Here is a 144179-nt window from a genome sequence, read left to right on the forward strand (position 1 = left end):
CCTTATACTACCCCATTGTGGAAGTTTGCAAGCAGTGGTAAAATCCTCTAAGTCCATAGTGTAAGAATTATCATAAAGATCAAACAGGACAGTTGGAGAATTACGTGAAGATGAAAACTCAAACCTCCTCACAAAGGAACTAGTGAGATAGTGATACTGACTGCACTTCTCTTCCTCGAAGCTCACAAGATCGGCGTTACGCAAATATGTGTTAAATTCTTCTTTAATTCCCGCTCGATCCATAAAATTTTCCGAAGGCCATTCACAAGGACGCACTGGAGCGTCTCTTGGTGGCTCTTCATCAGCATCACGCATTGCAAGCCTGGGTCCTTGCTTCCTTGAAGAACCACCTTGCAACATTTTCCTAAGCATATTTCTTCCTCTGAATAATTTGTGAAATTTTTAGTAACTTCAAAATAAAAGTAAACCAAACTTAATAATATTGATAAAAAATACTCATACAAGTGCCTAGAGCCTATATCATGCATCAAAACTACTTTTGACCATATAAATTTGACATGCAAGCTCAAGAACAAGGTCACCTAAGCAGCAAAAATTTGCAATGAATAAAGCACTAGAACAAAAACTAATTGGACCAATGGAGGAGTCACATACCAAGGAACAATCTCCCCAAGCAATTTTGTGAGAGGTGCTTTGAGCAAGGAGATCGAAAATGGCAGCAAAATGAGCTAGAACTCGTGCTTGAGCTGGATATTTGTGTTTGTGGGAGGAAGAAGAAGTGTGTGTGTGCAGGAATAAGTAGAGGGGGGCCACCATGCGCCCACGAGGCAGGGGGGCGCGCCCAGGGGGTAGGGCGCGCCCCTAACCCTCGTGGCCAGGTGCCAGCTCCTCCCGTTGTGTTCTCAGTGCCAAATATTCTCAAATATTCTAGAAAATATCATATTTAAATTTCAGGGCATTTGGAGAACTTTTATTTTCAAGGTATTTTTATATTGCACAGATAAATCAGATAACAGACAGAAAATACTTATTTTTATTTTATTAATCATAAATAACAGAAAGTAAAAGGAGGGTACAGAAGGTTGTGCCTTCTAGTTTCATCCATCTCATGATCATCAAAAGGAATCCACTAACAAGGTTGATCAAGTCTTGTCAACGAACTCATTCCGAATAACATGGAACCGGATAAATTTTGAATAACACTATGTTACCTCAACGGGGATATGCACATCCCCAATAATAATAATATCATATTTCTTCTTGACAGTAGGAAGAGGAAATTCAAAACCTCCAAATATAATCGATGGAATTTTTCCAATAGAGTTGATACTATGAACTTGAGGTTGTTTCCTCGGAAAGTGTACCGTATGCTCATTACCATTAACATGAAAAGTGACATTGCCTTTAGTGCAATCAATAACAGCCCTTGCAATATTCAAAAGGGGTCTTCCAAGAATAATAGACATACTATCGTCCTCAGGAATATCAAGAATAACAAAGTCCGTTAAAATAGTAATGTTTGCAACTACAACAGGCACATCCTCACAAATACCGACAGGTATAGCAGTTGATTTATCAGCCATTTGCAAAGATATTTCAGTAGGTGTCAACTTATTCAAATCAAGTCTACAATATAAAGAGAGAGGCATAACACTAACACCGGCTCCAAGATCACATAAAGCAGTTTTAACATAGTTTCTTTTAATGGAGCATGGTATAGTTGGTACACCGGGATCTCCAAGTTTCTTTGGTATTCCACCCTTAAAAGTTTAATTAGCAAGCATGGTGGAAATTTCAGCTTCTGGTATCTTTCTTTTATTTGTAACAATATCTTTCATATATTTAGCATAAGGATTCATTTTGAGCATATCAGTTAATCGCATACGCAAAAAGATAGGTCTAATCATTTCAGCAAAGCGCTCAAAATCCTCATCATCCTTTTTCTTGGATGGTTTGAGAGGAAAAGGCATGGGTTTCTGAACCCATGGTTCTCTTTCTTTATCGTGTTTCCTGGCAACAAAGTCTTTTTTATCATAACATTGATTCTTTGATTGTGGGTTATCAAGATCAACAGCAGGTTCAATTTCTATATCATTATCATTACTAGGTTGAGCATCATCATGAACATTATCATTAACATTATCACTAGTTTCAGGTTCATTACCAGATTGTGTTTCAGCATCAGAAACAGAGATATCATTTGGATTCTCAGGTGTTTCAGTAATAGGTTCACTAGAAGCATGCAAAGTCCTATCATTTTTCTTTTTCTTCCTTTTAGAAGGACTATGTGCATCTATATTATTTCTCTGAGAATCTTGCTCAATTGTCTTAGGGTGGCCTTCAGGATACAAAGGTTCCTGAGTCATTTTACCACCTCTAGTCATAACTCTAACAACATTGTCATTATACTTACTATTCAATTCATTGAGAAAATCATTTTGAGCTTTAAGTACTTGTTCTACTTGAATGGTAACCATAGAAGCATGTTTACTAATAAGTTTAAGTTCACCTTTGACATTAGCCATATAATCACCCAAGTGTTCAAGCATATTTGAATTGTATTTCAATTGTCTACCAAAATAAGCATTAAAATATTCTTGCTTAGCCATAAATTTATCAAGCTCATCTAAGCATGGGCTAGCAAACTTAGTAAATGGGATTTCAGCTTTATCAAATCTATAGAGAGAATTTACCTTTACTACCTGTGTTGGGTTATCAAGACCATGAGTTTTTTCAATAGGTAAAGGATTAAGATCATATGTTTCTTCAACGGGCAGTAAATTAAGACCATGTATTTCTTCAATAGGAGGTAAATTCTTAACATCTTCAGCTTTAATACCTTTTTATTTCGTAGATTTCTTTGCCTCTTGCATTTCTTCAGGACTGAGAAATAGAATACCCCTCTTCTTGGGAGTTGGTTTTGGAATAGGCTCAGGAATTGACTCCGGAGGTGTCCAATTATTTTCATTTGTCAACATATTATTCAATAGAATTTTAGCTTCATCCGGTGTTCTTTCCCTGAAAATAGAACCAGCACAACTATCCAGGTAATCTATGGAGGCATCAGTTAGTCCATTATAAAAGATATCAAGTATTTCATTTTTCTTAAGAGGATGATCAGGCAAAGCATTAAGTAATTGGAGAAGCCTCCCCCAAGCTTGTGGGAGACTCTCTTCTTCAATTTGCACAAAATTATATATATCCCTTAAAGCATCTTGTTTCTTATGAGCAGGGAAATATTTAGCAGAGAAGTAATAAATCATATCCTGGGGACTACGCACACAACCAGGATCAAGAGAATTAAACCATATCTTAGCATCACCCTTTAATGAGAACGGAAATATTTTAAGGATGTAAAAGTAATGAGTTCTCTCATCAGTAGTGAACAAGGTGGCTATATCATTTAATTTAGTAAGATGTGCCACAACAGTTTTAGATTCATAGCCATGAAAAAGATCAGATTCAACCAAAGTAATTATATCAGGATTCGACACAAGGGGAGCCAAAGAATATTCTCAAGTATTAGCAGCTGAGTTGTCAATTCAACCACACCTGGAAACTTAATATCTGCAGCAAAGTATTTAGTAGCAAAGTAATATGATTGTAGTGGTAACGGTAGCAAAAGGTACACTACAAAAAAAATACACTTCCGTGATGATATGTGTTTGTCACAGTAGGTCGCGTTTTTTGTCATGCATGTACATCCATGACGATTTTATGACAGAATCAAGATAGTCATACATGTGCTATTGCAGAAGTGTTCCATGACATTAGCAAAATTATCATCACGGAAGTGTGCACTTCCATGACGATAAATCGCGCGTCACAGAAGTGCTTTCATCAAGGGTGACCGACACGTGGCATCCACCGTAACGGAACGCTGTTAAGCTATCGGGCCGGGTTTTGGATCCGATAACCCGTTAACAACGCCGACCAATGGGGATTTTCCACATGTAAAATCATCATTGGCTGGAGGAAACACGTGTCGGCTCATCGTTGGGACAGATGTCATCCACTCATCGGACAGAAGGCGCCTATGATACGTCGACACGTGGCACGGCCCAACAAAGGCCCATTCCTGTGAAAAGGCCGGCCCATTTGACTTGGTCAAAAGGTGGCGGGCCAACCCATGGAAAGCGTGTTAACGGCCTATTCGCATATAGCCCATTTAGAGCCCGCTAACCCAAGGCCCGTTACGCCCTATCCGAATTAGGCCCAGTAGCGTCATCTGGGCCATCCAATATGATTCCAGCCCATTTTCACTTCTGGCCCATGTATGGCCCATGACGTCTTTCGGCCCATATGAGGCCCTATGTAAATCTTGGCCTATTAACAACCCATGGTGAAACTGGCCTGTAATGAACAGTGTATCACTTTACACCCATTAACAGCCCATGGTGAAACTGGCCCGTAATGAACAGTGTATCACTTTATACCCATTAACGGCCCATTATTCCGTTGGGCCGTTTCCAACCCATGTTATCTTTCGGCCTTCTCAGAGCCCATTTATTCTTGGGCTCATTTCCAGCATTCGTTTACTTACGGCCCGGTACTGTCACTTTCTGCTTGTGGGCCAAATTCAGCCCATGGTTACAGTCAGCCCGTTTGTGGTCCATTAATACGTTGGGCCATTTTCATAGCGTCATCAAATATGGCCTATTAACGATGGCCCGTTATGGTCGGCACATGAACGAATGATTCCAACTCTAGCCGTTTACGGCCATAATGCAGCCTGTTATTGGCCCATGTTTGGCCAATCGATCATACGGCCCGTATAAGGCCCATTGATGATACAACCCGTAGAAGGCCCATTGTTTCTACGGCCCGTAGAAGGCCCATTGTTTCTACGACCCGTAGAAGGCCTACTGTTTCTACGGCCCTTAGAAGGCCCACTGTTTCTACGACCCGTAGGAGGCCCAGTGTCACTATAGTAAATATTAGCCCATGGTTATTGTGGCCTAGTTTTAAAAATAGGTTATTGCAGCCACTAGCAAACCGCGGAAAAAGAACTGCACTGACTACAAGCAAAAAAATAAACAAGACAACAAGGAAATAAATAAGCAAGCAACTTATACTAGGCTATCACGGCTATTACACATATTACATCCACTGGGCATCAAAGTTCGCCACCAGTGCAAATATAAGGAACAAAGCAGCATATAAACGCCGCAGCAAAACAAATCCAGAACTGAAACCACTTTAGAAGAGTTCAAGAAACAATATCCTGGGTACCCATAATACTGGCAAGATGCTTAGCAAGCTTATTAACTTTCTCTTGTTTAGCGCTTAAATCCTCCAACGCTTGCTGTTACACAAGAAAGTACATATCTGAATTCTGCAGGAACTTCCTCGGTCATTCGGCTTCTTGCCGCAGCACAGCTGACTGATGCCTTTCAACTTGTAGCTGAGACTGAAGAAGCCGAAGTGATTCAGGCAGCGAGTTCGAAGAGCTTGTGCCAGCGGTACTGGCCAGTAACTCGAACACTACATCAACGCATGATTGTGGGGTTTTCTCACTGTCTACAAGATCGTTTTTATCACCTTTCTTCGAGACCAACAGGGTTGTCTCACTATCTTGAACCTTATCTGCATTACTTTCTCTACCATTGCATACTGGGGTGCTCTTCTCCAATATTCTTTTTGCATACTACAAGAGAAACAAGCAGACACATCACAGGTTTAGCTTGTAGTATACGAAACTCATTTTAGTAAACCGGTTCAGTAGTAAGGTGGATAGGATAACAGCATGAAACAAACATATATCTATGTACTATGGTCACTGTATTATCCATATCATTCTAGTTTATGTTCCCTAATCAAGATAGACACAGTTCAACTCATATATTTTTAAGACACAACAGCATAGACAGAATATAAGCGTGAGAAACTACACAGCATTGGCAGCACTTGTAATGTGCATCACATGAGAACATAACTGTTTATACAACTTAAACTCAAATCAACATAGAGCAAGAAGTTAGAACAGCAATCCAGTTAAAGAAATAGGTTTAAAACATACCTGTTGCGCCATTGGAGTTTCAATTGGATCCTTCAAATTCGAAAGTAGTTGGTATGAGTAAATACAGTGATGCAACAACAAAGGAGTATGGACCATAGCTATGGAATCTGACCTGAGAACAATTGCTCTTCTGCTTTAAACGTGGAGTATGGGTTAGCTGTGGTGGTATTCGTGCTTTGGGCACTGCGGTAGCTTTACAAACTGCTCGTGTGGGGGTACTCTGTGGTGGACATGGTGCTTTGTCAACTATAAGTGGGTTACTATCCGCTGGGGTTGCGGTTAGATGGGTTGTAGCTGGTTCTCTGCCCAATGGTGTAAGTGTGCAATCTGGAAGAGTCTCGATTATGTGTGGTGGGGCTAGTTTGTGGGCCAGTACAACCATGGTTCTATCTGCATCGACGGGTAGCACTGTCTTTTGTGAAGAACGGGTTTTTGCTCCCTTAGATACTGCCATCACCCCCTCCAATTCAAATGGCTGATAAACAAGAAAAGAAATTGAACGTACAGACATTCTATGATAGACAGATGTGGTAATTCACATATATGTTGTCTAAGCAAACAGGACAGCCTGACACAATTTCACATATATGATGCCTAACTAAATAGGATAGCATGACACAGTTTCAGATATATGATGGATAACTTAACAAGATATAATGGCATAATTCAACATATGATGAGTACCTAAACAGGATGACATGACAAAACTATATGATGTCTTTCTAAAATAGATTGGGATGAAATAATTCACATACATGTTGTCTAAGTATACAGGATGGCATGATATAATTGACATAATTGATTCATATACTAAGCAGCTGGCACTCGCATGTATGATCTCTAAACTAAGCAGATAGAATTCAATATTGTGCATATGATTTATAAACTAAGCAATGCAAGAAACTATATGCATCATATGAGAAATATAAACATTGCAACTTAGAGCATACACCTCAGGTGGGATATAGGACTGGTCATCTGTCTCTGAATCCTCCTTTGAGGAGCTCCCTGTAACCATCGAGATATATGCTTCAACAGGTACCATTGCCTTCTCTGAAGACCTTGTTTTCACTCCAGATTTTTCCATAACCAGCTCAAATGGCTGATACACATGAAGAGTAGTTAATATACATAGATTGTCGACAAATGGAATACGTAATGGAAAAAAAGATGGCATTAGATAATTCACATATATGATGCCTGGCTCCATGGCGGTGCATAATTCACATATATGATAACTGGTTGAAAAACATGGCATTGCATAATTCACATATCTGATATAGAAAGCAAACAGGAGGCATTCACACAAAGCATGTCTAATCTAAGCAGATGGCATGGCAATGCAAGACACCATATGCATGATATGAGCAATATAACCCAGCCAAGTTAGAGCATGCACCTCGGGGAGGAATACGACTGGTCATCTCTCTCTGAATCCTCCCCTGAGGAGCTATCTGTAACCAGCAAGAAATCGGCATCGACAGGTAGCACTGACTGCTCAGAAGACCTTGTTTTCACTCCAGATTTTCCCATGACCGACTCAAATGGTTGATGCACAGGAAGAGTAGATGAATGTATAAACGTTGTTGAAAAATGGAATACATTATGGAAAAAAATATGGCATGATACAATTCACATATATGATGACTGGCTAAACAGGATGGCATTGCATGATTCACGTATATGATGCCTAGCTAAAGAAGATGGCATTGCATAATTCCCATATACTCCCTCCGTTCCTAAATATTTGTCTTTTTAGAGATTTCAGATGGACAACCACATACGGATGTATATAGACATGTTTTAGAGTGTAGATTCACTCATTTTGTTCCGTATGTAGTCACTTGTTGAAATCTCTAAAAAGACAAATATTTTGGAATGGTGGGGGTATGATATAGAAACCAAACAGGTGGCATTCACACAAAGCAAATCTAAACTAAGCTGATGACATATAAGATGTATAATGTAAGCAATGCAAGGCGCCATATGCATGATATGACCAACATCAGCATGCCAGGTTAGAGCAAACACCTTAGGTGGTAAACAGGCGTGGTCGGCTCCTTCTGAATCTCCATCTAAACAGTTATCTTCCTCTGGAATACAATCTGGAAATGTAGGAGGGGGGGGCACTTCGCCCACCATGGAGCGGCGTTTGCATGACATTATATTCGCACGCAACGGTCTTCTCTTTTTCTCTACATGTTCAGTACGATTGTGTACAATATCTGACATGCATAATAAAAAAATAGTTAGATTTTGTAAGGCCTAAGGGGTGCATGCAAAAATCAAGACTGATGGTAGCAAACGAGTGGATGGATCCAAAATTAATGATAGCAGGTACATTATAGCTTCAGTTTAAAAATATAGACAACGGATCATCTATTGTTTGTTGCCCACCCAACATGAACCACATAGAAGACCCTAGATGAACCAGATAGTAGACAGATACTATTCGTTGCTGGCTTGATATGAGACCCATGGGCAATTCAAAACTCAAGATTGAACAATAAAGTAGCAGGTAATAATAACCGATGTATAACGTAAGCAAACACGAAAGACTGCGACCTCTCTTCCAGAACTGTGTAGTCCTCAGGTTCGTCTGCTCAGTCGATGATGGTAATGCAGTTGGCGTGGCTGCCGGCAATGGGGAAGATGATCTGAGGCGGTGAAAGGAAGTCTGCAGGGGGGATCTCTGCTATAGTGAACGCTTCTGTCGATGGTGCACCTCGGGTGGGGTGGATGACGGCACGGCAGGAGCAGGACATAACACACAGAGTTTTCTTTGACGCTTATCTGAAAATGAAGTAAATCTGTAACGGCTCCTTAGAATTGGAGGATTCTATAAATGCAGGGACATGAAAAACACAGGAATAGGATAGGAATGCACGTGCAAAACAGAGCATTTGGAAACATAGGATTTCAGTCAACCTGGGTGTTTGGCTCACATGAATTAGAAGAACAGAGGAATGGAGAAACAAAGTGATGCGACGAGTGTACAACCTCTTTGGCATAGCCTTGTGGACCTCAACATCATTGGGTTGGATATGGAGGATGGTGATGATGCTGGTGTGACTGTCGGAGGCGGGGAAGAAGATCCGAGGCCTCTGGAAATGGCGCCGAGGGTACTGCTCCGCTGTGATGGACGGTTCCGTCATTGGAGAAGCTCCGCTAAGGTGTACGGCGACGAGGCTGAAGCATGACAAGACAGACAACATTAATCTGAAGTGGGACCCTAATATCATCTGCAATAGATGATGTAAAATACATCACCAAAAAGTGCTAGATGTAAAACACATCAGCCGTGCCACGGCCACTCCGACAGATGCTGTAAGTACTGTTCACTTTGAACTTAACTGAAGAAAATGAACTTCACAGTCGAAACTGAATTTTACTGTCGAAACTGATTGAACTAGTAACAGAGCATTGCAATAGATGTTTAGGGCGTTCGAGCACTAGTTGCAGAGAAGCAGTGATCTAAATCAGCAGACGCTCGAGCAGGGAACGCACTAGCAGAGAGCAAGTCGTGCAGTAGCACCACGAGCGAGTGCTAAAGCGGCAACTCCTGTAGGTGCCGGAGGTCGTGCAGCAGCAGTAGCGCAAGCGAGAGCAAGAGCAGAGCAGCAGCATCAACAAAAGCAGGAGCAGTGCAGCAGCGCGACCGATAGCAAGAACAGAGCCGCAGCGCGAGCGAGAGCCAGAGCAGCTGCAGCTAGTGCCGTTGTGAAAGTCGCCGCCGAGGAAGCAATGACATGGGGGAGAGATGTCATGGATGATGTGGCCGGCGACGGCGCCGTGGATGGAGACACGCCAGGTCTGCTCGGTATCGAGCACCGGTAGCCCCATGAGATCGAATAAAAGATAAAATGCAGCGGTGAGTGCAGAACCTCCTTGATGGCGCCGAGTTGGCCTCGGCTTCATCGGAGGAATTGGTGAGGGTGCTGCGGTTCCGGTGGGGCAGGTCAAGACGGCGTTGTGGGGATTGAGGTGGCGTGATGGATGAGGCGAACGTCGGGGCAGGTCCTTGGAGGTGGAGGACGGGGTGGCTGATCCGGCGGGACAACGAGATCGACAACGCATCCTCATCCGGTGCGGTCGATGAGGGACGGCGAGCTGTTGCGGTGGATGACGTAGTCAGGGAAGAGTCTCCGGCTGGGCGGCGGACGGGAGGCCGATGGAGGAGCGTGGGGTTTCGTGGGTTTTGGCGGCCTCGGTGTACGAATGGGGGGCGAAGGGGGAGGGGGGAGCCAAGCTTAGGGACGCGCTTGTCCGGAATGTAGGGTAAGTTACCAGCGTACCCCCACCGGTTTTGACACCGCGATGTGGAGCTTCATTTCTGGCTGAGGGGTAGAAGGGGTATTTCACGTGTCTGGGCTGCGGGAGCAATTTCGGATGAGGAGGGAGTTCTCGCGCGCGTCCAAATTTCGGGATAATAAGGCGCGGCGCGGGTTGAAGAAGCGGGAGTTTCAAAGCAGGTGAGACAAAAGATACTCGAGCTTGAAAATTTCGGGATAACAAGGTGCGGATTCCTTGTTCGGGAGAACGAACTTAACGTGTAAAAAACAATTCATACAAGACACAGGAGAGTCATCTCCCCTTCTACTATATTGCTATAGATGCCATTGAAAAAACTACAAGAAAAATGTAAAAAAAATCGGGAGAACAAGATTACCCTGCACAGTACCAAATCGATTCGAACTTCCCTCAACTACAACAAAAAACAAATCAAATCCCACCAAAGAAAGAGTATTGTCCCTTTTTATATGATTACAGATGCCATGATCTCAAATTTCAATTTTTGAATCCATGTTATGTTGAATTCGAATATATCGTTAGGTGACCTTGCGGTTTATAATTGATGTAGTCGTACATTTTGATCTTCCATCATATATGAACATTTTACTCCACCATGTGAACATATATATTGTCGTCTACCATATGGACTAAATTTGAATCAATTTTCCTTATTTGAATACGATTGTTGTCAAGTTATACAATAATTTAAATATTATCTTGATAACAAAAAACATACATATAGAAGTAATCATATTTCACTATGAACTACATGTACCATACGCTCTCCAATTCAAATATTTGTATCCATTTTATGTTGAATTCAAATCATAGTACATTATTGGTCAAGGTAGCGAGATGTTTGGGATAATCTAAACCATGTTTTCATACGTATAATTTTTGGCTAAATTGGGACAAGTTTTGGTATAAGCCTCTTGCAAAACCGGAGATTCTCTCAACAAGCCTCGTGGTTCCGAGAGGGAACGTGTCCCCCTAATTTTATTTAGAGAGGCAACATAGAACTATGTGAGTGCCCTATTAAATTTTGGAATTATTTCGGGTTCATTTGGCCTTTTTATACATTAATTGAGTTTCTGGACTTTTAATGTGCATAATCTAAATATGAATTGCATGCACATGCTCCGGTGCACCAAAGTGGGTTGAAAAATCACATGTGTGTCCTTGGTTGAATTTCTAGGTCCCATGGAAGAAATGAGAATGAAATTCAAACATCTGGGCATCATGACTCGCCCGAGATCATCGAGAAACTTTGATTTCAAATTCATGTAAATCCAAAACTCGCCTGGAAATCATGAAACTTGGCATGGTGTCATGTCATGGCACTAACATGTTGTGGTAAAAAATTGGGCCGATTTGGAAGCTCGTGGTTCTAAGAGGGAACGTGCCACCTTTGAGTGTGAAACGATATACGCTACCCCCCCTTTAGTTTCTTAACAAAGGCAACATAGAACTACATTAGTGCCCTATTAAATTTTGGAATTATTCCGGGTTCATTTGTCGTTTTTTATACATTAATTGAGTTTCTGGTCATTTAATGTGCATAAGTCAAATTTTGAACTACAAGCACATGCTCTCGTGCACCAAAGTTGGTTGAAAATCACATTTATGTCCTCGGGTGAATTTCTAGGTCCCATGCAAGAAATGAGAATAAAATTAAAACATCTGGGCATCGTGGTTCGGTCGAGAACATTGAGAAACTTGGTTTTAAAATTCTTGTAAATCCAAAACACGTCTGAAAATCATAAAACTTGGCATGGATGTCATGTAATGGTACTACCACGTTGTGCTAAAAAATTTGGCCGAATAGGAACAGATTTTGTTATAAGCTTCTTGCAAACCGAAGCTTCTCTCAAGAAGGCTCGTGGTTCTAAGAGGGAACGTGCCACCTTTGAGCGCGAAATGATATATGTTGTCCCCCTTGAGTTTATTTACAAAGGCAACATAGAACTACATGAGTGACCTGTTAAATTTTGGAATTATTCCGGCTTCGTTTGGCCTTATTTACACATTAATTGAGTTTTTGGTCATTTAATGTGCATAATTCAAATTTGAACTACAAGCACATGCTCCCGTGCACCAAAGTTGGTTGAAAAATCACATTTGTGTCCTCGGGTGAATTTCTATTCCCTCCTTCCATCTATATAGGTCCTAATGCGTTTTTCAAGGCTAACTTTGACCAAACGTTAGAGCAATAATATATGACATGCAACTTACACAAAGCATACCTTCAAATTTGTATGTCAAAGGAGCTTCCAATAATATAATTTTCATAGTATACATCTCGTGTGCTATTAATCTTGTCAATAGTCAAAGGCTGTCTTGAAAAACACATTAGGCCCTATATAGATGGAAGGAGGGAGTAGGTCCCATGCAAAAAATGAGAATAAAATTCAAATATCTGGGCATCGTGGCTCGGTCGAGAACATTGAGAAACTTGGTTTTAAAATCATGAAACTTGGCATGGTGTCATGTCATGGTAGTACCATGCCGTGGTAAAAAAATTGGCTGAATAGGAACAAGTTTTGGTATAAGCTTCTTGCAAATCGGAGCTTCTCTCAAGAAGGCTCGTGGTTCTGGGAGGGAACGTGTCACCTTTGTGTGCATAATTCAAATTTGAAATACAAGCACATGTTCCAGTGCACCAAAGTTGGTTGAAAATCACATGTGTGTCCTCGGGTAAATTTCTAGGTTCCATGCAAGAAATGGGAATGAAATTCAAAATTCTGGGCGTCGTGGCTGGGTTGGAAACATTGAGAAACTTAGTTTTTTAATTCCTGTAAATCCAAAACATGCATGAAAATAATGAAACTTGGCTTGGTGCCATGACATGGCACCAACATGCTGTGGTAAATTTGTAGTCCGATTTGCGAAGGCGCACACATTAACAATTAACAAAGTCATTTTGGAACAAGTGCTGTCACGTTACAATCGGAAACACAAGTATTATTGAAACCGTGGGCGTTCTACTTACTAGTACCATTTACGTGCCGCCATGTGTCCCCATTTTTTATTAGCTAGGAGGCGTCGTGCAGGGTAGCTATTTGAGTACGAGAGGCGTGCGATCAGACCTGTGCGCGTGCTTATCGGGAGGAGAGCCCTTTGACCTTGCCGTACTGGATCATGTGCACGGGCATGGGATGCACGGTGCTGATGTGGTGGTAGAGCGCCGGCGGCGGGCCTTCGTAGCCGCAGACGGGCACGGGGCATTTGCAGGGCGTGAGCAGACACACGCTCTGGTGATCGGCGAGCTTGTGGTAAGTGACGTAGAGCCCATAGCCTTCGTGCGGGCACTCCACCCTCACCGACGAAAGGACGGAGTCCACCGCCGTGTTCCGCATGTCGAAGCCACCGCTGCGCTCGCACTTCGGGCACTGCCGCTGGTTCCCGAGGCGGTCGACGCGGCAGTCCGCGCAGGCCAGGTGCCCTCCCTTGCACTTCAGAAATCAATCGAACAACACATCAATCAAGAAACCAGCACCATGCTCAATCAGCCGAATGGACGAGGTGTATTCGAACCTCATACACTGGAGGCGTCAAGGGGCGGAGGCACAAGGGGCGGTGGAGCACGGTGAGGTCCATCGAGACCTTAGAGAGCTCCATCGTCGGGTCCTGTTCGGTCTGCATGATCTCGCCCTCCTCATGCACAACCATCTCTCGACTTGGGCCGGGGTATTACAAAGCTTTACCGTCACATATTTTATACTACTTCAAGGTGCATTAAATCAACACATGCAAGTATCAAAAGGAGAGTCACGGCATGCATGCATGCGTTGTAATTAATGCATCGGTAAACGCAAATTATTGAAATATATCGAGTGTAGTGCTTTGATGTGTCGCGTTAACTCGTACATCAACGAGAAGTTTGATTATCCTCTCCCTCGCGGATTTAACTGCACCTGCCTTTGGCTGTATGACAGGTTGGCCACACACCTGTCGGGCCCACCTGTCATACACGCAAAGGCAGGAGCGTCCCTCCCTCGCCCATGAGCGTGGTGGCTGGCAAGACTAGGAGAAGCTTTCACTACACACTCTCCCTCCCGCACGTGGTGGACATGCGGCAGTTCAATCGGTGTCAGATGGCCAGAAGCGTACTGTAGTACTCCTCCAGTGCAGTAGTACTCCATCATTGTTCGACTTCCCGAAGAGGCGAAGAGCCAAGGGCAACCTGGACGCTCGTGTGGCAGTTTCATGTGTAGAGTAGTCTAGGATAGCGTGTACCGTGCCTGTAAGCTTAAAATCGTTGGGTTCGGCTCCATGCTATGTGGTCGTCTCGAAGTTTTTTTAAAAGAATTAAAATAGTCTTCTGGCCCTACCTGACACCCTGGTGATTCTAGTTTGCACGCTCATCTGGTCAAGACAGGAATATATATTTTAATTTGTTTTTTTAAAAAAGGGGGGACTCCCCGGCCTCTGCATCGGAACGATGCATACGGCCACATATATTTTAATTTGTGGTGGGTTAATGTTAGGGGTTGCAGCAAATATATTGTACACTACGGGTCTTTCAGCCAAGTTTAGAGGCAAGCATGTGGGGCCAGTGCTATGATGTGTCGCGTCAACTCGTACAACGAGGAGAAGCTTGATTTTACTACACGCCTTCTCCCTCACCCATGCGCGCGGTTTCTCGCAAACGAGGACAGGCTTTTGCTTAGTAGTACTTCTACAACAAGCTATATGTCCCGCTCGTGGTGGACGGACATGTAGCAGTGAATTCGACACTGTAGAAGCAGTAGTAGTAACATCATTGTTCGTCTTCTTGAAGAGGTGAAGAGCCAAGCGCAAACCGAATGTTGCAGTTGCGAACATTGGAGCACGCATATCGCCAGGCTCTTGCATGAGACAAAATTGCTATGTGATCCCACTATTATACTAGTACGTACAACTACTTGCTAGTATAGCCCTGTAAACCAGAAAGGAGTATTTACCCTTCTAGAGATTTCAATAAGTGACTAGACTACACTGAGACGGAGTACATATGGAGCAAAATGAGTGAATCTGCACCGTAAATAAATACGTACTAGTTCTATCATTTTCCTCTCCGAGGTGCACAATATTGAGTATACTGACTAGTCTCTTTTTGACACTCATTTACGGGTTTTTACACAGTACAGACGCAAGCGCTCATATACACGCGCATACACTCACCCCTATGAACGCACACACGCGCGGCACTATCATCTTGAAATTTACGAAGTCACCATAGGCACCTCGTCGTTGACGGGTCCATAGGTGCTTGAATGCCAAGGAGGGAGAGGGTAGTGGTTCTCGAGACGTTGAACGGTCAATGATGCATCCTCAATTACATGCAGAGGGAATTAATTGGAGAAGCAGAATAGAGCCAACACGATGTGAATGCAACAGAGTTTGGACTCTCATATAATAAAGGCGCCCCACCACTCCAATCCATCTACTCCCAAGTCTCTGCGCAACACTGCTCAGTCCAATCCAAGACCAACTGACCAGAAGCCACAAACACCTATGGAGGCGATGGACGCGAGCGGCAGTCGGCTGTGCCAAATCATCCAAGGTGCCGGCCTATGGCCCCGCACCGTGCAGCGTTTCCAGACAGTGCTGGTGACCGCAGGCATCGTAGCCCCGTGAGATCGAATAAAAGATAAAATGCAGCAGTGAGTGCAGAACCTCCTTGATGGCGCCGAGTTGGCCTCGGCTTCATCGGAGGAATTGGTGAGGGTGCTACAGTTCCGGTGGGGCAGGTCAAGACGGCGTTGTGGGGATTGAGGTGGCGTGATGGATGAGGCGAACGTCGGGGCAGGTCCTTGGAGGTGGAGGACAGGGTGGCTGATCCGGTGGGACGACGAGATCGACAACGCATCCTCATCCGGTGCGGTCGATGAGGGACGGCGAGCTGTTGCGGTGGATGACGTAGTCAGGGAAGAGTCTCCGGCTGGGCGGCGGACGGGAGGCCGATGGAGGAGCGTGGGGTTTCGTGGGTTTTGGCGGCCTCGGTGTACGAATGGGGGGCGAAGGGGGAGGGGGGAGCCAAGCTTAGGGACGTGCTTGTCCGAAATGTAGGGTAAGTTACCAGCGTACCCCCACCGGTTTTGACACCGCGATGTGGAGCTTCATTTCTGGCTGAGGGGTAGAAGGGGTATTTCGCGTGTCTGGGCTGCGGGAGCAATTTCGGATGAGGAGGGAGTTCTCGCGCGCGTCCAAATTTTGGGATAATAAGGCGCGGCGCGGGTTGAAGAAGCGGGAGTTTCAAAGCAGGTGAGACAAAAGATACTCGAGCTTGAAAATTTCGGGATAACAAGGTGCGGATTCCTTGTTCGGGAGAACAAACTTAATGTGTAAAAAACAATTCATACAAGACACAGGAGAGTCATATCCCCTTCTACTATATTGCTATAGATGCCATTGAAAAAACTACAAGAAAAATGTAAAAAAAATCGGGAGAACAAGATTACCCTACACAGTACCAAATCGATTCGCACTTCCCTCAACTACAACAAAAAACAAATCAATTCCCACCAAAGAAAGAGTATTGTCCCTTTTTATATGATTACAGATGCCATGATCTCAAATTTCAATTTTTGAATCCATGTTATGTTGAATTCGAATATATCGTTAGCTGACCTTGCGGTTTATAATTGATGTAGTCGTACATTTTGATCTTCCATCATATATGAACATTTTACTCCACCATGTGAACATATATATTGTCGTCTACCATATGGACTAAATTTGAATCAATTTTCCTTATTTGAATACGATTGTTGTCAAGTTATACAATAATTTAAATATTATCTTGATAACAAAAAACATACATATAGAAGTAATCATATTTCACTATGAACTACATGTACCATACGCTCTCCAATTCAAATAATTGTATCCATTTTATGTTGAATTCAAATCATAGTACATTATTGGTCAAGGTAGCGAGATGTTTGGGATAATCTAAACCCTGTTTTCATACGTATAATTTTTGGCTAAATTGGGACAAGTTTTGGTATAAGCCTCTTGCAAAACCGGAGATTCTCTCAACAAGCCTCGTGGTTCCGAGAGGGAACGTGTCACCTTTGTGTGCGAAATGATATACGCTGCCTCCCCCTAATTTTATTTACAGAGGCAACATAGAACTATGTGAGTGCCCTATTAAATTTTGGAATTATTTCGGGTTCATTTGGCCTTTTTATACATTAATTGAGTTTCTGGACTTTTAATGTGCATAATCTAAATATGAATTGCATGCACATGCTCCGATGCACCAAAGTGGGTTGAAAAATCACATGTGTGTCCTTGGTTGAATTTCTAGGTCCCATGGAAGAAATGAGAATGAAATTCAAACATCTGGGCATCATGACTCGCCCGAGATCATCGAGAAACTTTGATTTTAAATTCATGTAAATCCAAAACTCGCCTGGAAATCATGAAACTTGGCATGGTGTCATGTCATGGCACTAACATGTTGTGGTAAAAAATTGGGCCGATTTGGAAGCTCGTGGTTCTAAGAGGGAACGTGCCACCTTTGAGTGTGAAACGATATACGCTACCCCCCCTTAGTTTCTTAACAAAGGCAACATAGAACTACATTAGTGCCCTATTAAATTTTGGAATTATTCCGGGTTCATTTGTCGTTTTTTATACATTAATTGAGTTTCTGGTCATTTAATGTGCATAAGTCAAATTTTGAACTACAAGCACATGCTCTCGTGCACCAAAGTTGGTTGAAAATCACATTTATGTCCTCGGGTGAATTTCTAGGTCCCATGCAAGAAATGAGAATAAAATTAAAACATCTGGGCATCGTGGTTCGGTCGAGAACATTGAGAAACTTGGTTTTAAAATTCTTGTAAATCCAAAACACGTCTGAAAATCATAAAACTTGGCATGGATGTCATGTAATGGTACTACCACGTTGTGCTAAAAAATTTGGCCGAATAGGAACAGATTTTGGTATAAGCTTCTTGCAAACCGAAGCTTCTCTCAAGAAGGCTCGTGGTTCTAAGAGGGAACGTGCCACCTTTGAGCGCGAAACGATATACGTTGTCCCCCTTGAGTTTATTTACAAAGGCAACATAGAACTACATGAGTGACCTGTTAAATTTTGGAATTATTCCGGCTTCGTTTGGCCTTATTTACACATTAATTGAGTTTTTGGTCATTTAATGTGCATAATTCAAATTTGAACTACAAGCACATGCTCCCGTGCACCAAAGTTGGTTGAAAAATCACATTTGTGTCCTCGGGTGAATTTCTACTCCCTCCTTCCATCTATATAGGTCCTAATGCGTTTTTCAAGGCTAACTTTGACCAAACGTTAGAGGAATAATATATGACATGCAACTTACACAAAGCATACCTTCAAATTTGTATGTCAAAGGAGCTTCCAATAATATAATTTTCATAGTATACATCTCGTGTGCTATTAATCTTGTCAATAGTCAAAGGCTGTCTTGAAAAACACATTAGGCCCTATATAGATGGAAGGAGGGAGTAGGTCCCATGCAAAAAATGAGAATAAAATTCAAATATCTGGGCATCGTGGCTCGGTCGAGAACATTGAGAAACTTGGTTTTAAAATCATGAAACTTGGCATGGTGTCATGTCATGGTAGTACCATGCCGTGGTAAAAAAATTGGCTGAATAGGAACAAGTTTTGGTATAAGCTTCTTGCAAATCGGAGCTTCTCTCAAGAAGGCTCGTGGTTCTGGGAGGGAACGTGTCACCTTTGTGTGCATAATTCAAATTTGAAATACAAGCACATGTTCCAGTGCACCAAAGTTGGTTGAAAATCACATGTGTGTCCTCGGGTAAATTTCTAGGTTCCATGCAAGAAATGGGAATGAAATTCAAAATTCTGGGCGTCGTGGCTGGGTTGGAAACATTGAGAAACTTAGTTTTTTAATTCCTGTAAATCCAAAACATGCATGAAAATAATGAAACTTGGCTTGGTGCCATGACATGGCACCAACATGCTGTGGTAAATTTGTAGTCCGATTTGCGAAGGCGCACACATTAACAATCAACAAAGTCATTTTGGAACAAGTGCTGTCACGTTACAATCGGAAACACAAGTATTATTGAAACCGTGGGCGTTCTACTTACTAGTACCATTTACGTGCCGCCATGTGTCCCCATTTTTTATTAGCTAGGAGGCGTCGTGCAGGGTAGCTATTTGAGTACGAGAGGCGTGCGATCAGACCTGTGCGCGTGCTTATCGGGAGGAGAGCCCTTTGACCTTGCCGTACTGGATCATGTGCACGGGCATGGGATGCGCGGTGCTGATGTGGTGGTAGAGCGCCGGCGGCGGGCCTTCGTAGCCGCAGACGGGCACGGGGCATTTGCAGGGCGCGAGCAGACACACGCTCTGGTGATCGGAGAGCTTGTGGTAAGTGACGTAGAGCCCATAGCCTTCGTGCGGGCACTCCACCCTCACCGACGAAAGGACGGAGTCCACCGCCGTGTTCCGCATGTCGAAGCCACCGCTGCGCTCGCACTTCGGGCACTGCCGCTGGTTCCCGAGGCGGTCGACGCGGCAGTCCGCGCAGGCCAGGTGCCCTCCCTTGCATTGCAGAAATCAATCGAACAACACATCAATCAAGAAACCAGCACCATGCTCAATCAGCCGAATGGACGAGGTGTATTCGAACCTCATACACTAGAGGCGTCAAGGGGCGGAGGCACAAGGGGCGGTGGAGCACGGTGAGGTCCATCGAGACCTTAGAGAGCTCCATCGTCGGGTCCTGTTCGGTCTGCATGATCTCGCCCTCCTCATGCACAACCATCTCTCGACTTGGGCCGGGGTATTACAAAGCTTTACCGTCACATATTTTATACTACTTCAAGGTGCATTAAATCAACACATGCAAGTATCAAAAGGAGAGTCACGGCATGCATGCATGCGTTGTAATTAATGCATCGGTAAACGCAAATTATTGAAATATATCGAGTGTAGTGCTTTGATGTGTCGCGTTAACTCGTACATCAACGAGAAGTTTGATTATCCTCTCCCTCGCGGATTTAACTGCACCTGCCTTTGGCTGTATGACAGGTTGGCCACACACCTGTCGGGCCCACCTGTCATACACGCAAAGGCAGGAGCGTCCCTCCCTCGCCCATGAGCGTGGTGGCTGGCAAGACTAGGAGAAGCTTTCACTACACACTCTCCCTCCCGCACGTGGTGGACATGCAGCAGTTCAATCGGTGTCAGATGGCCAGAAGCGTACTGTAGTACTCCTCCAGTGCAGTAGTACTCCATCATTGTTCGACTTCCCGAAGAGGCGAAGAGCCAAGCGCAACCTGGACGTTCGTGTGGCAGTTTCATGTGTAGAGTAGTCTAGGATAGCGTGTACCGTGCCTGTAAGCTTAAAATCGTTGGGTTCGGCTCCATGCTATGTGGTCGTCTCGAAGTTTTTTTAAAAGAATTAAAATAGTCTTCTGGCCCTACCTGACACCCTGGTGATTCTAGTTTGCACGCTCATCTGGTCAAGACAGGAATATATATTTTAATTTGTTTTTTAAAAAAAGGGGGGACTCCCCGGCCTCTGCATCGGAACGATGCATACGGCCACATATATTTTAATTTGTGGTGGGTTAATGTTAGGGGTTGCAGCAAATATATTGTACACTACGTGTCTTTCAGCCAAGTTTAGAGGCAAGCATGTGGGGCCAGTGCTATGATGTGTCGCGTCAACTCGTACAACGAGGAGAAGCTTGATTTTACTACACGCCTTCTCCCTCACCCATGCGCGCGGTTGCTCGCAAATGAGGACAGGCTTTTGCTTAGTAGTACTTCTACAACAAGCTATATGTCCCGCTCGTGGTGGACGGACATGTAGCAGTGAATTCGACACTGTAGAAGCAGTAGTAGTAACATCATTGTTCGTCTTCTTGAAGAGGCGAAGAGCCAAGCGCAAACTGAATGTTGCAGTTGCGAACATTGGAGCACGCATATCGCCAGGCTCTTGCATGAGACAAAATTGCTATGTGATCCCACTATTATACTAGTACGTACAACTACTTGCTAGTATAGCCCTGTAAACCAGAAAGGAGTATTTACCCTTCTAGAGATTTCAATAAGTGACTAGACTACACCGAGACGGAGTACATATGGAGCAAAATGAGTGAATCTGCACCGTAAATAAATACGTACTAGTTCTATCGTTTTCCTCTCCGAGGTGCACAATATTGAGTATACTGACTAGTCTCTTTTTGACACTCATTTACGGTTTTTTACACAGTACAGACGCAAGCGCTCATATACACGCGCATACACTCACCCCTATGAACGCACACACGCGCGGCACTATCATCTTGAAATTTACGAAGTCACCATAGGCACCTCGTCGTTGACGGGTCCATAGGTGCTTGAATGCCAAGGAGGGAGAGGGTAGTGGTTCTCGAGACGTTGAACGGCCAATGATGCATCCTCAATTACATGCGGAGGGAATTAATTGGAGAAGCAGAATAGAGCCAACACGATGTGAATGCAACAGAGTTTGGACTCTCATATAATAAAGGCGCCCCACCACTCCAATCCATCTACTCCCAAGTCTCTGCGCAACACTGCTCACTCCAATCCAAGACCAACTGACTAGAAGCCACAAACACCTATGGAGGCGACGGACGCGAGCGGCAGTCGGCTGTGCCAAATCATCCAAGGTGCCGGCCTATGGCCCCGCACCGTGCAGCGTTTCCAGACAGTGCTGGTGACCGCAGGCATCGTAGCCCTCGCCGACGCCGGCTTCGCCTCTCGCATGGACGACCAGATGGTCAACTCCATCCGCAAGTTCACCGCCGTCAAGAAGCGCGCGGACGACCTTGCCGTACTGCTCCAGCCCACGCGCCCAGGCTCCTCATTGCCTGCCACCCTCATCGGCCTCCATGGTGACGAACTCTTTCAAGCCCTGGTGGCCCTGCAGGTGCCGGAGGTCGCGACAAAGAATGTGCATCTCGAGGCCGCGCTCGCCGTGCAGTGCCTCGCCATGCAAGAAACCGTCGACCTGCACATCCACATCTACGAGGAAATCGTCTACCTAGGCCACTACAAGGCAAGCAAGGATAGAAAGACGTTGGCCTTCTTCCAGCGGCTGGAATCTTTGGACGCCATTGTTCGGAAGCACGTCGACCTGGCCATGAAAGCCGCTGCTACTTAGGCGTCGTTCGGTGGGCCGGCGCCCTGACTTGAGGAGGTGGACGTCGTCGATGGATGCATCTCTTCTTCTTGCCTCCTGTAACCAGCACTGCATCGCCTCGTGGCCTTAATGTTCTATTAGTATAGTACTCCCTCTGTTCCCAAATATAAGTCTTTCTAAAGATTCCAGGAAGTGACTACTACATGTAGAGCAAAATGAGTGAATCTACACTCTAAACTATGTCTACATACATCTGTATGTTGTATTCCATTTGAAATAGTATATAAAAAGGCTTATATTTATGAACGGAGGGAGTATATGGCATTTTTATTGCAGTCGTAACGTTTTCACTGTGAGGTGGGGCCGCAGTTGAGCAAACCCACCCCGCCCAGCGGGCGTCGGCCGAGTTTAGAATTAGAAGAGAGAAACGAGGGAAGAGAGCTAGCTGTAGCACGGACGTTGTTGTCATACGGGACTCGTGTTTATAGAATAGGAGTACTGAGCACTCGTGCCTCTTTTTTTTTGAGAGAAAAATTAGTCGTATGTCTAGTACCACTAGTTGGTGCGTGCGACCTGTAGCTGTCATCACTTTAGGTCTCCTTTTCGAACAGCGGCTACACTTCACAGTACATATTATTTCACACATTTATCCTCCTATATGTACTCCTAGGCTATTTCCACGTGCTCCCATTCGCCGACATGTGGGACATAGATCATCTGGGTCGTAGTGCATGCATGACTCGGAGCATATGCCGGGGTACTTTACATTTCAGACCTCACGAATTACATGCAAACCCCCTGCAGAAGAATAAATAAATGAATGAATTACTACGTGAAACCGGATTATTTTCGTGGAAACCAGAGCATGTTCATTAAATTTTGGACATAACACGTTTATAAAAAATGACCGGACCGAAACCATTCTAAGGGCCTCTTTGATTTTTCCTGCAAAAAAGGGCCTCTTTGATTCGCAGGATACTGAAAACACAGGAATGGGGAAAGTATGATAGCGATGAACCGAGACGAGGAGAACTCTAACTCAGTTAAAGGTTAGAGTTAGATTCTAACCCTGAACTAACTCTAAACCAAAGAGGTGTATGGATGGCAGGGTTAGATTGACAACAAATGCTCTATCTCAATCATTTGACTACTTTGGACCCTATTTCCTGCCGGATTTGCCGGGCGTGCAGCGAACGAGGGAGGGGTAGTAACTGTTGTCGCCTGTACACACTTAGCTTACTGTTGAATCCAGTTCCCCAAGAGCTGAAAAATGAACTGCCGCCGCCTACACACTAGTTCACTCGAAGAGACTCCAATGGCGATCCGAGGGGTGAGCCTGCTGGATATGGACTTCAGCAAGGAGTTCCCCTTTGAGTTCGCCGTTCAGTCCTATGGCTGCACCAAGTTGAATGTGATGTACACCAACGATACGGACTCAGTGAAGCTCTGCCTCGCCTCAGTCCTATGGCTGCACCAGGTTCTGGAGCATTCGCCCGTTACATCGGCAGCGCTGACTGCACCTTCGCTACGGTGGACAGAAGGAAGAACGCGACGATTCAGCCATCTGGTGCAACAAGCTTGTCGACATCCAGAAGCAATACAAGATCATCAGCAACGGGAAGGAGAAGGACTCCGTGGTTGACCTCGCTGAGACCATCATCGACCCCTGATACGCCAACATGAAAGAAGACGACCTAAACACGCAGGAGGTACCTCTGGATCTAGCCTACATAACCTACGCGGCCAAGGACGCATACGCATGCTACGACATGTACAGACAGATCTTGGACATGAGGGCGTGTCTGCTTCCCGTAACCGACGAGTACATGGATAGCCGCAGCGTCATGATCAAGCGTGCCAGGAAGGTCTAGCTGTTGCACTTTATCTGTTTATAAGCACCTTTATCATCTGAGTATTTCATGCATTAGCCTATGTGTCGTAATTATCTATTTTGTCCGAAATATTTCTTTTAAGAACCCATTAACCTGATTTCTTTTTTTAGTGGCTATTTGCTTATGTATGTAAACTAGTTCACTTGTCCGTAAGAAAAACTAGTTCCCTCGGCTGTCGTGCTTTGAATCTCCTTCCTCCCAACATATTCCCCTCCTCAGGTGGACCCAGCAGGTCTCTGAATTTTCTCCCACTTTCTTTTTCGATGTAACCTGAGTTTTCTCCCAGTACTTTCCCCTAGAACCAACTCAACTGTCCCACGTCTAGCCTAAAAAATAATAATACCCCACGTACTATTAACTCATCAAATTAAAATGATATTTTATTTCGTAAGTTGAAAGTTCTTACAAAATAAAAATAATAATTGTTTATATATAACTTGGCAAGTTAACTCCTAGTGATTGCGTACATAAGCTTGCAAAGATTTTACTGACGTGCAATCATGTGTTTATGTTTTTATAACATTTCTCCGTCTAGCCTAATATGATATTTTCACCCAGCCCAGCCCACGTATTTCGAGAAAAATGCAAATGGGATTTAAACGAGCTACATAGATGCTACATCATTGTTTCACCCAGCCCACCAAATGGACTAAAAAACAAATGGACTGGCTGACATGTGGGCCATTAGGTCGAAGCCTAAGAAGGCGTTGGATTCACATCCAACGGCCGGCATTCTTCTTCAATCTCTCGTCTTCTTCCCCTAGCGCTGCCGGAACCACCTGCTCCAGCCTTCGGCGTCCAGCGGCGTTGTTGTGTGCTCCTCAGCGAAACGCTACCCTGCCAACGGCCAGGCCATCCCTCCACTCCGCACCTCCTGTTATTCTCTGACGAGTGTAGGCCCACCCCATACCCGAACCAGTCAAGTTTCCCACTCCTCTCCGTCTGCAACTCCACTGTCGTGTCTTCCCCATCTCCGGGTCGTTCCAGCCTGGGGCCTCGCCATCGTCCACCGCCTCGGTGCGCTCGGTGCGGCGTGGTCAACATACGAGAGTCATCGGAAGAGGACTGTACGTGGAGAGCCTGGCGGCTAGGACCCACGAGGTCCATGGTCGCACGCAAGGGAAGTTCCTCCTTATTACGCATTGTACGTGCACTGTACGTGGGAAGGGCTTCTGTATTTCGCGAAAAAAACGTTCCCCCCGCTAACAAGTCAGACCCGCCAGCTATATCTTCGCACGCAAGTGCCTCCTTATTACGCACCAAAAATTGAATACCCCCTGCTAGCTGCGACCCACCATAGTGGGTGGCTGACTTGTGGGCCTACTAAGTTGACGAGGATGGAGGGCTTTGTCAACTTAGTCAATATGAATGATTCTAGCTCCAGTGATCGTACGATGTCCATCCAACGACCATAGTGCTTCTTCAACCTCTGGTCTTCTTGCTCCAGCCGCCCAAAGCAGCGCCGGTCGTGTCGCCTGCTCCTGCCTCTCGTGGCCGGTTGTGATGACGCGGAGGCCTCACCGCCCCCTACTACTCCCATGGCTGGCCCAAGGTATCCCTCTACTCACCCACACCCCCTGTTATTTTGCGGCGACGGTAGCCTCACGCCGCAGCCGAACCAGTGAACCCTCGTACTCCTCTCCGCGTGGGCATCCACTGCCGCGTCTTCCCCGGCTCCGCGTCGTCCCCTTCCTAGGCCTCGCTGTCGTCCACCGCCATGGTGCTCTCGGCGCGGCGTGGTCAATGTGGTGAACGACTGACTTCCATCGAAAGAGTACTGTACGTGGAGAGGCTGACAGCTGGGTCCACGGCCACAGCCCAGTTTTTTTGTGATTTGCCAAGTAAGTCGCTTGGTCAGGCCTGTTGGGCTGCAAATCTTTCAAGACAAGGAGAGCACCATTCGTCTGGCCGAGAAAATGGTCTATCAGTAATGAGAAATGGGTTGTACATTTTTAAAACACATCAAACCGACAATCAGTTTCAAATATCTTTTTTTCATTTCAAGATTTTTAATTTACATTAATTTTTATGCGTGGAGAATTTGTTGGATTTTATATTGATATACATTTTTTTAAATCAGTTTGAATGTGAGTCGAAATTTCGGGATTAAAAACAGTTCGGACCGCACCGAAATATGCAAAATTTCGTATAATTTTTTAACCGTGGCCACAATATGGGCTGTAATGCTAACAAAAAGAATATGGGCTCCAAAAAAACCTTAAAATTAGCAAATGGGCTATAAATTATTAGAAATAATGGCAGATGGGTTGTATGATGTTTTCCATAGATTTGAGGCTTTCCTAAAAAAAAGGTTGACGCATAAGCAGTGACTGTTGGATGTCCATCGAATGGCCGTCGTGCTTCTTCAATCTCTGCTCTTCCTGCTCCAGCCGCTCAAACAAGCGCCGGTGGGACTACCTGCTCCCTCCTCCCCGCGGCCGGCTGTCCTGCCGCGCAGGCCTCACCGCCCCACCATACTCTCATCACTGGCCTAGCCATCCCTCCACTCACCCACACCCCCTGTTATTCTCCGGCGACGGCAGACGAACCAGTAAACCCTCGTACAGTCGTACTCCCCTCCGCGTGGGAAACAACTGCCGAGTCTTCCCTGCCTCCGTGTCGTTCCCTTCCTAGGCCTCGCCGTCGTCCACTGCCCTAGTGCTCTCGGCGCGGCCTGGTCAACGTGGTCAACGACCGACATGCATCTGAAGTGGACTGTACGTGGAGAGGCCGGCAGCTGGGTCCATGGCCGCACGCAAGGAAATGCCTCCTTATTACACGCAAAATAATGATTCCTCCACCTGACATCAGGGACCCATCAAAAGGGCCTCTGTATTTCGTGAAAAAAACGTTACCGCCGCTGACAACCCGGACCCACCAGCTATATCTTCGCACACAAGGAAGTGCCTCCTTATTACGCACAAAAAAATGAATACTCCCCCTGTTAGCTGGGACCCAGTATAGTGGCAGGCTGACTTGTGGGCCTACTAAGTTGACGGGGACGGAGGGCTTTGTCAACTTAGTCAATATGCACGATTCTAGCTCCAGTTACCATACAATGTCCATCCAACGGCCGTAGTGCTTCTTCAACCTCTGGTCTTCTTGCTCCAGCCGCCCAAACCAGCGCCGGTCGTGCCTCGTGCTCCTGCCTCCCGTGGTCGGCTGCGATGCGGCAGAGGCCTCACCGCCCCTACTACCCCACCGCTGGCCAGGCCATCCCTCTACTCACCCACACCCCCTGTTATTCTACGGCTATGGCAGCCTCACACCGCAGCGAACCAGTGAACCCTCATACTCCTCTACGCGTGGGCATCCACTGCCGCGTCTTCCCCGGCTCCGCGTCGTCCCCTTCCTAGGCCTCGCCGTCGTCCACCGCCCTGGTGCTCTCGGCGCGGCGTGGTCAACATAGTCAAGGAACGGCTTCCATCGGATGTGGACTGTACGTGGAGAGGCTGACAGCTGGGTCCATGGCCGCAGCAAGGAAGTGCCTCCTTATTACGTGCAAAATAATTATTCCTCCACCTGACGGTGGGGGCCCACCAGACGGGCCACCATATTTCGTGAAAAAAATGTTTGCCCCTGACTACTGGGACCCACCAGCTACATCTTCGCACGCAAGGAAGTTCGTCCGGGCAAAAAAAACGATTCGCCCCCCTGACTGCTGGGACCCACCAGCTACATCTTCGCAGGCAAGGAAGTGCCTGACAGTCGGGACCCACCTGGTCGAAGCGTACGTAGCGTTGTCATTCTGGTCGCGAACGTGTACGTATATATATACTGGTGGATGTAGAGGCGTGCGTGTGTCGTAGTATAGGCGCGTACGTGTCGTAGTAGAGGCGCGCCCATAGCATGTACACGTACGTACAGCAGCCAGGGTGCAAGAAAGAAAATACGGCCACGTATGTGTACATACGAGCGGGGTCTCGAACGCCTACTCGCGCATACATACGGCCAGGGCTCGTGTACATGGCTGGGTCAGAACGGAGAAACAGCGTCGTCGCCGTGTTCATGGGGAGGCAACGGAATGCGTCGTGTTCATCGGGAGGCAACGGAACGCGTGGGAGCCAACCGGCTGGGTCGAAACGTGTAAGTGCATCTAGTGCCACCCCTAGTTTGTTTTGGAGTATTGACGACAAACCTAGTTGAGGGACTAATGTGTTTATGAGAATTGCAGGATAACACAGGTAGAAGTCCCTCATTGATTCGGTTTTCCTACCAGAGATGACCCCTAAAAATGTATGAAGACATTGAAGTCAAAGGTGGTATATGAAGATATTCACATTGAAGACTATGACAAGAGAAGACACCACATGAAGCCTATGGAGCTCGAAGACTTAGATCTTTCGTAGTTCTTTTTCTTTTGTGTTGAGTCATAGGAACCACCGTACTGTTAAGTGGGGTCCAAGAGAACCAGTCAGAATGACTGAAGTGATGCCTGACCAAAACCTATGTCTTCGAGTGAAGACTATGAGAGCGAATCTTGTCCAGAGTCGGACAAGTCAGCTTTGCTTGCAGCCCAAGTAAAGTTGCCGTGTGAGTTTGAAATCTGACCGTTGGAACACGTGTCAGTTCCTTAGTGACCCAGGGTCATTTCGGACAAATCAGGTCGGGTTGCCTAGTGGCTATAAATAGCCCACCCCCTACAACCATAAACGGTTGGCTGCTCAGATTGAGAGTACGGCTTTTGTCGTTTGAGAGCAACCCGCCTCGAAGCCTTTGAGAGAGAATTCCTTGCGAGGATAAAGCCCTAACCACCCAGAGCCAAAGAGAATTGGGCATCACTTAAGTCTTCTTGTCTGTGTGATCTGAAGACTTATTACACTTGAGGACTGTGCATCCTCCAGCCGGTTAGGCGTCGCATTCTGAGCATCCAAGAGACATTGTGGATTGCCGGTGAACGAAGTCTGTGAAGGTTTGGGAGTCTACCTTGAAGACTTACCAGAGTGATTGGGCGAGGTCTGTGTGACCTTAGCTCAAGGGGAATATGATGAGGACTGGGTGTCCTGAGCTGCGTGTTCTGGACTGGGTGTTCGGGATTGTGTGTCCTAAGGTTTAAATACCTAGCCGCCCCAACCAGACGTACAGTTGTCATAGCAACTGGAACTGGTCCAACAAATCATTGTCTTCAACGAGTCACGGGTTTCATCTTCCCTTCCCTTTACTTACTATTGCTCCTTGTGAAGTCATTGTATGTTTGCACTATCTTTTGTCTTCACTGACTGACTGCATGTTCTGTATGGCTACATAATATCTTCCTACCTGATCCTTACTACACTGCTGCTATTAAGTCATTGTGCTTTCACTTTATTGAATACTTGACTTTGGCTTGCCTAGTGTAGTCTACCTTCCACTGCATGGTAATAGGTTTATTTCTATTGTTTGTCTTCATAACTTCCACGTTTTGAAGACTTTCATAAAAATCGCCTATTCACCCCCCCCTCTAGTCGATATAACGCACTTTCAATTGGTATCACAACAAGGTGCTCCCTTGTTCTGTGTGATTCGGTTTAACCACCTGGAGTTTTAGCTATGTCGACTGCAGGGATAATTAAAGTCTCCGCTGCGTGCCCCGTCTTCGATGGAACTGAATATCCCTGCTGGAAGAATAAGATGCGCATGCATCTTGAAGCCATTGATGTCGACCTATGGTATGTCGTTGAAAACGGTGTTCCCAAGGCTAGAGAAGGTGTCACTGCTGCTAATGTCAAGAAATTTGTTCAACTGGACTCTACTGCCAAGAATATCATCTGTGGTCACCTGACCAAAGGACAGTATGGCCGTGTGAGTGCTTTGAAGACATCTAAGCTGGTCTGGGACTAGCTCTCCAAGGTCAATGAAGGCATCTCAACCCAGAGAGATCAGAGAATCAGTGTCCTTCGCAACCGCTTCAAGCGAAATGACAATGAGAATGTCCAGCACACATTTGACCGACTCAATGACATCACAAATGAGCTTCAAGCCCTCGGCGCTACTGAGATCACCAAACATGAAGTCGTCAAGACACTATTGAGATCACTTGATAGTTCGTTTGACATCCTAGCCCTGATGATTCAAGAACGTCCTGATTTCAAGACACTCGATCCATCTGACATACTTGAGAGGCTCAACACACATGAGTTTCAGCTTTCTGAGAAAAGAGATATCTACGGTCCAAACTATGGGCGAACTCGTGCCTTGAAGGCAAAAGCTGTCTCCTCATCTGAAGAAGAATCTGACAGCAGTTCTGATGATCCCGAAGACATTGGAAGGGAACTTGCTATGCTTGTGAAGAAGTTCCAAAAATTCACCAAGAAGAAAGGTTTCAGAAAGTCTTCCCGATCAAGCTCAAGGAATGATGAAGCTTCTGCTCATGACTACAAGAAGAAAACATGTCACAAGTGCAAGAAACTTGGCCACTTCATCTCTGAGTATCCACAGTGGGACAATGAGAACAAAAAGAAGAAGAAGAACAAGGAATATGACTCTGACGACAAGAAGAAGAAATACTCAAAGTCTTCTTCCAAGTCTTCCTCAAAGTCTTCATCACACAAGAAGAGCTCATCTGGCAAGGCATGTGTGTTTGTTGGCAAGGAAATGGATTCAGAGGAGGAGTCCGCTTCTGAGGAGGCGGAGGTGGAGTCTAAGGAGGAGTCCGATTCAGGCGTCGCAAGTCTGGCTACAGCATACGTTGCCAAGTCCATCTTCAATACTGAAGACAATGACCTCGTCACCGACACCGATGCAAATGACAAGGACTACTCCGCTTCTACCTACTGCTTCATGGCACGCGGTGCCAAGGTAAACACACGCACTACTCACCATCAAACATCTAGTGACGATGACTTTGATTGTAATTCAAAACCCAGCTACAAAACACTTGCTAAAATTGCAACTGAACAACAGAAAGCTATGGAACATATTCAAAAACTGTTAGACAGAAGCGATGATCTGTTAGGTGCTGAAATGACTCGATCTGAATCCTTAATTGAAGACATAAAAAATCTTCACGTTAAGTATCAGGAACTTGAAAGTCGTCATGAAACTCTCTCAACAACTCATGAAAAGCTTTCGTATGATTATCTTCAAAGCAAACAAGATCTTGAGAAATTGAGAGCGCTTCATGAAGATCTTCAAAAGGAAAACGAGTCACTTCGCGCCAAACAGATCAGTCCCGCTCAGGAAGGATTTGAACCACCATGTCTTAAATGCATTGAGCGTGATAATGCTACTTCTGTTGCTGAATGTTCTACTGCTACTACTGTTGCAATATCTTCAACTATTGATGTGGTAACTAACCCCTCTGCTGAGGATACTACTGCTATTGCTGATGAGAATGCTAGGTTAAAGACATTGCTTGAAACAGGGATGTACAAAAGTCTTAAAGGGCATCAGACACTATGTGATGTCCTCAAAAAGCAGATACTAAACCGAAACCAGAGGAAAGAGGGTGTTGGGTTCGTAAGGAAAATGAATGCTGATGGCTCTTACTGGAAACCTGAGTAGTACCCCAAAACCATGTGGGTTGCTACAAAGGAACCTTCAGCAGACCCATCCAATCTATCTGGCTTCACTTGTGCTAACCCCATTATCATTGATGAATCCTTTGATGCAAACTATATACTGTTTAAGAATCAGAATGGTGAAGTGTTTGCCAGGTACATTGGTACTAACTGCAGGAATGGGCCGCCTATGAAGAAGATCTGGGTTCCGAAAAGGTGTCTGGAGAATCTTCCTGTGAATGTCATCATGAAACATCACGTGAAGAAGACAAACCTCAGACCAAAGGCTTCATACGGTCCAAAGGCTTCATACAGACAGAGGACTCACCTGAGTTGCACTAACGCAAATGTTTTGCAGCGAAACCATACTCAGGCATATGAATATGAGAGCGGGTCATCAAACCGCCATGTTCATAAGACCAAGAACTATTCTGCTTATTCTCAGATGCTGCACTTAGACTTATTGCTTCTCAGCCACCCTTGAAGATGTGGGTGGCTAAGAAAGCTTAACTCTCTTTTGCAGGGAAAGGTCTCCAGCAGAAAACCAAAATCGTCTGACGCCATTGCTAGGGACCTTAAACATCTTGTAGGGCACAAGATCAAATGCCCGAATGGTCTTACTATGTACTTCGTTCCTGAATCGCTTGCTACTCTCCCTATTAGTCCTAATCTGGATCTAAGCTTTCATAACCCATTGGTTCGTCAAATGTTTTTGCTTCACAATGCTCTTGGTGAAGCCTATCCCCCTAACTGCACTGTAGGGTAGGACACCAGCGTCTTCAGAATGGATTATTGATAGTGGGTGTACAAATCACATGACTGGCAAAAGAACTCTTCTTATGGACTCAACCTTACATCCATCCGACAAGAGCCACATCACATTTGCGGACACTGGTAAAAGTAAGGTATTGGGTCTAGGTAGAGTTGCAATCTCAAGGGATCAACACATGGATAAAGTCATGCTTGTTGAATCCCTTGGATTCAACTTAATGTCTGTCTCAATGCTTTGTGATTTGAACATGATCGTAATATTTGGAAAATATCGTTGCCTTGTACTAATGGAATCTGACAAGTCTCTAGTATTTGAAGGGTATCAAAAATATGATTTGTACGTGGTAGATTTCTCAGCAGGACCACAGCTTGCCATATGTCTTCTAGCAAAAGCTTCAGAATGCTGGCTCTGGCATCGGAGGCTTGGGCATGCTGGCATGAGGAACCTCCACACCCTTGTGAAGAAGAAGCATGTCATAGGCATCAAGGGCGTCAAGTTCAAGAAAGATCACTTATGCGATGCCTGTGAAGCAGGGAAGATGACGAGGGCCAAACATCCCTCGAAGACAATCATGACCACTACTCGACCCTTCGAACTGCTTCACATGGATGTTTTCGGTCCCACTCATTACTCAACTCTTACTACTACTGCTTGCCTCTATGGCTTCGTTATTGTTGATGATTATTCTAGATACACTTGGGTGCACATAATCCTTTACAAGACTGAAGTGCAGGATGTCTTCAGACGCTTCGCCAATCGAGCTATGAACAATTATGGCGCCAAGATAAAGCACATCAGAAGTGACAATGGCGCTGAATTCAAGAACACTGGCCTTGATACATATCTTGATACCTTGGGCATCACACATGAATTCTCAGCCCCATACACGCCACAGCAGAATGGCGTCGTCGAACGCAAGAACAGAACACTCATTGAGATGGCTAGAACGATGCTAGATGAATACAAGACCCCAAGAAAATTCTGGCCTGAAGCCATTGATACTGCATGCCATACAATCAATCATGTTTATCTTCACAAGCTGCTGAACAAGACATCTTATGAGCTCCTTACTGGCAAGAAGCCAAATGTCAGTTACTTCAGAGTATTTGGCGCAAGGTGCTGGATCGAGGACCCACATCACACTTCAAAGTTTGCACCAAAAGCACATGAGGGTTTTATGCTTGGATATGGAAAGGATTCGCACTCCTACAGAGACTTCAATCTCTTTCATTACAAAGTGGTTGAAACAGTGGATGTGCGGTTCGATGAGACCAATTGTTCACAAAGAGAGCAACTGCCAAATGTGCTAGATGAAGTTCCATCCAGTGAATCAATCAAGCTGATGGGAACTGGAGAAATTATACCTTCTGAAGCTCATCCTGAAGAAGAACTTATCATCTCAGCACCTGATCAACATGAAGACAATGCTCAGCCTGAAGACATTCCTTCTAACAACGACAATGATCAGCAAGAGTAAAGTCTTCGCCCTGTACATCCTCGCGTTGCCAATGAAGTGCAGATTGAAAGAATAATTGATAGCATCAATGCACCCGGTCCACTCACTCGTTCAAGGGCAACTCAGCTAGCAAATTTCTGTGGGCACTTCGCATTCGTCTCAATAACAGAACCCAAGAAAGGTGAAGAAGCCTTCATGGAACCTGAATGGATTCAAGCTATGCAAGAAGAGCTTCAACAGTTTGAGCTGAATAATGTATGGGAACTAGTTAAGCGTCCTGATCCACGGAAGCACAATATAATAGGCACCAAATGGATATACCGCAACAAGCAAGATGATCATGGTTAAGTTGTCAGAAACAAAGCTCGTCGCGTTGCTCAAGGATATACTCAAGTGGAAGGCATTGACTTCGATGAAACATTTGCTCCTGTGGCTAGACTTGAAGCCATACGCATACTGCTGGCCTATGCAAATCATCATAACATACTTCTATATCAAATGGATGTGAGGAGTGCTTTTATCAATGGCAAGATTGAAGAAGAAGTGTATGTTGCGCAACCGCCTGGCTTTGAAGATCCAAAACATCCTGACATGGTATACAAGCTCAACAAGGCACTGTATGGCCTCAAACAGGCCCCTCGGGCCTGGTATGACACACTCAAATACTTCCTAAAGAGCAAAGGCTTCATACCTGGTTCCCTAGACCCCACTCTCTTCACGAAGACATATGATGGTGAACTGTTTGTGTGCCAAATATATGTGGATGACATTATCTTCGGCTGCACCAATCAGAAGTACACTGAAGAGTTTGGATATATGATGCAAGAGCAATATCAGATGTCCATGATGGGGGAGCTGAAGTTCTTCCTCGGTCTTCTAATACGACAACAACGCAACGGCATCTTCATATCTCAAGAGAAGTATCTCAAAGATTGCCTGAAGAAGTTCGGTATGCAAGACTGCAAAGGCTTCACACACCAATGCCAGCCAAACATCATCTGGGTCCCGACAACAATGGTAAAGAGTTCGATCAAAAGGTATACCGCTCCATGATTGGTTCCTTACTTTATCTATGTGCATCTAGGCCAGATATTATGCTTAGTGTTTGCATGTGTGCTTGATTTCAAGCGGCACCAAAGGAGTCGCATCACTTAGTTGTGAAGCGAATTCTTCGATATTTGGCTCACACCCCAACTCTAGGATTATGGTATCCAAAGGGCTCAGAGTTTGATCTGGTTGGATTCTCGGATGCTGATTATGCTGGTGACAAAGTTGATCGCAAGTCTACATCAGGCACATGTCACTTTCTGGGACGATCACTTGTATGTTGGTCTTCAAAGAAGCAGAACTATGTATCTCTCTCCACTGCTAAATCTGAATACATTGCTGCTGGATCTTGCTGCGCTCAGCTTCTGTGGATGAAGCAAACACTCAAGGACTATGGCATTCATCTGAAGCAAGTGCCACTTTACTGCGACAACGAAAGCGCCATCAAGATCGCCAACAACCCAGTTCAGCACTCGAAGACAAAGCACATTGAAATTCGTCATCACTTTCTCAGAGATCATGTTGTGAAGGAAGATATTGATATCATACACGTCAACACTGAAGAGCAATTGGCAGATATCTTCACCAAGCCCTTGGATGAGAAGAGATTTTTCAAGTTACGGTGTGAGCTAAATATCCTGGAATCCTCAAATGTCCTTTGATCAGGCACACATCCTAACCCTAATGCATATTGATGACTTAGATGTGCAACACACGAAGTAAAGTATATCTTCAATCAATGAAGACATACATTCTAAGTGTGAATACATTAATGTGGAATTTGACTTCGGAGCACCACGATAATTGTGCACCGTGTCTGGGTCTAATACTTCCTATACGGTGGGCAATGCCACCACCAAAGGTTCTATTCTGAAGTGTTTCACTCATGGCGTTACCTTGCAATGTCTTCATATTTGGTTTGGCTTCGATCTCAACATATCTTCATGATTATCTTCACTATGTTGATTATATAGATATATATATATATATATATATATATATTAGTGTTCTGTCCTCTACAACATTCACTTATAGCTATGTCTTCATTTTTGCATCTTTTGAACTAAGTGAATGTGATCGGACCCTAACCTCTCTATGCTTTCTATCTCAAATTCTATCTCTCCAAATCATATGCATTCTATTGAAACTGTCGAACGTCTTCTCTGCGTCCTTGTCAGCAGAAGATACAAAGACAATCATTAAGTCCGTTTTCAATGCTCATTCCTCCACATGAAACTCGGAGAAGTAGGAACGACCACCCGACAATCAAGGCGTGCGTGGGACGTGGAACAAACCCCAAAATTCCGCATAATGGCCACGTGTTCCTCAGATGCGAATCGCCAGGGACACCTGCGTAATAGCGCAGTGCCACCCATGTACCTATAAATACACACTTCACCGCAGTCATTATCTCTTCTTCCACTCTCGCACGAACCCTAGCGCCACCGCTAGCCCTCGACGATGCCGGCGACGAAGCGCTTCGCTGCCGCAACCTCTCTGACGCCGTCTTCACGCCGACCGCGGACATCGTCCTCTCCGTCGTCACCGTAGGTGTCCTCCGTCGCCAAGTTAGGGCACGGAAGATCGAACTGCTCGGCCTCATCTTCCACTTCGTCTAGCAGTTCTTAGTGTGGTAAATAAAACTTCCTTTTTACAGCACCATTGATCCTATGGATTTGTCACTTTCTACCACAAGCAGTTTCTATTCACACAAGTTAGATCTCTCTCATACTGCATCTCATAACATGCCTAGTATATTCACGTATGCTTCACAAAGTAGTTAGATTCCTCACTTGTACTGATCTGTGGATTCGTACAAATCTGGAACCAACTCCTTATCTATGAGTGAATGTCTTCGCACGATGAGGTCAATGTCTTCTAAACTGATTTATCTTCAAAATCTTCTGAGAATGCATATGACCTCTTCCCCTTCCCTCGCACCTTAATGCTGTCACAGGTACATGTCCATGGGAGAATCCTTTGGTGCTCATAGTCTGCATTCATTTGCAGAATTCTTACAGCATCACATTAATTCTCCCGAAGCCAGTTCATGTTGGTCCAGCAAGCGAAAACCTTTGAAGCCTTTGAACGTGTTGAAGCCTTTCAAGTTAAAGTTTATGGCTTCAGAGAAAGCAGCAAGGAAGGGTGGCAGAAAGCGTCATGGAGAAACATCCAGAGATCTGCCAGATGAACTCTCGGAACTGTACAAGACAGATCCTGAAGAGGATTACAATCAGCGCAAGACCCGAATCCAATGGATTCGAAGATATTGGGCAGAACAATGGTTCAAATACCGATTTGTAACCCAGGAATATGCTAAGAAAAATGCCATCAAGAGACCATGGGGAGACATCCTATACAAGAATCTTCTACCCAGGTCCAGAGATGAAGCCATTGCACAAGGCTTCTATCCATGCATGGTCCGTGGGCCACAGCCTGCTGATCCACACCCATCGTCACTACTATGGTGTCGTGACGACAATCTGTTCAAGCGCAACTTCCAGTTTGCCCAGAACTCAGTGAAGCAGAACAAGAAGACTTTGGGGTTAGATTTCAACCCTGGTCCCATAGCACCAAGGGCAGATGGCACACGAGATGCAGAACCCAATGTCATCGGTCCCTTCTACAACCTTGAAGGCCTCATCACCCGTATCTTGGTTCAAGGGACTGCAGTGAATGAGCCTGCAGCTGACGCTGAATCTGAAGAAGCGCCTGCAGCACCGAAGACAAAGAAGCTGAAGAAGCCTAAAGCTTCAAAGCCTGCCCCCTCACCAAAAATCTCACGGGCGAAGCCACTGGCAACTGCACCTCCTGAAGACAGTGTGCAGTCTGAAGACTTATCTCGCATCTCCAAGCCCAGAAGGTCAAGATGCCTCTGCCTCACACTGGACAAGAGCTAACTGCTACTGCCATTCTGCGCAATGACGACATTGATCTGTCAAGTGATGAAGATCTAGCAGATGACGCTCTTGAGCAACTCATCAAGAGCAAAGAAGAAGCAGAAATCTTCAATGATCTGCCTCTCTTTGATGTGACCATCATCCACAACTTCATTGACGAGTGGTTTGACACGCCAAACATCAGCTTTGAAGATCTGCAGCTACCAATTGGCCTCAGTGTCGCCTTCCAAGGCGCCATTGCTTCAGAACTCGCTATTGCCCAGCGCATTGTTGAACTGAAGCAAAAGATTGACTATGAAAAGGCTCAGTTCAAGAAGCATATGGCCAAGCTCAGTGTGCAGGAAGTGAAGAACTTTAAGAGTATGATGCATGAGCTCAAGGAAGCCTTTGTAAAGAAACGTGCAGAAGCTCAGGGTTCGCGTGAGCGCATGAAGACTCTGGCTGACAGATGTGTGCAAGCCTACAATGAGGCTGAGAAGCGCAAGGCCCTTGGGCGTCCTGGCATCGACCCCAGGATGGCCGCAAAGAAGAAGAAGAAGAAGCCTGCTACGGCTGAACCTGACGCAGCAAGGCAGGAAGCAGTTCCGATTGTCTTCCCAACTAGACTAACTGGCTCGAAGCCAAAAAGCCGGTCAACCGCTTCAGAGCTCAAGAAGACAAGGACTGCTGAGGCTGAAGCCAGGAAGAGGAAACATTATGAAGCCTCTCCAACTGCCCCCTCCAAGAAGAAGAGGAAGACCAAGAAAGATTGGGCTGCTCCCACAGAGCCCTTGATGGTTGAACCCATTTCTATGGTCTATCCTAAAGTTGAACGCCAACTGACTATCCATGAGCCTGCTTCCACAGAGGCTCATGAAGCTGAAGACTTTCCAGCAGCTGATCCCATCGTTGCTGAAGACATTGGTCAACATGACAATGTAGAAGATGGTGCAGTCCTTCCTCAGCTTGAAAAAAGCAAACTCATCAGCATTGGTCGTCCACTGACGCCAATTGCACAGGATGCTTCATGGGCAGATCGCCCACAAGAGGAAGAAGACTTTGAGGCCCAGCCAACTCCAACTCCACAGACGTCGCCTGCGTTGCGCAGGCTTCGCAAAGGTCCAAGGCCTCAAGTCTCTGCTGAAGACAATCCGGCTGCATCAGCCGCGGAAGATGAAGTCCCACAAGTTGCCACTCCACTATCCCACCAAGAAGCAGTTCTCAAGGAGAACGTGCTTGAAAATCTTGCGGCTACCACAACCACCAATGAAGCTAATGTGGAGCCCTCCCCAATGGAAGAAGAAGACAGCGAAGCCACTGATCCCGTCACTTCTGTTCCTGAGTCTGCTGCTGGTCCCCAGTTCGACTATCATGTTGAGCATAGGCCTCAGGTACAGAAGCCAATCCCAAGATTGCCAAGGTTCCCAGGTCCTGCATCAGCACCTGGCTCCTTCAATATCAATGGCTTCAGGGCAGACAACACATTCTTTGATAGCTCCAAGAACCCCTACTCAAGGGAAAGGATATCATCTGATCAGTTCTGGAGCTATCCTCAGCGAAGCTATTACTCATGCATTCTTTACAACCAAGGTCGCATCTTCCCACACAAGCGCCTTGACATTGAAGCCATAGCTGGTCTGCCCTGTCTGGAAGAAGCTTTGGATTGCTTCAAGGAAGTTGGACTGCTGCCGTTCGTTACTGACCAAGAGCATTGGAATGAAGAGCTGCTGCTCCAATTCTATGCCACACTTCACATCCGCGGGTACAGCAGAGATCTGAAGACTTGGATCCTGGAGTGGATGACCGGAAACGTTCATCACGAAGCAAATGCATTTGACATCATTGAGCTCACTGGTTTGCCCACTCCTGGCGATCTCTACGAGCATGGCTGTCAGCTGCATAGTGAAGCTATTGAGAGCATCTTTAAGAGGCCGGAACCTGATATGAGTCAGATGCTCAGCATGATGAAGCCATGGCCCCAAGATGCTGCTTATCCAACAGAGTTCTTCGTTGAAGACCTTGAGTATCTGCCAAGAACCATCTATCACATCATCAGGCGAACTCTCTGGCCCATCAAAGGACACTCTCCAAATGCCAAGCTTGAGGGTGCAATGAAGACTTTGGTCTTCTATATTCTTCATGGAAAATGCTTCAATGCACAGGACTTATTCATCGGCCAACTTGCTGCATCAGGCTCTGATCTGTTTGGCTTGAAGTTCTACGCCCCATGGGTAATGCGGCTAATTAAAATTCACTCCGATATCTCATATCAGCCATCTGCTCGCAATCATAGGATTTTTCTGCCTGATGTGGATATCTCTACTGAAGCCATCTACCCTGAGCTTGCAAAGGAACCTCTAAGTCTTCAGAATGCAGAGCATCAGAGTTTCTCACAGAACATTGAAGGAGTTGAAGCAGTCACTCGGGTGTATCCTTTGGCTGGCACTACACGTGCACCACACCTTGCGCCTACTGAAGCCACTGATAGCACAACTGCTCCAAGACCCAAGAAGCGCACTCGTGTTCTCACCGACCGAGAGCTTCTTGTGGCTCTTCATCAGAAACAGGATAGGCATCATGACTGGCTGAAGCGTCAGATGAAAAGCCTCTTGGTGGATGTCAATCGCATTCACAATCTTGCCACCAAGAATGCTTTCGTTGCCCATGAAACCTGTCGCCGCACATGGAAAGGGCTCACGATGATGTGTTCTGAAGCTGATCTTCAAGAGGATGGCTTCACTGAGCGATTCAAGTTTGACTCCACACCTCCTCGAAGGGCTGTGCTGCGAGGAACTCCATCCCTTGAAGACTCTGAGTTCTCTTCCTCTGCTGCAACAGTGACTGCCAGAGTTATCGAGGATGAAGATGATGCTACTTAACCACCACCTCCTTCAGCACGCGTCAACTCTTCTCCAAGCTCTTTAGCACCGCCAAACACCACCAACGACCCTGCTACTTCACCTACTCCGCATGGGAACCAGTAGATGCTCTATGTCTTCAAACCTTTTTGGTCCTTACTAACAAAAGGGGGAGAAGCATATGAGGTTGATAGTCTTCAAGCGGGTCCATATGGGCAGGTGCTTTATATTTTGCTTCGTGCTTACAACTCTCGTTTTGCTACATTTGGTTCTTTGAGTTGTAACACTTAAACTCGATGGTCGTCTGCTACTTATCTCCCACTTTGTTTTGCGATGATAAATTCCGCATGTGCGACGATAAATTCCGCACTTAGATCATTCTGCAGACGTCCATTTTCCATTATGCATTGTCATTATATTCATATACTTTCATATGCATAGTGGATTGTCATCATAAGTTGAAGTGGATCTCCACAAGTACAACCTGCCATGTGCATTTGCATTCCAAAAGCAAATTACTTATATGCACATCTTCAGGGGGAGCCCTTGCAACTTATGAAGACAATTCCTTATCCTTTACAATTTCACAGATTATATTCCCCGTTGAAAACTTCAACTAGTTTGTCATCAATCACCAAAAAGGGGGAGATTGTAAGTGCATCTAGTGCCACCCCTAGTTGGTTTTGGAGTATTGACGACAAACCTAGTTGAGGGACTAATGTGTTTATGAGAATTGTAGGATAACACAGGTAGAAGTCCCTCATTGATTCGGTTTTCCTACCAGAGATGACCCCTAAAAATGTATGAAGACATTGAAGTCAAAGGTGGTATATGAAGATATTCACATTGAAGACTATGACAAGAGAAGACACCACATGAAGCCTATGGAGCTCGAAGACTTAGATCTTTCGTAGTTCTTTTTCTTTTGTGTTGAGTCATAGGAACCACCGTACTGTTAAGTGGGTTCCAAGAGAACCAGTCAGAATGACTGAAGTGATGCCTAACCAAAACCTATGTCTTCGAGTGAAGACTATGAGAGCGAATCTTGTCGAGAGTCGGACAAGTCAGCTTTGCTTGCAGCCCAAGTAAAGTTGCCTTGTGAGTTTGAAATCTGACTGTTGGAACACGTGTCAGTTCCTTAGTGACCCAGGGTCATTTCGAACAAATTAGGTCGGGTTGCCTAGTGGCTATAAATAGCCCACCCCCTACAACCATAAATGGTTGGCTGCTCAGATTGAGAGTACGGCTTTTGTCGTTTGAGAGCAACCCACCTCGAAGCCTTTGAGAGAGAATTCCTTGCGATGATAAAGCCCTAACCACCCAGAGCCAAAGAGAATTGGGCATCACTTAAGTCTTCTTGTCTGTGTGATCTGAAGACTTATTACACTTGAGGACTGTGCATCCTCCAGCCGGTTAGGCGTCGCGTTCTGAGCATCCAAGAGACATTGTGGATTGCCGGTGAACCAAGTCTGTGAAGGTTTGGGAGTCTACCTTGAATACTTACTAGAGTGATTGGGCGAGGTCTATGTGACCTTAGCTCAAGGGGAATACGGTGAGGACTGGGTGTCCTGAGCTGCGTGTTCAGGACTGGGTGTCCGGGACTATGTGTCCTAAGGTTTAAATACCTAGCCGCCCCAACCAGACGTACAGTTGTCACAGCAACTGGAACTGGTCCATCAAATCATTGTCTTCAAGGAGTCACTGGTTTCATCTTCCCTTCCCCTTACTTACTGTTGCTCCTTGTGAAGTCATTGTATGTTTGCACTATCTTTTGTCTTCACTAAGTGACTGCATGTTCTGTATGGCTTCATAATATCTTCCTACCTGATCCTTACTACATTGCTGCTATTAAGTCATTGTGCTTTCACTTTATTGAATACTTGACTATGGCTTGCCTAGTGTAGTCTACCTTCCGCTGCATGGTAATAGGTTTATTTCTATCTTTTGTCTTCATAACTTCCACATTTTGAAGACTTTCATAAAAATCGCCTATTCACCCCCCCTCTAGTCGATATAACGCACTTTCAGAATGGAATGCGTGGTCGTGTTCATCGGGAGGTCTTGGACGGATCAGGCGATGGAAACGAGGCCTGGCGTACTGCACAACGGAGGAAACGGACCTCCTACGTTCGGAACGGGGTCCTGTTGATCGGGAGGGGTCTGGAATATCGCAAAACAGAGGAAACGGACCTCCTACGGTCGAAACGGGGGTCCTGTTGATCAGGAGGGGTGTGGCATACCGCAAAACGGACGAAACGGACCTCCTACGATCAAAACGGGGGTCGTGTTGATCGGGAGCGGTGTGGCGTACCGCAAAACGGACGAAATGGACTTGTGTTGGAGCGCTACGGTCGAAACGGGGGTCCTGTTCATCAGGAGGGGTGTGGCGTACCGCAAAACGGGACTCCACAGGATACTGTTCATCTCCACCGTCGACCTCCTCCAGCCTCCACGGGCTACCGTCGACCTCCTCCAGCCTCCACGAGCTCCTGTTCATCCAGCCTCCACCGTGCGCTACTCCATCAGCTACTGTTCAACCACTCCTCCACGGGCACCCCTCCACCGTCTACTGTTCATCCAGCCCTCCACACCACGGGGTCCTGTTCAACCACCCCTCCCAGGGCACCCCTCCACCATCTACTTTTCATCTAGCCCTCCACCACACCACAGGGTCCTGTTCATCCAGAGGCAACACCACCGCTCACTGTTCATCCAACCCCCCCGGCAACGCTCACTGTTCATCCCAGAGGCAGCATCGATCGGCTTTAGTTAGCAGCAGTAGCGAAGGAATCGCTCAATCGGGTTCAGTTAACAGCCATCGATCAATCGCTCGAGTTCAGTAACGCGTAGCCTGCAGTGCAATCGCTCGGGTTCAATTAGAGCCCAACGCCTCGCTCGGGTTCAGTTAGAGCCAACGCCTCGCACACACGCACGTACGTGTACGAGAGAAACGCGCATCCCTCGGCCCCCGACCTCCCACCGTAACCGGGAACTTGCCGAAACTTTCCTCGCCTTCGCTTCTACCATGGTTTTTTCCGTCATGGACGGCCCAAAGAATGTCATGCAGTTGCGTCTCCGGCCCACCCAGGACGAAAAGCCCATTTTCGGTCATGATTTTTTGTCATAGAAGTAGGAGCCCACCACATCTATGATGATACCGGGTTTTGTCACAATTATCGTCATAGAAGTGTCATATGTATGATAGAAAAAATTCATTCGGCCCAAAATGTCAAAGATGTGTCTTTTTTGTAGTGGTAACAGTAGTAAAAGTAATGGTTTTGGTATTTTGTAGTGATGATAGCAATAGCAACGGGAAAGTAAATAAGCGAAGAACAATATATGGAAAGCTCGAAGACAATGGATCGGTGATGGAGAATTATGTCGGATGTGGTTCATCATGTAACAGTCATAACCTAGGGTGACACAGAACTAGCTCCAGTTCATCAATGTAATGTAGGCATGTATTCCAAATATAGTCATACGTGCTTATGGAAAAGAACTTGCATGACATCTTTTATTCTACCCTCCCGTGGCAGCGGGGTACTTATGGAAACTAAGGGATATTAAGCCCTCCTTTTAATAGAGTACCGGAACAAAGTATTAACACATAGTGAATACATGAACTCCTCAAACTACGGTCATCACCGGTGAGTATCCCGATTATTGTCACTTCGGGGTTAACGGATCATAACACATAATAGGTGACTATAGACTTGCAAGATAGGATCAAGAACTCTCATATATTGATGAAAACATAATAGGTTCAGATCTGAAATCATGGCACTCGGGCCCTAGTGACAAGCATTAAGCAAAGCAAAGTCGTAGCAACATCAATCTCGGAACATAGTGGATACTAGGGATCAAACCCTAACAAAACTAACTCAATTACATGATAGATCCCATCCAACCCATCACCGTCCAGCAAGCCTATGATGGAATTACTCAGGCACGGTGGTCAGCATCATGAAATTGGTGATGGAGGATGGTTGATGATGACGATGGCGACAGATTCACCTCTCCGGAGCCCCGAACGGACTCCAGATCAGCCCTCTCGAGAGGTTTTAGGGCTTGGCGGCGGCTCCATATCGTAAAACATGATGAATTCTTCTGTCTAGTTTTTTCCCCGAAACACAACATATAGAGTTGGAGTTGGGGTCGGAGGAGCTCCAGGGGGCCCACAAGGTAGGGGGCGCGCCCTAGGGGGGGCAGACACGCCCCCACCCTCGTGGATAGGTGGTTGGCCCCCTGGCCTTCATCTTTTGCAGGTATTTTTTATATTTTCCAAAAAGTTGCTCCGTGAAGTTTCAGGTCATTCCGAGAACGTTTGTTTCTGCACATAAATAACACCATGGTAATTCTGCTGAAAACAGCGTCAGTCCGGGTTAGTTACATTCAAATCATGCAAGTTAGAGTCCAAAACAAGGGCAAAAGTGTTTTTAAAAGTAGATACGACGGAGACGTATCAGATATCAGAAGATAGAGTCACTCGTAAACATTTGACAAACTTTTGTGCTCACTTCTCGTTTGTTTCTAGTGTTGAGCCTCTCAAGGTACAAGATGCATTGATGGACAAAGATTGGCTCGTTTCTATGTAAGAAGAGTTGAACAGTTTTGAACGCAACCAAGTGTGGTCTTTAGTCAAGAGACCAACTACGGAGCACAATGTCATTGGAACAAAATGGATTTTCAAGAACAAGCAAGATGAGAATGGTGTAATCATCCATAACAAGGCAAGGTTAGTGGCACAAGGGTACTCACAAGTTGAAGGTTTGGACTTTGGTGAGACCTTTGCTCCCGTTGCCTGTCTTGAATCTATTTGCATCTTACTTGCTTATGCTGCTTTCAATGGTTTTACATTACATCAAATGGATGTGAAGAGTTCTTTCCTTAATGGTCCTCTACAAGAAGAAGTATATGTATCACAACCACCTGGGTTCGTTGATCCCGATCACAAAGACTATGTGTATAAACTTCATAAGGCTTTGTATGGCCTCAAACAAGCACCTCGTGCTTGGTATGATCATCTTAAGAAGTTTTTACTCGATGATGGTTTTGTGAGAGGGGTGATCGATCCCACTGTTTTTACTAAGATGGACAAAGGTGATTTGATCTTATGCCAAATCTATGTAGATGATATCATTTTTGGTTCTCCTAACATTCATTTGTGCAAGAAGTTTGCGGCTTCTATGACCAAGAACTTTGAGATGTCACTCAATGCGGATTTGAAATTCTTTCTCAGATTCCAAATTCAACAATTTCAAGAGGGAATATTATTATCTCAAGCCAAGTATCTCAAGGATATTCTAGAGAAGTTTGGCATGACTGGTGCTAGTCCATGTAATACACCCATGCCAACCAAAATTGTACTCACTGAAGACACACACGGTATCCCTTTAGACACATCTAAATACCGCTCTATGATTGGTTCATTGCTTTATCTTTGTGCATCTAGACCAGACATCATGTTCAGTGTATGCATGTGTGCTAGATTACAAGCTTCCCCTAGGGAAAGTCATCATAAGGCGGTTAAGCATATTCTTGGATACCTTGGTCACACCCCAAAGTTGGGTCTATGGTACCCCAAGGATGCTAAGTTTGATCTCATTGGGTACACCAATGTGGATTGGGCTGGAGACAAAGTGGATCGTAAGTCCACCTCCGGTGCATGTCAATTTCTTGGATGCTCCTTGGTAAGTTGGTCCTCGAAGAAACAAAATTATGTTGCTCTCTCCACCGTCGAAGCTAAATACATTGCAACCGCCAGTTATGCAACTCAATTTTTATGGATGAGGCAAACTTTGAAGGATTACAGTATCACCTATAGAAACGTGTCTCTTCAATGTGATAATGAAAGTGCCATCAATATTGCTAAGAATCCCAAAGATCATACCCGCACCAAGCACATTGATATTAGGCATCATTTCTTGAGAGATCATGTGGAAAAAGGTGACATTGATATTGCTCATGTTGGCACAGATAGGCAACTTGCAGAAATTTTTACCAAGCCATTGGATGAAGCAAGGTTTTGTCAACTTAGGTGTGAACTTGGTATCTTGGAGCTTGACAACATTATGTGAAACCTAATACCCATGCATGCATTCTCAAGTCATGAGTACTCTCACCCTACATAATGCATAAATAGAACAAACACTCTCAAAGCTATCATGGTTTCCTTTGAACTATGGTGCTTTAAAATGATGGAGTCGTGACTATGTACCCAAAAGTAGCAATCTTTGCGGTACTATGCCCCATATGCTCAAACATGGTGACTTCGGTCACCGCTCGTAGATTGCGTATATGAACCTCTCTTTAATTCATATTGTTGGCTTATTATTTCCCATCGTAGTATGCCCATCAATTACTCAAGTTCTTATCCCTACGAACTCTAAATCTCCTTGGCGGAGTATATATCAATATATTTTTTGTTGGCCCCTCCTTACAAGTTTTTGAAGGAAATATGCCCTAGAGGCAATAATAAAGTTATTATTTATATTTCCTTATATCATGATAAATGTTTATTATTCATGCTAGAATTGTATTAACCGGAAACTTAGTACATGTGTGAATACATAGACAAATAGAGTGTCCCTAGTATGCCTCTACTAGACTAGCTCGTAATCAACGATGGTTAAGTTTCCTGACCATACATATGTGTTGTCATTTTATGAACGGGATCACATCATTAGAGAATGATGTGATGGACAAGACCCATCTGTTAGCTTAGCATAATGATCGTTTAGTTTTATTGCTATTGCTTTCTTCATGACTTATACATGTTCCTCTGACTATGAGATTATGAAACTCCCGAATACCAGAGGAACACCTTTTGTGCTATCAAACATCACAACGTAACTGGGTGATTATAAAGATGCTCTACAGGTGTCTCCGATGGTGTTTGTTGAGTTGGCACATATCGAAATTAGGATTTGTCACTCCGTGTATCGGAGAGGTATTTCTGGGCCCTCTTGGTAATGCACATCACTATGAGCCTTGCAAGCAATGTGTCTAATGAGTTAGCCACGAGATGATGCATTACGGAACGAGTAAAGAGACTTGTCGGTAGTGAGATTGAACTAGGTATGATGATACCGACGATCGAATCTCGGGCAACTAACATACTGATGACAAAGGGAGTAACGTCTGTTGTTATGTGGCTTGACCGATAAAGATGTTCGTAGAATATGTAGGAGCCAATATGAGCATCCATGTTCCGCTATTGTTTATTGACCGGAGATGTGTTTCGGTCATTTTTACATAGTTCTAGAACCCCTAGGGTCCGCACGCTTAACGTTTGATGACGATTTGTATTATGAGTTATGCGTTTTGATGAACCGAAGTTTCTTCGAAGTCCCGGATGAGATCACGGACATGACGAGGAGTCTCGAAATGGTCGAGACATAAATATTGATATATTGGAAGGTTATGTTTGGACACCGAAATAGTTTCAGAAAGGTTCGGACATTTTCCGGAGTACCGGGGGTTACCGGAACCCCCCGGGGGGTTAATGGGTCTTCATGGGCCCTAGTGGAAGAGAGAAGGCAGCGGCCAGGTGGAGGCACCCCCAAGCCCAATCCGAATTGGACTAGGGTTGGGGGGCCTTTACTTCTTCTCCTCCTTCTCTTTCCCCCTTCCCCTTTGTCAGAAAGGGAAGGGGGGCGAATCCTACTTGGACCGGGGGTCCAAGTAGGACTCCCCCCCTTAGCGCGCCCCCTCTACGGACGGACTCCTCTCCGCCCCCTATATACGTGGGAGGGGGCACCCCAAAGGCACACCAAGTCTTCTCTTAGCCGTGTGCGGTGCCCCCCTCCACAGTTACACACCTCGGTCATATCGTCGTAGTGCTTAGGCGAAGCCCTGTGTCGGTAACTTCATCATCACCGTCGCCATGCCGTCGTGCTGATGGAACTCTCCCTCGTCCTCAACTGGATCAAGAGATCGAGGGACGTCATCGAGCTAAACGTGTGCTGAACGTGGAGGTGTCGTATGTTTGGTGCTTGGATCAGTTGGATCGCGAAGACGTTCGACTACATCAACCGCGTTACTAAACGCTTCCTCTTTCGGTTTACGAGGATACGTGGACACACTCTCCCCTCTCATTGCTATGCATTTCCTAGATAGATCTTGCTTTGCAAACCCTTGGATTGGCAACCAGCAGAGAGGGGGTCTGATCCTGATACATTATCGGATCTGATAGGAGGTTACTTATGCAAACCCACGGGGGATATCTAGAATCACTTTCGGCTATTAACTTCCCATGACTTAAACCACTTCTATATAAAGTTACATAAAAAAGAATACAAGCAGATGTGTGATATTTTGAATGGGCTTCAGTCTCAAGCGTTTGAAATAAACAAAAGGCTCTTGAGATTTCTGGAAAAGAATCGTCTATGTTTAGTTGAGTGTGGGCTTGATCGTAGGAATTTTTTTGAAATACCGTGTTCCCCAATAGTGGCATCCAAGCCAGGTCTATGTGTAGATGTTATATGCACGAGTAGAACACAAAGAGTTGTCGGCGATAATAGTCATACTGCTTACCAGGAACGTCTTACTTTGATTTGGCGGTATTGTTAGATGAAGCGGCCTAGACCGACATTACATGACCGCGTTCATGAGACTGGTTCTACCGACGTGCTTCGCACACAGGTGGCTAGCGGGTGCCTGTTTCTCCAACTTTAGTTGAATCAAGTTTGACTACGCCCGGTCCTTATTGAAGGTTAAAACAACACACTTGACGAAAAATCGTTGTGGTTTTGATGCGTAGGTAAGAACGGTTCTTGCTAGAAGCCCATAGCATCCACGTAAACAACAAAGTAGAGGACGTCTAACTTGTTTTTGTAGGGCATGTTGTGATGTGATATGGTCAAGACATGATGAGATATAAATTGTTGTATGAGATGATCATGTTTTGTAGGAGTTATCGGCAACTGGCAGGAGCCATATGGTTGTCGCTTTTATTGTATGAAAGGCAATCGGCATGTAATTGCTTTACTTTATCACTAAGCGGTAGCGATATTCGTAGAAGCAATAGTTGGCGAGAGGACAAGGATGTTACGATAGAGATCAAGGTGTCAAGCCGGTGACAATGGTGATCATGATGGTGCTTTGGAGATGGAGATCAAAGGCACAGGATGATGATGGCCATATCATATCACTCATTTTGATTGCATGTGATGTTTATCTTTTATGCATCTTATTTTGCTTAGTACGATGGTAGCATTATAAGATGATCTCCCACTAAATTTCAAGGTATAAGTGTTCTCCCTGAGTATGCACCATTGCTACAGTTCATCGTGCCGAGACACCACGTGATGATCGGATGTGATAAGCTCTATGTTCACATACAATGGGTGCAAGCCATTTTTGCACACGCAGAATACTCGGGTTAAACTTGACGAGCCTAGCATATGCAGATATGGCCTCGGAACACTGAAGACCGAAAGGTCGAACGTGAATCATATAGTAGATATGATCAACATAGTGATGTTCACCATCGAAAACTATTCCATCTCATGTGATGATCGGACATGGTTTAGTTGATATGGATCACATGATCATTTAGATGACTAGAGAGATGTCAATCTAAGTGGGAGTTCTGAAGTACTATGATTAAGTGAACTTTAATTTATCATGAACTTAGTACCTGATAGTATTTTGCATGTCTATGTTGTTGTAGATCAATGGCCCGTGCTACCGTTCCTTTTAATTTTAATGCGTTCCTAGAGAAAGCTAAGTTGAAAGATGATGGTAGCAACTACATGGACTGGGTCTATAACTTGAGGATTATCCTCATTGCTGCACAGAAGAATTACGTCCTAGAAGCATGATACATCTCCAATGTATCTATAATTTTTGATTGTTCCACACTATTATATTATCTATTTTGGATGTTTATGGGCTTTATTAAACACTTTTATATTAGTTGTGGGACTAACCTATTAACCCAGAGCCCAGTGCCAGTTTATGTTTTTTCCTTGTTTTAGAGTATTGCAGAAAAGGAAAATCAAACGGAGTCCAATTGACCTGAAACTTCACGGAACTTACTTTTGGAACGGAAGCAACCCAGAAGACTTGGAGTGTACGTAAGGGAAGCAACGAGGAAGGCACGAGGCAGGGGGCGCCCACCCCCCTGGGCACGCCCTCCACCCTCGTGGGCCCCTCGTGGCTCCCCTGATGTATTTCTTCCGCCTATATATATCCATATACCCTAAAACTATCAGGGAGCACAATAGATCAGGAGTTCCGCCGCCAGAAGCCTCCGTAGCCACCAAAAACCAATCTAGACCCGTTCTGGCACCCTGCCAGAGGGGGAATCCCTCTCCGGTGGCCATCTTCATCATCCCGGTGCTCTCCATGACGAGGAGTGAGTAGTTCTCCCTCGGGGCTGAGGGTATGTACCAGTAGCTATGTGTTTGATCTCTCTCTCCCTCTCTCTCTCTCTCGTGTTCTTGAGGTGGTATGATCTTGATGTATCGTGAAGGCTGCGGAGGTAAAAATCAAGAAGTATCATCAAATGTTGATGGTTAACAAAACAACTAGTTTCAAGAAAAAGGGCAAAGGGAAGAAGGGGAACTTCAAGAATAATGGCAAGCAAATTGCTGCTCAAGTGAAGAAGCCCAAGTCTGGACCTAAGCCTGAGACTGAGTGCTTCTACTGCAAAGGGACTGGTCATTGGAAGCGGAACTGCCCCAAGTATTTGGCGGATAAGAAGGATGGCAAAGTGAAAGGTATATTTGATATACATGTTATTGATGTGTACCTTACTAATGATCGTAGTAGTGCCTGGGTATTTGATACTTGTTATGTTTCTCATATTTGCAACTCGAAACAGGGGCTACGGATTAAACGAAGATTGGCTAAGGACGAGGTGATGATGCGCGTGGGAAATGGTTCCAAAGTCGATGTGATCGACGTTAGCACGCTACCTCTACATCTACCTTCGGGATTAGTTTTAGACCTGAATAATTGTTATTTGGTGCCAGCGTTAAACATAAACATTATATTTGGATCTTGTTTGATGCGAAACGGTTATTGCTACCTCTTGAGCATGCATTGGTTTTCCCTTGAAGAGGAAAGGGTGATGCAACAAAGCAGCGTAAGTATTTCCCTCAGTTTTTGAGAACCAAGGTATCAATCCAGTAGGAGACCACTCGCGAGTCACCTCGTACCTACACAAACAAATAAGAACTTCTCAACCAACGCGATAAAGGGGTTGTCAATCCCTTCACGAAAACTTGCAAGAGTGAGATCTAATAGAGATGATAATAATAAGATAAATATTTTTGGTATTTTTATGATATAATTTGAAAGTAAAGATTGCAAAATAAAATAGATTGGAAACTTGTATGGTGGAAAATAGACCCGGGGGCCATAGGTTTCACTAGTGGCTTCTCTCAAGATAGCATAAATATCATGGTGGGTGAACAAATTACTGTCGAGCAATTGATAGAATTGAGCATAGTTAAAAGAATATCTAGTTATGATCATGTATATAGGCATCACGTCCGTGACAAGTAGACCGACTCCTGCCTGCATCTACTACTATTACTCCACACATCGACTGCTATCCAGCATGCATCTAGAGTATTAAGTTCATAAGAACGGAGTAACGCTTTAAGCAAGATGACATGATGTAGAGGGATAAACTCATGCAATATGATATGAACCCCATCTTTTTATCCTCGATGGCAACAATACACTACGTGTCGTTTCCCCTACTGTCACTAGGATCGAGCACCGCAAGATTGAACCCAGAGCTAAGCACTTCTCCCATTGCAAGAAAGATCAATCTAGTAGGCTAAACCGAACTGATAATTTGAAGAGACTAGGGAAGATAACCAATCATACATAAAAGAATTCAGAGAAGATTCAAATATTGTTCATAGATAATCTTGATATAAACCCACAATTAATCGGATCTCGACAAACACACCGCAAAAGAAGATTACATCGAATAGATCTCCAAGAGAATCGAGGAGAACTTTGCATTGAGATCCAAAGAGAGAGAAAAAGCCATCTAGCTAATAACTATGGACCCGAAGGTCTGAGGTAAACTACTCACACATCATCGGAGAGGCTATGGTGTTGATGTAGAAGCCCTCTGTGATCAATGCCCCCTCCGGCGGAGCGCCGGAAAAGGCCCCAAGATGGGATCTCACGGGTACAGAAGGTTGTGGCAGTGGAATTAGGTTTTCGTGGTGCCCTCTGATGTTTTCACGGTACGTAGGTATATATAGGAGGAAGAAGTAGGTCGGTGGAGCCACGAGGGGCCCACGAGGGTGGAGGGAGCGCCCCTGCCTCATGGCCTCCTTGTTGATTGCTTGATGTCCACTCCAAGTCCTCTGGATCATGTTCGTTCCAAAAATCACGCCCCCGAAGGTTTCATTCTGTTTGGACTCCGTTTGATATTATTTTTCTGTGAAACACTAAAATAGGCAAAAAAAATAGCAATTTGGGCTGGGCCTCCGGTTAATAGGTTAGTCCCAAAATAATATAAAAGTGTATAAATAAGACCATTAAACATCCAAAACAGAATATATAATAGCATGGAAAAATCAAAAATTATAGATACATCGGAGACGTATCTAGCATCCCCAAGCTTAATTCCTGCTCATCCTCGAGTAGGTAAATGATAAAAACGGAATTTTTGATGTGGAATGCTTCCTAACATATTTCTCAATGTAATTTTTCTTTATTGTGGCATGAATGTTCAGATCCGAAAGTATCAAGATAAAAGTTTAATATTGACATCAAAATAATAATACTTCAAGCATACTAACTAAGCAATCATGTCTTCTCAAAATAACATGGCCAAAGAAAGTTATTGCTACCTCTTGAGCAGTGCGTTGGTTTTCCCTTGAAGAGGAAAGGGTGATGCAGTAAAGCAGCGTAAGTATTTCCCTCAGTTTTTGAGAACCAAGGTCAATCCAGTAGGAGACCACGCGCGAGTCACCTCGTACCTACACAAACAAATAAGAACCTCGCAACCAACGTGATAAAGGGGTTGTCAATCCCTTCACGGCCACTTGCAAGAGTGAGATCTGATACAGATGATAATAATAAGATAATTTTTTTTGGTATTTTTATGATATAGATTGAAAGTAAAGATTTCAAAATAAAATAGATTGGAAACTTGTATGATGGAAAATAGACCCGGGGGCCATATGTTTCACTAGTGGCTTCTCTCAAGATAACATAAGTATTACGGTGGGTGAACAAATTACTGTCAAGCAATTGATAGAAAAGTGAATAATTATGAGAATATCTAGGTATGATCATGTATATAGGCATCACATCCGTGACAAGTAGACCGACTCCTGCCTGCATCTACTACTATTACTCCACACATCGACCGCTATCCAGCATGCATCTAGAGTATTGTTGGGGAACGTAGCAATAATTCAAAAAATTTCCTACCTTTCACCAAGATCTATCTATGGAGTCATCTAGCAACGAGGGAGGAGTGGATCTACATACCCTTGTAGATCGCGCGCGGAAGCGTTCAAGAGAACGGGGTTGATGGAGTCGTACTCGTCGTGATCCAAATCACCGATGATCCTAGCGCCGAACGGATGGCACCTCCGCGTTCAACACACGTACGGAGCAGCGACGTCTCCTCCTTCTTGATCCAGCAAGGGGGGAGGAGAGGTTTATGGAGATCCAACAGCACAATGGCGTGGTGGTGGAAGTAGCGGGATTCCAACAGGGCTTCGCCAAGCGCTGCGGGAGGAGGGAGATGTGTCATGGGAGGGAGAGGGAGGCGCCAGGGCTCAGGTATGGCTGCCCTCCCTTCCCCCCACTATATATAGGGCCAAGGGAGAGGGGGTGGGCACAGCCTTGCCCCTTCCTCCAAGGAAGGGTGCGGCCAAGGGGGGAGGAGTCCATCCTCCCCAAGGCACCTCGGAGGTGCCTTCCCCCTTTAGGACTCTCCCCTTCTCTTGTCCCGTTGGTGCATGGGCCTCTAGGGGCTGGTGCCCTTGGCCCATGTAGGCCAAGGCGCACCCCCTACAGCCCATGTGGCCCCCGGGGCAGGTGGCCCCACCCGGTGGACCCCCGGGACCCTTCCGGTGGTCCCGGTACAATACCGGTGACCCCGAAACTTGTCCCGATGGCCGAAATAGCACTTCCTATATATAATTCTTTACCTCCGGACCATTCCGGAACTCCTCGTGACGTCCGGGATCTCATCCGGGACTCCGAACAACTTTCGGGTTACCGCATACTAATATCTCTATAACCCTAGCGTCACCGAACCTTAAGTGTGTAGACCCTACGGGTTCGGGAGACATGCAGACATGACCGAGATGACTCTCCGGTCAATAACCAACAGCGGGATCTGGATACCCATGTTGGCTCCCACATGTTCCACGATGATCTCATCGGATGAACCACGATGTCAAGGACTTAATCAATCCCGTATACAATTCCCTTTATCTAGCGGTACGATACTTGCCCGAGATTCGATCGTCGGTATCCCGATACCTTGTTCAATCTCGTTACCGGCAAGTCTCTTTTACTCGTTCCATAACACATTATGATGATGTCCTACCGAGTGGGCCCAGAGATACCTCTCCGTTTACACGGAGTGACAAATCCCAGTCTCGATTCGTGCCAACCCAACAGACACTTTCAGAGATACCTGTAGTGTACCTTTATAGCCACCCAGTTACCTTGTGACGTTTGGCACACCCAAAGCACTCCTACGGTATCCGGGAGTTGCACAATCTCATGGTCTAAGGAAATGATACTTGACATTAGAAAAGCTTTAGCATACGAACTACATGATCTTGTGCTAGGCTTAGGATTGGGTCTTCTCCATCACATCATTCTTCTAATGATGTGATCCCGTTATCAATGACATCCAATGTCCATGGTCAGGAAACCATAACCATCTATTGATCAACGAGCTAGTCAACTAGAGGCTTACTAGGGACATGGTGTTGTCTATGTATCCACACATGTATCTGAGTTTCCTATCAATACAATTCTAGCATGGATAATAAACGATTATCATGAACAAGGAAATATAATAATAATCAATTTATTATTGCCTCTAGGGCATATTTCCAACAGTCTCCCACTTGCACTAGAGTCAATAATCCAGTTCACATCGCTATGTGACTAACACTCAAGGTCACATCCCCATGTGACTAACACCCAAAGAGTTTACTAGAGTCAATAATCTAGTTCACATTACCATGTGATTAACACTCGATGAGTTCTGGGTTTGATCGTGTTATGCTTGTGAGAAATGTTATAGTCAACGGGTCTGAATCTTTCAGATCCGTATGTACTTCGCAAATCTCTATGTCATCTTGTAGATGCAGCTACTACGCTATATTTGGAGCCATTTCAAATAACTGTTCTACTTGGAGCTATTCTAAATTGTTGCTCCATTATACATATCCGGTATCTCTACTCAGAGCTATCCGGATAGGTGTTAAGCTTGCATCGACGTAACCCTTTACGCCGAACTCTTTATCACCTCCATAATCGAGAAACATGTCCTTATTACTCCAAGGACAATTTTTGACCGCTATCTAGTGATCCACTCCTGGATCACCTTTGTACCCTCTTGCCAGACATGTGGCAAGGCACACATCAGGTGCGGTACTTAGCATGGCATACCGTATAGAGCCTATGACAAAAGCATAGGGGACGACCTTCGTCCTTCCTCTTTCTTCTACAGTGGTCGAGCTTTAAGTCTTAACTTCATACCTTACAACTCAGGCAAGAACTCCTTCTTTGACTGATCCATCTTGAACACCTTCAAGATCATGTCAAGGTATGTGCTCATTTGAAAGTACCATTAAGCGTTTTGATATATAGATCTTGATGCTCAATGTTCAAGTAGCTTAATCCAGGCTTTCCATTGAAAAACACTTTCCAAATAACCCTATATGCTTTCCAGAAATTCTACGTCATTTCTGATCAACAATATGTCAGCAACATATATTTATTAGAAATTCTATAGTGCTCCCACTCACTTCTTTGGAAATACAAGTTTCTCATAAACTTTGTATAAACCCAAAACTTTGATCATCTTATCAAAGCATACATTCCAACTCCGAGATGCTTACTCCAGTCCTTAGAAGGATTGCTGGAGCTTTGCATACTTATTAGCATCTTTCAGGATTAACAAAACCTCCCGGTTGTATCACATACAACCTTTCCTCAAAAATCGTTGAGGAAACAATGGTTTTTGGCATCCTATCTGCAAGATTTCACAAATAATGCAGTAATTGCTAATATAATTCCAACAGACTCTTAGCATCGCTACGAGTGAGAAAGTCTCATCGCAGTCAACTCCTTGAACTTGTCGGAAAACATCTTAACGACAAGTCGAGCTTTCTTAATGGTGACATTTACCATCATTGTCCGTCTTCCTTTTAAAATCCATATGTACCTAACAGCCTTACGACCATCAAGTAGTTCTCCCAAAGTCTACACTTTGTTTTCATATATGGATCCTCTCTCGGATTATATGGCCTCGAGCCATTTTGGAATCCAGGCCCACCATCGCTTCTCCATAGCTCGTAGGTTCATTGTTGTCTAGCAACATGACTTACAAGACAGGATTACGTACCACCCTGAAGTAGTACGCATCCTTGTCATCCCACGAGGTTTGGTAGTGACTTGATCTGAAGTTTCATGATCACTATCATAAGCTTCCACTTCAATTGTTGTAGGTGCCACAGGAACAACTTCCTGTGCCCTGGCACACACCAGTTGAAGAGACGGTTCAATAACCTCATCAAGTCTCCACCATCCTCCCACTCAATTCTTTCGAGAGAAACTTTTCCTCGGGAAAGGACCCGATTCTAGAAACAATCCCTTATTTCTTTCGAATCTGAGACAGGAGGTATACCCAACTGTTTTGGGTGTCCTATGAAGATGCATTTATCCGCTTTGGGTTCGAGCTTATCAGCCTGAAACTTTTTCACATAAGCGTCGCAGCCCCAAACTTCTAAGAAATGACAGCTTAGGTTTCTCTAAACCATAGTTCATACGGTGTCATCTCATCGGAATTACGTGGTGCCCTATTTAAAGTGAATGTGGTTGTCTCCAATGCCTAACCCATAAACTATTGTGGTAATTCGATAAGAGACATCATGGTATGCATCATATCCAATAGGGTGTAGTTATGATGTTCGGACACACCATCACACTATGGTGTTCCAGGCTGTATTAGTTGTGAAACAATTTCCACAATGTCTTAATTCTGTGCCAAACTCGTAATTCAGATATTCATCTCTATGATCATATCATAGATACTTTATCCTCTTGTCACGACGATCTTTCAACTTCACCCTGAAATTACTTGAACCTTTCAATAATTCAGACTCATGATTCATCAAATAAATGTACTCAATATCTACTCAAATCATCTGTGAAGTAAGAACATAATGATATCCACTACACGCCTCAGCACTCATTGGACTGCACACATCAAAATGTATTACTTCCAACAAGTTGCTTTCTAGTTCCATTTTACTAAAAACGAGGCTTTCAGTCATCTTGCCCATGTGGTATGATTTGCATGTCTCAAGTGATTCAAAATCAAGTGAGTCCAAACGGTCCATTTGCATGGAGTTTCTTCATGCATATACACCAATAGACATGGTTCGCATGCCTCAAACTTTTCAAAAAATGAGTGAGCCCAAAGATCCATCAACATGGAGCTTCTTCATGCGTTTTACACCGATATGACTTACATGGCAGTGCCACAAGTAGGTGGTACTATCATTACTATCTTATATCTTTTGGCATGAACATGTGTATCACTACGATCTAGATTCAATACACCATTCATTTCAGGTGTAAGACCATTGAAGGTATTATTCAAATAAACAGAGTAACCATTATTCTCTTTAAATGAATAACCGTATTGCGATAGACATAATCCAATCATGTCTATGCTCAACGCAAACACTAATCTCGGTGGTAGAGGGAGCGTGCGATGCTTGATCATATCAACATTGGAAACACTTCCAACACATATCGTCAGCTCACCTTTAGCTAGTCTCCGTTTATTCCGTAGCTTTTATTTCGAGTTACTAACACTTAGCAACCGAACCGGTATCTAATACCCTGGTGCTACTAGGAGTACTAGTAAAGTACACATCAACACAATGTATATCCAATATACTTCTATCGACCTTGCCAGCCTTCTCATCTACCAAGTATCTAGGGTAATTCTGCTCCAGTGGCTGTTCCCCTTATTACAGAAGCACTTAGTCTCGGGTTTGGATTCAACCTTGGGTTTCTTCACTAGAGCAGCAGCTGATTTTCCATTTCATGAAGCATCCATTTTTGCCCTTGCCCTCCTTGAAACTAGTGGTTTCACAAACCATCAACAATTGATGCTCCTTCTTGATTTCTACTTTTGTGGTGTCAAACATCGCGAATATCTCAAGGATCATCATATATGTCCCTGATATATTATAGTTCATCATGAAGCTCTAGCAGCTTGGTGGTAATGACTTCGGAGAAACATCACTATCTTATCCGGAAGATCAACTCCCACTTGATTCAAATGATTGTTGTACTCAGACAATCTGAGCACAAGCTCAACAATTGAGCTTTTCTCCCTTAGTTTGCAGGCTAAGAAAATCGTCGGAGGTCTTATACCTCTTGACGTGGGCACGAGCCTGAAATCCCAATTTCAGCCCTCGAAACATCTCATATGTTTCGCGACGTTTCAAAACATCTTCGGTGCCTCAAGTCTAAGCCGTTTAACTGAACTATCACGTAGTTATCAAAATGTGTATGTCAGATGTTCGCAACATCCATAGACAACGTTTTGAGGTTCAGCACACTGAGCAGTGCATTAAGAACATACGCCTTCTATGAAGCAATGAGGACAAACCTCAGTTTACGGACCTAGTCCGCATAATTGCTACTATCAACTTTCAACTAATTTTTTTTCTCTAGGAACATATCTAAACAGTAGAACTGAAGCGCGAGCTACGACATAATTTGTGAAGACCTTTTGACTATGTTCAGGATAATTAAGTTCATCTTATGAACTCCCACTCAGATAGACATCCCTCCAGTCATCTAAGTGATTACATGATCCGAGTCAACTAGGCCGTGTCCGATCATCACGTGAGACGGACTAGTCAACATCGGCGAACATCTTCATGTTGATCGTATCTACCATACGACCCATGCTTGACCTTTCGGTCTTCTGTGTTCCGAGGCCATGTCTGTACACATGCTAGGCTCGTCAAGTCAACCTAAGTGTTTTGCGTGTGTAAATCTGTCTTACACTCGTTGTATGTGAACGTTAGAATCTATCACACCCGATCATCACGTGGTGCTTCGAAACAACGAACTGTCGCAACGGTGCACAGTTAGGGGGAACACTTTCTTGAAATTTTAATGAGGGATCATCTTATTTACTACCGTCGTTCTAAGTAAACAAGATGCAAAAACATGATAAACATCACATGCAATCAAATAGTGACATGATATGGCCAATATCATATAGCTCCTTTGATCTCCATCTTGGGGCTCCATGATCATCTTGTCACCGGCATGACACCATGATCTCCATCATCATGATCTCCATCATTGTGTCTCCATGAAGTTGTCTCGCCAACTTATTACTTCTACTACTATGGCTACCGGTTAGCAATAAAGTAAAGTAATTACATGGCGTTGTTCAATGACACGCGGGTCATACAATAAATAAAGACAACTCCTATGGCTCCTGCCGGTTGTCATACTCATCGACATGCAAGTCGTGATTCCTATTACAAGAACATGATCAATCTCATACATCACATATATCATTCATCACATCCTTTGGCCATATCACATCACATAGCATACCCTGCAAAAACAAGTTAGACGTCCTCTAATTGTTATTTGCATGTTTTACGTGGCTGCTATGGGTTTCTAGCAAGAACGTTTCTTACCTACGCAAAAACCACAACGTGATATGCCAATTGCTATTTACCCTTCATAAGGACCCTTTTCATCGAATCCGATCCGACTAAAGTAGGAGAGACAGACACCCGCTAGCCACCTTATGCAACTAGTGCATGTCAGTCGGTGGAACCAGTCTCACGTAAGAGTACGTGTAAGGTCGGTCCGGGCCGCTTCATCCCACGATGCCGCCGAATCAGGATAAGACTAGTAACGGCAAGCATATTGAACAAAATCAATGCCCACAACTACTTTGTGTTCTACTCGTGCATAGAAACTACGCATAGACCTAGCTCATGATGCCACTGTTGGGGAACGTAGCAATAATTCAAAAAATTTCCTACGTGTCACCAAGATCTATCTATGGAGTCATCTAGCAACGAGGGAGGAGTGGATCTACATACCCTTGTAGATCGCGCGCGGAAGCGTTCAAGAGAACGGGGTTGATGGAGTCGTACTCATCGTGATCCAAATCACCGATGATCCTAGCGCCGAACGGACGGCACCTCCGCGTTCAACACACGTACGGAGCAGCGACGTCTCCTCCTTCTTGATCCAGCAAGGGGGGAGGAGAGGTTTATGGAGATCCAACAGCACGACGGCGTGGTGGTGGAAGTAGCGGGATTCCAACAGGGCTTCGCCAAGCGCTGCGGGAGGAGGGAGATGTGTCATGGGAGGGAGAGGGAGGCGCCAGGGCTCAGGTATGGCTTCCCTCCCTTCCCCCCACTATATATAGGGCCAAGGGAGAGGGGGAGGGCGCAGCCTTGCCCCTTCCTCCAAGGAAGGGTGCGGCCAAGGGGGGGAGGAGTCCATCCTCCCCAAGGCACCTCGGAGGTGCCTTCCCCCTTTAGGACTCTCCCCTTCTCTTGTCCCTTTGGTGCATGGGCCTCTAGGGGCTGGTGCCCTTGGCCCATGTAGGCCAAGGCGCACCCCCTACAGCCCATGTGGCCCCCGGGGCAGGTGGCCCCACCCGGTGGACCCCCGGGACCCTTCCGGTGGTCCCGGTACAATACCGGTGACCCCGAAACTTGTCCCGATGGCCGAAATAGCACTTCCTATATATAATTCTTTACCTCCGGACCATTCCGGAACTCCTCGTGATGTCCGGGATCTCATCCGGGACTCCGAACAACTTTCGGGTTACCGCATACTAATATCTCTATAACCCTAGCGTCACCGAACCTTAAGTGTGTAGACCCTACGGGTTCGGGAGACATGCAGACATGACCGAGATGACTCTCCGGTCAATAACCAACAGCGGGATATGGATACCCATGTTGGCTCCCACATGTTCCACGATGATCTCATCGGATGAACCACGATGTCAAGGACTTAATCAATCCCGTATACAATTCCCTTTGTCTAGCGGTACGATACCCTCCCGAGATTCGATCGTCGGTATCCCGATACCTTGTTCAATCTCGTTACCGGCAAGTCTCTTTTACTCGTTCCATAACACATCATCTCGTGATCAATTCCTTGATCACATTGTGCACATTATGATGATGTCCTACCGAGTGGGCCCAGAGATACCTCTCCGTTTACACGGAGTGACAAATCCCAGTCTCGATTCGTGCCAACCCAATAGACACTTTCGGAGATACCTGTAGTGTACCTTTATAACCACCCAGTTACGTTGTGACGTTTGGCACACCCAAAGCACTCCTACGGTATCCGGGAGTTGCACAATCTCATGGTCTAAGGAAATGATACTTGACATTAGAAAAGCTTTAGCATACGAACTACATGATCTTGTGCTAGGCTTAGGATTGGGTCTTGTCCATCACATCATTCTTCTAATGATGTGATCCCGTTATCAATGACATCCAATGTCCATGGTCAGGAAACCATAACCATCTATTGATCAACGAGCTAGTCAACTAGAGGCTTACTAGGGACATGGTGTTGTCTATGTATCCACACATGTATCTGAGTTTCCTATCAATACAATTCTAGCATGGATAATAAATGATTATCATGAACAAGGAAATATAATAATAATCAATTTATTATTGCCTCTAGGGCATATTTCCAACAAGTATTAAGTTCATAAGAACAGAGTAACGCATTAAGCAAGATGACATGATGTAGAGGGATAAACTCATGCAATATGATGTAAACCCCATCTTTTTATCCTTGATGGCAACAATACAATACGTGTCATTTCCCTTTCTGTCACTGGGATCGAGCACCGCAAGATTGAACCCAAAGCTAAGCACTTCTCCCATTGCAAGAAAGATCACTCTAGTAGGCCAAACCAAACTGATAATTCGAAGAGACTTGCAAAGATAAACCAATCATACATAAAAGAATTCAGAGAAGATTCAAATATTGTTTATAGATAGACTTGATCATAAACCCACAATTCATTGGATCTCGACAAACACACCGCAAAACAAGATTACATCGAATAGATCTCCAAGAGAATTGAGGAGAACTTTGTATTGAGATCCAAAGAAAGAGAAGAAGCCATCTAGCTAATAGATATGGACCCGAAGGTCTGAGGTAAACTACTCACACATCATTGGAGCGGCCATGGAGTTGATGTAGAGGCCGTCCGTGATCAATGCCCCCTCTGGCGAAGCTCCATAAAAGGCCCCATGATGGGATCTCTTGGGTACAGAAGGTTGTGGCGGTGGAAATAGGGTTTCGTGGTGCTCCTGGATGTTTTCGGGGTATGTGAACATATATAGGAGGAAGAAGTAGGTCGGTTGAGCCACGAGGGGCCCACGAGGGGGAGGGCGCGCCCCCTGCCTCGTGGCCGCCTCATTCGTTTCTTGACGTCCACTCCAAGTCATCTGGATCACGTAATCACGTTCCCGAAGCTTTCATTCCGTTTGGACTCCGTTTGATATTCCTTTTCTATGAAACACTGAAATAGGCAAAAAACAGCAATTTGGGTTGGGCCTCCGGTTAATAGGTTAGTCCCAAAAATAATATAAAAGTGTAAAATAAAGCCCATTAATATCTAAAATAGATAATATAATAGCATGGAACAATCAAAAATTATAGATACGTTGGAGACGTATCAAGCATCCCCAAGCTTAATTCCTGCTCGTCCTCGAGTAGGTAAATGATAAAAAATAGATTTTTTGATGTGGAATGCTTTCTAGAATATTCTTCAATGTATTTTTCTCTATTGTGGCATGAATGTACAGATCCGAAAGATTCAAGATAAAAGTTTATTGTTGACATAAAAATAGTAATACTCCAAGTATCTTAATCAAGCAATTATGTCTTATCAAAATACCATAGCCAAATAAAACTTATCCCTACGAAGTCATATAGTTTGGCCATGCTTCATTTTCGTCATATAAAATGCTCTCATCATGCACAACCCCGATGACAAGCCAAGCAATTGTTTCATACTTAGCCTTTTCAAACTCTTTCAACTTTCACGCAATATATGAGCGCAAGCCCTGGACATAGCACTATGGGTGGAATAGAATATGATGATTGAGATTGTGTGAGAGGACAAAAAGGGAGAAAGTCTCACATTGACGCGGCTAATCAATGGGCTATGGAGATGCCCACCGATTGATGTCAATGCAAGGAGTTGGGATTGCCATGCAACGGATGCACTAGAGCTATAAATATATGAAAGCTCATCAAAGAAACTAAGTGGGTGTGCATCCAACTTGCTTGCTCACGAAGACCTAGGGCATTTGAGGAAGCCCGTCATTGGAATATACAAGCCAAGATCTGTAATGAAAAATTCCCACTAGTATATGAAAGTGACAAAATAAGAGACTCTATATCATGAAGATCATGGTGCTACTTTGAAGCACAAGTGTGGAAAAAGGATACTAACATTGTCCCTTCTCTCTTTTTCTCTCATTTTTTTATTTGGGCCTTCTTTCTTTTTTTGGCCTCTTTTCTATTTTTATTTTTTTATTTTTCGTCCGGAGTCTCATCCCGACTTGTGGGGGAATCATAGTCTCCATCATCCTTTCCTCACATGGGATAATGCTCTAATGATGATCATCACACTTTTATTTTCTTACAACTCAAGAATTACAACTCGATACTTAGAACAAAATATGACTCTATGTGAATGCCTCCGGCGGTGTACCGGGATTGTGATGAATCAAGAGTGACATTTATGAAAAAATTATGAACGGTGGCTTTGCCACAAATACGATGTCAACTACATGATCATGCAAAGCAATATGACAATGATGATGCGTGTCATAATAAATGGAACGGTGGAAAGTTGCATGGCAATATATCTAGGAATGGCTATGGAAATGCCATAATAGGTAGGTATGGTGGCTGTTTTGAGGAAGATGTAAGGAGGCTTATGTGTGATAGAGCATATCATATCACGGGGTTTGGATGCACCGGCAAAGTTTGCACCAACTCTCAAGGTGAGAAAGGGTAATGCACGGTACCGAAGAGGCTAGCAATGATGGAAGGGTTAGAGTGCGTATAATCCATGGACTCGACATTAGTCATAAAGAACTCACATACTTATTGGAAAAATCTACAAGTCATCAAAACCAAGCACTACGCGCATGCTCCTAGGGGGATAGATTGGTAGGAAAAGACCATCACTCGTCGCCGACCGCCACTCATAAGGAAAGCAATCAAAGAACACCCCATGCTTCAAATTTGTCACATAACATTTACCTGTAGCGACCAGACCTCAAACGGTCTGATCTCTGTGCTCCCGTGTCATCAATGGATCAGTAATGCTGACACCACACAGTACTCGGAGGATTTATAGCAGAGTAGCAATCACACACTTATTACATCGAGTGTCTCAAAAGAGAACTTATTACAATAAATATGGCTTAAGGCCACCTAATAACGATAATAGCGGAAGGCTTGGAAGATAAGTGAGTCCATCAACTCCAATGGCATCACTGAGTATAGAACCACGACCTAAAAACTCCTTAATCGTCGTCTGAAAAGTCTGCAACATTAACGTTGCAGCCCGAAACGGGTCAGCACATGGAATATGCTGGCAAGGTAACACATAGAGAGTAATGGAATAAAACAGCTATACTATATGCATATTTGGCTGGTGGAAAGCTCTATGGTTACAGTTTTGCGTAAAGCCAATTTTTCCCTACTTCAAAGGAATAAATTTATTTAACTATCATGGTAGTTGTTAAACATTGAGAATGGTTGACAGCATCCTCAATCCCAATTAAACATCATCATTAAACATAACCCAACAAAATTAATTTAGAGTAACATGTTGAGATTCACATGAAAATCCAGGTACTAGATACTCAAGATGTCCATAACCGGGGACACGGCTAACCATGATTAGGTTATTACACTCTACAGAGGTTTGCGCACTTTTCCCCACAAGACTCGGTCGCCTCCGTTTGGTTTCTCGCACTACATGGTGTTTGAGAAGACGGATGACCGAGACATAGTCTTTCAGAAGCGCTAGCACCTTACGATCGGGTAGACCGTACCATCTACATCCCCTACATCTGCTAGTCTACCACTGTAAGAGTTCGCACAACTTAGTCAACTATCCTAGAGCCCATAATAGCTTGTGGCTGCACACGGAAGTTTCTAGTATGAATAGTCTCATGATCCCTTTGAGCCTGGGTGGCGGTCCAAAAGAAAACAGGCAAGTCCTGGAATACCCAGGTGCCTCAATCCACCCAGATGTGTGTTTAGGTTGCCACCTTAGATAAACCATTAACTAACAATCTCACATCTGTCATGGATATCACTCACCCAATCCACGTCTACTAGCATAGCATGGCATAATAAGCAAACATAGAAGTAACTCCCAAAGGTTTGATAATAACAGGTAATAGGTACTACCTCATCTACTTCCCATCCCACAATTTAATTAGATCCTAATCATGCAATGTGTGAGGATTGATCTAATGCAATAAAACTGGGTAATAGAAAAGGTATGATCAAAGTGTTACTTGCCTTGCTGATGATCCGCGAAACCTAACGATTCGAAGTAACAAGCGGCGCACTCCGGGTATTCTATCGCAGACAAACAAACAACCATACAACAAGTACTCATCTAATGCACAGGTAAAACTCAAATAAGAGATCTAACCAGAAGGTTCAACTTAAGAACTCCGGTTGGCAAAAGAATCAAATCGAATGAAGCTACGAAAGTCAAACGGCGAAAGAAAACAACTTCGTTCTAGTAATCTGGATCTAGGGCAAATTTTACAGTAGCAAAATCTTGTTTAAGTTGGTTAAACGGATAGAGGGTTTCGAGACGAAACTCTAGGCGCTTGAATCGCCTGATTCCGATAAACGAGCGAAAAGTTATACTAAAACGAAAATCGGATCAGGAATCGCGATCAGAAAAATTGCGGATTTAATCCGAGAAAAAGAAAAAAGACGAACGCTCGCTAGAACGAACGAACGGACGAACGCTCGCTAATTAAATAAACCGGAAAAACCGATCTATTTAAAAAACCGAATCTAAAAAAACCCAACGAAAACCGTTTTTTTTTATAAAAACGTTGGCACGGAAAACGAGGCGGCGGCGAACCTCGGCGGCGGCGGGCGGCGGCGGCGGCGCTCGAGCGGCTAGGGTTCGGGGCACGGGTGGCTGGGCCTCGGCTGGCTCCCCCCCCCCCCCCCCCGGCTTATAAAGCCTAGTGGGCCGGGAGTCCGGGTCAGACACGGCCCCTAGGTCGGTTCGTTTTTTTTTTAAATTATTCCGCTCGGAAGAAAATTAAAAAGAAATACTAAACGGACTCCAAAAATTCCGAAATAAATTTTCACGGGCTTCTAAAATCAAGCCGCACAAGGTGAACATTTATTTGGGACCTTAATGCAATTTTGAAAAACGCACATTTTTTCCTAAATTCAAATAAAACACCGAAAACTCCGAAATAAAATCTTATTTGATTTTATTATTAAATCCTCAATATTTCTTTATTTTGGGAAAGTCATTTTATTCCCTCTCTCATACTTTTGTAGTAGAAATAATTGATGATAAAATAAGTAAAATCAAATGATCCTATTCTAGAAATTTGAAAAAACTCAAATATGAAAATAACGAAATCCCCAACTCTCTCCGTGGGTCATTGAGTTGCGTAGAATTTCTAGGATCAACCAAAATGCAAAAATAAAAATATGATATGCAATGATGATCTAATGTATAACATTCCAAATTGAAAATTTGGGATGTCACAAACCTACCCCCCTTAAGATGAATCTCGCCCTCGAGATTCGGGTTGGCTAGAAAATAGGTGAGGGTGGTCCTTGAGCAAATCTTCCTCTCGCTCCCAGGTGGCTTCATCCTCTGTGTGGTGGCCCCACTGAACTTTGCAAAACTTGATAACCTTGCTGCGAGTAACTCGGTTGGCAAACTCGAGAATCTTGACTGGTTTCTCCTCGTAGGTCAAATCGTTATCCAACTGAATAGTTTCCAAAGGCACTGTATCTCTCAACGGTATGTCAGCCATCTCCGCGTGACATTTGTTTAACTGAGAAACGTGGAACACATCATTAACTCCTGACAATCCTTCGGGCAATTCCAACTTGTAGGCCACTTCTCACATACGCTCCAAAACTCGATATGGTCCTACAAATCGCGGCGCTAACTTCCCTTTAACTCCAAAACACTTTGTTCCCCGAAGTGGAGATACTCGAAGATAAGCTCTATCTCCCACTTCGTAAACTGTCTCCTTACGTTTAGAATCTGCATAACTTTTCTGTCTGGACTGGGCTACCTTGAGCCTATCGCGAATCAACTTCACCTTCTGTTCAGACTCTTTGATCAAGTCAGGACCAAACAACTGGCGGTCTCCAACTTCGTCCCACGATAACGGTGTCCTGTACCTCCTTCCATACAAAGCTTCGAAAGGGGCCATCTTTAAACTGGTTTGGTAACTGTTGTTGTAAGAGAACTCTGCATATGGCAAATTATTGTCCCAACTAGATCCATAATCTAGCGCACAAGCTCTCAGCATATCCTCCAAAATCTGATTGACTCTCTCGGTCTGTCCATCTGTCTGTGGATGAAAAGTTGTACTGAATTCTAACCTGGTACCCAAAGTTTCGTGCAACTGCTTCCAGAACTTTGAGGTAAACTGGGTTCCTCTATCTGATATGATACTCCTTGGAAATCCATGCAGACATACGATCCTGGTCATGTATATCTTTGCCAACTTAGCACTGGTTTAAGTGGTCTTTACTGGGATGAAATGAGCTACTTTCGTCAATCGATCAACTACAACCCAAATTGATTCATAGCCTGAACGAGTCCTAGGCAATCCCGTGATAAAATCCATGCCTAGCTTATCCCACTTCCATTCTGGTATCAACAATGGTTGTAACAATCGTGCTGGTTTCTGATGCTCTGCCTTTACTCTCTGACATACATCACAAACTGCTACATACTCCGCGATATCTTTCTTCATTCCGGTCCATCAGAAATGTAACACCCCGGATATGATTTTCCCAATATGTATTCCAACTCTTGCCGTTTCTGGCCTTAAGTTATTTTATTTTCTCGGGTTCGGGTTTTTTATCTCCATGTGTTGTTTTCGTTGTCATGCATCTCATATCATGCCATCATGTGCATTGCATTTGCATACGTGTTCATCTCATGCATTCGAGCATTTTCCCCGTTGTCCGTTTTGCATTCCGGCGCTCCGTTCTCCCCCGGTGGTCATTTCTACCTTTCTTTCGTGTGTGGGGATTAAACATTTCCGGATTGGACCGAGACTTGCCAAGCGGCCTTGGTTTACTACCGGTAGACCGCCTGTCAAGTTTCGTACCATTTGAACTTCGTTTGATACTCCAACGGTTAACCAAGGGACCGAAAAGGCCTCGTGTGTGTTGCAGCCCAACACCCCTCCAATTTGGCCCAAAACCCACAAAAACCCTCTCCATCATCTAGAGCGTTCGACCACGATCGCGTGGCCGAAAACCGCACCTCATTTGGACTCTCCTAGCTCCCTCTATGCCTATATATAGATCCCCACATTTCATATCCCGGGCGAAACCCTAAAATCCCAGATCCGCCGCCGCCGGACAAAAATTCGCCGGGCTGGACACGTCCGACCCGCACTGCCGCCGCCACATGTCGCCGCCCGAGTGGACCGCCGCCTCCTCCACCGCGCGGCCCGGGGAGCCCGTCGCCGACCCCCGCGGCCCGGATCCGCAGCGCCGCCTCGCCTTCGCCCCGCCGCCGCCTTCGACCGCTCCGGCCGCCGCACTCCTCCAGCTCCGCCGCGCCATCGCCGGAATCCTCGCCGGCGCAAGCTCGCCGCCACCCGAGCTCGCCGTCCCGGTCCCACGCCGCCGCCGAGTCGCCGCCCCGGCAAGCCTCCTCACCGGCCGGCCCCTCCTCCTCTCAAGGCCCCTCTCCAGCAAGTCCCTGCTCCGGCGAGCTCGAGCGAACTCCGGCCGACGAACCTCGAACCGTGTGCCCCGGATCTGGATCTGGATCCCGACGGTTGACTTTCTCCCGAAACCCTAGTTCAAATGCCCTTGTTCATCGCATCGTAACTTTGCATCCCTAACTCCATTTTGGGCATATAGCATATCAAAATGTTCGTCTCAAAGAGCACATCATTTCATTCCATTGCATCATTTTCATTTGAGTTCATCTTGATGCCCGAAATGCTGTTAGAAGAATGCTATTTGAGATAATTGTCAGATCTGCTGCTCCAATTAGATATTTGTCATTTTTGCCATGATTTATGTGTGCATGATATGCCCCTGAGCTCTACATATGTTTTGTTAAGGGTTTTGCCATCTTTCCAGAGGTGTAACCCATGTATTTTTGTGATGTGTGTGGTGACTAGCACAAGCTTGCAAAGTGAGGCATTTGTTAATGCTGATTTCAGGGACTTAGCATTTCCACTAAGTCCTTGGACTGTTTATCTCATATGGCCATATGTTCATGTTGTTTCCTAGTGATCCGTGGCTCTTTTGAGGATGATCAGTATGGATGTTGTGTTAATCTTATAGTGATCTATCCATCCATTTCTTTGTTTGCAATTATGGAGCACCCTAGCTTGAGTCAATCGAGCTCTACTTTTGTCATTTCATGAATCTGGGCAGATTGTCTACTTGTTAGCGATTTTGCCGGTGATGTTGTAGTTGAACCGTGCATGCTATGCTATTCTTCTTGCCATGTCTAGCTTGCATTTTGTGTATTCTTGATGGGTGTATGCTTAGCTTGTCATAACTTTCTCTGTGGTGAGTGCATCGAGCTCGTAAACATGCCTACTTGATATCTGTTTCAGCATGCTCCAGTTTTCATTAAGTCTGAGAACTGATTATGTTTTTGCCATGTTCACATGCTTGCAATTGTATTTTCTGATCCCTTTTGGCTCAAGGTCACTAAGGGACTTTTGTTAAGCTCTTTGAGTAGCTCCATGACATTCTTTACTTTGCCACGTTCAGGTCCTGTAGCATATAGTTTTGTTGCTCCAAAGAGTGCTACCTGATCTGAAATTCCAGACAAGTGTTAATTTCACTAAGTCTGAGATCTGTTTGTCAAATGCATTTTTGCCATGCTTGTTTGAACCTGTTAATGGATGAATTGGTCGTAGCTCAGTGCTAGACTTTTGTTAAGCATCATGAATGGGTTCTTGCCATGTATTTTTATGCCATATTTGGATGCTGCAGCATGTTCACCTTGTTGCATTTAGATGGCTACTTGCTGTAAATCGCAGAACGTGGTCATATTTGAATTGCTTGCCATTTCCAAACCGTAACTCCGATTCCGGCGTTCTTTATATCGTTTTCAAGCGATTTCATCTCATCTTTCCAGTGGCACACTTGGATTTCCAAGTTGAGGCCAGGTTCATTCATTCCCTGTCACATCTTGCATATGCATCCCGCATCGCATCCCGCATAGCATACCATCTTTGCATCATATTGTTTGAGCCTTGCACGTGATTGATTGTATCCTTGTTGCTTGTTTGTCTTGTTTGGGTAGAGCCGGGAGACGAGTTCGCTAATGAGGAGCCCGTTGAGTTTGCTTTCGAGGATCCAGTCAACTCTGACAACTTTGCAGGCAAGATGATCATACCCTCGAAATCACTACTATCTTTGCTTTGCTAGATGCTCGCTCTTTTGCTATGCCTATGCTATGATGCCTACCACTTGCTTATCATGCCTCCCAAATTGCCATGTCAAACCTCTAACCCACCATGTCCTAGCAAATCGTTGATTGGCTATGTTACGCTTTGCTCAGCCCCTCTTATAGCGTTGCTAGTTGCAGGTGAAGATTGGAGACCGTTCCTTGTTGGAACATTATTTTACTTGTTGGGATATCATTATATTGCCATGTTATCTTAATGCATCTATATACTTGGTAAAGGGTGGAAGGCTCGGCCTCTCGCCTAGTGTTTTGTTCCACTCTTGCCGCCCTAGTTTCCGTCATATCGGTGTTATGTTCCCGGATTTTGCGTTCCTTACGCGGTTGGGTTATAATGGGAACCCCTTGATAGTTCGCCTTGATTAAAGCTTTTCCAGCAATGTCCAACCTTGGTTTTACCATTTGCCACCTAGCCTCTTTTTCCCTTGGGTTTCCAGAGCCCGAGGGTCATCTTATTTAACCCCCCCCCCCCAGGCCAGTGCTCCTCTGAGTGTTGGTCCAACCGAGTAGACTGCGGGGCCACCTCGGGGCAACTTGAGGGTTGGTTTTACTCGTAGGATGTCTCATCTGAGTGTGCCCTGAGAACGAGATATGTGCAGCTCCTATCGGGATTTGTCGGCACATTTGGGCGGTGTTGTTGGATTTGTTTTAACCTGTCGAAGTGTCTTGAAGAACCGAGACACCGAGTCTGATCGGAACTTCTCGGGAAAAGGTCTATTCCTTCGTTGACCGTGAGAGCTTGTCATGGGCTAAGTTGGGACTCCCCTGCAGGGATTTGAACTTTCGAAAGCCGTGCCCGCGGTTATGGGCAGATGGGAATTTGTTAATATCCGGTTGTAGATAACTTGAACCTTAACTTAATTAAAATGAATCAACAGTGTGAGTTACCGTGATGGTCTCTTCTCGGCGGAGTCCGGGAAGTGAACACGGTGTTGGAGTAATGCTTGCCGCAGGTTGCCCTCTAGTTATTCGTTCGCGCTTTGCCTCCTCTTCCCGCTCTCTTTTGCGAACAGGATAGCCACTATATATGCTAGTCGCTTGCTGCAGCTCCACATATTTTACCTTGCCTTACCTATAAGCTTAAATAGTCTTGATCGCGAGGGTGCGAGATTGCTGAGTCCCTGTGGCTCATAGATTACTATTACACCAGATTCAGGGCCTGATGATTCCGCTCCAGATGGCGTGCTTGAGCTCAAGTGGGAGTTCGACGATGACTCTCAACGATACTACGTGTCTTTCCCTGATGATCAGTAGTGGTGCCCAGTTGGGGTGATCGGGACCGTGTCGCATGTTGGGTTGTCTTTTATTTTGGTGCCGTAGTCGGTCCATGAGTGTTTGAATGATGTAATGCTATTTTATGTACTTGATTGACGTGGCGAGTGTAAGCCAACTATGTTATCTCCCCTTTTATTATCTATATTACATGGGATGTTGTGATGATTGCCTAACTTGCGACATATGCCTTCAATGCGATTATGTCTCTAAGTCGTGCCTCGACACGTGGGAGCTATAGTCGCATCGAGGGTGTGACAAGAAAATATCCTTCAAATCCAAATACATATTGGTATTTCCTGGGTGAATTGAATATGGTGAATCGTGTGCCTCTTGCAGTATCAACTTCCTAATCTCCGGGTCATTGGGCACATAAACGTGGTCTTCAAACCATAGGGTGTCGTGCTCATCCTCACGAAATCCTTTAGCTTTTCCTTTGCTCAGTTTCTCCTTTATAGCGGCAATCTCTTTGTCAGTATTCTGAGCTTCTCTGATTCTATCCATCAAAGTTGACTGAATCTCCAATGCTGCTACGTAGCCTCTCGGAACTATTTCCAAACATAGTTCACGAAGATTTTCGGCTAACTCCCTTGGTATTTCTCCTGTCATTAATGTATTGACATGGCTCTTACGGCTTAATGCGTCAGCTATTACATTAGCCTTTACAGGATGATAATGCAATTTCATATCATAATCCTTGATAAGCTCCAACCATCTCCTTTGTCTGAGATTTAACTCCTTCTATGTGAAATTGTACTTCAAACTCTTATGATCCGTGTACACCTCACAATGATTTCCAATGAGGAAATGTCTCCATGTTTTCAAGGCATGCACTACGGCTGCTAACTCCAAATCATGCGTAGCATAATTCAACTCATGAGGCTTCATTTGTCTTGAGGCATATGAAACAACTCTCCCTTCCTACATAAGCACTGCTCCAAGTCCTCGACGTGAAGCGTCGCAATACACCTCATAATCCTTGGTCTGGTCTGGCAAAATCAACACCGGTAAGGTAACCAAGCGTTTCTTCAACTCCTGGAAACTAGCCTCACACTCCTCCGTCATAGGCTTCGAAATCTTTGAGAAATTCTCAATAAATCTCTGGTAGTATCCTGCGAGTCCAAGAAAACTCTGGATCTCTCCAAATGTTGTTGGGGCTTCCCACTTGGTCACGGTTTCAACTTTAGTGGGATCTACTGCTATACCTTCTCCAGATATAACGTGTCCGAGGAATCCTACTTCCTTCAACCAAAACTCACATTTGCTAAACTTGGCATATAATTGATGTTCTCTGAGCTTTCCAAGTACCAAACGCAAATGCTCCTTATGTTCCTCTTCATTCTTCGAATAAACCAGGATATCATCAATGAACACTACGACGAACTTATCCAAAAACTCCATAAACACTTTGTTCATCATGTTCATAAAATAGGCAGGTGCGTTAGTCAGACCAAATGACATAACGGTGTACTCATACAGCCCATACCTGGTAGTAAAAGTTGTCTTCGGAATATCCTGTTCTCGAATCTTCAACTGGTGGTATCCTGATCGCAGATCGATCTTGGAAAATACCTTAGCTCCTTGCAATCGATCAAACAGATCGTTGATCATAGGTAGTGGGTACTTGTTCTTGATTGTTACGTCATTCAATCCTCGATAATCAACAACCATTCTTAACGATCCGTCCTTCTTCTCCACTAGTAGTACTGGCGATCCCCAAGGTGAAGAACTTGGGCGAATATATCCCTTATCCAGTAACTCCTTAATCTGCTTCTTAATTTCCACCAAACCCTTTGCCGGAATCCTATATGGTCTCTTTGATATTGGCCCTGTGCCTGGCAATAGCTCAATCAAAAACTCAATATCTCGGTCCGGTGGCATGCCTGGCAACTCCTCTGGAAATACATCAGGGAAATCCCTTACCACTGGTACTTCCTCTTGCACAACTCCTGTTAGGCAATTTACTTGAGTCCTCTTTGGCACATGCCGGGATACATACTTGATCCTTCTCCCTTCTGGGGTGGTAAGCAAAATTGACTTACTAGCACATTCAATATTCCCTTCATACTTTGATAACCAATCCATGCCTAATATCACATCCAATCCTTGGGATTCCAATACTATTAGGTCTGAGGGAAAAACATAGTTACCAATCCTTAATGGTAACCGATCACACCATATACTAGCCACATACTCTGCTCCTGGCGAGGTTACTAACATGGGTGACCTAAGGGCTTGGGTTGGTAGATTATACTTATCCACAAATCCCCTTGAGATGTATGAATGCGATGCACCAGTATCAAAAAGAACGAGTGCAGTAAATGACTTAACCAAAAACTTACCTATTACTGCATTGGGCTGAGCTTCAACCTCCTCCACGCTAATGTGGTTCACCTGTTCCCCTGTTGAAAGGGTTTGGCTTCTTCCCAGAACTTCCGTTGCCATTTTGGCCTTCAGGACATTCATTGGCATAATGTCCGGTCTTTTGACACTTAAAACAAGTGACTTGGCTTAGGTCCTTCTTGGCTGGGGTTGATGGGTTGGTGCGATTATGGCCGTTGCTTCCTCCGTTGCCATTGTGATTGTGCGAGCTACCTCCTCCATGGGTATGCTGAAAATGTCATCCCGGACTAGGGGTAAAATGTGGCTTCTGCTGAGCTCCTGAATTGTACTTTCCTTGTCCATACTTCCTCTTGCGATTCTCAATTTGCTACTGCTTCCCTTCAATCATAAGAGCACGATCTACCAACTCCTGGTAGTTGTTGAAGGTTGCTACCATCAACTGCATGCTCAGCTCATCATTCAGTCCTTCCAGAAACTTCTCCTGCTTAGCTACATCTGTAGCGACGTCATCTGGGGCATAACGTGCTAGCTTACTAAATTCCTCCACATACTAGCCAACTGCCCGTCCTCCTTCGCGCAAGTTGCGAAACTCACGCTTCTTCATGGACATATCTCCTGCTGAAACATGTGCAGTACGAAAAGCCTGCTGAAACTGGTCCCATGTGACAGTGTCGACAGGGAAAGTGGCTGTGAAATTCTCCCACCATGATGCTGCGGGTCCTTCTAGCTGATGTGCGGCAAACTTCACCTTCTCCGCATCTGTGCATCCTGCTGTGGTCAACTCCCTAGCGGTCTTGCGGAGCCAATCATCTGCTACTATCGGCTCGGTGCTACTGGAAAACACCGGCGGATTCAGCCTAAGAAAACGGGCTAAGTGGTCAACAGGTGGTGGTGGTGGGTTGTTGTTGTTGTTCCCCTGATTCTGATTCTGGACTAGCAACTGCATCAATGTGTTCTGCTGCTGGATCAACTGGGTGAGCTCCGGTGGGAAGGCAAATCCGGGGTCACGTCTCGGAGGCATCTGAGGGTTTAGAAAAGATGAGATATAAGAATAGAGGGGGTCTAAAGAGAAAACACTACCCATATGCACATGAGGCAAAAGCAAACAATTCACTTCAATCAATCAAACAAAGGCATACAATCGATCTATCTATCGCAAAAGTGCTCGGACTACTATATTTACATGGTGGACTACTACTACTGATGAGGTGGTCTACTAGAAATATTCTTCAGTTGCAGACTCCATGATATCTGCTCCAGCTTCATCAACATAGTCTTCATCGCTACTATCTGGTTCCGAGTCGGTGCCGTCGATGATGATGTAGTCTTCCGGGGTGGGTTCTTCGTCTTCCTCTACTGGCGTAGGGTCTCCCATAAATATTCCAATCTTCTTGATCAGGTCATCATTCTTCTCCACCAATACTTCAATTTCCTCTTCATAATCTTCACGTGTAGCCTTGAGTTCTTCCTCCAGTTCCTTGATTCTTGTCTTAGCCTTCTTCAGATCTATCATGTCGGCGCACATCTGGTTCTCCTGTCGTCGAATGTGCTGATTTAACTCCTGGATAAAAGCTACGATTGACCTATCCTTCCTGGTGCTGATCATCTCCCAGTGCTTAGTGGTCGTGTCCTACAGTCAGCGTGTGCTCTGATACCATCTCTGTAGCGACCAGACCTCAAACGGTCTGATCTCTGTGCTCCAGTGTCATCCCTGGATCAGTAATGGTGACACCACATAGTACTCGGATGATTTATAGCAGAGTAGCAATCACACACTTATTACATCGAGTGTCTCAAAAGAGAACTTATTACAATAAATATGGCTTAAGGCCATCTAATAACGAGAACAGCGGAAGGCTTGGAAGATAAGTGAGTCCATCAACTCCAACGGCATCACTGAGTATAGAACCACGACCTAAAAACTCCTTAATCATCGTCTAAAAAGTTTGCAACATTAACGTTGCAGCCCGAAACGGGTCAGCACATGAAATATGCTGGCAAGGTAACACATAGAGAGTAATGGAATAAAACAGCTATACTATATGCATATTTGGCTAGTGGGAAGCTCTATGGTTACAGTTTTGCATAAAGCCAATTTTCCCTACTTCAAAGGAATAAATTTATTTAACTATCATGGTAGTTGTTAAACATTGAGAATGGTTGACAGCATCCTCAATCCCAATTAAACATCATCATTAAACATAACCCAACAAAATTAATTTAGAGTAACATGTTGAGATTCACATGAAAATCCAGGTACTAGATACTCAAGATGTCCATAACCGGGGACACGGCTAACCATGATTAGGTTATTACACTCTACAGAGGTTTGCGCACTTTTCCCCACAAGACTCGATCGCCTCCGTTTGGTTTCTCGCACTACATGGTGTTTGAGAAGACGGATGACCGAGACATAGTCTTTCAGAAGCGCTAGCACCTTACGATCGGGTAGACCGTACCATCTACATCCCCTACATCTGCTAGTCTACCACTGTAAGAGTTCGCACAACTTAGTCAACTATCCTAGAGCCCATAATAGCTTGTGGCTGCACACGGAAGTTTCTAGTATGAATAGTCTCATGATCCCTTTGAGCCTGGGTGGCGGTCCAAAAGAAAACAGGCAAGTCCTGGAATACCCAGGTGCCTCAATCCACCCAGATGTGTGTTTAGGTTGCCACCTTAGATAAACCATTAACTAACAATCTCACATCTGTCATGGATATCACTCACCCAATCCACGTCTACTAGCATAGCATGGCATAATAAGCAAACATAGAAGTAACTCCCAAAGGTTTGATAATAACAGGTAATAGGTACTACCTCATCTACTTCCCATCCCACAATTTAATTAGATCCTAATCATGCAATGTGTGAGGATTGATCTAATGCAATAAAACTGGGTAATAGAAAAGGTATGATCAAAGTGTTACTTGCCTTGCTGATGATCCGCGAAACCTAACGATTCGAAGTAACAAGCGGCGCACTCCGGGTATTCTATCGCAGACAAACAAACAACCATACAACAAGTACTCATCTAATGCACAGGTAAAACTCAAATAAGAGATCTAACCAGAAGGTTCAACTTAAGAACTCCGGTTGGCAAAAGAATCAAATCGAATGAAGCTACGAAAGTCAAACGGCGAAAGAAAACAACTTCGTTCTAGTAATCTGGATCTAGGGAAAATTTTACAGTAGCAAAATCTTGTTTAAGTTGGTTAAACGGATAGAGGGTTTCGAGACGAAACTCTAGGCGCTTGAATCGCCTGATTACGATAAACGAGCGAAAAGTTATACTAAAACGAAAATCGGATCAGGAATCACGATCAGAAAAATCGCGAATTTAATCTAAGAAAAAGAAAAAAGATGAACGCTCGCTAGAACGAATGAATGGACGAACGCTCTCTAATTAAATAAACCGGAAAAACCGATCTATTTAAAAAACCGAATCTAAAAAAATCGACGAAAACCAATTTTTTTATAAAAATGTTGGCACAGAAAACGAGGCGGCGGCGAACCTCGGTGGCGCGGGGCGGCGCGGTGGCGGGCGGCGGCGGCACTCGGGCGGCTAGGGTTCGGGGCGCGGATGGCTGGGCCTCGGCTGGCTCCCCCCCCCCCCCCCGGCTTATAAAGCCTAGTGGGCCGGGAGTCCGGGTCGGACACGGCCCCTAGGTCGGTTCGTTTTTTTTAAATTATTCTGCTCGGAAGAAAATTAAAAAGAAATTCTAAACGGACTCCAAAAATTCCAAAATAAATTTTCACGGGCTTCTAAAATCAAGCCGCACAAGGTGAACATTTATTTCGGACCTAAATGCAATTTTGAAAAACGCACATTTTTCCTAAATTCAAATAAAACACCGTAAAACTCCGAAATAAATTCTTATTTGATTTTATTATTAAATCCTCAATATTTCTTTATTTTGGGAAAGTCATTTTATTCCCTCTCTCATATTTTTGTAGTAGAAATAATTGATGATAAAATAAATAAAATCAAATGATCATATTCTCAAAATTTGAGAAAACTCAAATATGAAAATAACGAAATCCCCAACTCTCTCCGTGGGTCATTGAGTTGCGTAGAATTTCTAGGATCAACCAAAATGCAAAAATAAAAATATGATATGCAATGATGATCTAATGTATAACATTCCAAATTGAAAATTTGGGATGTTACATTACCGTACGTGCATGCTACAGCACTTGCCAACTTCAACACAAGTATTCATCTATTTCACAATTACTCAACTAGCACACCTCTAATATTACCACCTTTATATCTCAAAACCATCTATCAAGCATCCAACTTCTCTTAGCATTTAAAATTTATAACCAAAGTAAATTACCATGCTGTTCTAAAGGACTCTCAAAATGATATTAGTGAAGCATGAGAGATCAATTATTTCTATAAAATAGAACCACCGCCGTGCTCGAAAAGATATAAGCGAAGCACTAGAGCAAAAATTGTATAGCTCAAAAGATATAAGTGAAGCACATAGAGTATTCTAATAAATTCCAATTCATGTGTGTCTCTCACAAAAGGTGTGTACAGCAAGGATGATTGTGGTAAACTAAAAAGCAAAGACTCAAATCATACAAGACGCTCCAAGAAAAACACATATCATGTGGCGAATAAAAATATAGCTCCAAGTAAAGTTACCGATGGACGAAGACAAAAGAGGGGATGCCTTCCGGGACATCCCCGAGCTTAGGCTTTTTGGTGTCCTTCGATTTTACCTTGGGGTGCCTTGGTCATCCCCAATCTTAGGCTCTTGCCACTCCTTGTCCCATAATCCATCAAATCTTTACCCAAAACTTGAAAACTTCACAACACAAAACTTAAAAGAAAATCTTCGTGAGCTCCGTTAGTAAAAGAAAACAAACCACCACTTCAAGGTACTGTAATGAAACCATTCTTTATTTATATTGGTGTTAAACCTACTGTGTTCCAACTTTCTATGGTTCATAAACTCTATTACTAGCCATAGTTTCATCAAAATAAGCAAACAACACGCGAAAAACAGAATCTGTCAAAAACAGAACAGTCTGTAGTAATATGTAGGTTTCGAATACTTCTGGAACCCCAAAAATTATAAAATAAACTGCTTGACGTGAGGAATTTATGTACTAATCATCTGCAAAAAGAATTAACTAAATATCACTCTCCAGTAAAAAAATGGCAGCAATTCTCGTGAGCACTAAAAAGTTTCTGTTTTTCACAGCAAGATCAAAAAGACTTTCCCCAAGTCTTCCCAATGGTTCTACTTGGCACAAACACTAATTAAACACAAAAAATACAACCAAAACAGAGGCTAGATAATTTTTTTTATTCCTAAACAGGAACAAAAAGCAAGGAATAAAAATAAAATTGGGTTGCCTCCCAACAAGCGCTATCGTTTAATGCCCTAGCTAGGCATAAAAGCAAGGATAGATCTAGGTATTGCCATATTTGGTAGGCAATCCATAAGTGGCTCTCATAATAGATTCATATGGAAATTTAATTTTCTTTCTAGGGCAGTGTTCCATGCCTTTCCTTAACGGAAATAGGAATCTAATATTCCCTTCCTTCATATAATTGCACCAACCGTTCTAAGGAAAGGTCTACCAAGGATAATAGGACATGAAGGATTGCAATCTATATCAAGAACAATGAAATCTACGGGCACATAATTACTATTTGCAACAATAAGAACATCATTAATTTTCCCCATAGGTTTCTTAATGGTGGAATCCGCAAGGTGCAAGTTTAAAGAACAATCATCAAATTCACGGAAACCTAGCAAATCACACAAAGTTTTTGGGATCGTGGAAACACTAGCACCCAAATCACACAAAGCATAGAATTCATGATCTTTAATTTTAATTTTAATTTTAATTGTAGGTTCCCACTCATCATAATGTTTTCTAGGGATAGAAACTTCCAACTCAAGTTTTTCTTCATAAGATTGCATCAAAGCATCAATGATATGTTTAGTAGAAGTTTTATTTTGACTATAAGCATGAGGAGAATTTAGCATGGATTGCAACAAGGAAATACAATATATCAAAGAGAAATTATCATAATTAAATTCCTTGAAATCCAAGATAGTGGGTTCATTGCTATCTAAAGTTTTCACCTCTCCAATCCCACTTTTATCAATTTTTGCATCAAGATCTAAAAACTCCGAATCATTGGGACGCCTTCTAACTAAAGTTGACTCATCTCCAGTCCCATCATTATCAAGATTAATATTGCAAAACAAGGATTTAATAGTGCACACATCAATTACTTTTAGATCTTCATCCTTATTATCATGAAAACTAGAAGAACATGCTTTCACAAAGCAATCTTTTTAGCACGTATCCTAGCGGTTCTTTCTTTGCACTCATCAATGGAAATTCTCATAGCTTTGAGAGACTCATTGATATCATGCTTAGGTGGAATAGATCTAAGTTTCAAACAATCAACATCAAGAGAAATTCTATCCATGTTCCTAGCCAACTCATCAATCTTAAGCAATTTTTCTTCAATCAAAGCATTGAAACTCTTTTGAGAACTAATAAATTCTTTAATACTGGATTCAAAATCAGGGGGCATCTTATTATAATTTACATAAGAATTGTTGGTGAAATTACCATAATTATTAGAGGAATTACTAGGAAATGGCCTAGAATTAAAATTACCTCTATACGCGTTGTTACCAAAATTGTTCCTACCAACAAAATTCACATCCATAGATTCATTATTATTCTCAATCAAAGTAGACAAAGGCATATCATTAGGATCAGTAGGAGCACTCTTATTAGCAAACAATTTCATAAGTTCATCCATCTTTCCACTCAAAACATTAATCTCTTCAATTTCATGCACCTTTTTACTAGTACATCTTTCCGTGTGCCATTGAGAATAATTAACCATAATATTATCTAGGAGTTTAGTAGCTTCTTCTAAAGTGATTTCCATAAAAGTGCCTCCCATGGCCGAATCTAAAAGATTTCTAGAAGCAAAATTCAATCCGGCATAAAAATTTGTATAATCATCCATAAATTCAATCCATGTGTAGGGCAATTACGTATCATTAATTTCATCCTCTCCCAAGATTGTGAAACATTCTCATGATCAAGTTGCTTAAAATTCATAATATCGTTTCTAAGAGAGATTATCTTAGCGGGAGGAAAATACTTAGAGATAAAAGCATCTTTGCACTTATTCCATGAATCAATACTATTTTTAGGCAAAGACGAAAAGCAAGCTTTAGCACGATCTCTAAGCGAAAACGGAAATAGCTTAAGCTTAACAATATCATTATCCACATATTTCTTCTTTTGCATATCACACAAATCAACAAAGTTGTTTAGATGGGTAGCGGAATCTTCACTAGGAAGGCCAGAAAATGGATCTTTCATGACAAGATTCAGCAAAGCAGTATTAATTTCACAAGATTTAGCATTGGTAAGAGGAGCAATCGGAGTGCTAATAAAATTATTATTGTTGGTATTGGCAAAGTCACACAATTTAGTAGTATCTTGAGCCATCGTGACAAGCAAGCAATCCAACACACAAGCAAACAAGAAACATGCAAAAGAGGCAAACTGGAAAAAAGAAGGGGAACGAAAAAACAAGGCGAATAAAACGGCAAGGGTGAAGTGTGGAGAGGAAAATGAGAGGCAAATGGAAAATAATGTAATGCAAAGGATAAGAGTTGTGATTGGTACTTTGTATGTCTTGACTTGGCGTAGATCGCCCCAGCAACGGTGCAAGAAATCCTTCTTGCTACCTCTTGAGCATTACATTGGTTTTCCCTTGAAGAGGAAAGGGTGATACAGTAAAGCAGCGTAAGTATTTCCCTCGGTTTTGAGAACCAAGGTATCAATCCAGTAGGAGACCCCGCGCGAGTCACCTCGTACCTACACAAACAAATAAGAACCTCGCAACCAACGCGATAAAGGGGTTGTCAATCCCTTCACGGCCACTTGCGAGAGTGAGATCTGATAGAGATGATAATAATAAGATAAATATTTTTGGTATTTTTATGATATAGATTGAAAGTAAAGATTGCAAAATAAAATAGATTGGAAACTTGTATAATGGAAAATAGACCCGGGGCCATAGGTTTCACTAGTGGCTTCTCTCAAGATAGCATAAATATTACGGTGGGTGAACAAATTACTGTCGAGCAATTGATAGAAAAGCGAATAATTATGAGAATATCTAGGTATGATCATGTATATAGCAATCACGTCTGTGACAAGTAGACCGACTCCTACCTACATCTACTACTATTACTCCACACATCGACCGCTATCTAGCATGCATCTAGAGTATTAAGATCATAAGAACAGAGTAACGCCTTAAGCAAGATGACATGATGTAGAGGGATTAACTCATGCAATATGATGTAAACCCCATCTTTTTATCCTCGATGGCAACAATACAATACGTGTCGTTTCCCTTTCTGTCACTGGGATCGAGCACCGCAAGATTGAACCCAAAGCTAAGCACTTCTCCCATTGCAAGAAAGATCAATCTAGTAGGCCAAACCAAACTGATAATTCGAAGAGACTTGCAAAGATAAACCACTCATACATAAAATAATTCAGAGAAGATTCAAATATTTTTCATAGATAGATGCTACCTCTTGAGCACTTGCGTTGGCTTTCCCTTGAAGAGGAAAGGGTGGTGCAGCAAAGTAGCGTAAGTATTTCCCTTAGTTTTTGAGAACCAAGGTATCAATCCAGTAGGAGGCTATGCGCCAGTCCCTCGCACCTACACAAAACAAATAAATCCTCGCAACCAACACGATAAGGGGTTGTCAATCCCTACAAGGTCACTTACGAGAGTGAGATCTGACAGATATGACAAGATAATATTTTTGGTATTTTTATGATAAAGATGCAAAGTAAAATAAAAGCAAAGTATTGGAAGATTAATATGATGAAAATAGACCCGGGGCCATAGGTTTCACTTGTGGATTCTCTCAAGAGCATAAGTATTTTATGATGGGTGAACAAATTACTGTTGAGCAATTGACAGAATTGAGCATAGTTATGAGAATATCTAGGTATGATCATGTATATAGGCATCACATCCGAGACAAGTAGACCGACTCCTGCCTGCATCTACTACTATTACTCCACACATCGACCGCTATCCAGCATGCATCTAGAGTATTAAGTTCATAAGAACAGAGTAACCCTTAAGCAAGATGACATGATGTAGAGGGATAAACTCATGCAATATGATGAAAACCCCATCTTTTTATCCTCGATGGCAACAATACAATACGTGCCTTGCTGCCCCTACTGTCACTGGGAAAGGACACCGCAAGATTGAACCCAAAGCTAAGCACTTCTCCCATTGCAAGAAAGATCAATCTAGTAGGCCAAACCAAACTGATAATTCGAAGAGACTTGCAAAGATAACCAATCATACATAAAAGAATTCAGAGAAGATTCAAATATTGTTCATACGTAAACTTGATCATAAACCCACAATTCATCGGTCTCAACAAACACACCGCAAAAGAAGATTACATCGAATAGATCTCCACAAGAGAGGGGGAGAACTTTGTATTGAGATCCAAAAAGAGAAAAGAAGCCATCTAACTAATAACTATGGACCCGAAGGTCTGAAGTAAACTAATCACACTTCATCAGAGAGGCTATGGTGTTGATGTAGAAGCCCTCCATGGTCGATGCCCCCTCCGGCGGAGCTCCAAAATAGGCCCCAAGATGGGATCTCGTGGATACAGGAAGTTGCAGTGGTGGAATTAGGGTTTTGGCTCCGTATCTGATCGTTTGGGGGCACGTAGGTATATATAGGAGGAAGAAGTACGTCGGTGGAGCAACAGGGGGCCACGAGGGTGGAGGGCGTGCCTGGGGGGGTAGGCGCGCCCCCTACCTCGTGGCCTCCCTGTTGGTTGCTTGACGTAGGGTCCAAGTCTCCTGGATCTTGTTCGTTCCAAAAATCACGTTCCCGAAGGTTTCATTCCGTTGGACTCCGTTTGATATTCCTTTTCTTCAAAACCCTAAAATAGGCAAAAAAAACAGCAATTCTGGGCTGGGCCTCCGGTTAATAGGTTAGTCCCAAAAATAATATATAAGTGGATAATAAAGCCCAGTAATGTCCAAAACAGAAGATAATATAGCATGGAGCAATCAAAAATTATAGATACGTTGGAGACGTATCAAGCATCCCCAAGCTTAATTCCTGCTCGTCCTCGAGTAGGTAAATGATAAAAACAGAATTTTTGATGTGGAATGCTACTTGGCATAATTTCAATGCAATTCTTGTCAATTGCGGTATGAATATTCAGATCCGAAAGATTCAAGACAAAGTTTAATATTGACATAAAAATAATAATACTTCAAGCATATTAACTAAGCAATTATGTCTTCTCAAAATAACATGGCCAAAGAAAGTTATCCCTACAAAATCATATAGTCTGGCTATGCTCTATCTTCACCACACAAAGTATTTAGTCATGCACAACCCCGATGACAAGCCAAGCAATTGTTTCATACTTTTGACATCCTCAAAACTTTTTCAATCTTCATGCAATACATGAGCATGTGCCATGGACATAGCACTTTAGGTGGAATAGAGTGGTGGTTGTGGAGAAGACAAAAAGGGAGAAGATAGTCTCACATCAACAAGGCGTATCAACGGGCTATGGAGATGCCCATCAATAGATATCAATGTGAGTGAGTAGGGATTGCCATGCAACGGATGCACTAGAGCTATAAGTATATGAAAGCTCAAAAAGAGAGTAAGTGGGTGTGCATCCAACTTGCTTGCTCACGAAGACCTAGGGCATTTTGAGGAAGCCCATCATTGAAATATGCAAGCCAAGTTCTATAATAAAAAATTCCCGCTAGTATATGAAAGTCATAGCATAAGAGACTCTCTATTATGAAGATCATGGTGCCACTTTGAGGCACAAGTGTGGTAAAAGGATAGTAACATTGTCCCTTCTCTCTTTTCTCACATTTTTTTACTTGGGCCTTTTCTCTTTCTTTTTTTATGGCCTCTTTTTTATTTGGGCTTCTTTGGCCTCTTTTTTTCGTCTGGAGTCTCATCCCAACTTATGCGGGAATCATAGTCTCCATCATCCTTTCCTCACTTGGGACAATGCTCTAATAATGATGATCATCACACTTTTATTTTCTTACAACTCAAGAATTACAACTCGATACTTAGAACAAGATATGACTCTATATGAATGCCTCCGGCGGTGTACCGGGATATGCAATGATGCATGAGTGACATGTATGAAAGAATTATGAATGCTGGCTTTGCCACAAATACAATGTCAACTACATGATCATGCAAAGCAATATGACAATGATGGAATGTGTCATAGTAAACGAAACGGTGGAAAGTTGCATGGAAATATATCTCGGAATGGCTATGGAAATGCCATAATAGGTAGGTATGGTGGCTGTTTTGAGGAAGGTATATGGTGGGTGTATGATACCGGCGAAAGGTGCGCGGTATTAGAGAGGATAGCAATGGTGGAAGGGTGAGAGTGCGTATAATCCATGGACTCAACATTAGTCATAAAGAACTCATATACTTATTGCAAAAATCTACAAGTTATCAAAGCAAAGTATTACGCGCATGCTCCTAGGGGGGTAGATTGGTAGGAAAAGACCATCGCTCGTCCCCGACCACCACTCATAAGGAAGACAATCAATAAATAAATCATGCTCCGACTTCATCACATAACGGTTCACCATACATGCATGCTACGGGAATCACAAACTTTAACATAAGTATTTCTCAAATTCACAACTACTCAACTAGCACAACTTTAATATCACCATCTCCATATCTCAAAACAATTATCTAGTATCAAACTTTTCATAGTATTCAACACACTCATAAGAGAATTTTATTATTAATCTTGTATACCTAGCATATTAGGATTATTTAAGCAAATTACCATGCTATTTAAGACTCTCAAAATAATCTAAGTGAATCATGAGATATCAATAGTTTCTATAAAACAAATCCACCGACGCGCTCTAAAAATATAAGTGAAGTACTAGAGCAAAACTATATAACTCAAAAGATATAAGTGAAGCGCATAGAGTATTCTAATAATTTTCGAATCATGTGTGTCTCTCTCAAAAGGTGTGTACAGAAAAGAAGATTGTGGTAAACTAAAAATCAAAGACTCAAATCATACAAGACGCTCCAAGCAAAACACATATCATGTGGTGAATAAAAATATAGCTCCAAGTAAAGTTACCGATAGAAGTAGACGAAAGAGGGGATGCCTTCCGGGGCATCCCCAAGCTTTGGCTTTTAGGTGTCCTTAGATTATCTTGGGGGTGCCATGGGAATCCCCAAGCTTAGGCTCTTGCCACTCCTTGTTCCATAATCCATCAAATCTTTACCCAAAACTTGAAAACTTCACAACACAAAACTTAAAGTAGAAAATCTCGTGAGCTCCGTTAGCAAAAGAAAACAAAAGACCACTTCAAGGTACTGTAATGAACTCATTATTTATTTATATTGGTGTTAAACCTACTGTATTCCAACTTCTCTATGGTTTATAAACTATTTTACTAGCCATAGATTCATCAAAATAAGCAAACAACACACGAAAAACAGAATCTGTCAAAAACAGAACAGTCTGTAGTAATCTCTAGCTAGCGCAATATCTGGAACCCCAAAAATTCTGAAATAAATTGCTGGACGTGAGTAATTCATCTATTAATCATCTTCAAAAATAATTAACTAAATATAACTTTCAACATAAAAATGGCAGCAGTTCTCGTGAGTGCTAAAGTTTCTGTTTTTTACAGCAAGATTAACAAGACTTTCCCCAAGTCTTCCCAGCGGTTCTACTTGGCACAAACAATAATTAAACACAAAAACACAACCAAAACAGAGTCTAGATAAATTATTTATTACTAAACAGGAGCAAAAATCAAGGAATAAAAATAAAATTGGGTTGCCTCCCAACAAGTGCTATCGTTTAACGCCCCTAGCTAGGCATAAAAAGCAAGGATAGATCTAGGTATTGCCATCTTTGGTAGGCAATCCATAAGTGGCTCTCATAATAGATTCATAAGGTAATTTAATTTTATTTCTAGGAAAGTGTTCCATGTCTTTCCTTAACGGAAATTGAAATCTAATATTTCCTTCCTTCATATCAATAATTGCACCAATCGTTCTAAGGAAAGGTCTACCAAGAATAATAGGACATGAAGGATTGCAATCTATGTCAAGAACAATAAAATCTATGGGCACATAGTTACTATTTGCAACAATAAGAACATCATTGATTCTTCCCATAGGTTTCTTAATAGTGGAATCCGCAAGGTGCAAGTTTAAAGAGCAATCATCAAAATCACGGAAACCTAACAAATCACACAAAGTCTTTGGAATCGTGGAAACACTAGCACCCAAATCACACAAAGCATAGAATTCATGATCTTTAATTTTAATTTTAATAGTTGTTTCCCACTCATCATAAAGTTTTCTAGGGATAGAAACTTCCAACTCAAGTTTTTCTTCATAAGATTGCATCAAAGCGTCAATGATATGTTTGGTAAAAGCTTTATTTTGACTATAAGCATGAGGAGAATTTAGCATGGATTGTAACAAGGAAATATAATCTATCAAAGATAAATTATCATAATTAAATTCCTTTAAATCCAAAATAGTAGGTTCATTAACATCAAGAGTTTTGATCTCTTCAATCCCACTTTTATCAAATTTAGCATCAAGATCTAAAAACTCCGAATTTTTGGAATGCCTTCTAGTTAAAGGTGGATCATATTCAGTCCCATCATTATCAAGATTCATATTATAAAACAAATATTTAATATGGGACACATCAATAACTTTTAGATCTTCATCTTTATTATCATGGAAACTAGAAGAACATGCTCTTATAAAGGAATCTTTCTTAGCACGCATCCTACCGGTTCTTTCTTTGCACTCATCAATGGAAATTCTCATGGCTTTGAGAGACTCATTGATATCATTCTTAGGTGTAGTAGATCAAAGTTTCAAAGAATCAACATCAAGAGAAATTATATCAATGTTCCTAGCCAACTCATCAATCTTAAGCAATTTTTCTTCAATCAAAGCATTGAAATTCTTTTGCGAAGTAATAAATTCTTTAATATTAGATTCAAAATCATGGGGCATATTATTATAATTTCCATAAGAATTGTTGTAGGAATTACCATAATTATTAGAGGAATTACTAGGATAAGGCCTAGGATTAAAGTCAATGACGATTGTTAATGGGGAGTTGCACCATCGTTGTGTTACAGGGGCGTTTCAACGTTGTGTTTCGTCTAAAGAAAGTTGTGAGATTCTGCGGGAGATCCATGAAGGAGATTGTGGTCATCATGCCGGTTCTAAATCTCTTGTCGCCAAGGCTTTCTATCATGGTTTCTATTGGTTGACGGTTCAAGCTGATGCTGAGGATTTGGTCAGCAGATGTGACGGTTGTCAGAAATTTTCACGGCGAGCTTATGTTCCGGCTCAAGAGTTGAGGATGATTCCAATTGCTTGGCCGTTTCCGACTTGGGGGCTTGATATGGTTGGGCCTTTTAAGAGGTCCCTAGATAAAAAGACCCACATTTTGGTGGCGGTTGACAAGTTCACTAAGTGGGTTGAAGCAGAGCCAGTAAGCAAGTGTGATGCCGCAACGGTGGTTAAATTTATCAAGAAGGTGATTTTCCGTTTTGGCTTTCCCCACAGCATTATAACAGATAATGGTACTAATCTGTCTGAAGGTGCTATGAGAGAATTTTGTTAACAAGAGCATATTCGACTTGATGTCTCCTCTGTGGCTCACCCCCAGTCCAATGATCAAGCGGAACGGGCTAATCAAGAGATTCTGTGAGGTATCAAGCCCCGGCTTATGGTTTCTTTGCAAAGAACGTCGGGTTGTTGGGTGGAAGAGTTACCTTCGGTATTATGGAGTATCAATACAACCCCTAATAGATCTACGGGCTACACACCTTTCTTCATGGTTTATGGGGCAGAGGCGGTTCTCCCAAGTGACATCCATCATGATTCACCCCGGGTGGCGGCTTACGTTAAAGCTGACAATGAAATAGCATGTCAAGACGCACTTGACCTGTTAGATGAAGAGCGTGATATTGCGGCGACTCATTCGGCGATTTACCGGCAAGATCTGCGTCATTATCACAGCCGCCGGGTCAAAACCAGAACTTTTCAAAAAGGCGATTTGGTGCTCTGGCTCATCCAGGATCAAACGGATATGCATAAACTATCACCGCCTTGGGAAGGACCTTTCGTGGTCAGCAAGAATCTGCATAATGGGTCATATTACCTTATTGATGTTCAAGACCACAAGGACTCACGCACATCAGAGGAGGAGACTCGTCGGCCGTGGAACATTGCTCATCTTCGGCCTTACTATACTTGAGCCACCGACTCTCATGATGTACATAATCTGATGATATATTATAGACAGTATAATAAAGTCGGCATCCCTGATAAGTCAGGGCCTTTGTCGTTTCACTTCTTTGAAGCTAAGTCTTTATCATCTTCTTATACATTCATTTAAGAGTCTTGACGCCCAAACTGTAGGGACCAAAGAGAGTTGGATGTGTAGCACAGCTCAAACATAGGTCCCTAATGAGCATGATTTGTCAGTATGTCACTTGGGGGCTTCATGTTCAAACATAGGCGTATTCGACCAAAGAGAACGTAGTGTTACTACCCTCTTGACTAGGTTTGTTCAAACATAGGCATATTCGACCAAAGAGAACATAACCTTTCCAGATCATCCTACCTGTAGCCAGCTGCTTCAACTCCATCTGGTCATCCTGATTGACCCGCCGAACTCTTAACGATCAGTCTTTACGGCGTATTCGACCAAGATCTAAGCTCGTTAAGGTTAAAATGCCGGTTGTCACATGAGAGCAAAACTTACAGATAGTCAAGATAGATCCAGGATTCATAAGCTGCCTTCCTTGAAACTTGGATAAATCGGCCCATGATGCATGTTGTTACTCTGACCCCGCGTACTCCTGATAAGTCTATAAAGCAAGATATGACTTTATCTGGGTTCAAATGTTGATTGGGTACTGTAAGTCAAGCAACAACACTTGGTACTTGGGGGACAATGTCTGCCAAACAATTTCTTTAAGTAAAATGACTCTTATAAATAAAGTCCCAAGCACTTTGCAAGCAAGACTACTTGGCACTTGGGGGCTAATGCATATTGCTTGTATCTTCTTAATGATGAACCGGGTGTCCTGTAAACAATCATAGCTAATTCATGAGGGCTACATAGATAAGCTCTCCTTTCTTAACTAATGATAAACAGGACCGGCTCATTCATACTGATTAAACCAGCCCTTGGGGACTACGGATGCAATGCTAACGTTGCTTAAACATCCGGTTTAATTTTAAATCGGCCTTGGAGGGATTCTATGATAAGAAGTTTATGGATTATTTTAAGTCTACGGCCTATTCAATTTTATCGTAACGAGTAGACTTGGGGGCTGGCAGGATGTACATAATTATTCAAAGGTGGAAGTCATACCTCATACTTCTGGTGCATTTGCTTCACCATATCAACTTCAAGATCACAGCTGGAGTGTACTTGGCTAAGGTAGCCAGAGAGTATCTCACTGCTGCTCAGTTGTGCATAATGAGAGATGTCAAACCTTGTCTTTCGCCTTTCAATAACCTACTGCTTAGCAGTATGCTTGGCCAAAGCTATTGGATTTCCTGGTTCTGTAAAACCGGTGCCAGTGATCAGAACATCATCAGTGTGAGTCTCTGATGGCTTAGGTGGGCTTGATGGTCCAGGGTTTGAAGAGTCAATATTGGTATTGTCAGCGTGGAGATGTAGAATCTCAGGTGAAACATCAAGGGCAGGTTCGTCTGGTTGTTTTTCAGAAGCATCAAGTGCAGAGACTTGCGGTTCCGGTTCAACAACTTTAGGATCCTCAACTGGCTTGGAAACCCTTGTTTTCTTGCTAGGCTTTGCTTGTCCACTGCACAGATGGTGATAAGTCAGAATAAGTATAAGAGTATAGAGAGATACGGAATAAAAGATAATTATTGTTACCCAGGGGCAATTTTGAAAGCCGGCAATTCGGTTTGCGATGAGTCGCCAGAGGAAGAACGGGCAGTCTCCTAGTCAATTGAATTAACAGAGTTAAGTGGTAAGTAAATAAGACCCGCCGGCAGGTGAAAAGAGTTTAAAGTTAAAAAGAACCTCGTTTTGATGTTTTCGAGGAGCAGAAGTGTCGAAAATCCGGAGGACAACTCTTCACCTCCACTGGTCCGGGACTGGCGTCGATTCTCGTGTTGATGTTGCTTCAAAAGAAATTGATGGTCTAAATAAGCCAAGGGGTGTGAAAACCTTACTTTCCGGGTTACTTGTCGAAGTTTCAGTCTTGGCAAAGTTTCTGAGCCGGAGGAAATAATAGTTACCTCTTCTTCAGCTGCTCGGCTGGCTCCCGTCTCATCCTGATAATAGTCAGTGTCAATAAGATGGTTGAAAAATGAGCCAAGAGAGTCAAGGGCTACCTCCGACTCAGAAGTGTCATCCAGATTAAGCAAATCAGAGGAGCTTGGCTTCTTATTCCTCTTGGTTGTCTTCTTGGTGGCTTTCTTGGCAGCCCTGGCCTTCTTGCCATCTTCATGATGATACGTCCATTTTGCATCATGCTTTTATATCGATATTTATTGCATTATGGGCTGTTATTACATATTATGTCACAATACTTATGCCCATTCTCTCTTATTTTACAAGGTTTACATAAAGAGGGAGAATGCCGGCAACTGGGATTCTGGGCTGGAAAAGGAGCAAATATTAGAGACCTATTCTGCACATCTCCAAAAGTCCTGAAACTTCACGGAAAACATTTTCAGAATATATAAAAAATACTGAGCGCAAGAAGTTCACCATGGGGGGCCACACCCTGCCCACGAGGGTGGGGGCACGCCCTACCCCCTAGGCGCGCCCCCCCTACCTCGTGGGCCCCCTAGTGGCCCTCCGATGGCCATCTTCTTCTATATGGAGTCTTTCGATGAGGAAAAAATCATAAGTAACCTTTCGGGACGAGACTCCGCCGCCACGAGGCGGAACCAATCTAGGGCTCTAGCGGAGCTGTTCTGCCGAGGAAACTTCCCTCCGGGAGGGGAAATCATCGCCATCGTCATCACCAACAGTCCTCTCATCGGGAGAGGGCAATCTCCATCAACATCTTCACCAGCACCATCTCCTCTCAAAACCCTAGTTCACCTCCTGTATCCAATTCTTGTCTCCAAGTCCGGGATTGGTACTAGTAGGTTGCTAGTAGTGTTAATTACTCCTTGTAGTTGATGCTAGTTGGTTTATTTGGTGGAAGATCATATGTTCAGATCCTATATGCATATTAATACCCCTCTGATTATGAACATGAATATGCTTTGTGAGTAGTTACCTTTGTTCCTGAGGACATGGGAGAAGTCTTGCTATTAGTAGTCATGTGAATTTGGTATTCGTTCGATATTTTGATGAGATGTATGTTGTCTAGCCTCTAGTGGTGTTATGTGAACGTCGACTACATAACACTTCACCATTATTTGGGCCTAGAGGAAGGCATTGGGAAGTAATAAGTAGATGATGGGTTGCTAGAGTGACAGAAGCTTAAACCCTAGTTTATGCGTTGCTTCGTAAGGGGCTGATTTGGATCCATATGTCGGATTTCGGGTTCCGGCAGACCCTTGAGTTTCGAACACTGGGGTGCGCGTGGAGATTGCGCCTCCTACCTACCTGCACCCCTCCGCCATGCTAGGATCTAAAACTAAGGAAAGAACAACACAAGAGACACAGGGTTTATACTGGTTCGGGCCACTGTTGTGGTGTAATACCCTACTCCAGTGTGTGGTGTGGTGGATTGCCTCTTGGGCTGATGGTGATGAACTAACAATACAAGGAAGAATAGCCTCGCGAGGGTCTGTTCTTGGCTGGGGCGATGAACTGCTCAGTGGAGTTCAGTCACCTTTCTCTCTCTCTCTTTCTCTCTCTAGCCAACCGACTGAACGACCGAAAAACCCCTTGCTATGTGGGTGGATGGTCCTATTTATAGAGGCCCTAGTCCTCTTCCCAAATATCGAGCGGGAAGGGAGCCAACAATGGCGGGCTAATTTGAAGGGGGGCAGCAAGTATCAGCTATCCTGACAAAAGTAGTCTTCGCCTGCGCAAAGCTCTGGTGATGTCGCCGTCTTGGGCTCCACGGTGACCTCCGTCTCGTAGTCCTCCTGGTCTTGGTCTCTTTGCACCGAAATGGCAACCTTTGCCTGATGCCCCGGTACTCCGCGGCTGCGCTTGCCCCCTTTGCACCAAAGAGGAAAGGAGGACGCTGCGCGGCTGGCACCCGCCTGGCGCCCTGAGTCGTCATGGCTTGCGTCACGGGCACCTCACGAGGTACCCCGCCTTGATCTCTCCACCTCCTCGTGAGCCAGCCTGACGAGGCCGTGCCTGAGGAAGCTCCGCGTCGTCCGCCCCGCGAGGCTTGGCCCCTCGCGAGGGTCTTGGGTTTGTGTTGGTGAAGATGGGCCGTGATGGGCCCCCCTTTGAGCCACGCCGCAGGCCGCAGGCAGGCAAGTCTAGGGACCCCTGTTCCCAGAACGCCGACAGTAGCCCCCGGGCCCAAGGCGCGCCCGGACTTGCCCGTGGAGGGAGGCGAAAGGGCAAGAGCGAAGCGCCGCGGGCCCTAACAGCCTGCGGCCTTGGGCGCCGCGTGGCGGTTGATTGGGCGTGGGCGTCTCCACTTCCCCATGGCGCCTCGGCAACTGCACGGATTAGACAAGTCCCTGCATGCAAAGCGGGTCATGATTACCTGCGATCGTGGGGGCCGTCGGTTGGCCCTCGCCAGCTATAAGTACTGATCGACTCGCGCCCTTCCAGTTTATCTCCCCTCGCTTCTCCTTCTTCTTCATGGCCCCGTCGAGGAGGTTTTCGGCCGCGGAGAAGGGGAAGGCTTGCCAGGTTGGGCGTGCCTCTCCTCCGCCCAAGCGCGGCCGAGGGCACCCCCACAAACATCCTGTGGCCACCACGGCAGCTTCCCGCGGCCGCGGAGACGCTTCCCAGCACGGTGGCGGGCGGATTGCTGTGACCCGGGGGTGCGCTCCGGCTGTGCGTCCCCCCATGCCACGCTTCCGCGCTGCCGAGGTGCTGTCGGAGTTCGTCGTGTGGTCGGCGGAGCCGACTAGCACCCGGCTTCCTCTTCCTCGCTTCCTCCTTGGCGAACTCCCGGCCGGCGCCCCGGGCGGCCTCCGGCTTCAGGCCGACGGCTGCTGCAGCCGGGCCTCATGGGTTTCACTGGAGGTCTCCGCAGCCGGGAGCCTGGCCCTGGCCCATGGTTGGCAGTCATTTGCCCGCGCGCGCGGCCTGGGCCGTCGGTGCACCCTACACTTCAAGTTCGACGGTGATGCCACCCTCTACGTGAGGGTGTTTGGGGAAGATGGTCGCCGCGCAGGGTGTTGCCCCGAGGGTGACGACCGTGGCTGGGAACCCGGCTCCGGCGATGACGGAGAGGGCAGTGCTCGCGCGGCAGGCGGCGCTCAGGGTTCTTCAAGCTTCTCCGGTTCTTCTTCAGGCGGCGACTCTTCTAGCGGTGGCCGTGGTCAGCCTCCACGCCGTCGTATCTGCCTGGGAGGTGGTAGCGTGTCCGCCCACCGTCGCGCCCTGGTGAAGTGCGAGAGGGAGTCCGCCTGAGCTCCGGAGGCAGTTCGGGCTTCCCTGCGGGCCGGTGCGAGGCGAGCTGCACCAGATTTGTTCTTCCTTTTCCCTTTTTCCTGTGTAAAAAGGACAGTAGTGTGGAGCCCCGCGGGGGCGTGTATGGGTTATGGCTGTTAATCATCATTTTGCTTTCTTTATCGTACCTTCCGGCTACGTGCCCACGCGTGGATGGTTCCCGGCCCCAGCCGTGGGGGCGACCGACCCAGGCCCTGTGTCTGTGTCGTAGTGCCCGAGGGGCACGTACTGGAGGGGTGCTCCTGCAAGGGGCCCAGGTCACGAACCCTTTGAATGACTAGGATAGGGACTCTCGTGAGGGCGCTCGGCTGCCCCCCTCGCGAGGCTTTGCACTAGAGAAATCAAGGCAGGAGAATGAAAGGTCGAAGAACCGCAAGCCAAAGATGGCGACAACTTCAATAAAACTTCGAATGAGAAGGAACAAGCCAACTGCGGAAAGCAAATGAAAAGCCGCGTCCGGCACCTAATCTAGTCTTCGACGTCTTCTCACCAGCGCGGAGCTAAGTGCTGCCACTGGGTGTGGGAGGGAGCCCCAGGGCCTGAGGCCGGCACTCCTGAGACTCCAGGGCGTGTACAGCCCCAACTCATTATTACGTGAGAGTGTCACGGGCGGCGAGCTTCACAGGCGTTGACCTTCTTCACAGGCTCCGGGCCTTTTCCAAAACACGATAGCTTCACAGGCACTCGCCTTGCTTCATAGGATCTGGGCCTTTTTCAAAACGCGATAGCTTCACAGGCACTCGCCTTGCTTCACAGGCTATGGGCCTTTTCCAAAAGGCAATAGCTTCACAGGCACTCGCCTTGCTTCACAGGCTCTGGGCCTTTTTCCAAAACGCGATAGCTTCACAGGCACTCGCCTTGCTTCACAGGCTCTGGGCCTTTTTCCAAAACGCGATAGCTTCACAGGCACTCGCCTTGCTTCACAGGCTTTGGGCTTTTTTCCAAAACGCGATAGCTTCACAGGCACTCGCCTTGCTTCACAGGCTCTGGGCCTTTTTCCAAAACGCGATAGCTTCACAGGCACTCGCCTTGCTTCACAGGCTCTGGGCCTTTTTCCAAAACGCGATAGCTTCACAGGCACTCGCCTTGCTTCACAGGCTCTGGGCCTTTTTAGGGGTAGAACCTCCGAAGGTGCTGGATGTTCCATGCATTCTGGACCGGCATTCCCTCCTGAGTCTCCAAGCGCGCGGAGCCGGGCCTGGAAACATGAACAACCTTGAACGGGCCCTCCCACATGGGAGAGAGCTTGTGCAGTCCCTCCCTGGAGAGAACCCGCCTGAGCACGAGGTCTCCTACCTCAAGAGTCCTGGGGCGGATGTTGCGGCAGTGATATCGCCGCAGCGCTTGTTGGTACCTCGCCGCTCATAGCGCGGCTTCTCGGCGACGTTCCTCCCCCAGCACGAGGTCCATCCCCCGCATGGCGTCCTGTTGCACCTCGTCAAACGCCAGGACCCGCGCGGAGCGACGTCTCACCTCGTGAGGGAGGACCGCTTCCGCTCCGTAGACCAGGAAGAACGGGGTCTCTCCAGTCGGCTTGGTCGCGGTGGTGCGGATGGACCACAGCACGGACTGAAGCTCGTCGTACCAACCTCTGCCGCAGGCCTCCAGCTTCTTCTTGAACGTCCTAGTCTTGAGGCCCCTCAGGACCTCCGCGTTTGCCCGCTCGGCCTGGCCGTTGCTTCGGGGGTGCGCCACTGAAGCGTAGCATATCTGCGTTCCAAGGTTAGCACAGTATGTTTTGAACAGGTTACTGGTGAACTGTGAACTGTTGTCCGTGATGATGCAATTCGGCACCCCGAACCGGCTCACGATGCCCTTGATGAACTTGACCACGGAACCCGCGGGAATGGTGCGGACAGCCTCTACTTCAGCCCACTTGGTGAACTTGTCCACGGCAACGTAAAGGTAGCGGTAGCCCCCTGGCGCCCGAGGAAACGGGCCCAAGATGTCCAGCCCCCAGACTGCGAGTGGCCACGAAAGGGGGATAGTCTGCAAGCCCCCTGCTGGCTGATGGATCTGCTTAGCGTGGAACTGGCAGGCCTCACAAGCTTTCACTAGTTCGACGGCGTCATTGAGCGCAGTGGGCCAATAAAACCCACTGCGGAACGCCTTGCCGACGAGGGTCCGTGATGATGAATGATGTCCGCAGTCTCCGTCGTGTATATCTTCCAGTAGTTCCTTCCCTTGCTCCCTGGAGATGCAGCGCAGGGATACATCGTTTGGTCGCTTCCGGTAGAGCTCTCCATCTTTGATGCAGTATGCCGTGGCCTGGCGTGCCACTCGCTCTGCTTCCTCCTCTTTCTCCAGCAGGGTCCCTTGCGTTAAGTAGCTCCGGAGCTCCGCGATCCAACATCCCTCCTGAGGTTCCATTGTCAGGAGCAGGCGTGCTCCCGAGGCTGGGCCACAGGCCGGAGCTCCTGAGGCAGGTGGCTGGGGGAGCTCCTCCCGGGGCTGAGCCGTGTTTGATAATGACGGCAGGGCTGAACCTGAAGAGCCGCTCCTCGAAGATGCCAGGCTCCTGAGGTAACCGCCTGGACGCGCGTTTGGCGATGTCATTGGCTTCCTGATTGGTGCCACGAGGCACATGCTGCAACTCCAACCCCCAGAACTGCTTCTCCATCCTGCGGACTTCCGCCAAGTAGGCTTCCATGTGCTCATCCTTCGGCTCGTACACCTTGTTGGAGAAATTGACAAGGAGCTGCGAATCGCCCTTGATGGTGAGGCGTTTCACCCCCAGGGCAGCTGCGGCCTTCAAGCCCGCTATTAAACCTTCATACTCCGCTATGTTGTTGGAGACCTTTTCACCTTGCTGGAAGCAGAGCTGCACGGCGTAATAGAGCTTGTCCTGAGTGGGCGATATAAGCACCGCCCCAGCCCCAGCGCCGTGCCTAGAGAACGCCCCATCGAAGTACATGACCCAGCCTTCTGGCGCCTCGCTTCCCGGGGACAGGGACTGATCCTCGTCGGCCTTGAGGCCTGGCGCCTCTTTCCATTCTGCCACAAAATCCGCCAACGCTGCTCCCTTGATGACCCTGGTCGTGCTGAATTCGAGCTGAAACGCTTGCAGCTCTATGTTCCACTCAGCGCCCCTCCCAACTGAATTGGGGCTCCTGAGTACTCTCTCCAGGGGGTATGACGAGACGACCTTGATGGGGTGACCCTGAAAATAGTGCCGCAGCTTGCGCGAGGCCACCAGTAGCACGAGGAGGAGTTTCTGAGGCATGGGGTACCGTGCCCTTGCATCCCGCAGCACCGTGCTGACGAAGTACACTGGGTGCTCGACGAGGTGGAGTGCGTCAGTGCTGGTGGCTCCCTTCGGAGACCTTGGCGCCTCTTGAGGCAATGAGGCCTCCTGAGACTGGCCATCTGGGAGTGGGGCCTCTTCCGCCTCCGATGCGCCCCTCTGCGGCGGCTGACCCTCCTCAACCGCTGTGGCGGTTTCTGTGGGCCTTCCCCATTCCTGTTCCGCCTTGTCCCGGGCCGCTGCCGCGGTCTTGATTCAACGCTCCTCTCTGACTGCCACCAAGGCCGCGTTGGCGGAGTAGGGAGTGGCGGCGAGGTAAAGCACCAGGGGCTCTTGAGGGCGCGGAGCCACCATGACCGGTGGACTGGTCAGGTACCTCTTGAGATCCTGGAACGCCTTGTCGGCCTCTTCAGTCCACTCGAAGGGCCCCTTTTTCTTCATTAGCTGGAACAAGGGTAGCGCTCGCTCCCCCAACTTGGAGATGAAGCGCCCTAGCGCGGTCACGCGCCCCGTGAGCTTCTGCATTTCTCTGAGGGTCTTTGGCGGGCTCATGTCTTCCACTGCCTTGACCTTCTCCGGGTTAGACTCGATGCCTCGGTGGGACATGAGGAAACCCAAGAGCTTGCCCGAGGGGACTCCGAACACACACTTCTCTGGGTTGAGCCATAGGTTCACTGCGTTGAGGCTCGCGAAGGTTTCCTCCAGGTCTTGTATCAGGGTCCTGGCCTCCCAAGATTTTACCACGATGTCATCGACGTAAGCTTCAACATTCTTCCCGAGCTGCGGGCCCAAGGCGATGTGAATCAGCCGCTGAAAGGTCGCCCTTGCGTTACGCAGCCCGAATGGCATGCATGTGTAGCAGTACACCCCACACGGGGTTAGGAAGGCTGTCTTCTCGACGTCTTCTACCGCCATCTTGATCTGGTGATACCCAGAGAAGGCATCCAGGAAGCATAACAGGTCGCACTCCGTAGTGGAATCGACGATCTGGTCGATGCGGGGGAGCGGGAACGGATCTTGCGGGCACGCTTTGTTCAGGTTGGTGAATTCGACACACATGCGTTCCTTCCCTCCCTTCTTTGGCACAATGACAGGGTTGGCCAACCAATCTGGGTATCAGACCTCGCGAATGACCCCAGCGGCCTCTAATTTGCGGGTCTCTTGGACGATGAAGGCCTGCTTTTCTGTGGACTGCCGCCTGGCCTTCTGCTTCACAGGGCGCACGTTGGGGCACACGTTGAGGTGATGCTCGATTACACTCCTGGGGATCCCTGCCAACTGGTCTGGATCCCAACGAATACCTTCTTGTTTGCGCGTAGGAACCCCACCAGGGCCTCCTCCTGCTCGGGTTTGAGGTGGGCGCCTATGGTGAAAGTGGCGTTGGTGGACCCGTCCTCATTGACGGGTATCTGCTTGTCTTGTCTTGGGTGAACAACTGCTTCTTCTTGGCGGGCACAGCTCCCTTGGGCTCGGGGGCCTCCAAGTCGGCGGGCTGTGCCGACGCCGCTGCCTTGAAGATGAGCTTGAGCACCCGTAGAGCGCCCCTGGTGTCCCCGTGCACGGTGAGGACACCGCTGCTCCCGGGCATCTTCATGAGGTTGTACGCCGGGTGCGTCGCTGCCATGAACTGGGCCAGCACGGGGTAGCCGAGGATGGCGTTGTAGGGAAGGCCGATGGGGGCGATGTCGAAGTCGACCAGCTCCATGCGGAAGTTGTCGTAGGTGCCGAAGGTTACTGGGAGCCGGATCTGTCCCAAGGAGCTGGACGATCCGCCCCCAACGCCTAAGAAGGGACGGCTGGGTTGCAGCCGTTCCTGGGGTATGCAGAGGAGATTGAAGGCCTCGACCGAGAGCATGCTGAGGCCCGCGCCGCCATCGATGAGGGTTCTGGTGACGGCCACCTGGCAGATGGTGGGGGTGCACAGCATGGGGAGCGCACCCGAGCAGGCCGAGTTGGAGGGGTGGTCCTCCGAGCTGAAGGTCAGGCCGGTCTCGGGCGCCGCCCGATCCAGGGGAGCCCCCTGCCGCATGGAAGAGGCGCTGACCCGGTGGATGAACGGCTTGACGTGGTGACTTGTAGGCGGCGCCTGCGAGCCGCCCAAGAGGGCCGCGACGACTGGGGGTGTTGGTGCAGCGCGATAGGTGGGGGAGAGGTTGCGGGGCTTCATGGGCACGCGGAGCGCGCCGGACGAAGAACCAGCTGGGGTGAGCGAGGGAGTTGCGGTGCGGCCACCTTGCCGCACGGACAGATGCCGGGATGATGCTTGCTGCTCGTCCCCCACCGGGCCGGTGGTGGCATTGTCGGCAGGTGACGGGGAACGGCGTGGATGCCCACCGACAGGGGCCGTCTGGGCGACGCGGGAAGCGAGTGCGGCCCGGCGCTCGGCGCGGGCCTGACAAGCGTCAGTCATGGGCGTGATGGTCGGAGGAGAATGGGGTGGTGGAAGACGAATTCCGGTGCACCCCTACCTTGCGCGCCAAATGTCGGATTTCGGGTTCCGGCAGACCCTTGAGGTTCGAACACTGGGGTGCACGCGGAGATTGCGCCTCCTACCTACCTGCACCCCTCCGCCATGCTAGGATCTAAAACTAAGGAAAGAACAACACAAGAGACACAGGGTTTATACTGGTTCGGGCCACCGTTGTGGTGTAATACCCTACTCCAGTGTGTGGTGTGGTGGATTGCCTCTTGGGCTGATGGTGATGAACAATACAAGGAAGAACAGCCTCGCGAGGGTCTGTTCTTGGCTGGGGCGATGAACTGCTCAGTGGAGTTCAGTCACCTTTCTCTCTCTCTCTCTTTCTCTCTCTAGCCAACCGACCGAACGACCGAAAAAACCCTTGCTATGTGGGTGGCTGGTCCTATTTATAGAGGCCCTGGTCCTCTTCCCAAATATCGAGCGGGAAGGGAGCCAACAATGGCGGGCTAATTTGAAGGGGGACAGGAAGTATCAGCTATCCTGACAAAAGTAGTCTTCGCCTGCGCAAAGCTCTGGTGATGACGCCGTCTTGGGCTCCACGGTGACCTCCATCTCGTAGTCCTCCTGGTCTTGGTCTCGTTGCACCGAAATGGCAACCTTTGCCTGATGCCTCGGTACTCCGCGGCTGCGCTTGCCCCCTTTGCACCAAAGAGGAAAGGAGAACGCTGCGCGGCTGGCACCCACCTGGCGCCCTGAGTCGTCATGGCTTGCGTCACGGGCACCTCACGAGGTACCCCACCTTGATCTCTCCGCCTCCTCGTGAGCCAGCCTGACGAGGTCATGCCTGAGGAAGCTCTGCGTCGTCCGCCCCGCGAGGCTTGGCCCCTCGCGAGGGTCTTGGGTTTGTGTTGGTGAAGATGGGCCATGATGGGCCCCCCTTTGAGCCACGCCGCAGGCCGCAGGCAGGCAAGTCTGGGGACCCCCGTTCCCAGAACACCGACACCATATGTTTCATGCTATGGTTAGGTTTACCTTAATACTTTTGTTGTAGTTGCGGATGCTTGCAATAGAGGTTAATCATAAGTGGGATGCTTGTTCAAGTAAGAACAGCACCCAAGCACCGGTCCACCCACATATCAAATTATCAAAGTACCGAATGTGAATCATATGAACGTGATGAAAACTAGCTTGATGATATTCCCATGTGTCCTCGGGAGCGCTTTTCTCTATATAAGAGTTTGTTCAGGCTTGTCCTTTGCTACAAAAAGGATTGGGCCACCTTGCTGCACTTTATTTACTTTTATTACTTGTTACTCGTTACAAATTATCCTAGCACAAAACTATATGTTACCTATTATTTCAGTGCTTGCAAAGAATACCTTGCTGAAAACCGCTTATCATTTCCTTCTGCTCCTTGTTGGGTTCGACATTCTTACTTATCGAAAGGACTACGGAAGATCCCCTATACTTGTGGGTCATCACATGATCATACTTATTTTTCCAAAAGTGAGAATTAGCCTGGAAAGGACATCAGAGGTTGATTTAATAAAGTATTTGAGTAATGAGATAAAGGTACATAAATTCAGAGACTCGCATCCGGTGGCGGGTTAAGCTTGCAAAAAGGGTTCAGATCCACTTTAATGATATCTTCTAGATTTTCATTCAGAAGGGAATTGACCATTTCGTTAACTGCCTCATCAGTTAATGGCGCAGGGCTGTGGTGCAGTGGGTCTTTTACACCACCAGTGTAAGTGCACATTAAGCCGGTGTGGCGACTCAAGGGTATGATCCACCAAGAAACCCAACACCTGACCAGATCAATGCCATTTAACCCATTTCCTAGCAGAGCTCCAACCTTTGCAATGGTAGGAGCAATTTTTGCCCATTCGGCAGTGGTAAGTTTTTTAGGAAGATTGTGTTTTGGGTCCAGGCGCTCGACACGGTAACCCGGTAGTAGATTCTCATTAGCCGGAGAGGTATCTTTGCAGTAAAACCACGTCTGATTCCAATCTTTGGGGTGACTCGGCAGACAGGCATAAGGGAAGATGGCATCTCTTCTGCGTTGAATCGAGATTCCACCAAGTTCCAAGTTGGGCCTGTTCGTGAACTCATTTTGGCGGTTCAAGTAAAAATATTCTCTAAAGAGATCGACGTTGGGCTCCTCTTGAAGGTATACTTCGCAGAAGACTTGAAAATTGCAGATATTGGACACGGAATTGGGTCTGATGTCTTGAGGATGAAGTTGGAAGAAGTGCAGAACATCTCGGAAAAACTTAGAGCCGGGTGGTGAGAATCCCCGGTTCATGTGATCAGTGAATACAATGACTTCGCCATCTTTCGATTGAGGTCTTTCTTTGCCAGGTTCAGGGGCACGATAATGCATAACACTCTTGGCGGGAAAGTACCCGATTTTGACAAAATCTTTGAGTGAGCCCTCGGTGATGACAGAGGAAACCCAGTTGCAGGTATAGACTGTTTTGGTGGCATTGTGAGAGAGAGCCTAAAGGAAGTAAATTTTTTGCCGGTTTAAATCAATTGGGGAAATCACAAGTTTACAGTTATAGTATATACTCAAAATGGCGGCTTAAGTGAGGACTAATGATATATGAATAATTGTAAGACGGATATGTAAGCCGCCATGACACGTACTGATATTTAAGATCTGACAAAAGAAAAGTTTTACTAAGTATTGGAAAAAACAGGTTTCACAGATTGAAGCTATAAGTTTGGATCTGCAGCTATTTAGAAAAAGGAAATAAAAGCTAAACCTAAGATGGCGGCAGCAAAAAAATGGGAGTGTTCAGATGGGATCTATTGCAATAAGGATATAGTCTGATATCGAAAAATAAGTGCTAAAACTGCTACTGCGCGAGTTCTATGCTATTTTCAGATCAAGACTATGCGACCTAGAATGGAGAAAGGATAGAACAGTGATGAACACCGACGAACGGAGAAACCCTAACACAGATCTATGAAGAGGAAGGCAGAAACTTACTGACGATGGTTGACAGCAAAGGAGCGTCGCAGTGTTCTGGTTCGTTCAGGGTGATGCAGTGGCCGGAGTTGACGAAGGAGACGAAGGTCGGCGGCGGTGGAGCTCGGGCGCACTGGAGCGTCGAGAGGAGGAAGAAGAGGGAGAGAAGGCAAAGGGGGAGAATGGTAAGTGAACCCGAGGCCCTATTTATAAGGCTGGAAGGATAAGTGGCATGCACGGGAATCAAGGAGACAGGAAAATGGATATGTGGCGGCGCGAGCGCCTCAATTTTTGGAGGGTCAGTAAAGAAAAAGATTTAATTAAGATTTGGTCCGTGTGTAGTATTAATTTTAGGTGATGTCACGGCGGGTTACCGCAATTTCCAGAGATGACGTCATGGCGGGTTACAATATTTCACAGAAGGATGAAGAAGGATTTTCCTAAGTGATGAAGATTGACATGAACAAGTTCAAATCAACCTGGGCCTAATATTGGGGATATAACTATTGGGTATGGCCCGCCCAGGAGGGGCCGGGTTATCCCAATGGCGGTTCATCTAGACAAAGCCCATGAGTATGTGAAGGTGGCGGTTCATGCAGTAGGCATGTTAAGGGGCCCAAACCGAGAGGCGGCTTAAGGCACGTGAGTATAAACCACCATGTATATGAAACTTGTATGATAAGGCATGTAAGATAAGTCACCGAGCCAGACACATTTGTATGAGCCGGACAGGACTCTGTAGGCCATAGGGCATCAACCCATGTATATAAGGGGACGACCCGGCAGCGACTTAGGGCAAGAAACAACACGTCGAAAGCTAGGCAAAGCGTATTTGCTCCCTGGTAATAGAAACCCTAGCAATACCACCTCAAACTAGAGTAGGATTTTACCTTCACCGCAAGGGGCCGAACCAGTATAAACTCTTTGTGTCCTTTGTCCCGTTTAACCCCTTTAAGCTAACCTCGTCGCAATGGCTCCACAACCAAGTCCTTTTACGAGGACATCTGCCATGACAATTCCACAACAATACTGATGACCCACAAGTATTGGGGATCAATTGTAGCTCTTTTCGATAAGTAAGAGTGTCGAACCCAACGAGGAGCAGAAGGAAATGACAAGTAGTTTTCAGTAAGGTAATGTCTGCAAGTGCTGAAATTGTAAGTACCAGAGTAGTTTGATAGCAAGATAATTTGTAACGGGCAAGTAATGATAGTAGTAAAAAAGTGCAGCGAGGTAGCCCAATCCTTTTGAGTCAAAAGACAGGCCAAAACGGTCTCTTATGATAAGCAAAGCGTTCTTGAGGGTACACGGGAATTTCATCTAGTCAATTTCATCATGTTGGTTTGATTTGTGTTCGCTACTTTGATAATTTGATATGTGGGTGGACCGGTGCTTAGGTGTTGTTCTTACTTGAACAAACCTCCTACTTATGATTAACCCTCCCGCAAGCATCCGCAACTACGAGAAAAGTATTAAGAATAAATTCTAACCATAGCATTAAACTCTAGGATCCAATCGGTCCCTTACGGAATGGCGCATAAACTGGGGTTTAAGTTTCTGTCACTCTCGCAACCCATCATCTAATTGCTACTCCACAATGCATTCCCTTAGGCCAAAATATGGTGAAGTGTCATGTAGTCGACGTTCACATGACACCAATGAGGGAATCACAACATACATGCTATCAAAATATCAAACATATATCAAATTCACATGATTACTTGCAACATGATTTCTCCCGTGACCTCAAGAACAAAGGTAACTACTCACAAATGATAAACATGCTCATGATCAAAGGGGTATTAAATAGCATGTTGGATCTGAACATATAATCTTCCACCAAATAAACCATATAGTAATCAACTACAAGATGTAATCAACACTACTAGTCACCCACAAGTACCAATCTATAGTTTCGGTAACAAGATTGAACACAAGAGATGAACTAGGTTTGAGAGGAGATGGTGTTGTTGAAGATGTTGATGGATATTGCCCTCCCCAAGATGGGAGAGTTGTTGGTGATGATGATGGCGATGATTTCCCCCTCCGGGAAGGAAGTTCCCCCGCCAGAATCGCTCCACCGTAGGGCAAAAGTGCTCCTGCCCAAGTTCCGCCTCGAAGCGGTGGCACTTCGTCCCAACAGTCCTCCTCTGGTTTTTTTATAGGTCAAAACCACTTATATACCAGATGATGGGCACCAGAGGTGGGCCGAGGAGGCCACAACCCACCAGGGCGCGCCTAGGGGGCCTGGCGCGCCCAGGTGGGTTGTGCCCACCTGGTGCCCCCCCTTGGTGTTTATTGGCTCCAGTATTTCTTAAATAATCCATAAAAAATCTTCGTGAAGTTTCAGCTCATTTGGAGTTGTGCAGAATAGGTGGCCTGATGTAGCTTTTCCAGGTCCAGATTTCCAGCTACCGGAATTCTCCCTCTGGGTGTGTTCCTTGCAAATTATGAGAGAAAAGGCATTAGAATTACTCCAACAAGCATTATCATGGATAAAATCTTTATAAATAACAGTAAGAAAACATGATGCAAAATGGACGTATCAACTCCCCCAAGCTTAGACTCGCTTGTCCTCAAGCGAAAACCAAAATCGAAAAACGTGTCCACATGCTTTGAGAGAGAGGTGTTGATAAAAACAAAATACGGACATAGAAGCATCATGTTGATTATTATAACAGCAACAAAATTTAACATAGGACTTTTATCATGGAACTTTGATCATATACTTCCTATGAATAAGTAATAGTTCATCACATAAACGAAGTATAAAGCAAAAACTATATTAGAAACCAACAAACTATGTTCTCAGTCAACTTTGCAACTAGAATTCATCATCTTTTCAGGAAGAGTCACGTGTCGGAGCCTTTAAAGAAAGTCCACATACTCAACCATCATATAGTCTTCTATGATTGCTAACACTCACCTCGTACCCATGAGCAAAATGTTTCAACCGGACACATAGAAAGATAGGGGCTTATAGTTTTGCCTCCCAACATACTCACCTCAAGGGTGATGTCAACAATAATAACTCATGCTATCTATATTCAACTTGACATATGTGCCTAGATCTTTCCTCACCACATGGTGCTTACCAAAAGAGAAAATAAAAAGGAAATGAGGAAAAACTTTGACTCTTTGCATAAAAGTAAATAGATAAAAGTAAAAGATAGGCCCTTCGTAGAGGGAAGCACAAGTTGTCATGCGCTTATTTGTTTGTATGCTCAATCCCTTAGTGCAAGAGAACGTCACACTGTATTGCCCCTTAAGATGACAACCGTTATTATGCAGTCTATCTCTTTTATTCTTTGTCATCCAAATTCGTACAACGCTGAATTTTCTCTTACACTAAATGATCTTACACTTTTATAAGCAATTTTTATTGCCTTTTTGCACCAATGACAACTTACTTGACGGATCTTGCTCAATCCCTAGGTAGGTATGGTGGACACTTGAAAAAGATTTGGGTTTAAGGGTTTTTGGATGCACAAGTAGTATCTCTACTTAGTACAGAATTTTGGCTAGCAAAGATAGGAGCAAGCATCACATGTTGAAGGATCTATGACAATATGACTTCTATGTGAATATAAACAAACATAAACCATTAAGTTGTCTTCCTTGTCCAACGTCAACAATTTTAGCATATAATATTTTGATGAGGGCTCACAATCACAAAAGATTTCTAGGATAGTATATCTATGAGTGAATCTTCTCTTCCCTTATTAATTCTTTCATGAGTTGCATCATTGGCTAATGCTATTTTTGTCAATCTCTAATAAATTTTCTACTTATACTTTTCCTTATGTGGTGCTATCACCTACCATAGGATTAGTATATAATCTTTTCATTATTTATTTCCTTTCTTCATTCATTTCCTTTATCTTTTTCTTTCTTTATTTCTTTTCTTTATTTGCATCATGAAAGTAAAGAAAGCAAAAGTTCAAACTAAACTTTATTATATAACTTGCACACGATTACAATGATAGATCACTAAGCAAACTTTCAAATAAGAAAGGGTCGAACTAAACTTTATTTCATCTAAAGCAAAAGATTGAACTAATATAAGTAAAAGCAAAAAGATAGTGGGATGATACGATACCGGGGCACCTCCCCCAAGCTTGGCGGAAGCCAAGGGGAGTGCCCATACCCGATATTCAATTTTGTTTTGGTGGTGAAGAAGATGATGGTGGTGATGAAGAAGAAGCCTTGTCCTCGTATTTCCATGGAAATGGTGGTGGTGAGAAAGTGCGGGGTTCCCCTTTTGCTTCCTCCAGCTTCTGACGGAGAATAAAATTTTCCATCATCAACTCACAATTATCGATCTTGAGTTTTATTATCCTCTTGCATAACGCCTCCATGCTCTCATCCTTGAACCGGGAAGGAATCGATTCATCTTCTTCCTCCTCGGAGGTCCAGCTATAGTGCCCCTCATCCCCATAGGACTTAGGGTTTGCGATGAGATCAGCAACATAGCTCTCACCCTCAGAGTCTTGGGAGGACATGTTTTCAGATCTCCACAGAAAACAGCAAGAAAAGAGAACAGAGGATTTCTCTGCGATACGGTGATCAACAGGTTCGGGAAGTATATGTAGATTTTTTTCTTGGAGGACAAGTACATGGTAGAAAAACGGAGTACGGAAGGTGTCCCAGGTGGGCACAACCCACCTAGGCGCGCTAGGCTTGCCTAGCGCACCCTGGTGTCTTGTGCCCACCAGGGTACGCTTCCTGGAAGTTTCTTTATTTCCAAAATTTAAAATATTCCAAAACTGATAAAAAAATATTTTTGTGGATTTTTTTGGAGTCTGTTTACTTACCGTATCACGTACCTCCTTATTTTCACGATTTTGGAGTGTTCCGGAAGGACACTTTTATGTGCTCTTCCGGTGTCAAAGTTTGGATAATATTACTTTCAACATTAATAGGCGTACCTGAGATATAATGCTTTATTCGTTGCCCATTGACAACCTTCGGGTTAGTACCTTCGGAGTTATTTATAATGATGGCACCAGACCGGTAAACCTCCTCGATGACATATGGGCCTTCCCATTTCGAGAGGAGCTTTCCTGCAAAAAAATCTAAAACAAGAGTTGTACAAAAGAACATATTCTCCAACTTTAAACTCACGCTTTTGAATTCTTTTATCATGCCATCTTTTAACTTTCTCTTTGAATAACTTTTCATTTTCATAAGCTTGGGTTCTCCATTCATCTAATGAGCTTATATCAAATAACCTCTTTTCACCAACAAGTTTGAAATCATAGTTGAGTTCTTTAACTGCCCAATATGCTTTATGTTCTAACTCAAGAGACAAATGACAAGCTTTTCCATAAACCATTTTATAAGGAGACATACCCAGGATTTTTATATGCTGGTCTATAAGCCCAAAGTGCATCATCTAATTTCTTAGACCAATTCTTCCTGGAACTTTTAACAGTCTTTTGCAAAGTTAATTTTATTTCTCTATTGCTAAGTTCAACTTGACCACTAGACTGAGGATGATAGGGTGATGCGATTCTATGGTTAACATCATACTTAGCAAGCATCTTACGGAAAGCACCATGAATAAAGTGTGAACCACCATCAGTCATTAAATATCTAGGGACTCCAAACCTTGGGAAAATAACTTCCTTAAGCATTTTAATAGAGGAGGTGTGACCAGCACGACTGCTTGGAATGGCTTCTACCCATTTAGTAACATAATCAACATCAACCAAAATATGTGTATACCCATTAGAGGAAGGAAAAGGTCCCATGTAATCAAATCCCCAAACATCAAATGGTTCAACAGCAAATGAATAATTCATAGGCATTTCTTGATGCTTACCAATATTACCTATTCTTTGACATTCATCACAAGAAGAGACAAACTTACGGGCATCCTTGAAGAGAGTAGGCCAATAAAATCCAGACTGCAATACCTTGTGAGCAGTTCTATCTCCAACATGATGCCCTCCATAAGCCTCGGAGTGACATTTCCGTAGGATTTGTCCCTGCTCATGCTCAGGTACACAACGTCTAATAATACCATCTATTCCTTCTTTATAAAGATGTGGGTCATCCCAAAAGTAATGTCTTAAATCATAGAAGAATTTTTTTCTTTTGCTGGTATGTAAATCTAGGTGGTAAATATTTAGCAACAATGTAATTAGCATAGTCAGCATACCAAGGAGTACTATTAGCAACATTTATTGCAGCTAACTGCTCATCAGGAAAACTATCATCAATAGGTAGTGGATCATCAAGCACATTTTCAAGCCTAGAAAAATTATCAGCTACGGGGTTCTCAACTCCTTTTCTATCAATGATATGTAAATCAAATTCTTGTAACAAGAGAACCCGACGAATAAGTCTAGGTTTAGTGTCTTTCTTTTCCATAAGATATTTAATAACAGCATGGTCTGTGTGAACAGTTACTTTGGAATCAACAATATAAGGTCTAAATTTATCACAAGCAAACACCATTGCTAAGAATTATTTTTCAGTAGCAGCATAATTTCTTTGAGCACTGTCTAGAGTTTTACTAGCATAATGAATAACATTAAGTTTCTTATCAACTCTTTGTCCTAGAACAGCGCCAACAGCATAATCACTAGCATCACACATAATTTCAAAAGGCAAGTTCAATCAGGTGGTTGAACAATAGGTGCAGATATTAAGGCTTTCTTGAGTGTTTCAGAGGCTTCTAAACAATCATCATCAAAAACAAAAGGAATATCCTTTTGCAAGAAACTAGTAAGGGGCCTAGAAATTTTAGAAAAGTCTTTGATAAATCTCCTATAGAAACCAGCATGACCTAGGAAACTACATATACCTTTGATGTCCTTAGGACATGGCATTTTCTCAATTGCATCAACCTTAGCTTGGTCCACTTCAATACCTTTTTCAGAAATTTTATGACCCAAGACAATGCCTTCATTAACCATAAAGTGGCACTTCTCCCAATTCGAGACAAGATTTGTTTGTTCACATCTCTGCAAAACTCGATCAAGATTGCTTAAACAATCATCAAAAGACTTCCCATCAACAGACTAGTCATCCATGAAAACCTCAATAGTCTTTTCACAAAAGTCAGAGAATATAGCAGTCATACATCTTTGAAAGGTAGCAGGTGCATTACATAAACCAAAAGGCATACGTCTATAAGCATAAGTTCCAAATGGACAAGTAAAAGTAGTCTTTTCTTGATCAGGTTGAGAAACAGGTATTTGTGAAAAGCCAGAATATCCATCAAGGAAGCAAAAGTGTGTGTGCTTAGATAATCTTTCAAGCATTTGATCGATAAAAGGCAAGGGGTAATGATCTTTTCTAGTTTTTTTGTTTAATTTTATGTAATCAATTACCATTGTATAGCCTGTAACAATTCTTTGTGGAATGAGTTCATTCTTATCATTAGGAACAACAGTAATACCTCCTTTCTTAGGAACACAATGAACATGACTTACCCATCTACTATCAGCTATAGGATATATTATACCTGCTTCCAGAAGTTTTAATATTTCCGTTCTTACCACTTCCTTCATTTTTTGGATTCAACCGACGTTGGTGATCAACAACGGGTTTAGCATCAGGTTCCATATTAATTTTGTGCTGACATAGAGTGGGAATAATGCCCTTTAAATCATCAAGAGTATATCCAATAGCAGCCCGGTGCTTCCTTAGAACTTTCAATAATCTTTCTTCTTCATGTTCTGAAAGGTTAGCACTAATAATAACAGGATATATCTTCTTTTCATCGAGATAAGCATATTTCAAAGTGTCTGGCAATTGTTTTAATTCAAACACAAGATCACCTTTACATGGAGGTGGACCTCCAAGAGTTTCAATAGGCAAATTGTGTTAAGTAGAGGACGTTGTTCAAAGAAAACTTTATCTATTTCATTTGTTCCATGCATATGTAAATCATTTTCATGGTCTAGCAAATATTGTTCTGAAGGATCAGTAGGTGGAACAACAATAGAAGTAAGACCAATTAATTCATCCTTACTAGGCAATTCTTTTTCATGATGATTTCTACTAAACTTGGAAAAATTAAACTCATGAGACTCATCACCAAAGCTAACATCAACAGTTTGTTTCTTACAATCTATCTTAGCATTAACTATATTCAAGAAAGGTCTACCAAACATAATGGGACAAAAGTCATCTTGCGGGGTACCAAGAACAAGAAAATCAATAGGATATTTTATTTTCCCACACAAGACTTCAACATCTCTAATAATCCCACAAGGTGATATGGTGTCTCTATTAGCAAGTTTAATAGTAACATCTATGTCTTCTAACTCAATAGGTGCTATGTCCTTTATAATTTCTTGATATAGAGTGTAAGGAATAGCACTCACACTAGCACCCATATCACATAAACCATGATAACGGTGATCTCCTATTTTAACTGAAATAACAGGCATGCCAAAAACAGGTCTATGTTTATCTTTTCCATCAGATTTAGCAATTCTAGCAGCTTCTTCACAGAAGTAAATAACATGCCCATCCATATCTTCTTCCAAGAGATCTTTAACCATAGCAATGCTAGGTTCTACTTTAATTTGTTGATCAGGTTTAGGTATTCTAACATAGCTTTTGTTAACCACAGTTGAAACTTTAGCATGCTCGTTTATCCTAACAGGAAAAGGGGGTTTCTCAATATAAGTAGAAGGAACAAGTGGATCAACATTATAAAGTATAGTTTGTTCTTTAACTGGTACTGGTTCTTTAATTTATTCTTTAATAGGTAGGTGATATTTAAACCACTTCTCTTTAGGGAGTTCAACATGAGTAGCAAATGGTTCACAAAAGGAGGCTACTATCTCATAGTCAAGTCCATATTTAGTGCTAAACTTTTGAAAAGCACGGTATCCATAAAAGATTTAACACAATCATACTTAAGTTTAATACCTGGCTCCTTACCTTCTTGAGTTCCCAATCTTCAGAGTTGCGTTTAATTCTTTCCAAAAGATCCCACTGGAATTCAATAGTCTTCTTCATAAAAGAACCAGCACAAGAAGTATCAAGCATGGTTTGATCATTACGAGAAAGTCGAGCATAAAAGTTCTGGATAATAATTTCTCTTGAGAGCTCATGATTGGGGCATGAATATAATATTGAATTAAGCCTCCCGCAAGCTAGAGTGATACTTTCTCCTTCACGAGGCCAAAAATTATATATATATATATACTTATTTCTGATCATGATGGACTATATGCATAGGATAAATCTTTTGGTGGAACTCCAATTTCAAACGATTCCAATTCCATGATCCATATCATCGCATAGCCTATACCATGCCAATGTTTTCCCCTTCAAAGATAAAGGGAAAAACTTTCTCATCACCTCATCTCCGGGTAAACCTGCAAGCTTAAAAAATCCAACAATTTGTTCCACATATATCAAGTGCATATCAGGATGTTCAGTTCCATCTCCTGCATAAGGATTAGCTAGCAGTTGTTCTATCATACCCGAAGGAATTTCATATTCAATATTTTTAGTAGGTGCAGTAGGTTGAGGGGTAGCTAATTGTGGTTCCGGACGAGGTGAAGATACCCCGAACAAACCCCTCAAAGGATTGTTTTCCATAGTAACAAGTGACGATAAATTTAAGCACACTATATAAATGTTCCCTTACCGAATTCCACTTACCAAAGGCGCTTCACTCCCAGACAACGGCGCCAAAAAATAGCCTTGATGACCCACAAGTATATGGGATCAATTGTAGCTCTTTTCGATAAGTAAGAGTGTCGAATCCAACGAGGAGCAAAAAGGAAATGACAAGTAGTTTTCAGTAAGGTAATGTCTGCAAGTGCTGAAATTGTAAGTAGTAGATAGTTTGATAGCAAGATAATTTGTAACGGGCAAGTAATGATAGTAGTAAAAAAGTGCAGCGAGGTAGCCCAATCCTTTTGAGTCAAAAGACAGGCCAAAACGGTCTCTTATGATAAGCAAAGCGTTCTTGAGGGTACACGGGAATTTCATCTAGTCAATTTCATCATGTTGGTTCAATTTGTGTTCGCTACTTTGATAATTTGATATGTGGGTGGACCGGTGCTTAGGTGTTGTTCTTACTTGAACAAACCTCCTACTTATGATTAACCCTCCCGCAAGCATCCGCAACTACGAGAAAAGTATTAAGAATAAATTCTAACCATAGCATTAAACTCTAGGATCCAATCGGTCCCTTACGGAATGGCGCATAAACTGGGGTTTAAGTTTCTGTCACTCTCGCAACCCATCATCTAATTGCTACTCCACAATGCATTCCCTTAGGCCAAAATATGGTGAAGTGTCATGTAGTCGACGTTCACATGACACCAATGAGGGAATCACAACATACATGCTATCAAAATATCAAACACATATCAAATTCACATGATTACTTGCAACATGATTTCTCCCGTGACCTCAAGAACAAAGGTAACTACTCACAAATGATAAACATGCTCATGATCAGAGGGTTATTAAATAGCATGTTGGATCTGAACATATAATCTTCCACCAAATAAACCATATAGTAATCAACTACAAGATGTAATCAACACTACTAGTCACCCACAAGTACCAATCTATAGTTTCGGTAACAACATTGAACACAAGAGATGAACTAGGTTTGAGAGGAGATGGTGTTGTTGAAGATGTTGATGGATATTGCCCTCCCCAAGATGGGAGAGTTGTTGGTGATGATGATGGCGATGATTTCCCCCTCCGGGAGGGAAGTTCGCCCAGTAGAATCGCTCCGCCAGAGGGCAGAAGTGCTCCTGCCCAAGTTCCGCCTCGAAGCGGTGGCGCTTCATCCTGGAAGTCCTCATATGATTTTGTTTCTAGGTCAAAACCACTTATATACCAGAAGATGGGCACCAGAGGTGGGCCGAGGAGGCCACAACCCACCAGGGCGTGTTTGGGGGGCTTGGCGCGCCCAGGTGGGTTGTGCCCACCTGGTGGTCCCCCTTGGTGTTTATTGGCTCTAGTATTTCTTAAATAATCCATAAAAAGTCTGCGTGAAGTTTCAGCTCATTTGGAGTTGTGCAGAATAGGTGGCCTGACGTAGCTTTTCCAGGTCCAGATTTCCAGCTGCCGGAAATCTCCCTCTTGGTGTGTTCCTTGCAAATTATGAGAGAAAAGGTATTCGAATTACTCCTAAAAGCATTATTATGGATAAAAACTTTATAAATAATAGTAAGAAAACATGGTGCAAAATGGACATATCACATACGAAGTGATTTTACTCAAGGATGAAGTATCAAAATTGATTACATATTTGTTTTCTTGAGTATAGGATCCCGCACTATTAAGAGGGGATCGATAGGGTTAGTTTAAGGCTTGCTCTTGCCACAAACCTCCTTTCCAAATATGCTTTAGTTCCATCTTTATATTCTCTGGGATGTTTCTATCTCTGGCCTACCGGATGTCTGGGCCTCAGGCCGGATATCCGGCCAGCAGGCCAGATATCTGGACCTAGTTATCCAGAAAGCACTTTGTGCTGGTGCTATTTGTCGGATGTCCGGCCCTCTATGCTGGATGTCCAGGCTCTCCTTGCACCCCGGATTTCCGGGCTTCCTTGCGGGACGTCCGGCCTGTGCTATCCATAGGACTTTTCAATTTGGTGAACTTGTCGGATGTCCGGCCATGTGCCGGACGTCCAGGGTTTCCTGATATGCCGGATGTCTGGGCTTGGCCCCCGAATGTCTGCTCCCTCTGCTTTTAACTCTGCTTTTGCCTTGTTCTTCAAGTGCCTCACCAGGCTGGATGTCCGGCTTTCCCGTTCACTTGTGCTACAACGGCCACATTTGTGCTCTCACTATATATAGCCCACCTCCCCCACGGGAGTGGGTTGAACATTCACTTTGAAAAAACCCTAGAACACATTTCACTCTCTCTCTCTCTCACTCTTCCACAACAAATCTTAGATCCCTAAGGGATTTGAGAGCATTTGAGAGAAATTGTCCTACCAAGTGATAGATCCACTCTTTCTCCTTCTTTACACCAAAGGAATTCGTGGTTTGAGCAAGTTTTGATCTTTTCCCCATTGTTCTTGTTACTCTTGGAGGTTGGAGACTCCTAGGCGGTAGGATTCTTTTGGAGAGGAATCGATTATTGTGATTACCCCCAGAAAAGTTTGTGAGGGTTTGGAGACCACCCCAAGGTCTACCAGTAGTGGTTGAGAAACACCTTCGTGGTGTTGTCTCAAAGGGAGAATAGGGTGAGCCTTCGTGGCGTTGGTGTGCCTTCATGGTAACATCCACCTCTCTAACGGTGACGTAGCTTCCCTCCAAGGAAGTGAACATCGGCATACATCCTCGTCTCTCGTAGTTGCGGTTATCCCTAACCCTAACTCTTTACTTGTGGTTACTTGTCTCTTAGCACTTACTTATATCATATTGTGCTTGCTTACTCACCTAGTTGTGTTACGTGTTTATCTTGCTTAGCTCATAGCATTACTTGCAATTGTTAGGCTCACTTTCATATTCCGCATTATTGCCTAAAATTGCTAAGTAACAATTAAAATTTGTAATTGTACCTATTCACCCCCCCTCTAGGTCCATCTCGATCCTTTCAGTCGGGCCCGATGACTCTCTTCTGTGACAACACTGGAGCTATTGCCCTTTCCAAGAAGAACAGGCACATCAAGCGTCGCTTCAACTCCATTCATGAATATATTCAAGATGGAGACATAGATATTTGTGAAGTGCATACGGATCCGAATGTCATAGATCCATTGACTAAACCTCTTCCACAAGCAAAACATGATCAGCACCAGAACTCTATGGGTGTTTGATTCATCACAATGTAACTAGATTATTGACTCTAGTGCAAGTGGGAGACTGTTGCAAATATGCCCTAGAGGCAATAGTAAAGTGATTATTATTATATTTCCTTGTTCATGATAATTGTCTATTGTTCATGCTATAATTGTATTAATCGAAAACTGTAATACATGTGTGAATACATAGACCATAGCATGTCCCTAGTAATCCTCTAGTTGACTATCTCATTGATCAATAGATGGTTGTGGTTTCCTGACCATGGACATTGGATGTCGTTGATAACGGGATCACATCATTAGGACAATCATGTGATGGACAAGACCCAATTGTAAGCATAGCACAAGATTGTGTAGTTCATTTGCTAGAGCTTTTCTAATGTCAAGTATCATTTACTTAGACCATGAGATTGTGCAACTCTCAGATACCGTAGGAATGCTTTGGGTGTATCAACCGTCACAACATAACTGGGTGGATATAAAGGTGCACTACAGGTATCTTCGAAAGTATCTGTTAGGTTGGCATGAATCGAGACTGGGATTTGTCACTCTGTATGATGGAGAGGTATCTCTGGGCCCACTCGGTAATGCATCATCATAATGAGCTCAATGTGACTAAGGAGTTAGCCACGGGATCATGCGTTATGGAACGAGTAAAGAGACTTGCCGGTAATGAGATTGAACGAGGTATGGGATACCGATGATTGAATCTCGGGCAAGTAACATACTGATGGACAAAGGGAATTGTATACGGGATTGATTGAATCCTCGACATCGTGGTTCATCCGATGAGATCATCGTGGAACATGTGGGAGCCAACATGGGTATCCAGATCCCACTGTTGGTTATTGGCTGGAGAGATGTCTCGGTCATGTCTACATGTTTCCCAAACCCGTAGGGTCTACACACTTAAGGTTCGGTGACGCTGGAGTTGCTATGGGAAATTGTATGTGGTTATCGAAGGTTGTTCGGAGTCTCGGATGAGATCCTAGACGTCACGAGGAGTTCCGGAATGGTCCGGAGGTGAAGATTTATATATGGGAAGTCCAGTTTCAGTCGCCAGAATGGTTTCGGGGGTTATCAGTATTGTACCGGGATCGCCGAAAGGTGTCCGAGGGTCCACTGGGTGGGGCCACCTGCCTCGGAGGACTTAGTGGGCTGAATATGGGAGGGAACCATGCCCCTAGTGGGCTGGTGCACCCTCCCCCCCAAGGGCCCAAGGCGCCTAGGGTTGGAAACCCTAGGGGAGGGGCGCCTCTAACCTGCTTGGGGGGCAAGTCTCCCCCTCCTGCCCCCCCCCCCTCTAGATGCATGTAGGGGGGCGGCCTCCTCTCCCCTTCACCATATAAATAGGTGGGGTGGGAGGGCAGCCGCACCCCTTCCCTGGCGCAACCCTCCCCCTCCTACACCTCCTCCTCCGTAGTGCTTAGCGAAGCTCTGGCGGAGAACCATGAGCTCCACCAGCATGTCGTCATGCTGCTGGAGTTCTCCCTTAACTTATCCTCTCCCCTTGCTGGATCAAGAAGGAGGAGACGTCCCCGGGCTGTACGTGTGTTGAATGCGGAGGCGCCGTCCGTTCGGCGCTTGGATCGAATCTTCCGCGATTTGAATCACCGCGAGTACGACTCCATCAACCGCGTTCTTGTAATGCTTCCGCTTAGTGATCTTCAAGGGTATGAAGATGCACTCCCTCTCTCTCATTGCTAGCATCTCCTAGATTGATCTTGGTGACACATAGGAATTTTTTGAATTATTAGTACGTTCCCAATAGTGGCATCATGAGCTAGGTCTATGTGTAGATTCTATGCACGAGTAGAACACAAGTAGTTGTGGGCGGTGATTTGGTCAATTTGCTTGCCATTACTAGTCCTATCTTGATTCGGCGGCATTGTGGGATGAAGCGGCCTGGACCGACCTTACACATACGCTTACGTGAGACAGGTTCCATCGATTGACATGCACTTGTTGCATAAGGTGGTTAGCGGGTGTATGTCTCTCCCACTTTAGTCGGACCGGATTTGATGAAGAGGGTCCTTATGAAGGGTAAATAGCAATTGGCATATCACCGTTGTGGCTTTTGCATAGGTAAGAAGCGTTCTTGCTAGAAACCCATAGCAGCCACGTAAAACATGCGACAACAATTAGAGGACGTCTAACTTTTTTGCAGGGTATGCTATGTGGTGTGATATGGCCAAAAGGATGTGATGAATTGTATATGTGATGTATGAGATTGATCATGTTCTTGTAATAGGAATCACGACTTGCATGTCGATGAGTATGACAACCGGCGGGAGCCATAGTAGTTGTCTTAATTTATTATATGACCTACATGTCAATGAAAACGCCATGTAATTACTTTACTTTATTGTTAACCGTTAGCCATAGTAGTAGAAGTATTAGTTGGCGAGACAACTTCATGAAGCACGATGGTGGAGATCATAGGTGTCATGCTGGTGACGAAGGTGATCATGCCATGCCTCGAAGATGGAGATCAAAGGTGCAAGATGATATTGGTCATATCATGTCACTTTATGATTTGCATGTGATGTTTGTCATGTTTACATCTTATTTGATTAGAACGACGGTAGCATAAATAAGATGATCCCTCACTAAAAATTTCAAGAAATGTGTTCCCCCTAACTGTGCACCATTGCGAAGGTTCGTTGTTTCGAAGCACCACATGATGATCGGGTGTGATAGATTCTAATGTTTGCATACAATGGGTGTAAGACAGATTTACACATGCGAAACACTTAGGTTGACTTGACGAGCCTAGCATGTACAGACATGGCCTCGGAACACGAGAGACCGAAAGGTCGAACATGAGTCGTATAGTAGATGCGATCAACATGGAGATGTTCACCGTTGATGACTAGTCCGTCTCACGTGATGATCGGACACGACCTAGTCGACTTGGATCATGTATCACTTAGATGACTAGAGGGATGTCTATCTGAGTGGGAGTTCATTAAATAATCTGATTAGATGAACTTAATTATCATGAACTTAGTCTAAAATTAGCTTTACAATCTATCTTGTGGATCCAATGGCCCATGCTAATGTTGCCCTCAACTTCAACGCGTTCCAAGAGAAAACCAAGCTGAACGACGATGGTAGCAACTATACGGACTGGGTCTGTAACTTGAGGATAATCCTCATAGCTGTCAAGAAAGTATATGTCCTTCAAGCACCGCTAGGTGACACACCTATTTTCCCAGCAACTCAAGACACTATGAACGCCTGGCAGTCGCGTAGTGATGATTACTTCCTGGTTCAGTGCGGCATGCTTTACAGCTTAGAATAGGGGCTCCAAAAGCATTTTGAGCAACAAGGTGTTGGGGAACATAGTAATTTCAAAAAAAATCCTACGCACACTTAGGATCATGGTGATGCATAGCAACGAGAGGGGAGAGTATGTCCACGTACCCTCGTAGACCGAAAGCGGAAGCATTATCACAACGCGGTTGATGTAGTCGTACGTCTTCACGATCCGACCGATCCAAGTACCGAACGCACGGCACCTCCGAGTTCTGCACACATTCAACTCGATGACGTCCCGCGAGCTCCGATCCAGCAAAGCTTCACAGGAGAGTTTCGTCAGCACGACAGCGTGGTGACGGTGATGATGATTCTACCGATGCAGGGCTTCGCCTAAGCACCTCTACGATATAACGGAGGTGGAATATGGTGGAGGGGGCACCGCACACGGCTTGAATAGATCAACTGATCAACTTGTGTGTTCTAGGGTGCCCCCTACCCCGTATATAAAGGAGCAAGGGGGGAGGTGGCCGGCCAGGAGGAGGGCACGCCAGGGAGGGAGTCCTACTCCCACTCGGAGTAGGACTCCTCCTTTTCCTTGTTAGAGTAGGAGAGGGAAGGAAGGGAGAGAGGAGGAGAAGGAAAAAGGGGGGCGTCGCCCCCCCTCCTTGTCCAATTCGGACAAGAGGGGGAGGGGCGTGCAGATTCCCTGGCCGCCCCTCCTCTTCTCCCACTAAGGCCCATGAGGCCCAATTAACTCCCCGGGGGGTTCCGGTAACCCCTCGATACTCCAGTTTTTATCTGAAACCACTCGGAACACTTCCGGTTTCCGAATATAGTCGTCCATTATATCGATCTTTACGTCTCGACCATTTTGAGACTCCTCGTCATGTCCGTGATCATATCCGGGAATCCGAACTACCATCGGTGCATCAAAACACAAAAACTCATAATACCGATCATCACCAAACTTTAAGCGCACGGACCCTACGGGTTCGAGAACTATGTAGACATGACCGATACACGTCTCCGATCAATAACCAATAGCGGAACCTGGATGCTCATATTGGTTCCTACATATTCTACGAAGATCTTTACCGGTCAAACCGCATAACAACATACGTTGTTCCCTTTGTCATCGGTATGTTACTTGCCCGAGATTCTATCGTCGGTATCTCAATACCTAGTTCAATCTCGTTACCGGCAAGTCTCTTTACTCGTTCCATAATGCATCATCCCGCAACTAACTCATTAGTCACATTGCTTGCAAGGCTTATAGTGATGTGCATTACCGAGAGGGCCTAGAGATACCTCTCCGACAATCGGAGTGACAAATCGTAATATCGAAATACGACAACTCAACAAGTACCTTCGGAGACACCTGTAGAGCACCTTTATAATCACCCAGTTACGTTGTGACGTTTGGTAGCACACAAAGTGTTCCTCCGGTAAACGGGAGTTGCATAATCTCATAGTCATAGGAACATGTATAAGTCATGAAGAAAGCAATAGCAACATACTAAACGATCAAGTGCTAAGCTCACGGAATGGGTCAAGTCAATCACATCATTCTCCTAATGATGTGATCCCGTTAATCAAATGACAACTCATGTCTATGGCTAGGAAATATAACCATCTTTGATCAACGAGCTAGTCAAGTAGAGGCATACTAGTGACACTTTGTTTGTCTATGTATTCATACATGTATTATGTTTTTGGTTAATACAATTCTAGCATGAATAATAAACATTTATCATGATACAAGGAAATAAATAATAACTTTATTATTGCCTCTAGGGCATATTTCCTTAAGTCTCACACTTGCACTAGATTCAATAATCTAGATTACATAGTAATGATTCTAACACCCATGGAGCCTTGGTGCTGATCATGTTTTGCTTGTGGAAGAGGCTTAGTCAATGGGTCTGCAACATTCAGATCCGTATGTATCTTGCAAATCTCTATGTCTCCTACCTAGACTTGATCCCGGATGGAGTTGAAGCGTCTCTTGATGTGCTTGGTTCTCTTGTGAAATCTGGATTCCTTTGCCAAGGCAATTGCACCAGTATTGTCACAAAAGATTTTCATTGGACCCGATGCACTAGGTATGAAACCTAGATCGGATATGAACTCCTTCATCCAAACTCCTTCATTTGCTGCTTCCGAAGCAGCAATGTACTCCGCTTCACATGTAGATCCCGCCACGACACTCTATTTAGAACTGCTCCAACTGACAGCTCCACCATTCAATATAAACACGTATCCGGTTTGCGATTTAGAATCGTCCGGATCAGTGTCAAAGCTTGCATCAACGTAACCATTTACGATGAGCTCTTTGTCACCTCCATAAACGAGAAACATATCCTTAGTCCTTTTCAGGTACTTCAGGATGTTCTTGACTGTTGTTCAGTGATCCACTCCTGGATTACTTTGGTACCTACATGCCAAACTAATAGCAAGGCACACATCAGGTCTGTTACACAGCATTGCATACATGATAGAGCCTATGGCTGAAGCATAGGGAACATCTTTCATTTTCTCTATCTTCTGCAGTGGTCGGGTGTTGAGTCTTACTCAACTTCACACCTTGTAACACAGGCAAGAACCCTTTCTTTGCCTGATCCATTTTGAACTTCTTCAAAACTTTGTCAAGGTATGTGCTCTGTGAATATCCAATTAAGCGTCTTGATCTATCTCTATAGATCTTGATGCCCAATATGTAAGCAGCTTCACCGAGGTCTTTCATTGAAAAACTCTTATTCAAGTATCCTTTTATGCTATCCAGAAATTCTATATCATTTCCAATCAACAATATGTCATCCACATATAATATTAGAAATGCTACAGAGCTCCCACTCACTTTCTTGTAAATACAGGCTTCTCCAAAAGTCTGTATAAAACCATATGCTTTGATCACACTATCAAAATGTTTATTCCAACTCCGAGAGGCTTGCACCATTCCATAAATGGATCGCTGGAGCTTGCACACTTTGTTAGCACCTTTTGGATCGATAAAACCTTCAGGTTGCATCATATACAACTCTTCTTCCAAAAATTCATTCAGGAATGCAGTCTTTACATCCATTTGCCAAATTTCATAATCATAAAATGCGGCAATAGCTAACATGATTCGGACGGACTTAAGCATCGCTGCGGGTGAGAAGGTCTCATCGTAGTCAACTCCTTGAACTTTTCGAAAACCTTTCGCAACTAGTCGAGCTTTGTAGACAGTAACATTACCATCAGCGTCTGTCTTCTTCTTGAAGATCCATTTATTCTTGATGGCTTGCTGATCATCGGGCAAGTCAACCAAAGTCCACACTTTGTTCTCATACATGGATCCCATCTCAGATTTCATGGCCTCAAGCCATTTTGCGGAATCTGGGCTCATCATCGCTTCCTCATAGTTCGTAGGTTCATCATGGTCTAGCAACATGACCTCCAGAACAGGATTACCGTACCACTCTGGTGCGGATCTTACTCTGGTTGACCTACGAGGTTTACTAGTAACTTGATCTGAAGTTTCATGATCATCATCATTAGCTTCCTCACTAATTGGTATAGATGTCACAGGAACCGGTTTCTATGATGAACTACTTTCCAATAAGGGAGCCGGTACAGTTACCTCATCAAGTTCTACTTTCCTCCCACTCACTTTTTCGAGAGAAACTCCCTCTCTAGAAAGGATCCATTCTTAGCAACAAAAGTCTTGCCTTCGGATCTGTGATAGAAGGTGTACCCAACTGTTTCTTTTGGGTATCCTATGAAGACACATTTTTCCGACTTGCGTTCGAGCTTATCAGGTTGAAGCTTTTTCACATAAGCATCGCAGCCCCAAACTTTAAGAAATGACAACTTTGGTTTCTTGCCAAACCATAGTTCATAAGGCGTCGTCTCAACGGATTTTGATGGTGCCCTATTCAATGTGAATGCAGCCGTCTCTAAGCATAACCCCAAAACGATAACGGTAAATCAGTAAGAGACATCATAGATCGCACCATATCTAGTAAAGTACGATTACGACATTCGGACACACCATTATGCTATGGTGTTCCAGGTGGCGTGAGTTGCAAAACTATTCCGCATTGTTTCAAATGTAGACCAAACTCGTAACACAAATATTCTCCTCCACAATCAGATCGTAGAAACTTTATTTTCTTGTTACGATGATTTTCCACTTCACTCTGAAATTCTTTGAACTTTTCAAATGTTTCAGACTTATGTTTCATTAAGTAGATATACCCATATCTGCTCAAATCATCTGTGAAGGTGAGAAAATAACGATACCCGCCGCGAGCCTCAATATTCATTGGACCACATACATCAGTATGTATGATCTCCAACAAATCTGTTGCTCGCTCCATTGTTCCGGAGAACGGCGTCTTAGTCATCTTGGCCATAAGGCATGGTTCGCAAGTACCAAGTGATTCATAATCAAGTGATTCCAAAAGTCCATCAGTATGTAGTTTCTTCATGCGCTTTACACCAATATGACCCAAACGGTAGTGCCACAAATAAGTTGCACTATCATTATCAAATCTGCATCTTTTGGCTTCAACATTATGAATATGTGTATCACTACTATCGAGATTCAACAAAAATAGACCACTCTTCAAGGGTGCATGACCATAAAAGATATTACTCATATAAATAGAACAACCATTATTCTCAGATTTAAATGAATAACCATATCACATCAAACAAGATCCAAATATAATGTTCATGCTTAACGCTGGCACCAAATAATAATTATTTAGGTCTAAAACTAATCCCGAAGGTAGATGTAGAGGTAGCGTGCCGACGGCGATCACATCGACTTTGGAACCATTTCCCACGCGCATCGTCACCTTGTCCTTAGCCAGTCTTCGCTTAATCCGTAGTCCCTGTTTCGAGTTGCAAATATTAGCAACAGAACCAGTATCAAATACCCAGGTGCTACTGCGAGCTCTGGTAAGGTACACATCAACAACATGTATATCACATATACCTTTGTTCACCTTGTCATCCTTCTTATCCGCCAAATACTTGGGGCAATTCCGCTTCCAGTGACCAATCTATTTGAAGTAGAAGCACTCAGTCTTAGGCTTAGGTCCAGATTTGGGTTTCTTCTCCTGGGCAGCAACTTGTTTGATGTTCTTCTTGAAGTTCCCCTTCTTCTTCCCTTTACCCCTTTTCTTGAAACTGGTGGTCTTGTTGACCATCAACACTTGATACTCCTTCTTGATCTCTACCTTCGCTGCCTTTAGCATTGCGAAGAGCTCGGGAATTGTCTTATTCATCCCTTGCATATTATAGTTCATCATGAAGCTCTTATAGCTTGGTGGCAGTGATTGAAGAACTCTGTCAATGACACTATTAACAGGAAGATTAACTCCCAGTTGAGTCAAGTGATTATGATACCCAGACATTTTGAGTATATGTTCACTGACCGAACTATTCTCATCCATCTTGCAGCTATAAAACTTATTGGAGACTTCATATCTCTCAGTCCGGGCATTTGCTTGAAATATTAACTTCAACTCCTGGAACATCTCATATGCTCCATGACGTTTAAAACGTCGTTGAAGTCCCGGTTCTAAGCCGTAAAGCATGCCACACTGAACTATCGAGTAGTCATCAGCTTTACTCTGCCAGACGTTCTTAACATCATCAGCAGCATCTGCAGCAGGCCTGGCACCCAGCGGTGCTTCCAGGACGTAATTCTTCTGTGCAGCAATGAGGATAATCCTCAAGTTACGGACCCAGCCCGTGTAATTGCTACCATCATCTTTCAACTTTGCTTTCTCAAGGAACGCATTAAAATTCAACGAACAACAGCACGGGCCATCTATCTACAACCAACACAGACAAGCAAAATACTATCAGGTACTAAGTTCATGATAAATTTAAGTTCAATTAATCATATTACTTATGAACTCCCACTTAGATAGACATCCCTCTAATCATCTAAGTGATCACGTGATCCAAATCAATGAAACCATGTCCGATCATCACGTGAGATGGAGTAGTTTTCAATGGTGAACATCACTATATTGATCATATCTACTATATGATTCATGCTCGACCTTTCGGTCTCAGTGTTCCGAGGCCATATCTGCATATGCTAGGCTCGTCAAGTTTAACCCGAGTATTTTGCATGTGCAAAACTGGCTTGCACCCGTTGTAGATGAACGTAGAGCTTATCACACCCGGTCATCATGTGGTGTCTCGGCACGACGAATTTTGGCAACGGTGCATACTCAGGGTGAACACTTTTATCTTGAAATTTAGTGAGAGATCATCTTATAATGCTATCGTCAATCAAAGCAAAATAAGATGCATAAAAGATAAGCATCACATGCATTCAATATAAGTGATATGATATGGCCATCATCATCTTGTGCTTGTGATCTCCATATCTGAAGCACCGTCATGATCACCATTGTTACCGGCGCGACACCTTGATCTCCATCGTAGCATCGTTGTCGTCTCGCAACTATTGCTTCTACGACTATCGCTGCCGCTTAGTGATAAAGTAAAGCAATTACAGGGCGATTGCATTGCAAACAATAAAGCGACAACCATATGGCTCCTGCCAGTTGCCGATAACTCGGTTACAAAACATGATCATCTCATACAATATAGCATCATGCCTTGACCATATCACATCACAACATGCCCTGCAAAAACAAGTTAGACGTTCTCTACTTTGTTGTTGCAAGTTTTACGTGGCTGCTACGGGCTTAGCAAGAACCGTTCTTACCTACGCATCAAAACCACAATGATAGTTCGTCAAGTTAGTGTTGTTTTAACCTTCTCAAGGACACCCGCTAGCCACACTCGGTTCAACTAAAGTTGGAGAAACTGACACCCGCTAGCCACCTATGTGCAAAGCACGTCGGTAGAACCAGTCTCGTGTAAGCGTACGTGTAATGTCGGTCTGGGCCGCTTCATCCAACAATATCGCTGAACCAAAGTGTGACATGCTGGTAAGCAGTATGACTTGTATTTCCCACAACTCACTTGTGTTCTACTCGTGCATATAACATCTACGCATAAAACCTGGCTTGGATGCCACTGTTAGGGAACGTAGTAATTTCAAAAAAATCCTATGCACACCTAGGATCATGGTGATGCATAGCAACGAGAGGGGAGAGTGTGTCCACGTACCCTCGTAGACCGAAAGCAGAAGTGTTAGCACAATGCGGTTGATGTAGTCGTATGTCTTCACGATCCGACCGATCCAAGTACCGAACGCACGGCACCTCTGAGTTCTGCACACGTTCAACTCGATGACGTCCCGCAAGCTCCGATCCAGCAAAGCTTCACATGAGAGTTTCGCCAGCACGACGGCGTGGTGACGGTGATGATGATGCTACCGACGCAGGGCTTCGCCTAAGCACCGCTACGATATAACCGAGGTGGAATATGATGGAGGGGGGCACCGCACACGGCTGGAATAGATCAACTGATCAACTTGTGTGTTCTAGGGTGCCCCTGCCCCCGTATATAAAGGAGCAAGGGGGAGGCGGCCGGCCAGGAGGAGGGCGCGCCAGGGAGGGAGTCCTACTCCCACCGGGAGTAGGACTCCTCCTTTTCCTTGTTGGAGTAGGAGAGGGAAGGAAGGAAGAGAGGAGGAGAAGGAAAAAGGGGGGAGCCCCCCTCCTTGTACAATTCGGACTAGAGGGGGAGGGGACGCGCGGCTGCCCTGGCCGCCCCTCCTCTTCTCCCACTAAGGCCCATGAGGCCCAATTAACTCCCCGGGGGGTTCCGGTAACCCCTCGGTACTCCGTTTTTTATCCGAAACCACTCGGAATACTTCCGGTGTCCGAATATAGTCGTCCAATATATCGATCTTTACGTCTCGACCATTTCGAGACTCCTCGTCATGTTCGTGATCATATCCGGGACTCCGAACTACCTTAGGTACATCAAAACACAAAAATGCATAATACCGATCGTCACCAAACTTTAAGCGTGCAGACCCTACGGGTTCGAGAACTATGTGGACATGAACGAGGCACGTCTCCAGTCAATAACCAATAGCGGAACCTAGATGCTCATATTGGTTCCTACATATTTTACGAAGATCTTTATCGGTCAAACCGCATAACAACATACGTTGTTCCCTTTGTCATCGGTATGTTACTTGCCCGAGATTCGATCGTCGGTATCTCAATACCTAGTTCAATCTCTTATGGGCAAGTCTCTTTACTCGTTCCGTAATGCATCATCCTGCAACTAACTCATTAGTCACATTGCTTGCTAGGCTTATAGTGATGTGCATTACCGAGAGGGCCTAGAGATACCTCTCCGACAATCGGAGTGACAAATCCTAATCTCGAAATACGCCAACTCAACAAGTACCTTCGGAGACACCTGTAGAGCACCTCTATAATCACCCAGTTACGTTGTGACGTTTGGTAGCACACAAAGTGTTTCTCCGGTAAACAGGAGTTGCATAATCTCATAGTCATAGGAACATATATAAGTCATGAAGAAAGCAATAGCAACATACTAAATGATCAAGTGCTAAGCTAACGGAATGGGTCAACTCAATCACATCATTCTCCTAATGATGTGATCCCGTTAATCAAATGGTAACTCATGTCTATGGCTAGGAAACATAACCATCTTTGATCAACGAGCTAGTCAAGTAGAGGCATACCAGTGATACTTTGTTTGTCTATGTATTCACACATGTATTATGTTTCCAGTTAATACAATTCTAGCATGAATAATAAACATTTATCATGATATAAGGAAATAAATAATAACTTTATTATTGCCTCTAGGGCATATTTCCTTCACACAGAGCATATGAGATGTTCCAAGAGCTGAAACTCATGCCAGGGTCGAGAGGTATGAAGCCTCCGACAAGTTCTATAGTTGTAAGATGGAGGAAAACAGTTCTGTGAGCGAGCATATACTCAAAATGTCCGGGTTGCCCAACCGCTTGTCTCAGCTAGGAGTTAACCTTCCAGATGACTCGGTCATTGAAAGAATTCTCCAATCACTTCCACCTAGCTACAAGAGCTTTGTGATGAACTACAATATGCAAGGGATGGAGAAGTCCATTCCTGAGTTATATTCGATGCTGAAATCAGTGAAGGTGGAGATCAAAAAGGAACATCAAGTTTTGATGGTGAATAAGACCACTAGTTTCAAGAAAGGCAAGGGTAAGAAGAACTTCAAAAAGGACGGTAAGGGAGTTGCCGCGCCCAGTAAGTCAGTTGCCAGGAAGAAGCCAAAGAATGAACCCAAGCCTGAGACTGAGTGCTTTTATTGCAAGGGAAATGGTTACTAGAAGCGGAACTACCCCAAGTACTTAGCGGATAAGAAGGCTGGCAACGCCAAAGGTATATATGATATACATGTTATTGATGTGTACCTTACCAGCGCTCATAGTAGCTCCTGGGTATTTGATACCGGTGCGGTTGCTCATATTTGTAAGTCAAAACAGGAGCTACGGAATAATAACCGTATCTAAAATTTATCAAAAAAATCTACAATAATGGTAAATTTTAGATAACAATAATTTTTAGAAGTTTACACGTGACCCCTTTGATAAATATTTTACATTTTTCCATGTGACTGGTATAATTTTTCTGCATTTGCCGTGCCACATAGAGATTTTTTTCATATCAACGTACTATGTTCTTTTTGAGTTTGCCATCAACTAGAGAACCAAAATTCTAAATTTTCCATGACAGAAAGTTTTCTATATTTTCCATGAATTAGAGATCATTCAATGTCATATTCCAGGGCAAATTGCATTGATAGACCATGGCAATTTTATCCAAAACATGGCAAAAAAACATAACCATCACAATTTGGTTTTCCCTTGGACCGTGGCAAATATAATGTCAATTCCATGGCAAATTTATCTTTTAGAGCCACGACAAATTAATTTCTTCCTCAAACATGGCAATTTTTATTTTCTAATCCATGGCAACTTTATTGCAAAGACATGGTAACTTTATTTTCATAGTCATGGCAATTTTGTTTTCAGAAGCATGGCTTGGACCCATGGCAAAATTATTTTCAGAACCATGGCAATTGTTTTTCTTTGCCTATGTTTTGCAACGTTCTGATCTTAACCACAAAAGGTTTTTGGTACATTATAGGGCAATTTTATTATTTCTACTATGGAAATTTATTATTTTCAGTGCATGCAATTTATATGTTATGACAAAGAAAATATAGAGCATGGCAATTTTATTATAAGATCTTGCCAAATTTCATGTACGTATTTTTATTATTTAATATTCAAATTTGCCATATACTTGGAGATTTTAGATGTTGTGGCAAATTAAATTTCAGAGCTATGTCGATTTATTTTTCTAGGCATTGGGCAATTTTTCATACACATCAAATTACATGCATTATATGTATTGTCATATTTAATCGCCGGCCATGTAGTAGTTTTATTGTAAGACAGATGACATAACTATTTTTTTAGCTTTTTCAAAGTCTTTTTCTTTGTAGTGCTATAAAACTAAGCCATTCTTTTGTCCTCTTTCCTTGCCCTGTGCTTTTGGGCGCCTCTATGTCTCGCTTATAGCAAGACGTAGAGAATCCTCACGTCTAGGGGAGTTTGAGATGGGCTAGCCAAGGAGTGAGGGAGGTCACAACCTCGTTTTTTTTAATTTTATGTTTTCATTTTTTGCTTTTGTTTTTTCACTTTTGTTTATACATCCAAATATTCTAAATAAATTTATTACAAGAAACTTCTCTATCTTTTTACTTATCTCTTACTACTTAAAAGGACTCCCGTTTCACCCTCTCCTTCGTCCAACCTATCTATGTCCTACCTATCCCTTTTCATGTATGACTTTTTCTTCCATTTATGATTTTCATCCTAAATAATAGTAATATTCTTGGGTAAGTCAATAATTTCTTACCAAATAATTGCTTAACAATAAGATGACATATTTCTCTCATCTTTGATCTTTCTCTTAAATAATATTTTCTTTGGTAATTCAAAAAATTCATACCAAATAAGTGTTAACAATAAGATGACAGCTAAATCATGGCAATTGCATACGAAATCTTGCTAATATTTTAGTGCACAAATGTAATAGTAGACATGCAATCACGGGCTAATCTATTAGAATGTTCATAGCCCCGTTGTAACGCACGGGCAATTATCTAGTATACATAAAAGAATGTAAGGTTTCATGTTTCACTTTTCTTTCCATCACCCCTTCGTCCAACCGTCCCCGTATGATAATCAAACACCTTAATTTACTTACCTTCTGAATTAATTTCACTTTAGTTTACTAACCAAACTTCTCATCAAAATATAAGGTAATCACGTACAGGATTTGATAAGCATTTATTTACACAATCGTATTAATACGGGCAGGTAAATTAGTGGCTAACATACTAGAATATTTATATACATTGCAACGCACATGCATTTCCTAGTTACATAAGAAAATTGAAAAAAATTAACCAAGCGTCTAAAAAGTGCTAAAGGTGTATAGATAAAATGTTTCTCATGTATACGAAAACTTTATATAGAAAATATACAGCGGGTGTGTGAAAAAGGTCCGTGTATTTAAAAATGTTAATCTTGTATTTGGAAAATATTAACCAAGCATTTGAAAAAAGAATGTGTACAGAAAACTTGTTGACCACATATTGGAGAATTTTATTAGAAAAAATGTATTAGATGTATAAAAATGGAAAATTTGTATGAAATAATTGGACATAAAAAAATATAAGTTTTCAAAGCAATAATAATCATGTATTTTAACAAGGTAAACGAGTATATAAAAATGTTTTTGATGAATACAAACTTTTTTGAATGTGTACTCAATTTTTTTGACATGTGTTGGACAAGAAAGAAGCTGGTAAAATCGATAAAGAAACTAAGAAAAAGGAAGGAAACTAGTAAAAACCAAAAGGAAAAAAACAAAAAATGAAAATGAAAAGTAAAGAAAACCAATGCAAAAGAATGGCAACCGAGAACAAAAAGAGAAAAACAATGAAAACCAAGAAGGAAAAAGGAAAAACAAACAAATTGAAGAAAGAAAAGCATAAAATAGGGAAAACCGAGAAAGAACAAATGAAAAGAAAGAAAGAAAAGAAGGAAAAACTAGTGAAAATTGTGAAAGAAACGAAGATAACTGGTGAAAAAACAAAGAAAATAGAAAATAAAAAGAATAAGAAACAGATAAAATCAAAATAAAAAACATAACAAAATGAAAAAGGGGAAAAAAGAGACCAAACCTATCATGTGCACAGTGTGAGACTACAACCGGCGATTGTTGAACGTACATGGATCGAGAAAAAGAAACAAATGGGCCGGCCCAGCTACAACACGGAGAGCCGAAAGTTTTAGCAAGACTGAATGATTTCTCGCTATGAGCCAAATATAGTCCTACTGGTTTCTTAAAGAGTTCACCAAGCGGGTCCATCAGACAAAATGTTGCTCGTTCTTGGGAATGGTTCGACAAAATCAACAGTTAAGTGGTACCCCTTGCAAAGATCACTCCCAAATCATTATGTGCTGACAAGTGGCAATCTGGGAGTTTCCCTTTTTCATAAATTGGAACTCAAAACATTTTATCCTTTAAACCATGTGTCCAAATTATCAACCGTTTTAACTGTTGGATTCCACGCGTCGAGATATTCAAAACTAAATCACATTGTACTAGGTTTTGATGCACTTTTTCATGAAAAAACCAATAGAAAAAACTATGGTCGGAACATTTTTTATTCCTTTTCTTTCCGAGAGGCACAACTATGCTTCCCGCAGAAGCAAATTTGTGCCTCTCATGGTAAGCATTTTTTTCCTCTTTCGAGAAGCACAATTGTGCCTCTCAAGGAAGCAAACGTGTACCTCCACAATAAGCAAAACATGTGTCTCTCGTGAAAGAAAAAAATACATATTTTTATCCTTTCTTTTCGAGAGGCAGCCTCTCGCGAAAGGAAATATGTGCCTCTGTGAGAAGCAAATCTGTTTCTCTCGTGAAAGCAAAAAAAATACTTTGTTTTCCTTTTCTGAGAAGCATATATGTGCCTCTCGCAGAAGCAAATATGTGCCTACACAAAAAGCAAACATGTGCATCCACAAGAAGCAAACATGTTCCTCTTATGAAAGCAAAAAAAACACGCTTTTTTTCCTTTTCGAGAGGCACAAATGTGACTCTCATGGAAGCAAAAAAGAAACTCTTTTTGTGTTTTTTTAATCTCCAAAATCTTGTGAAAACCTGGCGGAAACTGAAAAGCCAAAAAAGCCATCTAAACCCTGAAAACACATACAATTTTTTTCAAAAATAAAATTCTAAGAGAGTGCCCAAAAGAAACACGTGGCGACGGCTGAGAGGGCGCGAAGTGATACGATGTCAGCCCACGGGGACATATCGGGTGCACCAACGCAATTGGTGCTACCGACGCACTGGTCCCCCGTTGCACATTAAAAGTGTTAGAAAAAATCTGACAAAAATTTAGTGCATTAACACAACACCAATGTATATTGTCACAAAAATTCCAATTAAAATTTGAACAAAATATGTATGTGGCAACCGTGTGACAGATTGCAAAACTACCACATGGTTCCCAAGCCCTTCGATCGGCATCCCAGGCACGATCCTCTTTTCCCGTTTTCTGATTTTGCATATCCCGGTCATGTTCCTCCCGTCTTCCTCCCCCACGCCTAGCCGACGGCGCCTTACTCCACTTCCTCTTCCCGGGCTTCAAACCTGAGCCTGCGGCCGTGTCTGGACCCAACGCCTCATCATGCCCCAGACAGATCCATTCCCTGGCGCCCGCCCCAGCGAGCGCCTCTTCATCCTGCCCCCCGCGTGACTCCTACCGCCGCACGCCCACACCTTTTCTCAATCCCTCCGACGCGGCCCGCTCCACCAGTCGGCGCCCAGCCATGGCGGCGCCCAACGCGGGTGGCTTCACCGGCCGGAGTCCCCCGGTGAGGTGAAAGGCCGGGGATTTTTGTCGGGAGCATGGCTCATGCATGTAGGCGAGAGACAGGTATGGACCTCGCCCTGAAACCGAACAGAGGCGAGCACAATGTCGGGGCCAGGCGAGCTGCTGCGACGCTGCAGAGGGAGATGATGGTGTGGGTTGTCATGGAGAGGAAGGGCGGGAGTGGCGGCAGCGACACCGATGACCAGGCGGCCATGACCAGGGGACGTTCCAATCTTTGGCGACTTGGTCTCTTTGACCTCTCCTACTTCGCCGTTCCACAAGCTGATTCCATTCTTCTGCAAATGCATATACTGCTCTTTCTTGAGGTTGCTCTGCTCTACTCAGGTCTCTGTGATGGATTTCTCTGAAGTTTAGGTTTCTCCGTCTTTCAAATAGGTGTTTGTTTTCAGAGCATTACTATCTGTTCAACCGAGAGTCTTGTCTTCCTGGTTGATGGTGGTTGATGGTACCATCAAGATTAATAAAAGAAGCTGGGCTATGGATTTGGACCTCTCATTCTGCATGATTCTGTTTCCTCCAAGGCGACTCAAGATAATGCGATTTCTGAATCTACTGAAGTCTGAACTATTTGTCTGTTTGTGCCTAATGGTGAGATGGCATATGCTAATATGCAGATGATGAGTGTCCCCTTACATGTACCTAATCTTGTCAATGCTAAAGAAGATCACTAGGGAGCAGATCAACAATGTAAATATCAGCACTTTGCAATGTGCTCCTCTGGTTATTACAGTAGTAGTAAAGACAAAATCATAACACTCATTTGGATGTGTAACATGCATCTTTTTTTGGATCCATGATGATGAATCGCTGCTGTTTTTGGTTCATGCATGACATGGCTTGCAGCTCCAGTACCGTACCTAGTTCATGAAAATATACCACCGTGTAACTTCTGTGTAAATATGACGGTACTGTACAGGCCACAAAGCTCATAAATCAGGTACAAACATCTGGTAATTTTTTGCCTAGGAAAAAATTGTTTAAAAATTTACCCCGGTAACTTCTATGTAAATACCTTGATAATATGCACAGTACCGATATGATAATTTGCACACGAACACCTTGGTAACATTTTGGCCCCGAAGGAAAAAAGATATCAAAAATATACTCCCGGTAACTTCTGTGTAAATAGCATGATTATATACACATTGTATGCGTAGTAACTTACTTAGCCTACGTATAACTTTTGCTCTAGAAAAAAATTGTTTAAGAACCCCCATCCTAGTAAATTCCGTGTTACGTGTGTAAACTTTGGGCCAGGGAAAAAAGTTGTTTAAAAACATATCACGGTAACTTATGTGTAAATACGTTGATAATATGCACACCACATATATGATAACTTGCACATGAACACCCCGATGAATTTTTAACTCTAGAGGGAAAATTGTTTGAAAACATACCCCGATAATTTCGGTGTAAATTGTATGCTAATATACGCATCACAGACTCGATAACTCACGGACAAACACAATGGTAATGTTTTTGACCGAGAAAAAGTAGTTGAAAAAATACCTCATAACTTCTGTGAAAATAGCACGGTAATATATGAAACACATACTCGATAACTCACATACAAACACCGTAGTAACTTTTTTTGACAGGGAGAAAAACTTGTTGAATAATATAACCTCAGTAACGTACATGATAACTTAGTACACACATTGTGGTAACCTTTTAGACCGGGAGAAAAGAATTGTTGAAAACATATACCCCAGATAACTTATGTGAAAATAACATAATAATATACGAACTGCATGCTCGATAACTTACGTATAACAACGCGGTAATTTTGACCAAAAGGAAAATAGTTCTTGAAAAACATACTCTCTTCCTCATGGTAACTTATGTGAAAATAGCACGGTGATATGTGAACCATATACCCGACAACTTACGAGAAACACCACGGTATTTTTTGAGAGAAAAGGTTGTTCAAAACATACCCCGGTAACTTATGTGAAAATAGCACGGTAATATAGGAACCACATATCCGATAATTTACGTACAAATACCACGGTAACTTTTGACCAAGGAAAAAAGTTGTTGAAAAACATCCTCCAATAAATTATGTGAAAATAGCATGGTAATATATGAATCACTTACCTGATAACTTAAGTACAAACACCGCGGTAATTTTTGACAAGGGGGCAAAAGTTGCTAGAAAATATAACCCTGATAACTTATGTAAAAATACCACGGTAGGTTGCATATTCCAGGCATGCTAACTTATGTAGCCGAGGTGTGATAACTTCTGATTCAAAAAAAGTCGTTGGAACATACCAACATGGGATCTAGTTTCGAAGATTTCATCACGATAAATCTTTTATGTGAATACGATTTTTACATCGAACCGACGGTTTGAGCTACAAAACATTTTAAAATTTTAAAACAAGGAAAATCTAGGATGAGATCTACTTTTTTGTCTTCTAGTGATGCATGTAATTAGAGAAAAGAATACACGTGGAATAAGAGTGATTCATCCTAATAATACAATTATGCATGTATTTAGATGGAAGAAAGGTGTGTGGTACTTTTAGCTATATGGCACACGTGTGCCAAATATCAAGGTCCAAATTTGAAACATTGTTCGAGATATAAAAATAATAATTTGACATTGAATAGTATATAACACAAGTTGAGCTTTAGTTTAGGCCCATTAGCACATTGATGTTAAATTTGTCATTTTTATCTCAAGCAATGTTGTGAACTTTGATTTGAATTTTTATGACAACATACATTGATGGTGTGTCAATTGAATAATTTCTTGTGAATTTTTTAAAACTTTTTAATGTGCAACAGGGACCGATGCACCGGTACTACCAATTGCCCCGTGCATCAAATACGTTCCCGTCAGCCCACCCCTCAGTTAGTTGCTCTCACGATTCGTTTGTTCTAGACCTGCTCGGATCCGACACATTGGAGTCCAAAGAAAATCGGTGTAGTAACCAAACCACCTTCCCTGTGCTAATTCGGCCTTGCAACTATACCTGGCCATGGGCAGCCCGGCCCGGGCGGCCCGACCTTGTTCATGGACCGGGCTCGGGCCTAAATTTTGAGCCCGAAGCCCGGGCCGGGCCGGGCCCGGGCCCGTCAATTTCACCATTTAAGGAAGAGGCTCGGCCCGTGGCCCGAGACCCGACGGGCTTTTAGTGTGATGGGCCGGTCTTGGACCCGATTTTTAGGCCCGACGGCCAGGCTCGGGCCTGGGTTTTTTTGCGTCAGGTTTTGGTTGGCCCGGCCCGAGGAATGGCCAGGTATACTTGCAACCTGCTACGTACGCGTTTCAAAACAAAACCTCTTACGAACGCTGACTGGAATCCGATCGCAACTCTACCAGCCCCGATCCTATATACTACATCGCCGGGGCCGACGCATCAGCCTCCCGAAACACGCAACACGAGCCAAGCCAGAGCAACTCGTACCGTCGTGCGCACTCTCGCCGTGAATCCATAGCTCTCGATCATCGACTGTCGACGACCTACCAAGACAAGCGCGACACCTGCGCGACCATGGCGGGCGGCAGCAAGGCCGCGGCCGCCGTGGCCGTGGTCTTGGCCTTCCTACTCTTCGCCCTCGCCTCGTCAGCAGCAGCCGCCGCACCCGACATGTCCATCGTCTCGTACAACTCGGCGCACGCCGTCCGTGGGCTGGAGCGGACGGAGGCCGAGGTGCGCGCGATGTACGACCACTGGCTGGCGCGGCACGGCCGCTCGTACAGTGCACTCGGCGAGTACGACCGCCGCTTCCAGGCGTTCTGGGACAACCTCAGGCTCGTCGACGCCCACAACGCCGACGCCGACGCCCACGGGTTCCGCCTCGGGATGAACCGCTTCGCCGACCTCACCAACGACGAGTTCCGCGCGGCCTACCTCGGCGCCATCCCGAGCGGCCAAGGCCGCCACGCCGTCGGCGAGAGGTACCTCCACGACGGCGCCGAGACGCTGCCGGAGTCCGTGGACTGGAGGACAAAGGGCGCCGTGGCGCCCGTGAAGAACCAGGGCCAGTGCGGCAGCTGCTGGGCGTTCTCGGCGGTCGGCGCGGTGGAAGGCATCAACAAGATCGTCACCGGCGACCTGGTGACGCTGTCGGAGCAGGAGCTGGTGGAGTGCGCGAGGAACGGGCAGAACAGCGGGTGCAACGGCGGGATGATGGAGGACGCGTTCGACTTCATCGCCCGGAACGGCGGCATCGACACGGAGGAAGACTACCCCTACACCGCCAGGGACGGCAGGTGCGACCTCGCCAAGAGGGGCCGCACGGTGGTGTCCATCGACGGCTTCGAGTCCGTGCCCGAGAATGACGAGCTGTCGCTGAAGAAGGCGGTGGCGCACCAGCCCGTGAGCGTGGGCATCGAGGCCGGCGGCCCCGAGTTCCAGCTGTACGAGTCGGGGGTGTTCACCGGCAGGTGCGGCACGGAGCTGGACCACGGCGTGGTGGCGGTGGGGTACGGGACCGACAATGGCAGGGACTACTGGAGCGTGCGCAACTCATGGGGCCCGGACTGGGGCGAGGGCGGCTACATCCGGATGGAGCGCAACGTCACCGCGCGCACCGGCAAGTGCGGCATCGCCATGATGGCGTCCTACCCCGTCAAGAACGGGCCCAACCCGTCACCCAAGCCGCCAAACCCGCCGAAGCCGAAGCCGGTGGCCTGCGACCGCCACAGCAAGTGCCCGGCGGGGAGCACCTGCTGCTGCACCCACGGCGTCAGGAAGACGTGCTTCGTCTGGGGGTGCTGCCCTGCCAAGGGCGCCACCTGCTGCAAGGACGGCGCCACCTGCTGCCCGTCCGACTACCCTGTCTGCAACGCTGAGAACCGCACTTGCTCCAAGGTACCAAACAACGACTATCCAATCTCCAATCTATTCCTCTCGATGTGTTGACTTCTGGGACTAATTTGCATTGCACGAATTTCGTTGAGTTTGTGCTGATATTTTTGCATGGATGTTTTTGGTTTTGTTTGACAGAGCAAGAACAGCCCGTACACCGTGGAGGCGCTCATCCGTACTCCGGCCAAGCGAAGCAGGACAACGACGCTTGATTTAGTGTTCTCCGAATTGGACATCTAGGCTTTTTTTTCCTTATTATTTTTTAGCACATACTCCTTAGTTACAATAGTACTAGGACTAGTATATTAAATTTATATTAGGACTATATATGTACATACGAGATACGAGAATTTCTACCTTTATTGAAGATCAAACACTCCTTCTATTATTGTCATGACTTAAATTGGGTGTTTAAACAAAATGAATTTATTACAGAAGCCCATCAAAAGTATAAAGCAAGCATAATAAGAATTACATTGAGATCTTTGGACAACCGAACAACCACTACCGCCGTCAGAACAAGTTGCCAAAGCGTTGTTGTCGCCACTCCCCTACCGAACTTTGTCAATGGTAGCCTCCAAGACTTTGTGCACATGGCCGTAAATACCCCACAGTCGTTGTTGTTGAACCATTGAAATGATTTGAAGTACCTGGCACCAAATATTGTCATCGCCCACGCGCGATGATAACCCTAACCTCGCCAATCTCACCATTGTCAACACACGATGAGAGCCCTAACCTCGCCTCCCCAAGAAGACGACATGAATCTATCTCGAAGCTTTGTCCAAATGAATGAACTCAAGGAGGCCCAGAATACTAACTCGAAGATGAAGTGTTGTCATCCACGCGAGTGTCGACCTTGCAAGGACTAAAACCCTTAACCTAAACTACTAGCCAGATCCGAGGCATCGGGATTCTCCTACCGGCCACTGAAATTCTCCTATCGGCCGTCGGAACGATAGGTGAATCCATGTGCTCGCTGAGGAGAGCCTTGAAGGGTGAGTTTGCCCTAACTGCTAAATTGGGTACTTATTCATTAATAGTATGTACGTCATCAGTCATGATGGGAAAATTCATATAAAACCTGGTCGTGGGCTTCAGATATATAGACTAACTCCATTGAGCGACACCTAGCAATACGATTTTTTTTTAAAAAAAACTAGGCGATTTATCCTGGCCCAACCCTTTCCCAAAACTTGATTCCAAGTTTAGTGTGCTCGCCCCAACGGTGATATCATCACGGCAAAGACGGCGGTGACACAACCAGATGGCGGCATTCAATCGCCTGACTCCATTGTCGTCTTGTCAGACTGTTTGAATTTTTCTAGATTGCTTTGGTGCCAAGACCAAGCGAGAGGACTCGTGACACGACAACCAGCATCGTACTTGTCCGACATCAAGAAGCCTGGCCACAACCAGTGGTAGGAGGAGCGTAATTGTGCAGGATTATAAATCCGGACGGAGTTTGACCAAAATGCAATGGAACTTATAAATCCGGACGGAGATAGTACTAGGTAAGTTCTCTATTCAAGAAAACAAAAAGAACAAATTGATCAGAGTGGAATTTGATCTAGATTAATCATGATTTGAACACTATATTTAAGTGCAGGATTTTTTTTAGAAAAAGTAGAGTATTTATTCATTATTGTAATCAATGGTGCGGCCCTACCGGGGGACTCCTTTTTGAAGAAAATAGAAAAAGGCAAATATGACCAGAGTTTTTCGGGCCTAGTTTACCCTTCGTATTTTGTGTTGAACTTTGATCGTTAATTTAACTAATAAAATATAACTTTTATATATTTAAAATAATATCATTAAAACTGCTTCAAATACGAATCCAGTGCTATAAATTTTATGGTGTATAACTTATATTTTGCTAGTTAATTTTTTGGTCAAAATTTGACCCAAAATGCACTGGGACTTACAAATCCGGACAGAGATAGTACTCCGTAAGTTTACTATTTGAGAAAAAAACAAATTGATCGGGCTTGAATTTGATCTGGATTAGTCATGACTTGAATACTATATTTAAGCGCAATATTTTTTTATATAAAAAGTGGAGTATTTATTCATTATTGTAATCAATGCTATAGCCCTACCGGGGGAATCCTTTTGAAGTAAATAGAAAGAAAATACAAATAATTTAAACTCCTTCAAATACGAATTATTGTAATCCTTTTGAAGAAAATAAAATATATCCTTTTATATATTTAAAATAATATCATTAAAACTGCTTCAAATACGAATCCAGTGCTATAAATTTTATGGTGTATAACTTATATTTTGCTAGTTAATTGTTTGGTCAAAATTTGACCCAAAATGCACTGGGACTTACAAATCCGGACAGAGATAGTACTCCGTAAGTTCACTATTTGAGAAAAAAACAAATTGATCGGGCTTGAATTTGATCTGGATTAGTCATGACTTGAATACTATATTTAAGCGCAATATTTTTTTTATATAAAAAGTGGAGTATTTATTCATTATTGTAATCAATGCTATAGCCCTACCGGGGGAATCCTTTTGAAGTAAATAGAAAGAAAATACAAATAATTTAAACTCCTTCAAATACGAATTATTGTAATCCTTTTGAAGAAAATAAAATATATCCTTTTATATATTTCAAATAATATCATTAAAACTGCTTCAAATACGAATCCAGTGCTATAAATTTTATGGTGTATAACTTATATTTTGCTAGTTAATTTTTTGGTCAAAATTTGACCCAAAATGCACTGGGACTTACAAATCCGGACAGAGATAGTATTCCGTAAGTTCGCTATTTGAGAAAAAAACAAATTGATCGGGCTTGAATTTGATCTAGATTAGTCATGACTTGAATACTATATTTAAGCGCAATATTTTTTTTTATATAAAAGGTGGAGTATTTATTCATTATTGTAATCAATGCTATAGCCCTACCGGGGGAATCCTTTTGAAGTAAATAGAAAGAAAATACAAATAATTTAAACTCCTTCAAATATGAATTATTGTAATCCTTTTGAAGAAAATAAAATATATCCTTTATGTATTTAAAATAATATCATTTAAACTCCTTCAAATACGAATCCAATGCTATAAATTTTATGATGTATTACCTATATTTTTGCTGCTTAATTTTTTGGTCAAAAGTTTGACCAAAATGCAATGGAACTTATAAATCCGGACGGAGATAGTACTCGGTAAGTTCTCTATTCAAGAAAACAAAAAGAACAAATTGATCAGAGTGGAAATTGATCTAGATTAATCATGATTTGAATACTATATTTAAGTGCAATATCTTTTAGAAAAAGTAGAGTATTTATTCATTATTGTAATCAATGGTACGGCCCTATCGGGGGACTCTTTTTTGAAGAAAATAAGTAAAAGTAAAAAGGAAATATGACCAGAGTGGGATTTGAACCCACGCCCTTTCAGACCAGAGCCTTAATCTGGCGCCTTAGACCAACTCGGCCATCTGATCATTGTGCTTATTTGAACACTAAGTACCCTTTTAATTGTCTTGTCGAACAAAACGAAGACCAGATCTTTTCGCAATAATGATGCCCAACAAATAAACGACGGACCACAACAGAATATGGGCAGCCGTAAATAAAAAAAAAACAGGATATGGGTATGCGAATATCGGCTTGAATCTTGGATGATTCGATGACGCTCTAAAGCCCATCTACTTCGCGATTCCTTTTTTTTCTACACAAGGTAGGATAGACCTTGTTTGCAAAAAAGGTTATTAGTATCCTTTTGCGTCCAAATAAAGGTTATTTTTTGAATTCACAAATAAAGGTTATTAGTACCCGTTTAGGTAATCATCTTTTTTGCTGGGCCTACATATGCTTACATACACGCCATGCACTTGCCCTTATAAACACAACCACGCAGATCCTACATATATGAGCATTTCCGAGATATTGAGCCGGCACAATATCTTAAAATTGATGAATTCATCGGAGACGTCTCGTAGTCGACGGAAACGTCTTTTCTTGAACGAACATCGCCAGAAAATCTATAATAAATCCAGAAAAATGCGACCATTAGTGCCAAGAGGAGTTGAACCTAGTGAGCTAGTTCCACCACAAGAAACATAATCAACAATTTGTGCCGGTCTTTCTATAATCAATATTCTGATTACTCTCGTAATGATGTAAAATCTCAAACCTTTTTGGCTACTAAATTGAGTTTTTTGTTTCCAAAATACATGATATCGTGACTTGGCCAGAGTTGATGGGGCTTGATTGCCAAAGGTAGCGCTACCCTTGAAAAAAGGAGGTAATACTTGTTTCGCTATTGGTTATTCCTACATTACCGTTATTTAGGGCATCTTCAGCCGGCCCCCCAGGATGCCCCCCACGAGCACATTTTGCACGCCGGCGCTTAATTTTTCTCCCAGTCGGGACCCCAAAAGCTCAGTTTTCGTCGGATTTGGCTAAAAATAGAGCCGGCAGTCCCGGGCGAAACCCAGCCCACCGGGGGGCACTTGGGGGTGGAGAGAGAAGATTTTGCATGCGTTTGGCCCACATTCAGCCTCCCACTCCCTCTCTCTCCAACCTTTTTCTCTGCCCGGGCCCGCCTCCCCACCTGTCGCCTCCCCGCCTCGCTCGCCGCCTCCACGCCAGGAACCCGTCATCCTCGTTCGTGTCGCCGCAGCCGAAGGCCATGCCGGGGAGCTCCG

At 44.3% G+C, this 144179-nt stretch overlaps 1 protein-coding gene and 1 non-coding gene across 2 annotated transcripts; one reads left to right on the forward strand and one right to left on the reverse strand.

Moving 5' to 3' along the window:
• The first annotated feature begins 138077 nt into the window (after nucleotides 1-138077).
• On the forward strand, nucleotides 138078-139878 carry LOC125522418 (cysteine protease 1-like). Its single transcript, XM_048687483.2, has 2 exons — nucleotides 138078-139513; nucleotides 139649-139878. Exons 1-2 carry the CDS (start codon nucleotides 138191-138193, stop codon nucleotides 139748-139750), a joined length of 1425 nt encoding a protein of 474 aa, XP_048543440.2. The 5' UTR covers nucleotides 138078-138190; the 3' UTR covers nucleotides 139751-139878.
• Nucleotides 139879-142892: 3014 nt separating this feature from the next.
• Nucleotides 142893-142973, reverse strand: TRNAL-AAG (transfer RNA leucine (anticodon AAG)). Its single transcript has one exon. It is a non-coding gene; the product is annotated as a tRNA-Leu (tRNA).
• Between the last annotated feature and the right edge of the window lie 1206 nt (nucleotides 142974-144179).

This window comes from Triticum urartu, chromosome 7A (genome assembly GCF_056163025.1).
Source record: "Triticum urartu cultivar PI428250 chromosome 7A, HENAU_Tu73, whole genome shotgun sequence".
Classification (NCBI taxonomy): Eukaryota; Viridiplantae; Streptophyta; class Magnoliopsida; order Poales; family Poaceae; genus Triticum; species Triticum urartu.

What these genes read in the sequence shown, in the direction of transcription:
- LOC125522418 (XM_048687483.2), top strand. Translation starts at nt 138,191, where the DNA reads ATGGCGGGCGGCAGCAAGGCCGCGGCCGCCGTGGCCGTGGTCTTGGCC. An exon ending in AGAACCGCACTTGCTCCAAG is followed by an intron (nt 139,514 to 139,648) that starts GTACCAAACAAC and finishes TTTGTTTGACAG; the next exon opens with AGCAAGAACAGCCCGTACAC.